This window comes from Podarcis liolepis (genome assembly GCF_965112155.1).
Source record: "Podarcis liolepis genome assembly, chromosome: Z".
In the NCBI taxonomy this organism is placed as follows: Eukaryota; Metazoa; Chordata; class Lepidosauria; order Squamata; family Lacertidae; genus Podarcis; species Podarcis liolepis.
Genome location: NC_139570.1, coordinates 37,644,374 through 37,769,308, shown reverse-complemented (window position 1 = coordinate 37,769,308; position 124,935 = coordinate 37,644,374). Strand labels below are relative to the sequence as shown.

Genomic DNA, 124,935 nt, shown 5'->3' with positions numbered 1-124,935 from the left:
GGTATAAGTGAATCCACAACCTGATTGGCTTACAGTAGAATTCCAGAATTAACCAATCATGTGAAGCCCATTGTGTAAATAATGTATATAAAGCAGATACTTTGAGGGGACTTTCATTCATTCCTCCTCACCACTATGAGCTGAATAAAGAGCATGAAATCACTTTGCGACTCTGAGTATATTTCAGTTTCTGTGTTATTTTCACTAATACATTCATCTTTATGCACATTTCCCATCCACCCTTCTCCAGTGAGAGATGGTGAGGCTGGGGCTCCTCACCTTTGCAGTACATCTACACAGGACTGAAAACTAATTTGAGGTAGCCTCAGTGAAAATTGAAACAGGGCAGTTTTTTATTCTGGATTAGATAACTCAGGACAATTTTGTCTCTCTGGTTTCATATATCATAGACTCCAGTTCTCCACACTGCTAGTAGAACCTATCAATTTGTTCTCAGACTTTGGGGGGACACTACACCTTACTCCCCCCCCCCCGTATGCTGTGCTAGCAAGAAATACACACACACACACGAAATTTATTTTTATCCTTCCAATCATTTAACAAAGCTGGGGTGAATAATGAAAAGAAAAGCTCTGTTAGGATACAAGAAAAGGGATTACCGGTAAATTCAGGAGACATGTGGGATGCATAAAATGAGACTGTGTGGACCCTAGGGTCAATGGTTGTCCACATTTCATTTACAGCTTTCAAGAGAAAAGCCTGTACTTTGAGTTGGGCTCTGCAATTGAGGCATCAAAAATGTTCTTCTGATTTGGCCTTTTGAAGGCTTCTAGGCCTAGTTCCTACAACAACTGATGAGGTGGTAAACTCTAGGCTCTACCATTTTGGATGGTAGTTGGGGCTCATGGGACAGAATACACTTCAATATTAAAAACAAAGCCCCAGTGTAGAAAACTGAGTGTTGAATGAAGAGTTTTAGCCTAGTTTAAATAGGCTGGGAGGATGGGATTTTTTTTTCTTCCAATTTATCCTTTTCAAAAATGTAGGTTTTGCCCCTACAGTTATAGGGAATATGACCAACTGCTGTGAAAAGGGAGCCCGTGATAACGGCCGGGTACCACCAGGGAGAGTGAATTTATTTCTCTTTCTACCCCCTCCCTCCCTCCCTGAGTAGTTCTTATTCTACACTTCCATCTTACATGATGGCATCATAATAGTCTCCTTTCTCACAAGTTCCATGGTTGTCATAGAGATGGCAATAAATTATTTTGCATCATCATAATCATCCTGTTGAATCTTCCTGTTTTCAAGAACTCTGAGCAGTTCCTATTCTGCACTGGGATGCTAGGATATTAGATTGTGGGATGTTAAGTTTCCATGCATAGAGCAGTCTGCACAATATTGCTCAAGCGTAAGGGGGATTCTGATGAACAGAACTCCCTATTCTTTTTTAAAAAAATAATATTTATTCAAAGTTTAAGAATTAAAGAAAGCAGTAAGAAAGAAAGAGAAAAAAATAAACAATACAAATCAATACATTACAATACATATAAAAAAGCAAAAGGCACAATACATCTAAACAAAAACAAAAGCAAAAACAGTTAAAAACACATCCAATATTTCCATATCTTTATCTTTCATTAACTTGTTTCATCGACCTCCTCACACCTCCCTTTTTGTGTTCTAGTTATTAATTATTTCAGCAAATCCTTTCCATCTTTCACTGTTTTCTGTCATTTAATTATCTTATTTTTTTTAACCTTATCTTACCATTAAGACCCTAAAAATTATTTATACTTAACTCCTTATAACATTTCTACTAAAGCCATATAATTTCATTCCAACATTTTTCTAACACTCATTAATTTTGCAACATTTCTCTAAATAAATTTTTTAAAAACTTTTTTTTCCCAATCTTCTTCCACCGTCTCTTCTCCCTGGTCTCGGATTCTGTCAGTCCTTTCTATCAATACCATATAGTCCATCAACCTGGTGACCTTCTGTCCAAGGCTCTTAACTCTCTTCCATGTCCCTTCTGCAGATCTTCTTCATATTTATACATGCACTTTACTTTATCTTCTGCTGATCTTGTTCTTAATTTCCTTCCTTTGGCATTGAGGAGTAGATCTCGGGAAAACTCCAACCTAACCATGTCCTTATTCCTTCTCGACAGGTCAGCCCATTCTCCATAGTCAGAACTAAAGTCCAAAAGATATTTCAGAGCGCCAATCTCCCCCTGACCCAAATCCACATCCCAAAGGCCAGAGCATCCCTGCATAAGAGGATCTATCCAACTTTCCTTCTCCAATCCAAGCAGGGCTCCATCCCACCAAATCTGGCTTTCTCTAGATTGGATCATAAAGGGCAACAGCTTATGTTCATCAAATTGCCTCTGTGAGGCCGGGGCTCTCTCCACTTGAATTACTTGAGGTTCAACAACAACTTTCTCCTTCGACTTCTCCACAGCTTGCCATGTCAAAACAGATTCCTGAGTCAATTCCTGGGTAATTTCTGTATAGGTATTCACTTTTTGTCCCAACTCAGTCATTTTTTTGTCCCAAATTGTCAATTTTAATAATCATCACATCCATCTTCTCATGAAGCTGTTCCAATAGAGCACTTGTCTTGCAAAATGCAATCACTAAGGCTTCTTCTGTCAACATTCTTGTCCAAGGTCAGTCTGATTCTCACGATTTTTAATCTCTGCAGCTGGAAAATTCCCCAGCTCCACTCCTGCAACAGTTTCAAAAGCTCCCTCTAGGGGAAACAATTTCTATTTGTATCCATCCTTTTGAACACAGATCCAGCGACAGAGTTAGTTTTGATTTCCAGTTACTTTTTTGCTCCTTTTTAAGTGCAAAAGGAAACAATGGAAACAATATATTTCTCTTATTTAACTATCTGTCAACATATGTTTTATTCACAGTCAATGAACTTTCCCAAAACGTCAATCTTACTGGCAGCCTGTTCCCAGGTTCGAAACGGTGGTGATTTATCTTTCTTCACTCTCTCTCCTGCAGGCTTAAACGATCTAAAAATTTCCCCCCTCTTCTCCTGCTTCCAAGGGGGGTTTAGTAATTTTGACCGATGGAGATTTAATCCTTTACAAAAGACTTTCCAGGCTTTAGCTTGTAATGTCTTTGCTTCAATCTATTTACAAAAGAGGAAGGCGGACTTCCTGTTTGAAACCTTCCCGTTTCGATGCCAAATTAAGAAGTTTAGAGATCCAATTTTCCATTCTACTCACGGGTAGTTGTTTAGAGTCCAATTGTCCACAGGAAAAAGTCAGCGCTCTCCGGCAACAGCAATGCGGCTTCACTCCGTGAAAGAAGCAGTCGATTCGAAGCACCGTGCCACTCACCCCACGTCGCTCCGGATCCCCGAAACCGGGTTTCCCCGCGAGTAGGGGAGGCGCAAAAGGTGCCAGCCGAATCCCACGTCCACAGGCTTCTCCCACCTGTGGTTTTTAGTGGGTCTCCGCCTCGCCATGGTGGTCCAGACCCTGATTTCCACGGAGCGGATTCCTCCCGATCAGAGGAAATCTGCCATTGCCGGAGGCGCTAACCCAGAAGTCCCAGAACTCCCTATTCTAAGTGGAATGGGGAATTAATGAATATTCAACACTCCTGTACCTGTGTCTCCTTGGCTGCCTGGGATACCATGTGCACATATGAACTGGACTCTAAATAAGAAATGGTGTGACTATGTGAGGAAATGATGACGACCATATGTTTGGAACAGGAGTGGGAAACCTGATTTTAATAAATTGTAGTAAATTAAATTAATTTGGTTTGATTTATAATAATTTGGGGGGGGAATTTTTTAAATGGTAAAAAGGTAGGACCTATTTTTATTGTAGAGTATATTCCTCCTGAGGTAGTTAATGCTTCTTCCAGTCCATTATTCCTGTTCTCCTTTTTACATAGTACTATGCTATTTCAGTAATCAAAAAAATCTGAGGGGCTGCAAAATTCAGAAGATCCACTTGGAGGCTCCAAATATTGGCTTCAAAAGATTACCAAAGTCTGCACATTTTATCCTTCTTGGGGAGGATAAACCTTATGCGATCAAGGCTTTAATCAGGTGTATTTGTGTGGCGGCAGTAAATAAAGGGAGAGTAGGTTTCTTCTGCTCTCTATTTATTTACTTCCCCCACACCTCCTGACACCAGAGTTCTGCTTAAGCCCATGCAACAGCAGGAAGCCCTTTCTGCCTCACCTCCCCCTCTCCCATGTTGCTGAGACTTGCTTGGCAGCCACCACTATTCCAATGAAAAAAGTAAACTGGTGTTATTTACTGAGTTAAAAATAAATAAACTTGTCTTGTTTTCTAAGCCTCTTTCCTCTCTTCTCCCCTCCTGTGTGTGTGTGTTTCTGTGCCCACTCCTCTCTTTTAGGGAACGTTCCATCACCTTACCTTTGATATCTATGCTACTCATTAGTTCTACAGCTTTTATTTTAGATAAAAGCTGCTAATTTAAGAATTATGTGTCCATTCGCCTCTACATAGCTCCGTGCCTATTTCAGACTTGCTGTTATAGCGGCATAGCATGATGTTTAGCTGGTGAAATATCACAGTGTTGAAAAGCAGACATCTCCCTGCTCTGGATGGAGCACTTTTCCTTTATCACCTATGTTTATGTAGGATGCTCATTTCAGTCTGTCAATCTTCCTGCCTTTTCAAGTATCAGTACCTCATTTGTGACATAATATATTGCATGCAGGACTTGCTTTTGTTTTAGGTATGTTCCTCCAGAGGTTCTTAACTGTTTCCAGTCCATCATTCCAGTTCTGCTTTATACATAGTGCTATGCTATTTCAGTCAGCCAAAAATCTGAGGTGTTCCAAAATTCAGAAGATCCACTTGGGGGTGCCAAATATTGGCCTTCCAGAGGCACACTTTTTAGGAAAGATTTCAAAGTGCATCCATGGAGGGCGGTGCTAGGTACTTGCTTGCCCAGGTTTGGGCAGGACAGAAGGGCTCTAGGACACTGCCAGAGCCTTGGACTTCCCTACCCAGAACCAGAGTGCTGCTCAGGTTGCTCAGCCAAGTTGGCACAAAATTGAGAAGATCCATATTGTCTGCCTTTGGAAGGATGGCACAAGGGCTCTGGGGTGCTGCCACTAAACCACTAAACCTTATGAGATTGCAGTGGGGGGGAGGTAAATAAATGGAGAGTGGAATTTCTCTATTTATTTACTTCCCTAAACTGGGGTTATGTTTTTTTTTAAAAAAAACTTGTCCCAGTTGTTTAAGCCTCTTTCTCCCCTTCTCCCCTCATGTTTGTTAGGGAATATTCTCTCATCTTACCTTTGATATCTATGCTGCAAATCATTCTACAGATTTTTTTTGGGGGGGGGAATGGTGATAATATTAAATTTTCATGTACTGTAATATAAAATAACAGTTGTAACAATATTTAAAGGGTAAGAAAACATTTATAAGTTTTAGTCCCCTCAGTAGTAGCAGTTGCCAGCACAGGACCCTGTTCACATCTACATAGATCCATTGGGGGCGGTATTTAAGTAGGGACTTGGGGAACAGCTGAATTCCCTTACTTTTTTATTATTATTTTTTTGTCTGGGAGGACTAGAATGGATATGCACACAATGCTTGATCATTCAGATCATTGTCTGCTTGAATTTATTAACCACATCTTACTTTTAGGTACAGGGCAGGGAAGGTGGCAATCCGACTAGGGCTGCAATAAACAAACAAAACGTTTCATGGTGAGTTCCTCCACTTTATTCTAGAAAAAATGCTCTGGTTCTATCCTTATTTCTGACATGCTGCTGTACTGGTATATCGCAATGTTTAGGTAGTGACATATCACAATGTTGAAAAGCAGACATCGCCCAGCCTCATTGTATCACCATTTTAGGAAAGATTACAAAGTGCACCCATTTTGTGTAGCCTTTGGAAGAGCAGCGCTAGGGCTCTGGGATGCCAGAGCCCTGGCACCACCTTCCCAAAGCCGGAAATCTAGTACTTGCTTGTGCAGCATTGCGGAGGAGAGAGCTGCTCAAGGACACTGCAGTTTCCTTCCCAGAGCCAGAGTTGTGGCAGTAACCCTGGCAGTTTTTCTGCCCAGGGCACCCAGACTCTACTTTTGGAAGGGTGGCAAAATGGCTCTGGGATGCTGCCAGAGCCCCTGACACCAAGCAAACCTCATGAGATTGCAGCTTTGCACTTGTGTGGGGTGGGGGTGGGGAGAGAATAGATAAATAGAGGGTGGGATTCCTCTGCTTTCTATTTATTTACTTCCCAAAACGGGTTCTTTTAAAAAAATTAACCTACCTCAGTTGTTTGAGGATCTTTCCTCCCTTCTCCCCTTCTTTGGGGGCATGTGTCTCTGTGTCTCCTTCCTGGCTGTTAGGGAACCTTCTTGTATCTTAGCTTTGATACCTATGGTACTAATAACTTTTACAGGTTAAATTTTAGAGAAGAGATGATAATTTTAGGATTATCTGCAGTATAAGATAACAGTTGTAACAATATACTAAAGGTAATAATTTTTTATATATAAAGGTTAGACCCCTATGCAGTAGCAGTTGCCAACAGATCACCCCTCTACATGTTTGCCTCTACATAGTTCCATCCTTATTTCAGACATGGTGTTATATTGGTGGTATATAGTAATGTTTAACTGGTGACATATCATGCTGTTCAACAGCAAACATCTCACTGCCCTTTTCCGTTCTGACCTATGCTTATGTAAGATGCTCATTTCAGTCTGTCAATACATTGCGTATAGAGCCTGCTTTTGTTGTAGGATATATTCCTCTGGAGGTACTTTACACTATTTTCAGTCAGTTTTTACATAGTGCTAGGCTATTGCAGTCATTCCAAAATGTGAGGTGATGAAAAATTCAGAAGATCCAATTAGGGGCACCAAAAATATTGGACATGTACAGGCTGCCATTTTTGGAATGATTACAAAGTGCATCTATTTTGTGCGGCTGTGGGAGGCCGGCACTAGGGCTTTGGGAGGCTGCCGCAGCCCTGGCACTGCTTTCCTGAAGCCAGAATTTAGTAAGGACTTGCCCACACAAAAGTGAGAAGATGCATACTTGAGAAGATCTACTTGGGGGCACCAAATATTGGCCTCCCCGAGGATGCCATGTTAGGAAAGATTACAAAGTGTATTCATTTTGTATAGCTTTTGGGAGGGTGGCGCTAGGGTGGCCCCGCCTTCCCAAAACGGGAAGTCTAGTACTTGTTTGTGCAGCAATGCGGAGAAGAGAGGTGCACTGCCACAGCCCTGCAGTTTCCTTCCCAGAACCAGATCAGTGCCTGCAGTTTTCATCACAGCAAGCCCAGCTTAGGTGGCACAAAATTTGGGGCTGTTGCATGAGCAGGAAGCCATTTCTGCCTCCCCTCCCAAAAGCCCAGCATGTTACTGTGGCTCGCATGGCAGCCTCCACTACTCTGGTAGAAAAATAAACTGGAGTTATTTAATGCTGAGTTTAAAACAATAAAAATAAATCTTGCTCTGTTTAAGCCTTTTTCCTCCTGTTGCCCCACAAACAATCTGCGTCTCCCTCATCTCTGTTACGGAACTTTCTGTCACCTTACCTTTCACATCTATGCTGCTGATTTCTTCTACAGCTTTTTTTTAAAAAAGGTATTATTTTAAAAATTATTGGTAATATAAAATCACAGTTGTAACAATTTCTTAAATGTAAGTTAAAATGAATAAGTTTTAGACCCCTAAGTAGTATGAGTTGCTGGCATGTAACCCTGTTCATTCTACATATCTCCGTTCATATTTCAGACACAGACATGGTGCTGTATCAGTATATATCACGATGACATATCACAATGTTGAAAAGCAAGACATCGCTCAGCCCTCCTTGCAAAATTGAGAAGATCCTCTTGGGGGCGCCAAATTGGCCGCCATTTCAGGAAAGATTAAGAACTGGGTCCATTTTGTGTGGCTGTTGGAAGAGGGCGGCGCTTGAGGTGCTTCCAAGGGCCTGGCACCGCCATATTGAAGCCGGAAGTCTATTAAGGGCTTGCCCACACAAAGGTGGGAAGATGCATTCTTGAGAAGATCCACTTGGGGCCGCCAAATCCTAGCTTCCCACAGGCCGCAGCCATATTAGGAAAGATTACAAGGTGCATCCATTTTGTGTGGCTGTTGGAATGCGATGCTAGGGCTCTTGGAGGCTGCTGCAGCCCTGGCACTGCCTTCCTGAAGCTGGAAGTCTAGTAACTGCTTGCCCAGTTTTAAGAAGCGAAGGGCTCTAGGAGGTTGCCAGAGCCCTGCAGTTTCCTTCCCAGAGCCAGATTGCAGCCTGCAGTTTTTATGCAAAAGGCACCCTGCCAAGGTTACACAAAATTTGGTGGCTCTTGCAAGAGGAGGAAGCCTTTTCTGCCTCCCCTGCCAAAAACCTGGCATGTTGCTGTGGCTCGCATGGCAGCCTCCACTACTCTGGTAAAAAAATAAACTGGAGTTATTTAATGCTGAGTTTAAAACAATAAAAATAAATCTTGCTCTGTTTAAGCCTTTTTCCTCCTGTTGCCCCACAAACAATCTGCGTCTCCCTCATCTCTTTTAGGGAACTTTCTGTCACCTTACCTTTCACATCTATGCTGCTGATTTCTTCTACAGCTTTTTTCTAAAAAAGGTATTATTTTAAAAATTATTGGTAATATAAAATCACAGTTGTAACAATTTCTTAAATGTAAGTTAAAATGAATAAGTTTTAGACCCCTAAGTAGTATGAGTTGCTGGCATGTAACCCTGTTCATTCTACATATCTCCGTTCATATTTCAGACACAGACATGGTGCTGTATCGGTATACATCGCGATGACATATCACAATGTTGAAAAGCAAGACATCGCTCAGCCCTCCTTGCAAAATTGAGAAGATCCTCTTGGGGGCGCCAAATTGGCCGCCATTTTAGGAAAGATTAAGAACTGGGTCCATTTTGTGTGGCTGTTGGAAGAGGGCGGCGCTTGAGGTGCTTCCAAGGGCCTGGCACCGCCATATTGAAGCTGGAAGTCTATTAAGGGCTTGCCCACACAAAGGTGGGAAGATGCATTCTTGAGAAGATCCACTTGGGGCCGCCAAATCCTAGCTTCCCACAGGCCGCAGCCATATTAGGAAAGATTACAAGGTGCATCCATTTTGTGTGGCTGTTGGAATGCGATGCTAGGGCTCTTGGAGGCTGCTGCAGCCCTGGCACTGCCTTCCTGAAGCTGGAAGTCTAGTAACTGCTTGCCCAGTTTTAAGAAGCGAAGGGCTCTAGGAGGTTGCCAGAGCCCTGCAGTTTCCTTCCCAGAGCCAGAGTGCAGCCTGCAGTTTTTATGCAAAAAGCACCCTGCCAAGGTGACACAAAATTTGGTGGCTCTTGCAAGAGGAGGAAGCCTTTTCTGCCTCCCCTGCCAAAAACCTGGCATGTTGCTGTGGCTTGCATGGCAGCCTCCACTACTCTGATGGAAAAATAAACGGGGGTTATTTTATTTGGAGTTTAAACCTCTTTCCTCACTTTGCCCCCCCCCCCAATCTGTCTCCTTCATCTCTGTTAGGGAACATTCTCTCATCTTATCTTTGACATCCGTGCTGCTGATTTCTTCCACATATTTTATTTTAGAGAAAAGGTGCAGAGTTAAGAGATGTTGGTAATATGAAATCACAGTTGTAATAATTTCTTAAGTGTAAGTAAAAATAAATACGTTTTAGACCCCTAACTAATATGAGTTGCCGGCACGTAACTCTGTTCGTTCTACATATCTCCGTTCATATTTCAGACACGGACATGGTGCTGTATCAGTATATATCACGATGACATATCACAATGTTGAAAAGCAAGACATCGCTCAGCCCTCCTTGCAAAATTGAGAAGATCCTCTTGGGGGCGCCAAATTGGCCGCCATTTTAGGAAAGATTAAGAAGTGGGTCCATTTTGTGTGGCTGTTGGAAGAGGGCGGCGCTTGAGGTGCTTCCAAGGGCCTGGCACCGCCATATTGAAGCCGGAAGCCTATTAAGGGCTTCCCACACAAAGGTGGGAAGATGCATACTTGAGAATATCCACTTGGGGGTGCCAAATCCTAGCTTCCCACAGGCCGCAGAGATATTAGGAAAGATTACAAAGTGCATCCATTTTGTGTGGCTGTTGGAATGCGATGCTAGGGCTCTTGGAGGCTGCTGCAGCCCTGGCACTGCCTTCCTGAAGCTGGAAGTCTAGTAACTGCTTGCCCAGTTTTGGGAAGCAGGGAAGGGCTCTAGAGTGCTGCCAGAGCCCTCCAGTTTTCTTCCCAGAGCCAAATTGGAGCCTGCAGTTTTTAAGCAAGAGTCACCCCACCTAGGTGGCACAAAATTTGGGGCTGTTGCATGAGCAGGAAGCCTTTTCTGCCTCCCCTCCCCAAAGCCTGGCATGTTACTGTGGCTCGCTTGGCAGCCTCCACTACTCTGGTAGAAAAATAAACTGGAGTTATTTAATGCTGAGTTTAAAACAATAAAAATAATTCTTGCCCTATTTAATCCTCTTTCTTCCTGTTGCCCCCCCCCCATCTGTGTCTCCCTCATCTCTGTTAGGGAGCTTTCTCTCACCTTACCTTTGACATCTATGCTGATAATTTATTCTACAGCTTTTATTTTAGAGAGAATGTATTATTTTTAAAATTATTGGTAATATAAAATCACAGTTGTAACAATTTCTTAAATGTAAGTTAAAATGAATAAGTTTTAGACCCCTAAGTAGTATGAGTTGCTGGCATGTAACCCTGTTCATTCTACATATCTCCGTTCATATTTCAGACACAGACATGGTGCTGTATCAGTATATATCACGATGACATATCACAATGTTGAAAAGCAAGACATCGCTCAGCCCTCCTTGCAAAATTGAGAAGATCCTCTTGGGGGCGTCAAATTGGCCGCCATTTCAGGAAAGATTAAGAACTGGGTCCATTTTGTGTGGCTGTTGGAAGAGGGCGGCGCTTGAGGTGCTTCCAAGGGCCTGGCACCGCCATATTGAAGCCGGAAGCCTATTAAGGGCTTCCCCACACAAAGGTGGGAAGATGCATTCTTGAGAAGATCCACTTGGGGGCGCCAAATCCTAGCTTCCCACAGGCAGCAGCCATATTAGGAAATATTACAAGGTGCATCTATTTTGTGTGGCTGTTGGAAGAGGGCAGCGCTAGGGGTGCTTCCAAAGGCCTGGCACCACCATACTGAAGCCGGAAGCCTATTAAGGGCTTGCCCACACAAAGGTGAGAAGATGCATACTTGAGAAGATCCACTTGGGGCGGCAAAGCTTCCCATAGACTGCAGCCATTTTAGGAAAGATTACAAAGTGCATCCATTTTGTGTGGCTGTTGGAGGGCGGCACAGAGCCCTGGCACCGCCTCCCGAAAGTGGAAAGTCCAGTAAGTGCTTGCCTAGCTGTGGGAAGGAGGGAAGGGCTCTAGGGTGCTGCCAGAGCCCTGGAGTTCCCTTCCCAGAGCCAGAGCAGTATGGGCAGTTTTTCTGCTCAGGGTGCCCAGCTGAGGTGGCACAAAATTTTAAGGATCCTTTTTATCTGCCCTTGGAAGGGCAACACAAGGACTCTGGGAAACTGCCAGAGCCCGAACAGAACCTTCCCACAGCTGAGTAAAACAAATGCGATTGCAGCTTTGCTGTAGTGCAGAGCTTTTCAAACTGTGTGTCGCAATGTGTAAGTGTGTCCTGCCACCCGAACACTCGCCCCCCCTTTTCCCGGGGGGTAGAAAGGGATTCATTTAACCTGTAGTTTGCTACTGTGTCTCGAAATGATGTATGTCTAAAAAGTGTGTCCCAGACATAAAAACTTTGGAAATCAGTGTGTGTGTGTGTGTGTGTGTGTGTGTGCGCGCGTGCGCGCGTGCGCTCTATTTATTTACTTCCCTAAACTGGGGTTATTTCAAAAAATAACCCTTGCCTGGTTTTTTAAGCCTCATTCCTCCCTTGTCCCCTTCCTTCTGTGTGTCTCCCTTGTGTCTCTTAGGAAATATTCTCCCACTTTAACTTTGATATCCAGGCTATTACTTACACAGGTTTGATTTTAGAGAAAAAGTCTGAATTTTAAAATTATCTGTACCATAAAATAAAGGTTGTAACAATATGTTAAAGGTAAGTACGATTTTATGAATTTTAGATCCCTAAGTAATAGCAGTTCCCAGCACATCATCTCTTCCATTCGCCTCTGCATAGTCCCATCCTTATTTTAACCAGTGTTTTGTTGTTTAGTCATGTCCGACTCTTCGTGACCCCATGGACCAAGTTCCCCCAGTTTCCCCCTCCCCCCCAAAATGCTTTGGTTCTATCCTTATTTCAGACATGCTGTCACTGCCTTCCCAAAGCGGAAGTCTAGTACTTGTTTGCGCAGCATTGCGGAGGAGGGAGCTGTTCAAGGACACTGCCAGAGCCCTGCAGTTTCCTTCCTAGAGCCAGATCAGTGCCAGTGGGGTGTTTGCTTGTATTTCTGTGTCTCCCTCCTGTCTTTTATGGAACATTCTTTCACCTTACCTTTGGTATCTATGCCAGTAATTACTTTCACAGCTTTTTTTTTCCCCTTAGGGAAAAGGTACTATTAAAAAAATTATCTGTACGATAAAATAACAATTGTAACAATATTTTAAGGGTAAATAATTTGTAAGTTTTACACCCCCAAGTAGTAGGTAAAAGGTAAAGGCAAAGGACCCCTGGATGGTTATGTCCTGTCATTATTGACTATGGGGTTCGCCTCCATATATTTATCTACTTGCCCTGATATGCTTTTGAACCACGGACCTTGCCGAACTGCACCTGCTTCCCTGTTTGCCTCTATATAGCTCTATCCAGGGGTTTTGAGTAGGAACTTGAGGAAATTCAGTTTTGCTGCCTTTTTTAAATTCAATATCTTTTTTTTTTTTTTTGTCAGGCAGGGTGGGGTCGGGATGGATATACACCCAATGCCTGATCCAAAAATCCACCTGTATCTGTAATAAAAAAGGATGTGGCCATTTCCAGTCCAGATCATTGTCCACTTGCGTTTATTAATCCCATCTTACATTTAGCCACTGAGGGTGCTGCGTGGTGGCACTGCAATAGACAAACTTGGTGGTGAGTTCCCCCACCTATTTTTCCAGAAAGAATGCACTGTTTCCATCCTTATTTCAGACATGCTGTTATATCAATATATCGCAATGTTTAGCTGGTGACATATCACAATGTTGAAAAGCAGACATCGCCCAGCCCTCATTGCAGCCCCTTTCCTTTCTGACCTCCATTTATGTAGGATGCTCATTTTAGTCTCTCAATCTTCCTGCCTTTTCAAGTAGCAGAACCTCATATATGATATAATGCATTGCAAACAGGACCTGTTACACGTAGGACCTGCATTCGTTGTAGGGTATATTCCTCTGGAGGTACTTTTACATAGTGCTATGCTATAGCGGTTATTCAAGATCTGAGGTGCTGCAAAATTTAGAAGATCCACTTGGGGGCACCAAAAATATTGGTCTAACATATCCCGCCATTTTAGGAAAGATTACAAAGTGCGTCCATTTTGTGTGGCTGTTGGAGGGTGGCACAGAGCCATGCGCCGCCTTTCCAAAGCCGGAAGTCTATAAAGTTATTGCCCATCTTTGGGGAGGAGTGAACGGCTCTAGACTATGCCAGAGCTGACACAGAAAACCTCACACATACACTATGTAAATGAATTAAAGTTTACTACCTTCTTCTTTCCCCCTCCCAATCTATCTCTCCACCCCTCCTCCCCCACCTTATTATTGTATTTATTCCGAATAAATATTGCATACACCTAAACTAACAAAACAAAACAAAACACGAGGGGGAGGACACACTACTGTACTAGGCTCCAAAATTATTTATGGAAGTGTTCAAAATGTTGAGTTTAAATCTCACACCTCCAAACTTATTACAATGCCTTTCAACTAATCCATTTGATTCACAGACCAAAGGGCAAATATAGAAATTTCAGATCCGGTATAAAAATCATATCATTGTGGGATGACTTTGTGGTCCAGGAGACCATTGAAATCAGTTTCTGCATAAATTAGGGAATCCTCATTAAAACTTCTGCTTAGGTGGCACAATACACTGGTCATGCTATCCGGAATATTTAAGGAAGCTGATCCTAATTTTCGGAGGGGTTGCACAGTCAAAGCCACATATTTCCATATGTGGTGGTTTTGTGACATCACCAAACCTTTTCAGAGTTGTGTCTTCAAAGAAATAGCTTGTTATATAACAAAACAAATCAACCAATCTCCTTTATTGGCATAGAAAAAGTGCATCATATACATGGATCAGAACACAACACAGTTAATGAAACATAGTAGAAACATAGTTTAGGACAAACCTGTCCCGACATCGTGAGATTCATAGCATCACTCAAAAATATTTCCACATTACCCACAATCTACAATTGTTCAGCAGATACGACACCCTGGAAGAATCAGTGCAATAAATTCCCTCTTTCAATAAGGGGGCCAAATACTTATCATATATTTTTGCATAGAATGGGAAATAAAACAAAACGTGTGTGATGGATTCGACCTGTTTTGTGCCAAAAGGGCAGTACTGTATCTTTCAGAGTAGGGGATTTTCTAAAATCTACCTTGCAAAACTGCAGATAGTAAGACGTTGAATCTTGCGAGGGAAATTGTAAAGCTGGTGTAAATATGGCATGTCCTGGCCCAAATGAGGGTGGAATTATATATAACAAAACAATTGAAATGTCTCCTGCACTAGCACTACTTGGGCTTATGATCCCACCCGCTCAAGACTACCCTAATACAGTGGTACCTCAGGTTAAGAACTTAATTCGTTCTGGAGGACCGTTCTTAACCTGAAACTGTTCTTAACCTGAAGCACCACTTTAGCTAATGGGGCCTCCTGCTGCCGCCATACCACCGCCATGCAATTTCTGTTCTCATCCTGAAGCAAAGTTCTTAAACCAAGGTACTATTTCTGGGCTAGCGGAGTCTGTAACCTGAAGCGTATGTAACCCGAGGTACCACCGTAATTAGCCATTCTGTTGACAGCTGGCTATATGGAGATAGCCAGATGTTGGAAAACTGGTGTTGGGATGAACACTGATTCTTGGTGTACCAGAGTATGGTGAAGAAGAAGAAGAAGAAGAAGAAGAAGAAGAAGAAGAAGAAGAAGAAGAAGAAGAAGAAGAAGAAGAAGAAGAATAGGACATGCCCATTTGGCTGGGTTTCCCCAGCCACTCTGGGAGGCTTCCAGAAGGATATAAAAGCATAATACCGTATTTTTCACTCTATAACACGCACGCGACCATAACACGCACGTAGTTTTTAGAGGAGGAAAACAAGAAAAAAAATATTCTAAACGAAACAGTGGATGTATGATTTTTGTGGTTCATGCTGTGGCCACAGACATGTGATCTGACGGTGAGTTTGGGGTAGCCCAATGCAAAAATCCTGAGGATCCATGTGGATCCATGCTTTGTAACCATGTTTTTGCACCACTGCAGCCCCAGGCAACAGTGGGTGCGTGCTATATGATCTGATGGTGAGTTTGGGGTGACCCAGTGCAAAAATCCTGAGGATCCATGTGGATCCGTGCTTTGTAACCATGTTTTAAGTGGGGAGGGAAGGAAAAGCACTCTAGGGACAAGAAGCACACGTGGGGTGGGTGGAGAAGGATGCTGCTAATAATGCAGAAGAGGGGTATAAGAGGAGAAGGCTTCTCTCCTCTCCCGCTTTGCTCCTTTAAAGCAAGCAGGCTCTGCTTCTCTCCCTCCTCCCCAGCTCACTGAAAAACTTTGCTGCTATTTAGCCAGCTGAGTGGGGAGGAGAGAGGGACAGAGAGCCTGCTTACTTTAAAGAAGCCAACCAGACAGGAGCCGCTTACACTCGTGTAAGCGGCTCCTCTCCTCTCCTGCTTTGCTCCTTTAAAGCAAGCAGGCTCTCTGTCCCTTTCTCCTCCCCACTCAGCGGCTCTTCTCCCGCTTTGCTGTTTCAAAGCGAGCCACGGAGGAGGAAAAGAAGGGGAACCATGGATCCTCTGCTCATGACTGCAGCAGATCCCCCGGGCATCCGTAGGCATTCACTCCATAACACGCACAGACATTTCCCCTTACTTTCTAGGAGGAAAAAGGTGAGTGTTATGGAGCAAAATCATCAAATAAATAAAATCATCAAATAAATAAATCATCATCAAATAAAATCATCAAATAAAAAAACTTCCCAATACAGGACTGCCTTCAGAGGACTTCTAAAAATTGTGTAGTTCTTTATCTCCTTTACATCTGAAGGGAGGGCGTTCCACAGGGAGGGTGCTACCGCTGAGAAGGCCCTTTGCCAGGTTCCCTGTAACTTCACTTCTCACAGTGAGGAAACTGCCAGAAGACCCTAGGAGGACCTCAGTGTCCGGGATGAATGATGGGGGTGGAAACGCTCCTTCAGTCACATTGGCAGAGAAACAACATGTCAGGGCCAAGTGGCAAACACAATCCCTATTCCTTTCATAACATAGGGCAAATGTTTATTGAACACATAAATTGTTCTGACTGTGGCAGGAATCCACCCAACACTCATGGGAAAATGTGGCATGATTTTTTTGTAGCAATCAAATGCAACTTTATTACATAGCATGATGAAAGTCTGTAATTTTATCAGGACAAGTTATTTGTTGTTTACTGCTGGAAATTGTTTTCTCAAAATGTATCTTCTGTACCATGAAAAATAAATTAAAACATTTAAAAGAAAGAAAGAAATCTAACTGTGAAATGGAAAGTAAAAGGCTTAGAGAAAACTCAGTCAGGTTAATTCACAGATGGCAGATGGCATCTAAACACCCTTAAGACATTTACATAGATAAAACATATTTGCCAGCATACTGGAGAGATGCAGAGCAACTGGTACAACATTCCCTATAAGGTGGACATTATGGGGAGGAATATTCACTGAAGCCTCCTGCCAACCTAGCAGTTTGAAAGCACGTCAAAGTGCAAGTAGATAAATAGGTACCACTCGGGGGGAAGGTAAACGGCGTTTCCGTGCGCTGCTCTGGTTCGCCAGAAGCGGCTTAGTCATGCTGGCCACATGACCCAGAAGCTGTACGCCAGCACCCTCAGCCAATAAGGCAAGATGAGTGCCACAACCCCAGAGTCAGCCACGACTGGACCTAATGGTCAGGGGTCCCTTTACCTATTCACTGAAGCAATATTAGAAATCAGAAAGTGCTGTGTAATCAAAGTTTGGGTTATTAACATTCTTTTTATAAGATATTTATTAAGATTTTCAAAGTATTACAAAATAAAAAGGAGAAGGAAAAAAAATACAAAATAAAAAATGGTTAAAATCAACTCCATCTTTCCATTACTTATTTTTCATTAGCTTGTTTCCCAGACCTCCTCACGCCTCCCTTTATTGTATTCCAATTCGGTTTGTTGGTTCAGCAAATCCCTACCCTCTTTGTTTATCCTGGTCTTTAATTTTAAAATATTATGACATTAAATTTTTACCTAAATAATCCATTTTTCATATTCCCTTATAATATTACAGCTGAAAACCGCTTAATTTCTATCCAACATCATTCTAACATTCATCAATTTTACAATATTTCTGTAGATAGTCTTTAAATTTCTTCCAATCTTCTTCCACTGACTCTTCTCCCTGGTCTCGGATTCTGCCAGTCATTTCCGCCAGTTCCATATAGTCCATCACCTTCATCTGCCATTCTTCCAGAGTAGGTAGATCTTGTGTCTTCCAATACTTTGCAATGAGTATTCTTGCTGCTGTTGTAGCATACATAAAAAAAGTTCTGTCCTTCTTTGGCACCAATTGGCCGACTATGCCCAGGAGAAAGGCCTCTGGTTTCTTCAAGAAGGTATATTTAAATACCTTTTTCAATTCATTATATATCATCTCCCAGAAAGCCTTAATCCTTGGGCACGTCCACCAAAGGTGAAAGAATGTACCTTCAGTTTCTTTACATTTCCAACATTTATTATCGGGCAAATGATAGATTCTTGCAAGCTTGACTGGGGTCATGTACCACCTGTATACCATTTTCATAATATTCTCTCTTAAGGCATTGCATGCTGTAAACTTCATACCGGTGGTCCATAACTGTTCCCAGTCAGCCATCATTATGTTATGTCCAACATCTTGTGCCCATTTAATCATAGCAGATTTCACCGTTTCATCCTGAGTATTCCATTTCAACAGCAAGTTATACATCTTTGACAAAATCTTAGTTTTGGGTTCTAACAGTTCTGTTTCTAATTTTGATTTTTCCACCTGGAAACCAATTTTCTTGTCCAAATTATATGCCTCCATTATCTGATAGTAGTGAAGCCAATTTCGCACTTTGTTTTTTAGTTTCTCAAAACTCTGCAATTTCAGTCTATCTGGGTTATTAACAATTTTTAAGGAAGACCAACTTGCTTTGTTATATAAGGATCATCATTTTCCTTCTGGTGGCAACACTATTACTTATAGCACAGAATTGGAAGAAACATCTGCATATCACACCATGGAGAGAGAATGTAAGAACAATTACCCTAATGCATTGAACAATACAGCTGATGCAGACATTTTATTTGGTATCTCATCATAAAATATTCAAATGAACATCCTGATGACAGGCAGCCACCGACAACATGGACGTATGGCAAAATCTTATATATACCGTATATGGTAAGTCTTCTGTTCAGGGGTGGGAGGATGGAGAATGAGGAAAACTTACTGTTTTGTTTATACATTTTGGAAATCATTTAAAAATTATTATGTTTAATAAAATAATAGTTTGCAACTGTTTGTTGCAGATAGTCAAATTACAATGGAATAAATAGAACTGGCTCCCTCGGCCTGTAAAGATGAGCACCGCAATCCCAGAGTTGTCTGCGACTGGACTTAACTGTCATGGGTCCTTTACCTCTTTTCTTTTTTTACTAAAGCCCTGTCTCTTCGAGTCTTCATTCCAGATGTCCAGGCAGTGAAATGACTTCTTTTATTGTAGAACCATCAATCCCTCTTGATTCATTTACATCAGGAGTAGGAACTCTACCAATACATCAGTAGATGCTGGCCAATCCGCAGGTATCCCTCTAGTCTGAATTAACGTAAGCCCGGCTATGTGTAAGTCTCCAGATTTCCCAACAAATAATTAACACAGATCTAGATCTGTACTCTTTTGAATGTATTTTGATACCATTATGTTGGGCCTCCTTGGTTTGTAGCTCTTGGACAGGGTTGCTATATTCCGAAAGGTAAAAACCAGGACACCACGAAAGTTGTTGAGCATTTTTTAGCAGAAACGCCAAAATAAAACCACGACAGTAGTCCTGGAATAGGGCTCATTCTCTCTCTCTCTCTCTCTCTCTCTCTCTCTCTCTCTCTCTCTCTCTCTCTTTCATGAGTTAGCATACTTATGTAAGAGATACTTATGTATTTTTTGCACAATGCCCAGAAACACCTTAAGCCACCCAAGCCTTGCCCATTTTGTGTAAACACCTGTGCCTGTGGACTAGGAACTCCTTCCCGGCCACCTTCCCAAAGCCTGCCTGATTTTGACAAGGCTGCCTAAGGGATCCTACGACGTTGACGCAGCCCCAGCTGGCACTGCGTTCCCAGAGAGCCAGGCTTCCTGGCACAGCAGAGATCTGGCCGGGAGGGAGGAGTCTCGGGAGGAAAGGTAGCGGCAGGGCACAGCATTTTTTGCCTTTCCTAAAACATCCCCCTGGTTGCTATGTATTTTCGTATCCCGTGTGTGTGTGTGTGTGTGTGTGTGTGTGTGTGTGTGTGTGTGTGTGTGTGTGTGTACGGGAAAATCCGGACATATGGCAGCCGCGCTCTCGGGCTGCTTTACTCTTGTTGCATATCTATATTTCCTCTTTTCACACTACTCCCCCCCGCCCCCCGGAAACCGCTCTCTAGCACTCAGTTGGAGCAAACAGCGAGGACCTGAGCAAGGAGAACGCCATCCCATTCTTACCTAATGTTGAATGTCTCGAAATATGGGCCAGATATTTGCCTGCTTTGAGTCACTGGGCTACAGCCCATGTCAGCGGTAATCCTCTGTTAGCAACAGCCATGGAGCCATCTCCAGAGGGTGGGGTATCTGTCGTTCTGTCATGGGGGCAGGGGGCAAGTCTTGCAGCACTTGATGGTTGCTCACGAGAGCCTGTGCCCTCTTCTTTCTAGATCTGGACTTCAGAGGAGTCTCAGTGGATTAAGGAAGGTGTGAAGAGGTTTGGGGAAGGGAGGTGGAAAGCCATCTGCAAGGCATTCCCCTTTAAGAACCGGACGCCTGTGGCGATCAAGGACCGATGGCGGACGATGAAGAATCAGGGGCTCTTGGGGAATGACCTGGAAGCAAGTGGCTGAGCTACAACGCTATGTGGACATAGGGTGGGCCAGAAATACTTTTGCAGTGTATTGCATTGGGCCAGCAGGCTGGTCACTGCAATCTCTTAGCATCCCTCTGCTTTCTCACATAGGATCTGCCCCTCCCAGATAATACAAATTCAGCCATCAGGACTTGAATAAGATATACTGTATTCGATCCACAAACAGGACAACATGATCTTATATTCTCAGGATAGGCAAACATTCTTATTTACTTTTGGAATCAGCTAACTTCAATTAGTATTAATAACATACTCTATAAAATCCCACAACACTGCACCAAAATCCAAAGATGATGCATCGCCTTGAGGTAATTTAAAACAAATGTTATTTTTACTGAAACTGCAGGGTTTCACACAATTTTGTGTTGCAATTGTGTTTGTGTTGCACACAAACTTTGCAATTGAATAGTGATCAAAATATTTCCAGTGTTGCAACAGTTGGTAAAAAAGTGATGAGTTCTTTAGATACTACTTTTTTAAAAACCAAAATCCAAAGATGATGCATCGCCTTGAGTTAATTTAAATCTAAATGTTATTTTTACTGAAACTGCAGTGTTTCACACATTTTGCGTTGCAATTGTGTTTGTGTTGCACACAAACTATGCAATTTTATAGTTATCAAACAAACAGGACAACATCATCTCCTACGTTGCTGACGCAGCCCCAGCTGGCACCGCGTTCCCAGAGAGCCAGGCTTCCTGGCACAGCGGAGATCTGGCCGGGAGGGAGGAGTCTCGGGAGGAAAGGTAGCGGCAGGGCACAGCATTTTTTGCCTTTCCTAAAACATCCCCCTGGTTGCTATGTATTTTCGTATCCCGTGTGTGTGTGTTTTTGTGTGTGTGTGTGTGTGTGTGTGTGTGTGTGTGTGTGTGTGTGTGTGCGGGAAAATCCGGACATATGGCAGCCGCGCTCTCGGGCTGCTTTACTCTTGTTGCATATCTATAGTTCCTCTTTTCACACTACTCCCCCCCGCCCCCCGGAAACCGCTCTCTAGCACTCAGTTGGAGCAAACAGCGAGGACCTGAGCAAGGAGAACGCCATCCCATTCTTACCTAATGTTGAGATATCATACACAATATGTAATTGGTTCATGCTGTGTCCAAGCAAACTAGAAATGGTGAGCAGGGTTAGGGGTTGGGGTTGTCCTCATATAGTCCTTCTGTTTTTTCCTTCCTTTCTTTCAATGACCAATGTATGAATACAATCTGCTGGAGCAACCCTTTGCCAACAAATATCCCACAGGAAGATTTGGAGGTGCCAAGAGTCCAGTAACAGAGTCCTCTGTCAAATGTCCAAACCCCTAGGGACCCGAAAAACTTTTATGTCTTGAACCATCATGTGATCTTTCGGTGAAAGGCTGTATTTAAAAAATAATTAATTAATTAATTAAAGTAGTAATAAACTGCAATCAAATCTGAAACAGTCTGGAGTCTGGAAAAAAAACATATGGATCAAAAGGTATGGGAGGAAAAATGCCTGACCGAGAATCAGCAGTAAAGGGGTAGATAAAAATGGATTGCCTGTTTCCTCCCCATCCCAAGGATTAACAGTATTCCGTCTTGGTCAGCTAGGAGCACCTCTCTGTAATGCTTCTACCCCTTGTAAAAGTTGTTCCTAACCTAACGTTATCTAAATATTATAAATAATGTTATCTAAATACAGTGGTACCTCGGGTTAAGAACTTAATTCGATCCAGAGGTCCGTTCTTAACCTGAAACTGTTCTTAACCCGAAGCACCACTTTAGCAAATGGGGCCTCGCGCTGGCGCCGCGCCACCACCGCACAACTTCTGTTCTCATCCTGAAGCAACGTTCTTAACCCGAGGTACTATTTCTGGGTTAGCGGAGCCTGTAACCTGAAGCGTCTGTAACCCGAGGTACCACTGTATTGAGTGTACCTGAAGACGTGTGCATGCACGCTAAAGCTCATACCAATAACAAACTTAGTTGGTCCCCAAGGCGCTACTGGAAGGATTTTTTTCTTTTCCTTCGACTACGGCAGACCAACACGGCAACTAAATATCAACTAAATATCTACCTGCAACTAAATATCAGGGGCATGGAGGTGTGGTTCCACTGGGGATATATGAGTGCAGAGGCGGAGCGGGTACCCAGAGCTGGTACCCAGACCCGGAGCTGGCACCCGGGGGTGGGCCGATCCTCCCAGAGGGGCGGGGTGGCGAGCACGGGGGCGGCACCGCCTGCCGCGACGGTCCCACGGGGGCGGTGCCACTCGCGGCGAGTGTCCCGGGGGAGGGCGCGGCGGCGATGTCACCCCCACCTCAGGGATAACACCGGGGGCGCCCCGCATCCCCTTCCTTAGCCAGTGCCCTCGTGCTCTATCCGCATAGCTGTCAACCTTCCCTTTTTGCGGGAAATTCCCTTATCTCAGCGCTGCTTCCCGCTGCTATCCCGGATTGTTAGATATCCCGTAGACTGTCCCCGGGACAGGTGAGGCTGCTGATCCCTTATTTCCAAATCCGAAAGTTGACAGCTATGCTCCGTCCTCTATCCTCCCCAAGTCTGATTTCTCTGCCTGATGTCTGTGGGAACCTGCCCGGCTGCCCCCTTGATTTAATAGACTTGTAGAGTTGCAAGGGTTCCTCAAGGATCATCAATGAAATGCAGGATTTGCACCTCCAGAGGAGGAAAGAGTATTTGGAAATCCATGTGGAGGGGAGGGCAACCTTTCTTGGGTAGCCTCAGGCAAGCCTTGCCCTAGCCTGCTTCCCAGCCCAGGGCTGTCTTGAAACTCCACTCCAGACTCTCAGGAAGACTCTCAGGGCAGTATAACAAACCACACAAAGCAAATCTCCAGGGTGTGACGTTTCTGTAGACCGAGTGGAAGAGGCAGGGAAGATGATTCTCAGTACAGGACGAACGGGATGCCCAAATTTAAGATGGGGAACCCTGTTGGAAGACCTGGAGATGGAGGAAGGGATTCGCTTCCTTTAAGGGCTCAAACCACCACGTGCAGGATTTCCCTGGGCAAGCAGCGCTGCGCGCTGCCCATCGCCTTCCCTTCCACCCTCTGCGCTTGGTGGGCCTCCAGGCAGAGGAGCGAGCCCAGAGCCCCGCTGGGACCGGGACGGACGCCGCTGAGAGTGACTCCAGGGCCCCGGGCTCTGAGCCAGCGATGCTCTCGGCGGTCCCCCCGACGCCCTCCTGCCTCGCCCACCGACCACGTCAGGGGCAGGAATCCTTAAAGGGCGCCACTTGCGCTACGCCCCCTTCCCGGCGTGGTGGCGCACGGTAGGAGGGAAGATGGAGGAGGGTGGCTGCGGAGCGTCCGAAGGAGCCGCCGAGGCTCGCGAAAAGGCCCTCGAGGAGGCGGTGAACCGCTGGACGGTCCCCTTCTACGTCCACCAGGCCCTCCAGGCTTTCCGGGCCGGCCGCAGCCGGGACTTTCGCCAGCTGCGGGACGTCGTATCTGGTGGGGAGACGAGCTACTTTTACGAAAGGGGCATTTGGGGAAGATTGGCGCTGGGTTCCATAATTCTCAAGGGACAGTGGTACCTCGGGGACTTAATGCGTTCCGGAGGTCCGTTCTGAACCTGAAACTGTGCTTAACCTGAAGCACCACTTGAGCTAATGGGGCCTCCTCCTGCTCCTGCTGCTGCTGCGCCAACGGAGCACGATTTCTGTTCTCATCCTGAAGCAAAGTTCTTAACCTGAAGCACTATTTCTGGGTTAGCCGAGTCTGTAACCTGAAGCGTCTGTAACCCGAGGTACCACTGTACTTCCTGCTGGGGAACGTGAATGTAAATAACTAATAATGATAATAATAATTTTACCATTTATGCCCCGCCCACGTGGCTGGGTTTCTTCAGCCGCTCTGGACGGCTCACAGCCTACAGTATATCAGAACATACTAAAACATCAAACATGAAAATATATTGCCTAATAGCCCCCGTTCCACTTATGTCACTCTTACGTATTTACATTTACTGTATATATCACATTTAATAGTCCTTAGGTGTTTTCATTTAAGAAAAAGTGAACCTAAAGCAACTTAAAATATAATACAATCTATATCCCTGGAATGTTTGTCATTTGTCTTTAGAAATTAAGGGAACCGATTTTAAAAGAAAAGGCACAACGTACAACTAACCAACTGCACGGAAGCCAAAAGGAAGGTCTGCAAATAGCCAGTTGTGATTCTCAGCAAGATGGTTAGGATACATGCCCCCTTCAATGAATGCCTCCTAAAGCCCATCACAGATGGTCACGAGAAGGGTTAGGATCCCACCCTTAGTCTCCTAAGTACAGTGGTACCTCGATTTATGAACTTAATCCGTTCTGGAAGTCCGTTCTTAAACCGAAATGGTTCTTAAACCAAGGTGCATCTTCCCTAATGAGACCTTCCGCCGCCGGTGCCCTTCCACCGTTTGTATTCCGTTCTTAGACTGAGGTAAAGTTCTCAAACTGGGACACTATTTCCGGTTTTGTGGAGTTCGTAAACCAAATCGTTCTTAAACAGGACTGTTCTTAAACCTCTTGAAATCTATTTCAAATTGGAGATTGTTGATGCGTATATTAAGAGAATGAGTTTAATGAGTTTTGGGTATGGCCCGTAGTTGAGTGTGATGGTTTCCAGAAGCCAACCGCTAGGAATGGCCTAGCACCTTTGGAGTATAGTTTTAAGAAGCTCAACTACTTTACCACTCATTTTCTTACAGTAATTACTTCTGTATGTCTGTAAATAAAATCTGTACATACTGCATTTCTGCCCTACAAAACAGGAGCCCCAACAAAATATCTGACCACAAAGATTAAGACACTAAAAAGCCATGTGTTTGTGTATATATGCATACTAAGGATATTGTAGATTACACGCAAAAAGCACGCAAATACGAAGTGACTCCTGGGCCAAAGGGCATGTTGGGATGAAGTTGGCTGTCTGTATATGGTCAGCGGTATAATCTATGGGACAGGGCTTTGGTGCCCTGGCCCAAGCCTCATTACACCTGATTTGCTGAACTATCTGATTTTGCTCAGTGACTGTTTGGACTGTCTTGTTCTTCTCCAGCTGTGCTTGCACGGCCCCTAGCGCAAGAGAAATGTATTGGCATTCAGCTGCAGATTGTGCAGTTTCTGTCTAAGATTGATGAAGATTGGACCATTGATCCCGAGACCAAGTTAATGCCTCTTGAAGATGCCCTTGTTATTTTGGATAAGATGAAGGATGAACTGGACTTAAACAGTGACGTAGCAGAAGAAATAAGAAAAAAAATAAAGGAAGCGGTAAGTGTTAGCATTTCCTCTTCTGTAGTCACTGATTACTGTTTCTCAGCCTAGTTAGAAAGTAAGAGGACAGCTGGCTTTAAGTTTCAAAATGCAGTATATTTCAGAAAGGGTTTAATTAAGGTTCTAATTCAATGCCAGGATTAACTCTTGCCTATTTTTCTCCATGCTTAAATTAAGCTTTTAAATAAGTTCACAAAAGTTAGTAGAAGCAAGGAGGCAAGATTCCTATATGGTGGGATGAAATGAGAGAGAAATGTATGCTCAAAGGTGCCTGAGTTTATTGGAACTCAGCATGTTTTCCTTCTTTGGGAAATCCAGGGTAATCATGGAAAAAATGGCTTCTTGACTGACTCTCCTAAGGCACCCATTATTTCAATGTTGTTAGCCTACAGATATTTAAGTAGCTTGCCTTACTTGAATTTAAAAATAATTTTCTTGAATAAGTGATCTAATATTACACAATGAAAACCCACTGAGTTGAAAATGTAAAGCAGATCTAGAAAACTGCCGGGGGGTTGTTCCCAAACAGTATCTTCTTAGATTAGGAACATTTTCCCAAAATCTTCCTTGCAAACCATTATTTTGTCTTTCTTCTTCAGGCTGTCATAACCTGCATTAAAAACAAAAAATATGCACAAGCCAGAATGATCTTGAATAAGCACATGACAAAGGACCCAAGTTCAAAGGTGAGCTTTCAGCAGGTATGAGTAGTTCATGTTGCAATTGTTGTTGTTGAAATGTGCCTCTTGTAGGGTCATTTCACTACAAAGCAGAGTCATGGTTTGTCCTTCTCAAATTCTCCTATTCAGTGTCTTAAATACTCTCTGCCCTGCGCTGCAATTTGCTTGCAAGTTCTGAAAAACATTTCCCTTTTCTTAGAAAATGAGGTCAATGTTGCAGAGAATCATCCAAAGAAAAAACTTAAGTCACCGAACCATCCGGAACTTTTCCTACAAAGTTTTCCAGCAGAGAATACTTCTGTCTTTAGAAAGCTGCTGGAGTGTCCCGGAGCCCTTTCTTTTAGAGGTAAGCAAGGGTATGGGGTGTTGTTTGATTGTTGTAGTAGTGGGAGGACTATAGCTCCGTAGCCGAGCATCTGCTTTGCATGCAGAGGGTCCCAAGTTCAATCCCTGACATCTCTAGCTAGGACTGGGAATGCCCCCTGCTTGGAACCCTGGAGAGCCACCGTCACTCAATGTGTGGTGATATGTGAGCCAGCCTTTTTTTCTTCCGATGTTCCCGTGTGTTGCTGGAGCACTTGACTATCACCCACATTGCCACAGCAGAGCTCTTGCCGTCTAACCACTGTGATCAAAAAAGCACATTCAACACCAGAGGCTTAAGACAGGAGCCTTCTCCCTGGACAAACTATTATGTGCTTGGGAAATATTTTTGTGAAGAGCCAAGTGCCCCACTGCAGAACAGAACAGGGCTGCAATGTCACATTTGACATATATCAAGCTTGTAACCTGACAATGTTTTGGACTAGCAATACCCAACAGCTCCAGCATCATGAGGCTGTGCTGACTGGGACTTAGGGGAGTTGTAGGTAAAGCATCTTCAGGGCACCAGCTTGGGCATGGCTGCTGTATAGATGTAGAAAAAGAAAAAGAAAGTAGAGAAGTGTTGTCTAGTAACTGTGTTCACACTCTCTGTTTAAGATGGCAAAAAAGGATTTGGACGATCAGATAGAGACCGGGCTCAGTCCTTTGGAAATGGCCAGCAAGGAGGAAATGGTGAAAGAAACTTCAGAGTTGGCAGCAGCAGATAAGCCTGAATCTGTGGGAAGATCTGATGAGACTTTGGAAGAGCCCAGGCCTGAGGGAGGGCTTAGCAATACAGCAGAAGAGCAACCAAAGTCTCTGGAGGGAGGCCGTGAGACAGTTGCAAGGCTTTTGATGGAGGCAAAGGGAGCTGTTTTGGAAGTTGCTAAAGTGGTTGATGAGTGCCAGGCAGCTTCAAAGCCAGAAGAAGAAACCAGTGGAGCTGCAGAGCCTGCTATAGTTGCTGATACCACTGTCTCAGCAGCTTCCAGTGACACGGACAGGTTAGCAGCCTATGGCCTCTCCCAGTTTTGACTCCTTTGCCATGCCGGGCAGCTGTTTTGCCATACAACTTCTGGCTCTCAGCACTCAAACTCAAATTGCACCTGCTGCCAGGGGAACAAGGTCTTTGGGGTGAGGTCAACAACATAAACTGGCAAAACTTGTGGAGCAACCTGCTGATGTTTCTTTATTTTGCAGATGCTCGCCTAAGAGGATGGGCTCGCATCCATGTTTGGCTTCTGATTTCCACGCAGCCAAGGGCCAAAGGGAGGAGGAGAACCATGCTGCCTCCAGGCCACACCCTAGTGAATGCTCAGTGTCCATAAGCACACGGGTTATGGGGTCAGAGAGCGGGAACCCCCCAACTTCCTGCCAGGTTTCATCCAAGAGGCCTGCGGCAACTTTGGATGTCCAGCCAGCACAGCCCCAAATACCCACCCAGGCTGATGATACCTCCCAATCCCCCAGGTAAGAGTCCATGACTGCTGTGAGGTCTGCTGGGGAGCTGGCACAGCATGAAGCATTTGGTGCCGCTTTCCCCTTTGCAAGGAATCCATTCGAAGGCCTTAGGCCTCAGCCCAGAAGCTCCAAGGAAGGCAAAGGTGGTTTGCAGTGGTAGGGTTGCATTGCTGTGTATCTTCTCCCCCAGCTAGTAGAATCAGGTGGCGAGAAAATCAGGTTCACATACCTTGTCTTAATCTTTATTACTCAGATTGCAAAGACAGCAGAACTGACAATATGGTTTCTGGCCCCATTAAAGACTGCTAAACAAATTTATTGTGGCAGAAACACCTGTGCCAGACTCTGCTTTGTCAGATGCCTGGAATGTTAGCTTCAGTTGCCAGACAAAAGGTAGAAATTGTTATTTCTCTCCCCCCTCCCTCCTTCCGTCAGTTTCAAGGATAAGGGTTTAGGTTTCTGCCACCAGCTATTTGCTCCTATTTAAACTGTCATAGGTCTCTGCAGTAGTGTGTTTGCTGTGACAAATTAACCTCTCTCCTTGTCTGACACTTAAACTCAGCATCTCCATAATTTTGGTTATGTGTGACATTAACTGATGCAGCTCAGTCCTGTCCCATCTCCTTGTGGGGTAAGTCTTTCCTCACTTGTGTTTCTCTGTTCCATTCAGATTAGCTAAGAGGAGACTAATTTGTTCAGATCAGAATGAAGAAGAGGATCTCCCAGGTGGTGAAGAGGTTCATAGGGACCGGGACCAGCCCGAGACCCCCAGAGACCCCCGACAACTGGGTAAGCAGCAACTGTTTGAATCTGCTTGCCTGGTTTTGGGTGCTCGGCATGATCAAGGTTTCTTTGCCCCAAGGCTGCTATTGCAGAAATATAGCAAAGCTACTCTCAAAAGAGCAAAGCTGCCAAGCAGCTGACGCTCTCCTCTGAATGTCAGAATGCCAGAAGCTTTGAGTTCCCATTGTCTGCTCCATAGATTTGGAACCTGCTGAAGCAGCTAGTATCCTGTACACAGTAAGCAGAGGGGTTTTGGGGTACAGCTCTTGGCTCAAAAAAGTAAAATATTTGGACTGCCTGCTCCAAGTGCACAGCAGCAGCAGCAGCAGCAGCAGCAGCAGCGCGGACAAAATCGTTGCCTTTTGCCTCAGACTGGCTTCTTGTTCTGCAGGGTGCTCAACCATGGCTCCATGCACTCTTCTAATTAAAGCACCTGTGCAGTTTGGATGGCTTCCCACATTGCATTACCCAGTGACATCACAATGACATGGGGGAAAACATCGCCAGCATGGCAGGCAAAGACAACTGTTAAGTGCGATCCTTCAGGAGGCTTGCTTAGGCTATGCACAGGCTGGCTAAAGGCAAAAGTCTCAAAACCTGGCAAACATCTTACAAAGCAAAGTGTTCTTCTTCCACCGCTGCCGCCACCACCAGGCTTCTTGTGTGGTGAACCGGCTTATACTTGAGTCAATAAGTTTTCCCAGTTTTTGGTGCTATAATGAGGTGCCTCAGCTTATATGTGGGTCGGCTTATACTCGAGTATATACGGTAATAAAAGAGGACATGTCTGGCATGTCTGGCAACCCAACATAGTTTCATCAGTAGTTGGCTGCCTACGCATCATGCTGCCAAACGCTGGGTAGAAATTGACCACTACCCTGGATTTCTGATGAGGGGACAGTAGTGGTAAAACCTCCCAATTACTGAGCCAGTAGCAATAACCAGCTTACTGAGTGGTTCCATCCATCCTGTAAATGAATTTATGTTTCAGAATCGAAGGGAAAAAGCAGCAGCAGCAGCAGCAGCAGCAGCAGCAGCAGCAGCAGCAGCAGCAGCACTTCCCGCTTGGGTTCTAAAAAGAAGGTAACCAAGCCTATACCCAGTCTGGAGCTGAGCACACCAGTGAGAACAGATAGGTCTGCCTTGATAAGACCCCTCTAAATGGAGGCCAGTTGATGAGGACCGCCTCTCCCAAATGAAGTAACTGATGAAAGCCCCATTAATGGGAACATAGGAAGCTGCCATATGCTGAATCCTGGTCCGTCTAGCTCAGTATTGTCTGTGCTACAGGCTTTCAGGCAAGGTGTCTCTTTTGCAGCTCTGCCTGGATATGTCACAGGTTTGAAGCTGGGATCTTCTGCGTGTTCAACCCCTGGACTAAGGGGCATCTATCTCCTAGTTAATTAATCAAGGGCAGTGGGGGCCAAACTTGGCCCTCCAGCTGTTTTGGGAGTACAATTCCCACCATCCCTGACCACTGGTCCTGTTAGCTAGGGATAATGGGAGTTGTAGTCCCAAAACAGCCGGAGGGCCAAGTTTGGCCATCACTGATCAAGAGTCTTGGATACCCGGATGTTTCCAAGAAGCCTGGGCAATCTCAGCACGTCATATCTGCTATCTTTGATAGCCTCTTGAACCACACTGTAAGGTGGCTGAATTTTATTACCTACATTTTGCAGAAGGAGAACTAAGTGTGGAGAGCGTGCCATCAAGTTGGGTTGAATGTCTCGAAATATGGGCCAGATATTTGCCTGCTTTGAGTCACTGGGCTACAGCCCATGTCAGCGGTAATCCTCTGTTAGCAACAGCCATGGAGCCATCTCCAGAGGGTGGGGTATCTGTCGTTCTGTCATGGGGGCAGGGGGCAAGTCTTGCAGCACTTGATGGTTGCTCACGAGAGCCTGTGCCCTCTTCTTTCTAGATCTGGACTTCAGAGGAGTCTCAGTGGATTAAGGAAGGTGTGAAGAGGTTTGGGGAAGGGAGGTGGAAAGCCATCTGCAAGGCATTCCCCTTTAAGAACCGGACGCCTGTGGCGATCAAGGACCGATGGCGGACGATGAAGAATCAGGGGCTCTTGGGGAATGACCTGGAAGCAAGTGGCTGAGCTACAACGCTATGTGGACATAGGGTGGGCCAGAAATACTTTTGCAGTGTATTGCATTGGGCCAGCAGGCTGGTCACTGCAATCTCTTAGCATCCCTCTGCTTTCTCACATAGGATCTGCCCCTCCCAGATAATACAAATTCAGCCATCAGGACTTGAATAAGATATACTGTATTCGATCCACAAACAGGACAACATGATCTTATATTCTCAGGATAGGCAAACATTCTTATTTACTTTTGGAATCAGCTAACTTCAATTAGTATTAATAACATACTCTATAAAATCCCACAACACTGCACCAAAATCCAAAGATGATGCATCGCCTTGAGGTAATTTAAAACAAATGTTATTTTTACTGAAACTGCAGGGTTTCACACAATTTTGTGTTGCAATTGTGTTTGTGTTGCACACAAACTTTGCAATTGAATAGTGATCAAAATATTTCCAGTGTTGCAACAGTTGGTAAAAAAGTGATGAGTTCTTTAGATACTACTTTTTTAAAAACCAAAATCCAAAGATGATGCATCGCCTTGAGTTAATTTAAATCTAAATGTTATTTTTACTGAAACTGCAGTGTTTCACACATTTTGCGTTGCAATTGTGTTTGTGTTGCACACAAACTATGCAATTTTATAGTTATCAAACAAACAGGACAACATCATCTCCTACGTTGCTGACGCAGCCCCAGCTGGCACCGCGTTCCCAGAGAGCCAGGCTTCCTGGCACAGCGGAGATCTGGCCGGGAGGGAGGAGTCTCGGGAGGAAAGGTAGCGGCAGGGCACAGCATTTTTTGCCTTTCCTAAAACATCCCCCTGGTTGCTATGTATTTTCGTATCCCGTGTGTGTGTGTGTGTGTGTGTGTGTGTGTGTGTGTGTGTGTGTGTGTACGGGAAAATCCGGACATATGGCAGCCGCGCTCTCAGGCTGCTTTACTCTTGTTGCATATCTATAGTTCCTCTTTTCACACTACTCCCCCCCGCCCCCCGGAAACCGCTCTCTAGCACTCAGTTGGAGCAAACAGCGAGGACCTGAGCAAGGAGAACGCCATCCCATTCTTACCTAATGTTGAGATATCATACACAATATGTAATTGGTTCATGCTCTGTCCAAGCAAACTAGAAATGGTGAGCAGGGTTAGGGGTTGGGGTTGTCCTCATATAGTCCTTCTGTTTTTTCCTTCCTTTCTTTCAATGACCAATGTATGAATACAATCTGCTGGAGCAACCCTTTGCCAACAAATATCCCACAGGAAGATTTGGAGGTGCCAAGAGTCCAGTAACAGAGTCCTCTGTCAAATGTCCAAACCCCTAGGGACCCGAAAAACTTTTATGTCTTGAACCATCATGTGATCTTTCGGTGAAAGGCTGTATTTAAAAAATAATTAATTAATTAATTAAAGTAGTAATAAACTGCAATCAAATCTGAAACAGTCTGGAGTCTGGAAAAAAAACATATGGATCAAAAGGTATGGGAGGAAAAATGCCTGACCGAGAATCAGCAGTAAAGGGGTAGATAAAAATGGATTGCCTGTTTCCTCCCCATCCCAAGGATTAACAGTATTCCGTCTTGGTCAGCTAGGAGCACCTCTCTGTAATGCTTCTACCCCTTGTAAAAGTTGTTCCTAACCTAACGTTATCTAAATATTATAAATAATGTTATCTAAATACAGTGGTACCTCGGGTTAAGAACTTAATTCGATCCAGAGGTCCGTTCTTAACCTGAAACTGTTCTTAACCCGAAGCACCACTTTAGCAAATGGGGCCTCGCGCTGGCGCCGCGCCACCACCGCACAACTTCTGTTCTCATCCTGAAGCAACGTTCTTAACCCGAGGTACTATTTCTGGGTTAGCGGAGCCTGTAACCTGAAGCGTCTGTAACCCGAGGTACCACTGTATTGAGTGTACCTGAAGACGTGTGCATGCACGCTAAAGCTCATACCAATAACAAACTTAGTTGGTCCCCAAGGCGCTACTGGAAGGATTTTTTTCTTTTCCTTCGACTACGGCAGACCAACACGGCAACTAAATATCAACTAAATATCTACCTGCAACTAAATATCAGGGGCATGGAGGTGTGGTTCCACTGGGGATATATGAGTGCAGAGGCGGAGCGGGTACCCAGAGCTGGTACCCAGACCCGGAGCTGGCACCCGGGGGTGGGCCGATCCTCCCAGAGGGGCGGGGTGGCGAGCACGGGGGCGGCACCGCCTGCCGCGACGGTCCCACGGGGGCGGTGCCACTCGCGGCGAGTGTCCCGGGGGAGGGCGCGGCGGCGATGTCACCCCCACCTCAGGGATAACACCGGGGGCGCCCCGCATCCCCTTCCTTAGCCAGTGCCCTCGTGCTCTATCCGCATAGCTGTCAACCTTCCCTTTTTGCGGGAAATTCCCTTATCTCAGCGCTGCTTCCCGCTGCTATCCCGGATTGTTAGATATCCCGTAGACTGTCCCCGGGACAGGTGAGGCTGCTGATCCCTTATTTCCAAATCCGAAAGTTGACAGCTATGCTCCGTCCTCTATCCTCCCCAAGTCTGATTTCTCTGCCTGATGTCTGTGGGAACCTGCCCGGCTGCCCCCTTGATTTAATAGACTTGTAGAGTTGCAAGGGTTCCTCAAGGATCATCAATGAAATGCAGGATTTGCACCTCCAGAGGAGGAAAGAGTATTTGGAAATCCATGTGGAGGGGAGGGCAACCTTTCTTGGGTAGCCTCAGGCAAGCCTTGCCCTAGCCTGCTTCCCAGCCCAGGGCTGTCTTGAAACTCCACTCCAGACTCTCAGGAAGACTCTCAGGGCAGTATAACAAACCACACAAAGCAAATCTCCAGGGTGTGACGTTTCTGTAGACCGAGTGGAAGAGGCAGGGAAGATGATTCTCAGTACAGGACGAACGGGATGCCCAAATTTAAGATGGGGAACCCTGTTGGAAGACCTGGAGATGGAGGAAGGGATTCGCTTCCTTTAAGGGCTCAAACCACCACGTGCAGGATTTCCCTGGGCAAGCAGCGCTGCGCGCTGCCCATCGCCTTCCCTTCCACCCTCTGCGCTTGGTGGGCCTCCAGGCAGAGGAGCGAGCCCAGAGCCCCGCTGGGACCGGGACGGACGCCGCTGAGAGTGACTCCAGGGCCCCGGGCTCTGAGCCAGCGATGCTCTCGGCGGTCCCCCCGACGCCCTCCTGCCTCGCCCACCGACCACGTCAGGGGCAGGAATCCTTAAAGGGCGCCACTTGCGCTACGCCCCCTTCCCGGCGTGGTGGCGCACGGTAGGAGGGAAGATGGAGGAGGGTGGCTGCGGAGCGTCCGAAGGAGCCGCCGAGGCTCGCGAAAAGGCCCTCGAGGAGGCGGTGAACCGCTGGACGGTCCCCTTCTACGTCCACCAGGCCCTCCAGGCTTTCCGGGCCGGCCGCAGCCGGGACTTTCGCCAGCTGCGGGACGTCGTATCTGGTGGGGAGACGAGCTACTTTTACGAAAGGGGCATTTGGGGAAGATTGGCGCTGGGTTCCATAATTCTCAAGGGACAGTGGTACCTCGGGGACTTAATGCGTTCCGGAGGTCCGTTCTGAACCTGAAACTGTGCTTAACCTGAAGCACCACTTGAGCTAATGGGGCCTCCTCCTGCTCCTGCTGCTGCTGCGCCAACGGAGCACGATTTCTGTTCTCATCCTGAAGCAAAGTTCTTAACCTGAAGCACTATTTCTGGGTTAGCCGAGTCTGTAACCTGAAGCGTCTGTAACCCGAGGTACCACTGTACTTCCTGCTGGGGAACGTGAATGTAAATAACTAATAATGATAATAATAATTTTACCATTTATGCCCCGCCCACGTGGCTGGGTTTCTTCAGCCGCTCTGGACGGCTCACAGCCTACAGTATATCAGAACATACTAAAACATCAAACATGAAAATATATTGCCTAATAGCCCCCGTTCCACTTATGTCACTCTTACGTATTTACATTTACTGTATATATCACATTTAATAGTCCTTAGGTGTTTTCATTTAAGAAAAAGTGAACCTAAAGCAACTTAAAATATAATACAATCTATATCCCTGGAATGTTTGTCATTTGTCTTTAGAAATTAAGGGAACCGATTTTAAAAGAAAAGGCACAACGTACAACTAACCAACTGCACGGAAGCCAAAAGGAAGGTCTGCAAATAGCCAGTTGTGATTCTCAGCAAGATGGTTAGGATACATGCCCCCTTCAATGAATGCCTCCTAAAGCCCATCACAGATGGTCACGAGAAGGGTTAGGATCCCACCCTTAGTCTCCTAAGTACAGTGGTACCTCGATTTATGAACTTAATCCGTTCTGGAAGTCCGTTCTTAAACCGAAATGGTTCTTAAACCAAGGTGCATCTTCCCTAATGAGACCTTCCGCCGCCGGTGCCCTTCCACCGTTTGTATTCCGTTCTTAGACTGAGGTAAAGTTCTCAAACTGGGACACTATTTCCGGTTTTGTGGAGTTCGTAAACCAAATCGTTCTTAAACAGGACTGTTCTTAAACCTCTTGAAATCTATTTCAAATTGGAGATTGTTGATGCGTATATTAAGAGAATGAGTTTAATGAGTTTTGGGTATGGCCCGTAGTTGAGTGTGATGGTTTCCAGAAGCCAACCGCTAGGAATGGCCTAGCACCTTTGGAGTATAGTTTTAAGAAGCTCAACTACTTTACCACTCATTTTCTTACAGTAATTACTTCTGTATGTCTGTAAATAAAATCTGTACATACTGCATTTCTGCCCTACAAAACAGGAGCCCCAACAAAATATCTGACCACAAAGATTAAGACACTAAAAAGCCATGTGTTTGTGTATATATGCATACTAAGGATATTGTAGATTACACGCAAAAAGCACGCAAATACGAAGTGACTCCTGGGCCAAAGGGCATGTTGGGATGAAGTTGGCTGTCTGTATATGGTCAGCGGTATAATCTATGGGACAGGGCTTTGGTGCCCTGGCCCAAGCCTCATTACACCTGATTTGCTGAACTATCTGATTTTGCTCAGTGACTGTTTGGACTGTCTTGTTCTTCTCCAGCTGTGCTTGCACGGCCCCTAGCGCAAGAGAAATGTATTGGCATTCAGCTGCAGATTGTGCAGTTTCTGTCTAAGATTGATGAAGATTGGACCATTGATCCCGAGACCAAGTTAATGCCTCTTGAAGATGCCCTTGTTATTTTGGATAAGATGAAGGATGAACTGGACTTAAACAGTGACGTAGCAGAAGAAATAAGAAAAAAAATAAAGGAAGCGGTAAGTGTTAGCATTTCCTCTTCTGTAGTCACTGATTACTGTTTCTCAGCCTAGTTAGAAAGTAAGAGGACAGCTGGCTTTAAGTTTCAAAATGCAGTATATTTCAGAAAGGGTTTAATTAAGGTTCTAATTCAATGCCAGGATTAACTCTTGCCTATTTTTCTCCATGCTTAAATTAAGCTTTTAAATAAGTTCACAAAAGTTAGTAGAAGCAAGGAGGCAAGATTCCTATATGGTGGGATGAAATGAGAGAGAAATGTATGCTCAAAGGTGCCTGAGTTTATTGGAACTCAGCATGTTTTCCTTCTTTGGGAAATCCAGGGTAATCATGGAAAAAATGGCTTCTTGACTGACTCTCCTAAGGCACCCATTATTTCAATGTTGTTAGCCTACAGATATTTAAGTAGCTTGCCTTACTTGAATTTAAAAATAATTTTCTTGAATAAGTGATCTAATATTACACAATGAAAACCCACTGAGTTGAAAATGTAAAGCAGATCTAGAAAACTGCCGGGGGGTTGTTCCCAAACAGTATCTTCTTAGATTAGGAACATTTTCCCAAAATCTTCCTTGCAAACCATTATTTTGTCTTTCTTCTTCAGGCTGTCATAACCTGCATTAAAAACAAAAAATATGCACAAGCCAGAATGATCTTGAATAAGCACATGACAAAGGACCCAAGTTCAAAGGTGAGCTTTCAGCAGGTATGAGTAGTTCATGTTGCAATTGTTGTTGTTGAAATGTGCCTCTTGTAGGGTCATTTCACTACAAAGCAGAGTCATGGTTTGTCCTTCTCAAATTCTCCTATTCAGTGTCTTAAATACTCTCTGCCCTGCGCTGCAATTTGCTTGCAAGTTCTGAAAAACATTTCCCTTTTCTTAGAAAATGAGGTCAATGTTGCAGAGAATCATCCAAAGAAAAAACTTAAGTCACCGAACCATCCGGAACTTTTCCTACAAAGTTTTCCAGCAGAGAATACTTCTGTCTTTAGAAAGCTGCTGGAGTGTCCCGGAGCCCTTTCTTTTAGAGGTAAGCAAGGGTATGGGGTGTTGTTTGATTGTTGTAGTAGTGGGAGGACTATAGCTCCGTAGCCGAGCATCTGCTTTGCATGCAGAGGGTCCCAAGTTCAATCCCTGACATCTCTAGCTAGGACTGGGAATGCCCCCTGCTTGGAACCCTGGAGAGCCACCGTCACTCAATGTGTGGTGATATGTGAGCCAGCCTTTTTTTCTTCCGATGTTCCCGTGTGTTGCTGGAGCACTTGACTATCACCCACATTGCCACAGCAGAGCTCTTGCCGTCTAACCACTGTGATCAAAAAAGCACATTCAACACCAGAGGCTTAAGACAGGAGCCTTCTCCCTGGACAAACTATTATGTGCTTGGGAAATATTTTTGTGAAGAGCCAAGTGCCCCACTGCAGAACAGAACAGGGCTGCAATGTCACATTTGACATATATCAAGCTTGTAACCTGACAATGTTTTGGACTAGCAATACCCAACAGCTCCAGCATCATGAGGCTGTGCTGACTGGGACTTAGGGGAGTTGTAGGTAAAGCATCTTCAGGGCACCAGCTTGGGCATGGCTGCTGTATAGATGTAGAAAAAGAAAAAGAAAGTAGAGAAGTGTTGTCTAGTAACTGTGTTCACACTCTCTGTTTAAGATGGCAAAAAAGGATTTGGACGATCAGATAGAGACCGGGCTCAGTCCTTTGGAAATGGCCAGCAAGGAGGAAATGGTGAAAGAAACTTCAGAGTTGGCAGCAGCAGATAAGCCTGAATCTGTGGGAAGATCTGATGAGACTTTGGAAGAGCCCAGGCCTGAGGGAGGGCTTAGCAATACAGCAGAAGAGCAACCAAAGTCTCTGGAGGGAGGCCGTGAGACAGTTGCAAGGCTTTTGATGGAGGCAAAGGGAGCTGTTTTGGAAGTTGCTAAAGTGGTTGATGAGTGCCAGGCAGCTTCAAAGCCAGAAGAAGAAACCAGTGGAGCTGCAGAGCCTGCTATAGTTGCTGATACCACTGTCTCAGCAGCTTCCAGTGACACGGACAGGTTAGCAGCCTATGGCCTCTCCCAGTTTTGACTCCTTTGCCATGCCGGGCAGCTGTTTTGCCATACAACTTCTGGCTCTCAGCACTCAAACTCAAATTGCACCTGCTGCCAGGGGAACAAGGTCTTTGGGGTGAGGTCAACAACATAAACTGGCAAAACTTGTGGAGCAACCTGCTGATGTTTCTTTATTTTGCAGATGCTCGCCTAAGAGGATGGGCTCGCATCCATGTTTGGCTTCTGATTTCCACGCAGCCAAGGGCCAAAGGGAGGAGGAGAACCATGCTGCCTCCAGGCCACACCCTAGTGAATGCTCAGTGTCCATAAGCACACGGGTTATGGGGTCAGAGAGCGGGAACCCCCCAACTTCCTGCCAGGTTTCATCCAAGAGGCCTGCGGCAACTTTGGATGTCCAGCCAGCACAGCCCCAAATACCCACCCAGGCTGATGATACCTCCCAATCCCCCAGGTAAGAGTCCATGACTGCTGTGAGGTCTGCTGGGGAGCTGGCACAGCATGAAGCATTTGGTGCCGCTTTCCCCTTTGCAAGGAATCCATTCGAAGGCCTTAGGCCTCAGCCCAGAAGCTCCAAGGAAGGCAAAGGTGGTTTGCAGTGGTAGGGTTGCATTGCTGTGTATCTTCTCCCCCAGCTAGTAGAATCAGGTGGCGAGAAAATCAGGTTCACATACCTTGTCTTAATCTTTATTACTCAGATTGCAAAGACAGCAGAACTGACAATATGGTTTCTGGCCCCATTAAAGACTGCTAAACAAATTTATTGTGGCAGAAACACCTGTGCCAGACTCTGCTTTGTCAGATGCCTGGAATGTTAGCTTCAGTTGCCAGACAAAAGGTAGAAATTGTTATTTCTCTCCCCCCTCCCTCCTTCCGTCAGTTTCAAGGATAAGGGTTTAGGTTTCTGCCACCAGCTATTTGCTCCTATTTAAACTGTCATAGGTCTCTGCAGTAGTGTGTTTGCTGTGACAAATTAACCTCTCTCCTTGTCTGACACTTAAACTCAGCATCTCCATAATTTTGGTTATGTGTGACATTAACTGATGCAGCTCAGTCCTGTCCCATCTCCTTGTGGGGTAAGTCTTTCCTCACTTGTGTTTCTCTGTTCCATTCAGATTAGCTAAGAGGAGACTAATTTGTTCAGATCAGAATGAAGAAGAGGATCTCCCAGGTGGTGAAGAGGTTCATAGGGACCGGGACCAGCCCGAGACCCCCAGAGACCCCCGACAACTGGGTAAGCAGCAACTGTTTGAATCTGCTTGCCTGGTTTTGGGTGCTCGGCATGATCAAGGTTTCTTTGCCCCAAGGCTGCTATTGCAGAAATATAGCAAAGCTACTCTCAAAAGAGCAAAGCTGCCAAGCAGCTGACGCCCTCCTCTGAATGTCAGAATGCCAGAAGCTTTGAGTTCCCATTGTCTGCTCCATAGATTTGGAACCTGCTGAAGCAGCTAGTATCCTGTACACAGTAAGCAGAGGGGTTTTGGGGTACAGCTCTTGGCTCAAAAAAGTAAAATATTTGGACTGCCTGCTCCAAGTGCACAGCAGCAGCAGCAGCAGCAGCAGCAGCAGCGCGGACAAAATCGTTGCCTTTTGCCTCAGACTGGCTTCTTGTTCTGCAGGGTGCTCAACCATGGCTCCATGCACTCTTCTAATTAAAGCACCTGTGCAGTTTGGATGGCTTCCCACATTGCATTACCCAGTGACATCACAATGACATGGGGGAAAACATCGCCAGCATGGCAGGCAAAGACAACTGTTAAGTGCGATCCTTCAGGAGGCTTGCTTAGGCTATGCACAGGCTGGCTAAAGGCAAAAGTCTCAAAACCTGGCAAACATCTTACAAAGCAAAGTGTTCTTCTTCCACCGCTGCCGCCACCACCAGGCTTCTTGTCTGGTGAACCGGCTTATACTTGAGTCAATAAGTTTTCCCAGTTTTTGGTGCTATAATGAGGTGCCTCAGCTTATATGTGGGTCGGCTTATACTCGAGTATATACGGTAATAAAAGAGGACATGTCTGGCATGTCTGGCAACCCAACATAGTTTCATCAGTAGTTGGCTGCCTACGCATCATGCTGCCAAACGCTGGGTAGAAATTGACCACTACCCTGGATTTCTGATGAGGGGACAGTAGTGGTAAAACCTCCCAATTACTGAGCCAGTAGCAATAACCAGCTTACTGAGTGGTTCCATCCATCCTGTAAATGAATTTATGTTTCAGAATCGAAGGGAAAAAGCAGCAGCAGCAGCAGCAGCAGCAGCAGCAGCAGCAGCAGCACTTCCCGCTTGGGTTCTAAAAAGAAGGTAACCAAGCCTATACCCAGTCTGGAGCTGAGCACACCAGTGAGAACAGATAGGTCTGCCTTGATAAGACCCCTCTAAATGGAGGCCAGTTGATGAGGACCGCCTCTCCCAAATGAAGTAACTGATGAAAGCCCCATTAATGGGAACATAGGAAGCTGCCATATGCTGAATCCTGGTCCGTCTAGCTCAGTATTGTCTGTGCTACAGGCTTTCAGGCAAGGTGTCTCTTTTGCAGCTCTGCCTGGATATGTCACAGGTTTGAAGCTGGGATCTTCTGCGTGTTCAACCCCTGGACTAAGGGGCATCTATCTCCTAGTTAATTAATCAAGGGCAGTGGGGGCCAAACTTGGCCCTCCAGCTGTTTTGGGAGTACAATTCCCACCATCCCTGACCACTGGTCCTGTTAGCTAGGGATAATGGGAGTTGTAGTCCCAAAACAGCCGGAGGGCCAAGTTTGGCCATCACTGATCAAGAGTCTTGGATACCCGGATGTTTCCAAGAAGCCTGGGCAATCTCAGCACGTCATATCTGCTATCTTTGATAGCCTCTTGAACCACACTGTAAGGTGGCTGAATTTTATTACCTACATTTTGCAGAAGGAGAACTAAGTGTGGAGAGCGTGCCATCAAGTTGGGTTGAATGTCTCGAAATATGGGCCAGATATTTGCCTGCTTTGAGTCACTGGGCTACAGCCCATGTCAGCGGTAATCCTCTGTTAGCAACAGCCATGGAGCCATCTCCAGAGGGTGGGGTATCTGTCGTTCTGTCATGGGGGCAGGGGGCAAGTCTTGCAGCACTTGATGGTTGCTCACGAGAGCCTGTGCCCTCTTCTTTCTAGATCTGGACTTCAGAGGAGTCTCAGTGGATTAAGGAAGGTGTGAAGAGGTTTGGGGAAGGGAGGTGGAAAGCCATCTGCAAGGCATTCCCCTTTAAGAACCGGACGCCTGTGGCGATCAAGGACCGATGGCGGACGATGAAGAATCAGGGGCTCTTGGGGAATGACCTGGAAGCAAGTGGCTGAGCTACAACGCTATGTGGACATAGGGTGGGCCAGAAATACTTTTGCAGTGTATTGCATTGGGCCAGCAGGCTGGTCACTGCAATCTCTTAGCATCCCTCTGCTTTCTCACATAGGATCTGCCCCTCCCAGATAATACAAATTCAGCCATCAGGACTTGAATAAGATATACTGTATTCGATCCACAAACAGGACAACATGATCTTATATTCTCAGGATAGGCAAACATTCTTATTTACTTTTGGAATCAGCTAACTTCAATTAGTATTAATAACATACTCTATAAAATCCCACAACACTGCACCAAAATCCAAAGATGATGCATCGCCTTGAGGTAATTTAAAACAAATGTTATTTTTACTGAAACTGCAGGGTTTCACACAATTTTGTGTTGCAATTGTGTTTGTGTTGCACACAAACTTTGCAATTGAATAGTGATCAAAATATTTCCAGTGTTGCAACAGTTGGTAAAAAAGTGATGAGTTCTTTAGATACTACTTTTTTAAAAACCAAAATCCAAAGATGATGCATCGCCTTGAGTTAATTTAAATCTAAATGTTATTTTTACTGAAACTGCAGTGTTTCACACATTTTGCGTTGCAATTGTGTTTGTGTTGCACACAAACTATGCAATTTTATAGTTATCAAACAAACAGGACAACATCATCTCCTACGTTGCTGACGCAGCCCCAGCTGGCACCGCGTTCCCAGAGAGCCAGGCTTCCTGGCACAGCGGAGATCTGGCCGGGAGGGAGGAGTCTCGGGAGGAAAGGTAGCGGCAGGGCACAGCATTTTTTGCCTTTCCTAAAACATCCCCCTGGTTGCTATGTATTTTCGTATCCCGTGTGTGTGTGTTTGTGTGTGTGTGTGTGTGTGTGTGTGTGTACGGGAAAATCCGGACATATGGCAGCCGCGCTCTCGGGCTGCTTTACTCTTGTTGCATATCTATAGTTCCTCTTTTCACACTACTCCCCCCCGCCCCCCGGAAACCGCTCTCTAGCACTCAGTTGGAGCAAACAGCGAGGACCTGAGCAAGGAGAACGCCATCCCATTCTTACCTAATGTTGAGATATCATACACAATATGTAATTGGTTCATGCTGTGTCCAAGCAAACTAGAAATGGTGAGCAGGGTTAGGGGTTGGGGTTGTCCTCATATAGTCCTTCTGTTTTTTCCTTCCTTTCTTTCAATGACCAATGTATGAATACAATCTGCTGGAGCAACCCTTTGCCAACAAATATCCCACAGGAAGATTTGGAGGTGCCAAGAGTCCAGTAACAGAGTCCTCTGTCAAATGTCCAAACCCCTAGGGACCCGAAAAACTTTTATGTCTTGAACCATCATGTGATCTTTCGGTGAAAGGCTGTATTTAAAAATTAATTAATTAATTAATTAAAGTAGTAATAAACTGCAATCAAATCTGAAACAGTCTGGAGTCTGGAAAAAAAACATATGGATCAAAAGGTATGGGAGGAAAAATGCCTGACCGAGAATCAGCAGTAAAGGGGTAGATAAAAATGGATTGCCTGTTTCCTCCCCATCCCAAGGATTAACAGTATTCCGTCTTGGTCAGCTAGGAGCACCTCTCTGTAATGCTTCTACCCCTTGTAAAAGTTGTTCCTAACCTAACGTTATCTAAATATTATAAATAATGTTATCTAAATACAGTGGTACCTCGGGTTAAGAACTTAATTCGATCCAGAGGTCCGTTCTTAACCTGAAACTGTCTTAATATGAAGCACCACTTTAGCTAATGGGGCCTCCCGCTGCCGCCGCGCCACCACCGCACAACTTCTGTTCTCATCCTGAAGCAACGTTCTTAACCCGAGGTACTATTTCTGGGTTAGCGGAGCCTGTAACCTGAAGCGTCTGTAACCCGAGGTACCACTGTATTGAGTGTACCTGAAGACGTGTGCATGCACGCTAAAGCTCATACCAATAAGAAACTTAGTTGGTCCCCAAGGCGCTACTGGAAGGATTTTTTTCTTTTCCTTCGACTATGGCAGACCAACACGGCAACTAAATATCAACTAAATATCTACCTGCAACTAAATATCAGGGGCATGGAGGTGTGGTTCCACTGGGGATATATGAGTGCAGAGGCGGAGCGGGTACCCAGAGCTGGTACCCAGACCCGGAGCTGGCACCCGGGGGTGGGCCGATCCTCCCAGAGGGGCGGGGTGGCGAGCACGGGGGCGGCACCGCCTGCCGCGACGGTCCCACGGGGGCGGTGCCACTCGCGGCGAGTGTCCCGGGGGAGGGCGCGGCGGCGATGTCACCCCCACCTCAGGGATAACACCGGGGGCGCCCCGCATCCCCTTCCTTAGCCAGTGCCCTCGTGCTCTATCCGCATAGCTGTCAACCTTCCCTTTTTGCGGGAAATTCCCTTATCTCAGCGCTGCTTCCCGCTGCTATCCCGGATTGTTAGATATCCCGTAGACTGTCCCCGGGACAGGTGAGGCTGCTGATCCCTTATTTCCAAATCCGAAAGTTGACAGCTATGCTCCGTCCTCTATCCTCCCCAAGTCTGATTTCTCTGCCTGATGTCTGTGGGAACCTGCCCGGCTGCCCCCTTGATTTAATAGACTTGTAGAGTTGCAAGGGTTCCTCAAGGATCATCAATGAAATGCAGGATTTGCTCCTCCAGAGGAGGAAAGAGTATTTGGAAATCCATGTGGAGGGGAGGGCAACCTTTCTTGGGTAGCCTCAGGCAAGCCTTGCCCTAGCCTGCTTCCCAGCCCAGGGCTGTCTTGAAACTCCACTCCAGACTCTCAGGAAGACTCTCAGGGCAGTATAACAAACCACACAAAGCAAATCTCCAGGGTGTGACGTTTCTGTAGACCGAGTGGAAGAGGCAGGGAAGATGATTCTCAGTGCAGGACGAACTGGATGCCCAAATTTAAGATGGGGAACCCTGTTGGAAGACCTGGAGATGGAGGAAGGGATTCGCTTCCTTTAAGGGCTCAAACCACCACGTGCAGGATTTCCCTGGGCAAGCAGCGCTGCGCGCTGCCCATCGCCTTCCCTTCCACCCTCTGCGCTTGGTGGGCCTCCAGGCAGAGGAGCGAGCCCAGAGCCCCGCTGGGACCGGGACGGACGCCGCTGAGAGTGACTCCAGGGCCCCGGGCTCTGAGCCAGCGATGCTCTCGGCGGTCCCCCCGACGCCCTCCTGCCTCGCCCACCGACCACGTCAGGGGCAGGAATCCTTAAAGGGCGCCACTTGCGCTACGCCCCCTTCCCGGCGTGGTGGCGCACGGTAGGAGGGAAGATGGAGGAGGGTGGCTGCGGAGCGTCCGAAGGAGCCGCCGAGGCTCGCGAAAAGGCCCTCGAGGAGGCGGTGAACCGCTGGACGGTCCCCTTCTACGTCCACCAGGCCCTCCAGGCTTTCCGGGCCGGCCGCAGCCGGGACTTTCGCCAGCTGCGGGACGTCGTATCTGGTGGGGAGACGAGCTAGTTTTACGAAAGGGGCATTTGGGGAAGATTGGCGCTGGGTTCCATAATTCTCAAGGGACAGTGGTACCTCGGGGACTTAATGCGTTCCGGAGGTCCGTTCTGAACCTGAAACTGTGCTTAACCTGAAGCACCACTTGAGCTAATGGGGCCTCCTCCTGCTCCTGCTGCTGCTGCGCCAACGGAGCACGATTTCTGTTCTCATCCTGAAGCAAAGTTCTTAACCTGAAGCACTATTTCTGGGTTAGCCGAGTCTGTAACCTGAAGCGTCTGTAACCCGAGGTACCACTGTACTTCCTGCTGGGGAACGTGAATGTAAATAACATTCTCTTCCAACTCTATGATTCTATGATTCTATGAACATAAAGCCAAGAAGAATGGTTTGGTGAGGCACTGTGAATCACATTCAACAAACGGTCATCTGGTTTAATCCTGCCCCTGTGGCAGTCGATCTCCTGGGGTAAAATCCTAAAAGCTCAACAACCTCAATTCTAAAAATGCTCAACAACTTGGGGGTAAAATCATAAAAAAGCTCAACAACTGCAAAACTGCAACTGGTCGGCCCTCACACATGTTTACTCCATCAAATCTGGCCCTCTTTGGGCAACCCTAGGCATATATTTCAGCTATATGGATTAAATTTCTAATTAATACTTTTTAATGTGCAACTAAAATGGAGAATATAATCTGGTAATTGGCCTGTATGAGCACACCTGTGCTTTATCTCTGCCTGGCCTTAGTAGGACAGCTATTCTGGATCAACTATGTATCAGTGACTGATTCCTCTTGCCAGATGGATAAATAAAGTTGACAAATATAAAGTGTGAGTAGGTCTCTGTATTTCTTAAAAAATGAGTTGCCAAGCCCATCGGGTCAATGGCTCTTATTATACAGTACTTCAGTTTGTTAACAGCTTGATCAATTCTTCTGCAGAATGTTATCTTTTGTGGCGCTTTCTTTGTTAAAGGTTTGATACCACGTCTTTTCACTATTATTATTATTATTATTATTATTATTATTATTATTATTTTAGGTAAAGGGTTATTTTGGTTATATAAAACTCTATAAACATATTTATAAAACTCCATAAACATATTGCTAATCTGGTTTTAGTCATGAGTGAAAGTGCCATATTTAAGGTGCATATTTAAGGTAATTGTTTATGTAAATTGCTTTCTTTTGCTAGCTGTTCCCCCATTAGGACAGACTGTTCCTATCACCACTGTTTTTCCTGTTCCTTTTTTTAGCTGGTGGGACTGGCCAGAGGCGGAGCTAGCTGCTGTGCACCTGGGGGTGGGGCGAGCGTCCCACGGGGGTGGGGTGGCAATGTCACCTCCCTCAGGGATGACACCTGGGGCAAACCGCACCCCCTGCAACCCCCTTCCTCCGCCAGTGACAGAGGGAGATGATGGCCCTGCTACTAACGCATCACAAAACCATCTACAAGTCAAAAGGGTAACTGAGCATCAAGTTGCCAGGGCAACGTGTGTGTGATGTCACACTGGGGAAAAAGTTGTTATTTTACACGGAGGGTTTTGGACAAGGTGTTATAGGAACAAGGAGGAGCAAATCATAAGACCTCCGTAGAGGGGCTGAAGGTCAGGACCACCTTGGCAGGCTGGCTGAAGGAAGGGTGGGACAGAGGCATGGAGATGTATTGGAGTCCAGTGCTGCTTCTCTTCCCCACCTCCCTGCCTGCAAGTGAGCCAGATTCTCTCTGGTATCACTGTTCCTCATGAACAAAGATCAACACTCAGCATCCGTATCAGCATTGGTGGCATCCATCCCCCGGTCACCTGGTCGAACATAAATTGATTTCACCTTCTCCTCCCAGGCCAGGGGATGGAGTTTACGGGCATGACAGCAGGCGGCCAGCAGCCCGTGCAGCCTGCACAGACCATGAAACCTAGGGAAGAAGAGGGGAAATAGTCAGGAAATGGATTCTAGTTACTTCCTTGATACTCTCGATCTCTGGACTGAATTTGGGGCACCTGGCAGCTGAACCTGCTTTCAGAAACCTCTAATGGAGAGTGCAGCATACAGTTGAACCCACTGAGGAAGGCATCTTGTCCAAAGTCCCTCCAAAACTGGGAGATGCCCTTCTTGTGATGATGCCCACAAAGGAGAAGGCAAGCAATTTCCCTCAAAGCATCTAAGGTGGCCCTGAGGACAATCTTTAAAAATTAATCCAACCATGACAAGGTTCCCTATGTTTCTAAATCTTGAGGGATAGCAAAAGAAGCAGAATGCAGAAAGAATTAAGAATCCTACTTACACTTTAGATGAAGAGTGTCTCTTCTTTGCGTTAGAAAACATTTTTGCTTACTCACAAACTACCTCTTCTCATCTGAACTATCCTCAAATAGTTGCTCTTCCCAAAGTCCTCATCCCAAAGTCACTCAGCAGAGGGACGTGTCACAATGGAGGACATGACACCGTTACTTTAGCTACTTTGCTTAACAATGGGCATTGTTCCCCTTAATATTTATTTTTCAAATATATCTTTCGGTAGGTTAAGCAGTCTTATTTCATTTATTTAGAAAAGATCTAGAGCTGGCTCCATCCAGCACGGTGCATTTCTGGAAAGGACAGGAAACACCACACATACACACTTTTCAACATGGTGGGGTCACCAAGGGAAAACACTTCTGGCCTAGATTACGCCTGCTGTTTCTCACTTAATAGTTAAAAATAACCCTTCTCAACACCCTGTAGTAATCTGTCCAGTATTATGACTTCACCTTTAGGCCTCCTTAGGCTGCAAGGAAGTGAAATGTTATGAGTTTGTGGGTGCCAGACTCACCTGAGTTTCTGGGTGCCAGACACTGAAGCTCTGGACACTGAACATCTGGGAAGTTGATAAGCCTTGTTTAAATGTACCCAGTGCTTTTTTCTGGGGGGACGAAGGGCAGTGGCGTAGCGTGGGGGGTGCCAAGGGTGCCGGCCGCACTGGGCGCAACATCTGGGGGGGCGCGAGTCCAGAGAGAAGGGACAAGTTCCTTCCTCCGCCGGGCTCCCCGCAGCCACCGCCAGCCTTGCGCCCTAGCGCGCGCGCGCCCCCCGCCGCCGCTGCCGCTGCGCTCCACTCACTGCTCGCAGGAGGAGCAGCCGCTGCAGCAGCGCCGCCACCGCCACCGACGCCTGGCCGGCACGGGCAGCCTCCGCACCCCGACGCGCCGCCGGGCCTCGCCGCGCCCTGCGCTCCCCAAAAACCTCCGAGAGGAAGCCGGTGGGCGGGCGAGGCCCGGCTAAGCCTCTCGCCAGCGGGTTAAGAGGCTTTCGGTTTCGTCAGCAAGTTTGGCGGGCTTGCTCACGAGTAAATGAGTGGTGGATCATCCCCCTAAGGGTGTATGTGTGTGCTAAAGAAAGGCTTCCGGTTTAAGTTCTTTGTTACGCTGAATGTTTATCTTTTAAAGATACATAGTAATAATAAAAATAAATGAGAAAAACGAAAGGCGTTGGATTTTGCTGTGCATGGTGCCCTTTGGGAACTGGCAAGGTGGGTTTTGAAACTACTGCTGCAGAGTGGCGTAGCGTGGGGGGTGCAGGGGGGCCCGGTCACACCGGCCGCACTGGCCGCAACATCTGGGGGTTAGGGTTAGGGGCGCAAATCCACTGGTTAGGGGGCGCAAATTACTTGCCTTGCCCCGGGTGCTGACAACCCACGCTACGCCACTGACGAAGGGGTATGCATGAATCTAACAGGAGAAGAAACTTAAAATTTTAAAACTGAGGGGTAGTATTTCAATATGAGTAGGAAAATTACTATTTTTCATCATCACAGCCAGCAAAGAAGTGTAAAGTTATTGAGGACTCTGTAAAAATAAAACATGTTGTGTAATATGAGGTAATGCATGTTCTTTGTACTTTTTTTTTTAAAAAAAATGATATTTATTAAAGTTTCAAAGAAAAGATTACGTAAATAAAAAGGGGGGGAAGAAATAAAAAGGATAAAAATACAAAATACAGAAAAAAGATAAAAAACACTTAAAAAACAACAACACATCAATCTTTCCATGCCTTACATTTCATTTCCTTACTTCCCTGACCTCCTCACACCTCCCTTTTTGTATTCCAGTTCTGTTAGTTAATTCAGCAATTCCTTTCCCTCTTTGTTTTTGTCTTAATCCTTTAACTTAATATATTATAACTTTGAATTTTCACCTGTTAACAATCCATTTTTACATACACCTTTATAACATTACTGCTAAAACCACTTAGCTTCATTCTGACATCATTCTAACATTCATTAATTTTGCAATACTTCTGTAAATAGTCTTTAAATTTCTTCCAATCTTCTTCCACCGACTCTTCTCCCTGGTCTCGGATTCTGCCAGTCATTTCCACCAGTTCCATATAGTCCATCACCTTCATCTGCCTGTACTTTTGTCTATTTATTTCCCCTGATTTGAACTATAAAATGGTGATTTTCCTGATTCAAAATGAGAGTACCCCTAATCATTTATTTAGAAAAAAAGGACATAACTAAAGCATTTACCATTTCAAAGAAATGACCAGGCTACGCAGAAAATGCAATCAAGTAAGGAATTATCAAGTATCCTGACAGGAGAGAGGCAACACTCTCTCTCAAATTTCTGCTGGAGACCGTCACCTTCTGTGATGCATGTATGATGTTTTGGGGGGTGGTCTTGGGCTACAGGGTGGGCAATTTCAAAAGTCTTTATAGGGGCTTGCGCACCATTGTTCTGAGTCTTTCCTACCTCCATGGAAGGAGGGTAGGTAGGAAACTGTTGCAACAGAAAATAAAGATCTGCCTTGCTTTCTATGGATCTTACCTCCTCCATCCATTCATATTTAATGGATCACGGACTTGGGGGACGCAGTTCCTTGGGGAGTTGGGCAGCAAAACCCAACCCTATTTCTTTCTATAACAGGCCCGCACACCAATGGGTGTTCTACAGGGATGTTCTCTTTGAGGAAGGGTAGAGAAACCCCCCAATTTTTCAGCATTCTTCAGCAAAACCTGGCTCTTTTATCTCCCTGACAAAATAGGCACTCACCAATCAATCATCCACCTACCTGCTGCCCAGCACTCTCCTGCCTGAGCTGACAGAGATGGTCTCAGGGGCTGTGCTGAGGAATCCCAGAATGCTGGTTTTGAGGGACTTCAACATCCATGCAGAGGCGACCGGCTCCCTGCTATGCTCTAGAGCTTAGAATGAGAAAACAGGCTGGAAGACGGCTTGAGCACAAGTGGGGGGAAACTCTGGTTGTATGCAATTGAATACTGGTGAGGGCTCATCATTGAGGCTACCTAGTGGCAGTGAAGACAGCAAAGAAGCTTTACTCTGCTGCCTCCTTTGCATCCTCATTGTGCTGTCCAGCAGAGCTTTTCCAGGTAGTATGGAGCCTGCTACAGTCTGGCCCGAAGGAGGTGGCAGAACCAATGGCAGCTTGCTGTGACTTGTTTGCAAGGCATTTTGAGGATAAAATTGCTTGCATTCACCAGGATCTTGACTCCACTGTTACAGTAGATTAATCTCAAGGGGCCTTGGTGGATTAACATTCTATGTCCCTTTAAATATGCTTGTGGGAGTGGGGCTTATAGGTTTGCTTTGGTTTTTTTCTTGTTTTTATTATGTTTATTATTATTACATTAAGCAGTCATGTCTTCTCCAAAATAATTCTGGGAGCTCTAGTGGTTTTTTTACATGTGCTGTGAGTTGTTAGGAGAGCCTTAATTGCCCTCCAAGAGTTACAATCTCAGAGTGGTATAAACAATCAATCCTTCTTCCCAGGGAACTCTGAGAATTGTAGCTCTGTGAGAGGAATAGCGGCCTCCTAATGACTCTTAGCACCTGTAGCAAACTACAGCTCTCAGAATTCTTTAGGTAAAGCCACCTCTGTTTAAATTGCTATCATAGCTGTTATAAGTAATAAAACTGCTCCTTTCCCCTTATGGGGTACCCAAGAGCCCATATAGAGTCCTGTTGTAGGTTCTCTATCGGTAGGAGAAAATAACAGAAACCAACTAGAGAATGTTGAGAAGCAAAGCAGCTAGTAAGCCTGATCTTTATTGAACTGTCGCAACAGGGTGCCACCTTCACACGCAGGAGGAGGAGGAGGAGGAGGGACCCAGAACCCAGGTGTGTCCGCCCTTATATAGACATTTTAAATTGCCCAGCCTGGAGTCCAAGACCACCCCCAGAAACATCATACCTACATCACAGAAGAGGTGTAGCCCAAGACCACCCCCCAGATATATTAAATAGTGGGTGGACATAGCAGATGACACAGAGATTTCTCCAAGTAGTTCCTTACAGCAAACCGTTCAGCCAGTCTGCTTTTATAGGCAGCCGGCTGTCAACATTGTAACAACAACAACCCAGGGTTTCCCGCCTAAATTAACTGACGTGGACCTGAGTGAAAACTATATACACAATTCCCCTGGTGGCCAGGGTGAAAACTTCAGTACATAACAAGATGCATCATACCTACATCACAGAACAGGCAGTCTACAGCAGAAATCTGAGTGCGTTGTTTATCTCCTGTCTGGCAAGTTGCCTGATTGCATTATCTGGATTTTGGCCTCTCTTTTGTTATTATAACTACTTAATTCCTAAATCTAGGTCACAGGTCACAGGCTCACACCCTGTTCATATCTTGAATGTGCCCTGAAGACAGGATTTGTGAGGAAAGAGACAATGGGGAGGTTTCCCACTTTGACCTGGCAGAGAAATCTTTGAGGTCAATTTGTTCAGGACCTAATCTGTGGGGTTTCAGACATGTAGTTTATATATACAGTTGTGAACATTTTTTAATAATATGAACTTTAAATTCTTATAACAATAGCACTTTAAATTTATGGTGTGAATGTGGCCTTGGAAAGTTGCTAGTACCATAAGATGTGCTGCCTCAATGAAGGGATTTATCTGAGCACAATAAAAGATTTTGGTTCTTTAGGGGCCTTTTCTCTAAGTGTCCTCCCTCCAAAACAAACAAACAAACAAACAAACAAACAAACATCCAGTCCCCTTCTCTCTTTCTTTGATCCTAAGAATTTTGGGAGGCCATTTTCACCCAGCCCTACAAAATAACCTTTGGATGTGGAGTGTGACGTTTCCATCTCCGTCCACAAGATGGAACTGGGAGAGAGAAGATCTGTGGGATTCTCTCTGCTCAGTCAGAGGAGGAGAAGGAGGGAATTGTGAGCAGCTCTTTAGAGCCTGGGACTGTGTAAAGACATTTCAGTGGCTTCTTTGAGACTGATCATGGCTGGGGTTATCTGGTGTCTGGCTTTGGTTTGGCTGGGCCTGCATCTGACCATGGGGGCCATGGATTCATGCTATGATGCCCATGGACGGGCACAGCGCTGTATGCCCATCTTTGAGAATGCCGCATTTGGGAGGCTTGCGCAGGTGTCCAACACATGTGGCTCCCCACCAGAGGATTACTGTCTCCAGATGGGAACACGAGACTCCACCACACTCTGCCACCGCTGTGATGCCGGCAGCGATGTGCTCCACCACAACGCCACCTACCTGACAGACTTCCATAGCCAGGAAGAGCCCACGTGGTGGCAGAGCCAGTCCATGGCCTTTGAGGTTCAGCACCCCAACTCAGTCAATATCACCCTTCACCTGGGTAAGTTAGAGTGACCTTGTTTTTCTCCCTTCTCCCCTGCAAATTGCAGAAATTATTTTTTAAGATGCAGCCGCCAAACGGTACATTGAAAGCACATTTTCATCTCCCAAAACCCCTGGGAACTGTTGTTTATCCTTCACAGACCTAGAACCCCCAGCACCCTTAAACTACTGTTCCCAAGTTTCTTGGGTGTGTGTGTGCTTTAAATGAATGATGTGTACACAGCCTTAATTCAGCATCACATGCAGGCAGGCTGGCAGGATGAAATTCAGGGATGAGTGGGGTGATCTCTTCTACCTGTATCTGAAAGGGTGAAACCCTCCTCAGCCACTTTACCTTATTGTTTTTATCTTGGGGTCTCAGCATTTAACCTTTTATTTCTGTTAGGTTAGGGTAATGGAATTATTTAGAAAATCAACTTGCAACAAGCTTCTAAAGTTTCTATTTTAATTCACATAAACTACCCCATATGTGCCCACTTGATAGGTGCAGTCAGTGGAACTGGCACTTTTAGAATTGCCACATAATGTTCATTCCGTGGCTGCAAGGAATGAGATCTTTTAAGGCCTCGTTTGCACTATACATTTCATTGAGTTTCAGACCACTTCAAACAGAATCCTGGAAAATGTAAATTGTTAATAGAGCTGTGTTTTGTTAGGAAACCCCCTTTTCCCTCCCAGAGCAACAATATCCAGAGTGGTTTAACAGCCAAGCACTCCTCCCATGGAACTCGGGGAATTGTAGCTCTGGGAGGGGAATAGGGAGGTCTCCTAACATCACTCAGCACCCTTAAGAAACTACAGCTCCCAGGATTATTTGGCTTTTAAAGCACTATTATACTCCTTGAAATCTGTAGTGCAAATGGGGCTCTAGTTTCTGGAACTCCCTGCCAATGGATGTCAGGTGTGTATCCTTGAATGTTTTTAGCACTTGCTAAAAGTCTTTTGGCGGTTCGAATCCCATTGCTCAGTCCCTGCTCCTGCCAACCTAGCAGTTCAAAAGAACAAAGTGCAAGTACATAGGCTCTATTTCTGTTTTGGAATGCATGTGTTCATGTTGCAACATGTGAACATTGGAAGAGTTTGTGGTATGGTACCAGTGACCCATCTAGTGCACTATCCTGTTCTCATAGTGGCCAACCAGACGTCTCTGGGAAGCCTGCAGCCAGAACACTATTTTCCCTAGCGATTCCCAGCACTTACGATTCAGAGACATTATACAATAAGGTCTTAGAAGTAAACTATAGATAATATTGTAGAGATTAAGACCTAAACCATATTTTAACTGCTGCCATAACTGTTTTGTTTATTGTTATATTTATTGTTAACTTAAACTGAATTTTATTGTGTTTCTGATTTGTTTAGTACGGTATGTGTGTCTGGTCTGGGACCGTAATAAATTCAGTTCAAATCCAGAGGCATATTGCTTCCACCTGTGACAGTGGACAATAGTCAGCCTGAAAAATTAGCAAGCAATTGAAGTGCTTCTTAAAATAATTGTTGTTGTTGTTGTTGTTGTTGTTGTTGTTGTTGTTGCTGCAACTGAAGTGCTCCATAAAAGAATAGCTGTTGCTGCTGCTGTTGTTAATTTATATACCAGTTTATTCCCTGACAGGGACTCAAGGTGGCCTACAAATAAAAAAGAGCTAAAAAAAATGTGTGTGGTCCAAAAGAATTCTAGTGAAAAAGCTTGAAAAATAGCAATAATCAATCAAATAGAAACCCATTGTTATATACTGAGCTAATGGCTTATCTCTGACAAAATAATAATTCCTCTCTGCTAAGATGGAGATGGAGAACCTGTGCTGCCCTCCCGCCACACATCACTAGACTCCAGCTCCCATCAGCCCCAGACAGCATGGCCAACAGTCAGGGATGACGGACACTAAAGTCCAGTAGCATCTGGAGGTCCACAGGTTCCCTATTACTGTGCTAAGGTCTTACCACCTTTCCCAATATTAACTGACTTGTATATATTGCTATTTCTGGGATACTAGAATTTGTTAGTGAATGTTAGCAATAAATGAATATTGGGCATATTGAAGGGAAGATAACCGCTGCAGCAATTCCCCTGAAAAGTGCCACACATGGAAATTCCTGGGTTTAGCCTAAGCAAACTAGTTTGGCTGGGCTGGTTGAATGTAAACCATTATGAAACCAGGGCCAGGCATCCACACATCAAAGGTGTCTGGGTCTGCACAAAACAGGGGTTGCAAAGGTAATGGGGAGGGGCCTGAATAGCAGTTGGCATCCATCTGTCTCGAGAGACAATGCAGTGTACCTCCAGGGATGAAGTCAAATGGCTGTGTTAGAAGCACCGAAGTGACCTCCCTGGGGTGCAAGCCTGGGCAGTGTGTATTGAGGTCCTGAACTGCCGAGATGAGAAGACCACCCTCTTAAAGGTAAAGGGACCCCTGACCATTAGGACCAGTCGTGGCTGACTCTGGGGTTGGGGCGCTCATCTCGCTTTATTGGCCGAGGGAGCCGGAGGCATACAGCTTCTGGGTCATGTGGCTGGCATGACTAAGGCGCTTCTGGCAAACCAGAGCAGCGTACGGAAACGCCGTTTACCTTCCCACTGGAGCGGTACCTATTTATCTACTTGCACTTTGACGTGCTTTCAAACTGCTACGTTGGCAGGAGCAGGGACCGAGCAATGGGAGCTCACCCCGTCGCGGGGATTCGAACCGCCGACCTTCTGATCGGCAAGCCCTAGGCTCTGTGGTTTAACCCACAGCGCCACCAGCGTCCCTAACCACCCTCTTATCCTTGCCCTAATGCCATACAAGAATATAGAAGAAGGGTGGAGGGAGCTGACAGGAGGTGTTGCAATTGGCTATGTATTCTGGGAAGGTGAAGAAGAAAAAAGAGAGAACACCATCCAGGAGCAGGAGGCCATCAGCTATTAGGACCGGCTGGGGAGCAAGAATAAAGGGGTGGTGCTTAGGATGGCTCTGTCTGCAGTGCTGGGCTGCTATGAAGGACAAATGTCTCTAGAGATGACGATGCTGTAAGATCTGCACCCCCCTTAATCTAAACTCAGGTGTAAAGATAAAGGTAAAAGGAGCCCTGACCATTAGGTCCAGTCATGGCCAGCTCTGGGGTTGCGGCACTCATCTCGCTTTACTGGCCAAGGGAGCCGGTATACAGCTTCTGGGTCATGTGGCCAGCATGACTAAGCCGTTTCTGGCGAACCAGAACGGCGCACGGAAACTGCTCTGGGCTGCTGAGACTGCCGCTGCTGCGTTTCCCGGGGACATTTGATGAAATCTGGGGACATTCCAGGGATGGAATTTTCCAGGGACTTATTCACAAATCTGGGGACTGTCCCCGGGAAACAGAGACGTCTGGTAACCCTAATTATAACTCCCACATAAGTGGGGGGATGACTGTATAGTTACTATATATTGGGTAACTATAGCAATAGCAACACACATACCATCTTGGTGCCTCGCTAGCTTTGAGCAATTTCATTATATCCTTATATCCTGTTGCCCTCCCAAATCTTGGCTCCATTGCAATTATGGAATGATCTCTGATGACTGCTAAACAAATAAGCAGTAACTGCTCTAGCCTGAATCTCTGAGGACAAAATTTTATGTGTGTGTCTATTTAGCATGGTCTATGTTTGGGGGGGCTGTACTGTTGCCCTTCCCAGATGGCAAAACTGGAGGGGGTGGGTGGAGGGTTGGAGGTTCAAGCGATGGCCATCGAGTCCCAAGAGAAGAGAGGCCCTTCAGGCCAAGAGAGTTTGGAACAGTCTGCTTCTGAAAGAGGTCACTCCTTTCCCAACCCCCTGTGAATGCGCCCACATCTGTTACAAATTGACAGGATGTTTGGACTGGCCATTCTACTTAGGATGAAAGGAGCTGGCCTAGCTTCAGTCTCTGACACCTCTGTTAAACCAGACTTTCCCCCGCTTGACCCAGTACTGTGTTTCAAGGAAAAGACAATATGTGTTTTAGAGACAGCTTCTCTAAAAGCCCTTAGACATGACATGGGAGGACGGGGACAGGAATGTGACTATAGTCATACCTCGGGTTGAATATGCTTCAAGTTGAGTGTGTTTGAGTTGCGCTCCGTGGCAACCCGGAAGTAACGGAGCGCGTTACTTCCGGGTTTCGCCGCTTGCGCACGCGCAGACGCTCAAAATGACATCACGCGCATGCGCAGAAGCGGCAAAAAGCAACACGCATGTGTGCAGACGTGCCGTCACTAGTTACATTTGCTTCTAGATGCGAACGGGGCTCCGGAACGGATCCCGTTCATATCTAGAGGTACCACTGTACTAGGAACAAGCTGGTGTCCACTGAAGCAGAACTTGGTTGTCATTTGTTTCTGTTACTCCTCCCTCACAGAAAATCTGTTCCCAGAGGCCACATTTACACCATACATTTAAAGCACTATGATACCGCTTTAAGCAGAAACAGCTTCCCCAAAAAGATTACGTGAGCTATAGTTTGTTAAAAGTGCTGAGAATCTTAAGGTGACCCTGTTCCCCTCACAGAGTTAGAATTTCCCTGTGAAAAGGGATTGACTGTTAAACCACTCAGGGAATTGTAGCAGCAAATTGTTTGGGCTTGCCCTGGAGGAACCTGTGGCCCTCTGAGTGTTGCTTGCTTCCAACTCCCATGAGCTCCCATCAACATGGTCAATGGTGAGGGATGATAGGAGTTACAGCCTGGCAACATCTTAGTGTAGGACTGTAGGCAATCTATGAGAGATTGCAATTCCCACAGGCTCTGTTGGAGGTGGGAGAAGTACACATTGTCTTAGCTGAAGAACAACACATTTTCCAGCAACCGGAGCAAATTGCAGTTGAGTCTAACAGTGGCAAAGTAAATACCATTGCTATTTTTAAACAGGATGTTGAAAACTCACCCAAACACACTACCGCCTCCACAAAGGAAAGCCGGCACATCTATCCCCTGCTAATAGGCTTCTCAGAGTCATCTGTGGACCACTGATACAACGAGGATGCTGAATTCGATGGCGCGATCCAGACCAGCAAAAAATCCTTACCTTCTTCCGAAGGAATCATTAATATATTGTCATTAATAAACAGTAGTATTTAGATAATATTTGGAGTATTGAAGGGGAGATTCCAGGCCAGTGGAAAAATACAGGCTAAGCTCTTTTTCCAGGTCAGGGCCTCACCCAGGATAGAGGCAGTTGACAAGAAGTGTTGATGGCCCATCCCTGAGAACACCTTGGGTCTGTGGTTACTGGGGCGGAGAAAGGTTTGGGAAGGAAAATAAGAGAGGAGGCAGACTGTGCTGTGAGATGGCAATGCTGTAAGATCTGCACCTCCTTCATCTAAACTCAGCTGTAAATATGGGTATTTATGTGGGGGTTACGTTCTGAACCTCCGTATGCATACGTGAAATCGCATAAAATGGGGAGCACCTGGAGAGTCCTCCTGGCTCCCGAGAAGACCCATCCCAGAGCCCACAGAGGACAAGCCAATGGCTTGCAGTTGCTATTGCTCTACCCCCGACATCAGCTGTTAGGTAGGAGGTCTCAGCAAAGCCCTGCTGTGCCACTAGCTCCTGAAGAGACCCTCCCCAGCACCCTAAGAGTACGTCCTCTTTGGGCTCTGGAGAAAGTCTCTTCATGAGCCAAAAGGACCCTTCAGGGTGCAATTACAGGATTCACTTCCAGAATTCTGGCACAGCATATGTGCACAGTCACATGCAAACAGTGCATGTGTAAATGGGAACTTGCCTGTAATTAAGCCATATTTCTTATAGACACTACAACCTCCTCCACATCTTGATTCTCAACAGAAACACAACCCTAGATGAGAGCCTGAAACCCGCTGTAATTGTGTGTACCTCTCAGCAGAGATTGGGGTCTTCCCTTTAATGTTCCAAATATTATCTAAATACTACCGTTAATTAATTTCCACCATTCACTAACATACTGTGGTCCCCTAGATCTATTTCAAAATTCAGCTGTTAACCATGAGAGCTAAGGATCAAACTTTGGAAGCAGAGTACGTCTAAATACTAGATGCTAAGGGGTGGGGACACAATGTTTGTTTTAAATACTAATAGCAGCCTTGTTGCTCAGAAATCCCAACAAACTCCTTCCAATCAGTTCTGTTTTGAAATCTGTGGTTAAAATCAGTGCAGTTTTGAGGACCACCTGCTTCTTTTTCTGCATGAGTCACTGTTCTTGTTGGGCTCAGAAAATTGACTCATGCAGAGACACAATTCCACTGCATGAGTGGATCAGGAATCCATCAAGCAGGTCTGATTGTGCATCTTCAGTTGTGCATGGGCCAACTGAAAGAACAGTGTAGTAGGGCAGTGGGATCACTTCCTCAGTGACTTAATGCTTAGCACCGGTGTTTTTCTTCTAGAAAAAGAGGTACTGGTACTGCATACCCTTCAGTATCTCCAGAAAAAAACTCACTCCTTAGCACTCACAAGAGCTTTCAATTGCTCATTGTTTTTGACGCAGAAACGCCTACAACAGACATCTCCCCCTCATCTGTTCCAGGGTTACTTGCCAATCCCCTACCCTGCCCAAGTGAGGGGCACAGAAAGTCTGTTGGTGGATTCAAAATCTCATCTTTTACTTGCTAATCAATGACAGATGCTGACGTCTACCCTTGCAGTAGCTGTTGGATAACTCAACACATGCCTGCAAGGTTCTTGCATTGTCCCAGCTCCTTCACAGACATTTTTCATATGGGTGCAATTAAGTGTTTGTTTCCCCCACCCCTTAGTCCCAGAATAATTGCCTTTTCTCAACATTTTGGATTCATTAGGGTCTCAAATGAGGCTAGCTGATTGTGCCGTCTTTTTTCATCGCAAATAATTTTGCAGCGGGGAAGTGGCTCTTCACTGGTTGCATTCTTTCCCTTGCGGCTGACAAAAGATTTGGTGGTTGTTGTCTTTTTATTAAAAAAAAATAAACTATGAACGCTGGATGAAGGAACTGAGAAATCCTGTTTTTGCTCACCACAAGGGGAAACAGACACTGTGTCACCTTCTTTCCAACCCCAAAAATGGCTAGCAGTGCACATGTTGATCTAATTCTTGAGGACTATTTTCGGCAGGCTGGCGTCACTGTGCAGCACCCTCAGGCTCTGACGCAGTCACTTGAAAGGTCACTGAAACTTAGAGGGGGAAATGTCTGTCCCTGAAAGGAAAAGTGAAGTGGATAGGTAGCAGGGCAACTTAGAGGTCCCCGTGAACCAACAGTAGGAATGAAAGGAATTAGTGGTTGAGCTGAAACCTGGCGTCGGTGGCTTTGGCCTTTCACCTGCCGCTATATGTCGTTGTTTAGTCGTTTAGTCATGTCCGACTCTTCATGACCCCATGGACCAGAGCAAGCCAGGCACTCCAGGCACTACATACTTCCCACCAAATATTTTCCACTGAAAGAATAAGGCCCCACTCTGCACTATACATTTAAAGCACTATAGTATCACTTTAAACCATGGGTAGGCAAACTAAGGCCTGGGGGCCGGATCCTGGCCCAATCGCCTTCTAAATCCGGTCCACAGACAGTCCGGGAATCAGCGTGTTTTTACATGAGTAGAATGTATCCTTTTATTTAAAATGCATCTCTGGGCTATTTGTGGGGCCTGCCTGGTGTTTTTACATGAGTAGAATGTTTGCTTTTACAGTGGTACCTTGGATTACATACACTTCAGGTTACATATGCTTCAGGTTACAGACTCTGCTAACCTGGAAATAGTACCTCGGGTTAAGAACTTTGCTTCAGGATGAGAACAGAAATCGTGCTCCGGGGGCGTGGCGGCAGCAGGAGGCCCCATTAGCTAAAGTGGTGCTTCAGGTTAAGAACAGTTTCAGGTTAAGAACGGACCTCCGGAACGAATTAAGTACATAGCCCGAGGTAGCACTGTATTTAAAATGCATCTCTGGGTTATTTGTGGGGCATAAGAATTCGTTCATACTTTCCCCCAAAAATATAGTCCGCTGCCCCCCCCAAGGTCTGAGGGACAGTGGGCCGACCCCCTGCTGAAAAAGTTTTGAAATATACTCAGAGTCACAAAGTGATTTCATGCTCTTTATTCAGCTCATAGTGGTGAGGAGGAATGAATGGAAGTCCCCTCACAGTATCTGCTTTATATACATTATTTACACAATGGGCTGCACATGATTGGCTAATTCCGGAATTCTACTGTAAGCCAATCAGGTTGTGGATTCACTTCTATCTGGAGCAGGATTGGGTGGTTCCTGCCAACCAATCATACTGCTGCATTGTTCTAGGACCAATCAGACTGCTGCATTCTGAATCCTATTGTTCTAGGACCAATCAGACTGCTGCATTTTGTCTCCTATTGTTCTAGGACCAATCAGACTGCTGCAGTTTGGATCCTATTCAACTCAGTACATAACACCCCTCCCCTCTAAGTTCCAGTCCTGCCCGGGAGGTTGCATTCATAGTCCTCAAGGTATGCCGGCGGCCTACATGTGCGTTGCGGCCTGGGGTGTTCCCTGGTCCGGGCTCCAGGTTCTGGCTCGTGTTCCAAGGATGCTGGCTGTGATGGGGCTGTTTGGTCTGGTGCAACCGGCTCGCTCAGTCGTGGTTCTGGTTCCGGTGTTCTTTCGGCCTCACGGGTCCTCTCTGTATTTACTGATTCTGCCTCTCCTGCTGGCCCCTCCTGCTCTATGGGCCTCACTGCCCTGCTGTTCCCTTGGGACTCCTCTGACCTGTCCTCCTCCTGGGTTTCTCCTGGGAATCGTCGCCGTATCTGGTCGCAGTGGCAGCGCCAGCATTGCCCCCCATCCGCTAGCACCTCGTACGCCACTGGGCCAGTGACCCTGGTGACTGTGGCAGGTACCCATGCTGGGCCTGCCCCAAAATTCTTTGCGTACACTGGGTCCTGGGCCTCGAAGGTCCGGGGGTTCCTGCCTTCCCCCACCACTACCTCATCCTGAGCTCTATCGGGGTGAAGGCGGTCCAATCTGATTGCAAGGCGCCGACCCAGTAGTTGTTCAGCAGGGCTCCAGCCAGTCGTTGAGCTGGGGGTGCTGTGCTGTGCTAGAAGGAATGTGGCAAGGCGTTACTCCCAATCCCCTTGCGTCATGCGGCGAAGGGTGTCCTTGGTGGTCCACACCATGCGTTCTGCTTGGCCATTGGTGGCAGGGTGGAATGGCGCCGAACGGATGTGGTGGATGGCGTTCTGCACTGTGAAGGTTTGGAATTCTCCTGACGTAAATGCAGTCCCGTTGTCTGAGACGAGAGTGTCAGGGAGCCCATGGGTTGCAAACAGCCTGCGTAGTACCCAGATGGCTGAGGATGTGGAAGTGGACGGTACCAGTGCGACTTCCAGCCATTTGGTGTAGGAGTCCACCACTATGAAGAATGTATTCCCCTGAAAGGGGCCAGCGAAATCCACATGCAGGCGTGACCATGGTGCTCGGGCGGACTCACAGGACTGGACTGGGGTCCTTGGGGGATCTGGGTGGGATTCTTGGCAGGCCTGGCAGTGTTTGACCCAGGCCTCTATCTCTCCATCGATCCCCGGCCACCACACATAACTCCTGGCAAGGGCCTTCATTCTTACTACCCCTGGATGTGTCTCGTGTAGGGCTGTGAGGACCCTTTTGCGGAGGGGCTGGGGAACAATGACTCTGCTTCCCCATAACAGGCACCCCTTGTGGGCCGACAGTTCATGTTTGTGGGTTGTGTAGCCGGCGAATTCTGGCCCAGGGCTGCTGCTGGGCCATCCCCTCGACACCCAGTCCAGGACCCGGGAGATGACCCTATCTTTCTTGGAATGGTGTGCAACTTCTTGTGCCTGAATGGGGTGGTTGGGAAGCAGCTCCAGGCTCATAACCTCTTGTGCAGGTGCTGGGTCAGGGCCTGTTTCCGGTAGTGGTAGCCTGCTGAGGGCGTCCGCATGGCCCATCGCCTTCCCAAGTCGGTGAATCAGTGCATACTGGTAGCTGGCAAGGAAAATTGACCACCTAAGGACGCGAGGAGACAGCACTTGGGGGGTCTGCTTTTCGGGGGCAAACAAGCCAAGCAACGGCTTGTGGTCAGTCACCACGGTGAAGGGCCGCCCGTACAAGAAATCATGGAATTTTTTTTACTCCCTTCACGATTGCCAGACCCTCGTCGATTTGCGAGTAGTTCCACTCGGTTGCGTTGAGTGTCTGGGAAAAGTACGCCACCGGTACCTCTCTTCCATCTGGGAGTTGGTGCCCCAGGACAGCGCTAATGCCATAGGGTGAGGCGTCGCATGCTAGCACCACCGGCAGCCTCTCGTCGAAGTGTGCCAAGACCGAGTTTGAGACAAGCAAGTCCTTGACTGCCTGGAATGCGGCCTCCTGGCGCTGGCCCCACACCCAAGGGGCCCGCTTGTCCAGGAGTCTGTGTAGGGGCTCCGCTACCGCCGCCTTGTGGGGAAGGAATGGTAGAAGTTCAATAGTCCCAAGAAGGCTTGAAGTTCAGTCTTGCTCTTGGGCGCTGTGGCATCACAAATGGCCCGTACCTTGTCCCCAGTCAGGTGGACCCCTTCTGCGTCCACCATAAATCCCAGAAAGTCCACCTGAGGCACTCCTAGTAGACATTTTTCCCGCTTCACCTTGAGACCCGCCATCTGGAAACGGTGCAGAACGGTGCGGAGTCCTCAAACTCCTCTGGTGTGGGCCCGGCAATCAACGCATCATCAAAGAAGGGGGTGACGCCAGGAATCCCTTTAAGGAGAGAGTCGATTAGATTCTGGAATATGCCTGGTGCCACGCTGACTCCGAATTGCAGCCGCTTTACCCTGAACGCTCCTCTGTGCGTCACAATTGTCTGTGCCTTTGCTGTGGCCTCATCTACTGGCAGCTGTTGATATGCTTGGGCCAAGTCCAGCTTGCCAAAAATTTTCGACCCTGCCAGGGTGGCAAGGACATGGCTGACCACTGGCACTGGGTATGCGTGGGCTGTGAGGGCCTTGTTTATGGTACATTTGTAGTCTGCGCAGATGCAGACCGAACCATTAGGCTTGACGGGTGTGACGATTGGGGTTTCCCGCGGGGCATTAGGCACCGGCTCCAGCACTCCTTGCTCCACGAGTCGGTCCAATTCCTTGTCTATATGGGGTTTCAAGGCGAACGGGACCCGGCGGGCCTTGAGCCTGACCAGTTGTACTGTGGGGTCAAGCTGTAGCGCAATGGGGGGGCCCGTATATTGTCCCAATTTCCCATCGAAAACCCCTGGAAATTCCTTGCATATGGTGTCCACGTCCACTTGTAAGCTAGTGTGGTTCACCCCGGTGACAGCTAGCCCCAGTGGTCCAAACCATGCCAATCCCAGTAAGCTAATGTAGGGGCCCTTGACCACAAGCAAGTCCAGTTGCCGCGTCCGCCCTCGGTATTGCACCCTGAAGGTCCCCACCCCCATTGTGGGGACCTTACGTTTCTGGAAGTCCCGTAGCGTGAATGGGGCCGGCCTGAGTTTGGGACCCCCAGTAGGACACAGTTTCCTTAAGGTCCTTGCCGAGATTATGGATAGAGTTGAACCCGTGTCAAGCTCCATGTGGCATGGGGCCCCCTCTATCTGTACCTCTACATAAATTTTCTTTACGTTGGGGTGGGGCAACTGGTATACCTGGCAGTCCGTGAGCTCCGTCGAGTTGCCTTGGTGCGTTGGGCCCCGGGACCTGGGGCTCTTGGATTGGTCATCTGATGCCTGGTGTCGGGTGGGCCGAGCCCGACACACCCGGGCGATGTGTCCCGATTTTCTGCACTGCCTGCACTCTGCGTTGCGGAAACGGCAGGTCCTCCTCTCGTGACTCTCCCTGCAGCTTGCGCAGTTTCCTTCTTCTCGTTGAGGCAGCTGTGGTCTGTGCGCTGCTTGAGTGCGCTGCTGTACTCGGTGCACCTCCTCCCTGTCGGAGCCTGAGTCGTCGGTGATGTCTTCGTGGTGCACCCTCGGTTGGGATGGCAGGCTCGGCCGTTCCTCTTGCGTCGACCTCTCAGCAGCTTCCGTTGCCAGGGCCTCCTCCAGAGCGACCTGGAATGTTAGGTCCTTCTTAGCGTAGAGGCGTCGTTGCAGCTTCTCATCCTTCAGGCCACCGACGAGGCGGCCACGAAGCATGTTCTCCAGCTCTGAGAAGTTGCAGAACTGGGGGGCTTGGCGGAGAGAGGTCACAAACCCAGTTATGGTTTGCCCAGGGGCTTGCCACTTTGCGTAGAAGGCATTTCGACGAGCCACCACTGAGGGCTGCGGCAAAAAATGCCCCTTCAGCTGTTCCATTATTGTTTTGTATGGAACAGTAGCGACGTCTTCAGGCGCAAGGAGAGCCCGGGCGATTTCAAACGTCTCCTCTCCGCAGACGCTGAAGAATATCGCCCTCTTCTTGGCGTCTTCTTCGTCGGTGACCCCTTTGGCTTCTAGGAGGAAGGTGAAACGGGAGGCGTACGCTTCCCAGTCTCCTGATGCTGGGTTGAATGGCGAGAAGCTGCTGTTGGCTGCCATTCTGAGTTCCTTGTGTCCCGGAGCTGAAGCCTGGATACACGGTGTGAGGCAGCGGTGCGGCAGGTGGCAGTGCTGCGGTGCTGTGTGTGGCAGTCAGTTCAGTGGGATCCCACCTTCGTCGCCAGTGAAATATACTCAGAGTCGCAAAGTGATTTCATGCTCTTTATTCAGCTCATAGTGGTGAGGAGGAATGAATGGAAGTCCCCTCACAGTATCTGCTTTATATACATTATTTACACAATGGGCTGCACATGATTGGCTAATTCCGGAATTCTACTGTAAGCCAATCAGGTTGTGGATTCACTTCTATCTGGAGCAGGATTGGGTGGTTCCTGCCAACCAATCATACTGCTGCATTGTTCTAGGACCAATCAGACTGCTGCATTCTGAATCCTATTGTTCTAGGACCAATCAGACTGCTGCATTTTGGATCCTATTGTTCTAGGACCAATCAGACTGCTGCAGTCTGGATCCTATTCAACTCAGTACATAACAAGTTTGCTGACCCTTGCTTTAAACTATGGGTTGGCAAACTAAGGCCCGGGCCGAATCCGGCCCAATCGCCTTCTAAATCCGGCCCGTGGACGGTCCTGGAATCAGCATGTTTTTACATGAGTAGAATGTGTGCTTTTATTTAAAATGCATCTCTGGGTTATTTGTGGGGCATCGGAATTGGTTCATCCCCCCCCCCCAAAAAAATATAGTGCGGCCCCCCACAAGGTCTGAGGGACAGCAGACTGGCCCACCACTGAAAAAGTTTGCTGACCCCTGCTTTAAACAGCCATGGCTTCCTCCCACCCACCAAATATTCCTGGGAACTGTAGCTTGTTCTGTGTGGTGAGAGTTGTTAGAAGAACGCTACTCCTCTCAAAGCTACAATTCCTAGAGTTCCCTGTGAAGATGGATTGGGTTTTGATACCCAGAACATAAAGTCAATTCACATGAGGTGACAGTAAGACCTCTGAAGCCCAGCCAGCAGTACCCCACATTAACAGGAACAAGCATTCTACAACATGCCAAAGAATCCTCTGGGAAGTTCTGAGTTTCCTCAGCAGATGAACTGATGCGGGCAAGGGTGTAACTATTTTTTGTTTTTGTTGTTTTAAACCCACTGATTGCTATAACTGCATTATGGCCCTTAATGATTTAATCCGTTCCAGCTGCTTTTTCCATCTTTTGCTGGCACGGAACAGCCTTGATGCCACTGCGCCACCATGCTTTCTGTGGATGAAAGACCTTTGCTTGTTGATTTAGGGCAGAAGAAGGAGAAGAAGAAATAAACATTCACATTTAGATCCAAGAGATAGCGGGGAAAGTGGAACTCTCTGTGTTTTATTCCAAGAACACTAGATGGTCCTGCCGAGACATAGGGATGCTGGAGAAAATTGATTCAGTTCACAGTTAAAGGCAAACTGGCCATAATTTGTACTAACCGTAACTCAGCCATCCTTCAAAATGCTCAAAATCTTGCATTGCAGTTCTCAAACCAAGTTACAGACACAAAAAACCGTAAGTGGTGGTCATGTGTGCAGGAAAATGCATAGGTTAGTAAAAATATATTTTTAAAATGCATTATTTTAAGGGAAATTTATTGCAAAAGTGTGTACATTAGGCAAAATTGTATACAGACAAGTGTATTAGGAAATTTTCTCCCTAAGATGCTGGTGAATTTTCATGGGGAATTGTTAAAAAAAAAAAAATTCACAAAATGATGTGGAAATGTGGAGAAATGAGTTTAAGACTGGAAAAACAAGAAACTGAAATTGACAGATTCTCCTATCCCCAGCTGATAGGTTTTCCAGGAAAGGAGTGAGCAGAATGTTTATAAGCAAGGTAATTTTTTTTTTTAGAAGAGACAATAGGGCACATCAACAAAAAGGTTGTAGCATGGAGTGTTCTCTGTTCAGGGACAGGATGATGACTGGCCAAATAACAAATCTCCCCTAGGGATGAGGAGAATTTATCACTTTAACAAAAAGAGCCCATCCGAAGATAAGAGTGATTAAAGTGGAGCACTTAAGAATACTTGACCCTTCTTTATTTTCTTCCCTTTTAGGAAAATCTTATGAAATCACCTACGTGAGGTTGAAATTTCACACCAGCCGCCCAGAGAGCTTTGCCATCTATAAGCGGAGCCATTCTAACAGCCCCTGGATCCCTTACCAGTATTACAGCGCCTCGTGTGAGAAGACATACAGGAAGCCAGAAGGACAGTTCTTGCGGCCTGGCCAAGATGAGCGGGTGGCGCTCTGTACAGACGAGTTCAGCGACATTTCCCCACTGAGTGGGGGAAATGTGGCCTTCTCCACACTTGAAGGCCGGCCTAGTGCCTACAGCTTTGACCAGAGTCCCATTCTCCAGGTACAAATCTCTGGGTGGGTGGTCCCTTAACACAAGGACAATGGCCTGGTAGTATCATCAGGAAACACTGCAGAACAAACTACAGTGGTACCTCAGGTTACAGACGCTTCAGGTTACAGTCGCTTCAGGTTACAGACTCTGCTAACCCAGAAATAGTACCTCGGGTTAAGAACTTTGCTTCAGGATGAGAACAGAAATTGGGTGGCAGCGGTGCGGTGGCAGTGGGAGGCCCCATTAGCTAAAGTGGCACTGAAGGAGGAGAGGACAGGTTAGGATACCCTAAAACTTGTATAGTCACACACACACACCCCAACCAGGCAGGCCTCAAGCCTCAAGACTTTTCAAAATTACTTTCTCACTCCCACTTCCCTCCCCCAGGCACAATGTTCTTCCCACCCGTCGAAAAGGCCTGAAAAGGCTACAATACCTCAGGTTAAGAACAGTTTCAGGTTAAGAACAGACCTCCAGAACGAATTAAGTTCTTAACCCGAGGTACCACTGTAGAATAAATCCACCAGAAAGGCACTATGATTTTGTGAAGAACATGTTGCAGAATTTGCCTGCAATAAAAGACCAGCCTGGAGGGGCCTGGCATCTGGAAGGCCACAGGTTCCCCAATCTTGGAACTGTGTTTCAGTTTAACCTCACCCCATCCATGCAGGCAGGGTGAGGCAAAACAGGAAGGTGCTGGCCTACCAGTGCAGCTCCCCACAAACCTCCCTTACCTTGGTCAGGCAGCAGTGTCCGCAGTGTGATGGTGGTTTCCAGCAAGATTTTGCGGTACACAGGAGTTATTGCGAGATTTTGGTGAGATCTTGAGAGACCTTGCCAGAACCTGCTACTGCCACTTTAGGCCCACTTTAGGTTCTGCTGCCTGAAGTGGCTGCCTCAGTCAGCCCCAGGCTGGCCCTGCACCTAGGAAGTCCGTTGGTTTCAGTTGGCCACAGCAGTTGTTTTCAGTCAGTGTGCCATGGCAACCTGGGTGCCTTGAAGAATGCTCAGTTGCCGTGAGCAACACAGGCCTCTGTTCCTCTCCCCCCCCCCCCCCCCCGCCCCAATGTCCTCTCACATCTCTGTCTCCCAAAGACTTTCACAGCTGTTTGTTTCATCCCCAGTGAAATATACTCAGAGTCACAAAGTGATTTCATGCTCTTTATTCAGCTCATAGTGGTGAGGAGGAATGAAGAAATCCCCTCAAAGTATCTGCTTTATATACATTATTTACACAATGGGCTGCACATGATTGGTTAATTCTGGAATTCTACTGTAAGCCAATCAGGTTGTGGATTCACTTATATCTGGAGCATGATGGGTGGTTCCTGCCAACCAATCATACTGCTGCATTGTTCTAGGACCAATCAGACTGCTGCAATTTGGATCCTATTGTTCTAGGACCAATCAGGCTGCTGCAGTTTGGATCCTATTCAACTCAGTACATAACACCCAGCCACACACTCCCCTGGCAAATAGTACCTCTGGGGCTGGCCAGGGGGTACTGGTTGCCAGGAGCTAAGGTGACCTTGGAGTAAGCAAGCAAGCAAGCAAGTGTTTGCTGTGTGCAAGGCCTGCCTGGGAGCTGAGTGCTTGGTGCTGAAGGGGAGCCTTTCTGCCATGCAGGCCTGGCAGTGCCTGCTGCCGCCATTGCTGTCTCCCAAGGTACTGGCCTCACATTCACCTTTGGCCAGTCTCTGTTGGGCCACTAAGGCTGGGGGCATCCTTGCCCCAGGCCCCGGTGGGGCAATGTGAGGAGGCACCTCTTTTGGGTACAGGAGGGGTAGCAGCTGTCCAGGGGACTCCCAAGAAGAGGGGAGAGAGGAGGCTGAGGGAACAGTCCACAAGGGAAAGTGTTTGAAAAGGGGTGAGGGGTTGCTGGCTCTGCAGGCAAGGGGTGACATAACTGGGCTCATAAGTCCCTCAGGGGTGTCACAGAAAGAATGTAATTGGTCACGGGTGCTGTGGACTGAAAAAGACTGTACCTCTGGGGTACAGTCCATTGGGACTGGTAGGGTGGAAGGCAGAGAGACCAACAGTAGGTGGAGCCAGAGAGCCAATGGCAAGCAAAGCCAGCCCATTCTAGTTTTGTCCCTGTCCTCCCTGGTGAGTGCTGAGACTAAGCAGAATGGAACTGAAATAAACAAACAAACAAACAAACAAACAAACAAACAAATAGTCAGTCCAGTAGTTGGTCTCTAAGGTGCTACTGGACAATTTATTTATTTATTTATTTATTTTGACTGCGTCAGACCAACATGGCCGCCTCCCTGAATCCAGAATGGAACTGACAGCCACTGACACCTTCTAAATGGTTTGTTCAAGAAATATAACCCATGTAGGAATGTGGCCTTTGAACTCTAAAAAGCCTCTGCCCTTCTGCTCTTCACCAATCAGATGTCCTGCACCCCTACTATTTCCTTACTTTCTCACTTACTATAATTCATTTCTTAATCCAAGGATCACAGGGAAGTTTACAATATAAAAACGCAAAAATATATAAAATAGTAACAAACAAAAACTGTTATGTACTAAGCTTGAATCCTAGAACAATAGGCAAGAAAGATCCTAGAATGCAACAACAGATTGGCCTGCAGGAAAAGACCAATCAGGCTCCAGGAGGGAAGCAGAATCAGCCAATCAGACAGGACTCACTGTGTAAATAATGTATATAAAAACCTGAGGTTTGGGGGGCAATTGAATCACTGTTTTACAAGCTGCAATAAAGAGCATGAAATCACTACAGGACTCAGAGTATATTTCAAAAACAATCTGCTGTTCTTGTATCCACCCTTCAAAGTCCCAGGCTCCTCCTCTTCTCTTAGAATCTGAGCCTTTGCAAACATTCATTTTGGTCAGTACTTTCCCCCCTAGGAGGTACTTAAGGGTACGCAGTACCGGCACGTTGTTGTTGTTGTTGTTGTTGTTGTTGTTGTTGTTAAAAAAAAGTGTGGCACTTACTGTAACAACTTCATGGTGAGTACCAACACCTATTTTTTATAGGAAAAAAGCATACATTTCGGTCCCAGTGGATTGTCAATACTGATCCTGTGTAATTCTGTAGGAGTGGGTGACCGGGACGGATTTGAAGATTTCTTTGGACCGGCTAAATACCTTTGGGGATGACATCTTCAAGGATCCCAAGGTGCTGCAGTCTTACTACTATGCCATCTCAGACTTCTCCGTAGGGGGCAGGTAAGGTGGGCGGAAAGAAGAAAAGGACAATCATAAAGGGTAGTTTTTTTATTGGGAAGGGGTGATTGCTCTCACCTGGGAAAAAAGAAAGTGTTGCCAACCTTAAATCATGACTTCCTGCTGTCTTATGAATCCCCGCTTCTTAAGGCTCAAGTGTAAAATCCTAACCCAAGGACCACTACCCTTTTTTGGGCATGAGGGGTCACCACATCTGGAATCAAAGAAATTCTCCTGGGTCCCAGCAAATGGCTATTTTACAATTTCCTGGAGATAACAGGAATTGAACCTGGGACCTTCTGCATGCAAATCATGCTTTACTGTAGTTCAGACAGTGTTTCAAGTGAGGCCGGATAAGGATTGCTGATTAAAGAAGCAAAACATGTGTCCTTTGGGTGGAGGGAGGGATAAATAGGGGTGGGGAAATCATGGTCCCAAATGTTTCCCCATTCTACCTCCCCCGTTCCTGGTTTTCTTTCTGCCCATTTCCGCTGCAGTGTTAAGAAAACACACTAGAGAAAAAGGAGGATGGGAGGGTGAGGGTGGTCTTATGAAAGCACAGCAAGGACCACACTGGCTTTATCTGTCTTGAGTCTTTCTCCCAAGCAGCTGGGATTTGTTTTCTTCTGAACAGGCCACCCTCAGAGACTCCAAGCACAGCGAGTCCTGGGATTAGGGGTCAGGGATAAGCCCTGGATAAAAGAGGTGAAGGGTGCTATGGACTTGATTTGTGTTCTATCTCTCAAACTTTGCTTAGCATATGTGTTCCCTTGAGGAGAAGAATGTATTTTCCTCATTTTCAGCAAAGGCACATTCAGGACAGACGAGGGGTCTGGAGTGCAGAGAATGTTGTTGGGTTTGTTTTTATTTTAAATAGCCTACCCTGCTTTGGAGAAGTTCCTAACTGAAGAGGTGAATAATACTGAAAGGGTCAGTTGTCCATGTTTGGGTCTCTCCTAGGTGCAAGTGTAATGGCCATGCTAGTGAATGCATCCCAAATGAAGAGGATCAGTTGGTTTGCCTCTGCCAGCACAACACCACTGGGGTAGACTGCGAGTTGTGCCAGCCGTTTTATCAGGACCGCCCGTGGGCACGGGGCACCGCTGAGGCTGCCAACGAGTGTCTCCGTAAGTGGCATGTTGGAGTCTGGCAACTGTGGTCATTTCCAGCATAAAAAATAGCCTCAGAGCAGAAGGACCACCTATAGTTCCGGGTTCCTTTCCCCCTCGGAAAATTTATTTCAGTGGGTCAACTCTTGAGTATGTTGGAGAGCACCCATTATTATTATTATTATTATTATTATTATTATTATTATTAATCTACAGTGCAATCAGGATACCGTAAGCAAAAATAAAACAGAGAAGTCTCTGCCCCCAAGGCAATAAAAGTTAAGACAATACGTTTTGGCAAAACAATCTTGTGTTTGTTTGGGGTTTTTTGTGCCCAGCATGCAACTGTAGCGGCCGATCAGACGAGTGCTTTTATGACTGGGAGTTATACCGACGCACTGGGCACGGTGGCCACTGCCGAAATTGCCAGGACAACACGGACGGCCCGCACTGTGAGCGCTGCCGCCAGAATTTCTACCGCTGGGATACCCAGGCGGCATGCCAGCCCTGCAGCTGCAACCCAGCAGGTAGGCAGATTGGGGAGGCAGTATGAAGGGTAGGGCGGCAGGAAGGGAGAAGTGACATAAAACTCCTAGCTATCTTCTTTGACTGGTAGCACATGAATATATATAGAGAGAGGGTGAGAGAGAGAGAGAGTTTTTAATACAAGATTGTTCACAACAGAGACTCCACCCACATATTATTATGCCACTTTAAACAGCCATGGCTCTCCCCTCCCCCCCCCCCCAAGTATCCTTTGTTCAGGGAGGTGAGAGTTGTTAGGAAACCCACCATTCCCCTCACAGAGCTAAAATTCTCAGAGTGGTTTAGCAATCAGCTGCTCTCCCCAGCTTCCTCCCTGGCATCTGCAGGTGGGGCTGGAAATGCCCTTGCCTGAAACCCTGGAAGAAGAAGAAGAAGAAGAAGAAGAAGAAGAAGAAGAAGAAGAAGAAGAAGAAGAAGAAGAGTAGTAGTAGTAGTAGTAGTAGTTTGGACTTGATACCCTGCCTTTCATTCCCCTTAAGGAGTCTCAAAGCGGCTAACATTCTCCTTTCCCTTCCTCCCCCACAACAAACACTCTGTGAGGTGAGTGAGGCTGAGAGACTTCAGAGAAGTGTGACTGGCCCAAGGTCACCCAGCAGCTGCAGGTGGAGGAGCGGAGACGCGAACCCGGTTCACCAGATTACGAGTCTGCCGCTCTTAACCACTACACCACAATGGAGAGCTACTGCCAGTCAATGTAGATAATCCTGAGCTATATGGAGCCAATGGTCTGACTCAGTATAAATCAGATTCCTCAGTTCCTTTGTTGACACTTTATATCTTCCCAGGTTCCTTGAATCCCCAGTGTGACAGCTCAGGGGCCTGTGAATGCAAAGCAACGGTGACAGGCTGGAAGTGTGAGCGTTGCCGAGATGGATTCCATTCCCTCAGTGAAGGCGGGTGCAGGTGAGAGGAGGAGGAATAGTATCCCCCTGGAACTGTGGCAGGGGCAGGACTAGCTCTACCCTTAGGCAAAGTGAGGTGGCCACTTCAGGTGGTAAAAGCTGGGATTCCTCCTGGGCCCCAAGCCATTGTCACTCTTCAGCATACTCCTCTCCACCTGTTCCCATTCTTCTGAGCTGATGCTAGGAATGGTGAAGAAATTCAATTTTGTTTGCATTTCAGTGGGAAGGTGCACTTCTCAAATCAATACACAAAGCGAAACATGGCTACCTTTCAAAATTAACTTCTCAGAGTGTTTTGATTTGATTCTCTAACCAAAGTGCATGTATTAGGAAAATATGCACATAAAAATGCATTTACTGGGGCAAAATAACATACAAAGTGCACTACATTAGAAGAAATTGCTTGCAAAAATGCATGTTAATCTACACTGCATATAAAAGTGTGTTTATTAGGAGGAATTCACACAAGATGCTAACAAATTTCTTGACTGTTTTTACATATACTAGGGGCTGTGCCCTTGTTCACTCCTGTCACCAGCCCTCCTGCCATTCCACCCACATTGACCCCCTAAAACTGCGCCTTCCCTCTCCATGCAATTATGAATCCTCTGATGGGGATTATGTAATGATAATCTTACATTTTTATGTACCGTATTTTTCGTCCCATAGGACGCTCCATCCCATAGGATGCACCTAGTTTTTTTGGGGGGAAATAAAGGAATTTCCCCCCCTTTATTTCCCCCCCAAAAAAAAAACCAGGTTGGGGAAACTGAACCAGGTCGAGGAACAGCGGGATGGCGGCGCTGCACCTCCTTGCTGTCCCCCGAGCTTGTGGGGCTGGCCGATGTCTGCCTGGCGCACGGGGCACTTTGCTTCAGGGCGCCCTGCGCACTGGGTGGCAGGCTGCTATCCGCAGTGTGGGGAGCCCTGCGGGAACTCCCGCAGGGCTCCCCACGCTGCGGATGTCTGCCCAGCGCGAGGGGCGCTCTGCTTTAGGGCACCCCTCGCACCGGGCGGCAGGCTGCTATCCGCAGCCTAGAAATCCCTGCGGGAACTCCCGCAGGGCTGCCTAGGCTGCGGATGTGTTCCTGAAGCCTGGAGAGCCAGAGGGGTCGGTGTGCACTGACCCCTCTCGCTCTCCAAGCTTCAGTGAAAGCCTGCATTTGCCCCATAGGACGCACCCAGATTTCCCCTTCATTTTTGAAGGAGAAAAAGTGTGTCCTATAGGGCGAAAAATACGGTATATAGGAAGATATAAAACCTATAATTGCTGCAGAATTGTGGATAACTGAATTTAAGATGGGGGGGGAGGGAGAAACCAAAACTGACACATTTGTCCATCCCTAGCGGGCAGCAACGCTTTCTTGTTGCAGGGTTGGCTGCCTCGCCTAGTTCCCTTCTTTCAACACTTCTCAGACGTTGTTTGGGAAAGTCCCCTTACTGAGAGAGCAGGCAAAGAGGCAGCCAGGCCAGGCCACACACCCCAGCAGCCATGATGCATGTGGATACCTTGCTCTGGTCACATCGCACATGCTGGAACTGGCGCTGCTGTACTGCAGCCTTCGTTTGAGTGACACAACTTACCGGTATGTGTCATTGCCCTCATTTTTCAGGCCTTGTGCTTGTGATGCAGCTGGCAGTGTAGGAACATGTGACCCTAACACAGGACACTGCAGGTGCAAAGAGAAGGTAGAAGGGTACCTGTGCAACAGGTGAGTAATCTTGATCTCCCGCCTCTCTTCCTTTCCCTCTGTTGTTCCTAGCCCTGTGCAAACATAAGACTGTAACTTCCTCAGAGGAGGGATCTGTCTTTTTTATTGATGAGAATAAAAGCACCTCCAGATATTGCTGAACTACAGCTCCCATCAGCCCCAGCAATCATGGCCAATGGCTAGGGATGAGAGGAGTTTTAGTTCTGTAACATCTGGTGGGCCAAAATTTCTCTGCACCTGATTTTAAAAACAAACAAACAAACAAACAAGCAGGCACTGTGTCATGAGCCTGAATCTGGGGAGCAGCCAAGACTCTCAAAGAACACAAGAAGAGTCTGTCTGGATCAGATCTGCCCCATCTGGCTAGTATCCTGTTCTCATGGTGGCTAACCAGATATCCCAATGGGAAGCCCACAAGTACAACCTGAGCGTCCTCCCCACCTGTGATTCCCAGCAACTGAGGTTCAAAGGCATACTGCCTCCAACAGTGGAGGGAGAATTTAGCCGCTGTGGGTGGTAGCCTTATCTTCCATGGATAAAGATACACTGTCAATAAAAATTGGTCTGCTCCATGAAGCTGACTGACATATGCTCTTTCTTGTCCAGGTGCCAACCTAGTAGCTTCAATCTACAGCTCCACAACCCTACTGGCTGCACCAGCTGCTTCTGCTATGGCCATTCAACAGCGTGCACAGTGGCCCAGGGGTATGAGGTTCACAATATCATCTCTGACTTCAGCCAAGGTAGTTGGGGAACTTTTCTATATGGGTATATCTGCACACTACAACGTTATTCAACCCAACTATATCCCAGGGCTCCCAGGAGAGACAGAAAAACAGTTAAAGCAGTAGAAGTCCGTAGTGTAAAGTGCACAAGGGCATCACATGTTTATGCAAAATAGCAACAAATAAATACCTGTAGAAGAAAACTAAAGGATTAAAATCTGTACAGGCAGTTTGTGTAGGGGTTGCATTCAAAGTCAGTACACATGGCAGTGGTCATGCTTAAGCCCCTTCTGAGCCCGCCCAGTTCTCAGGCCAAAAGTGGTGTATGCATTAGCACTTGCACATCACTACTAGTTTTTACAAGTTTTTACTGAGACAGGTGTGAATGAGGGTAACACAGATTGGCAGTTTTGAAAAGGCAGCCTTCCTGTCTGTGGGTGGAGTCAGTGTGAGGCATAGGACTCTCTAGGGATGTAGGGTTGCCATATTTCAAATATGGCAATATTTGCCAAAGTTGTTGAGCTTCTTTTAGTTTTGCCCAAAATTGTTGAGCTCAAAATCTCAAAAAAAGAAGAAATTTTTGAGCTGTTTTTAAGGAAATCCACAAAAAACCCGAGACTTCCAACACTGGTTGCCATACATCCAGATCTTCCCAGACATTTCAGCAGTTTCCGCCCAGACACTGCTTCCGACTGCAGTATTCTGGCTATGTCTGGGAAATTCCGGACGTAGGGCAACCCTTAGGTAAGGTTGCCAGACGTCCCCGTTTCCCAGGGACAGTCCCCGGATTTACAAATCAGTCCCCTGACAAAATCCATCTATCTAATAGGAAGTTGAAAAGTGTCCCCGGATTCATTGAAAAAAATCTGGTAACCTTACCTAAGGGATAGCCAAAGTGATGCCTTGCAGGTGTTGTTGGACTATAGTTCCCATCATCCCTGGCTATTAGGCATGCTAGTTGGGGATGATGGGAGCTGGAATCTCACACAAGCCGTAGGACAAATTGGCTACCCCTGCTCTAGAGCAGGAAGAAGCAACCATTTTGCAATTGCTGCATTTTAGCAATTGAAAATCACATACCCCTGTCAGTCTTGCTATGAATCGCTCAGATATCTGCCACTGCATCCCAGTTCACTTACTAATCTCTAAAGCAGCTGCCCCATTGCGCATGCTGCTCAGCATGAGGCGCCAACTCTGAAGCAACTGTTCTATAAATCCAGCTAGGCCCCTATTGGCTCCCCAGATTGCCTAAGTGTGGCTGGACTGTTGAGCTGCAGTACCCAAATCTGGCCATTATTTGGGTGGCACTGTAGAGCACCAGAGACCAGGCAAATAGCTCACTGTACAGTGGTACCTTGGTTTACAAACATAATCCATTCCCAAGGTCCGGTTGTAAACAAAAACAGGTGGTAACCCAAGGCGTGCTTTCGCCAATGGGTTGTAATAATTGGTTGTAATAATAATAAATGGGTTGTAATCCAAAAAAAAGGGACATGCACTTCCAGGTTTGACGTGGTTGTAATCCAAAACAGTTGTAATCCAAAGCGGTTGTAAACCAAGGTAGCACTGTATGTGAAAGCCTCCCCAATGGCACAGCATCAATGGCTCAGCAACTTCAAGAAAAGGAAAAAGCAGCTGTGTAAACCCAGCACTCATAATTTATTTAATTCTGAGCTGTATCTGGCTGAGTTATAGCTTTCTGTTTGGCCAGTGGAGAGACATGTGGGCGAGTACACAGCTGGTGACCCAAAGTAAACCCAATGGAGCATATGAGGCCTTCTGTCTCCTGTTCTCCCTTTGCACAGCAGGGGTTTATTCTGCACTGGCTGAAGGCCTCTGTGTGAACCTAGCTTGGACTCTGTGTGAACCTATCAAGTAGCTCGCTCAGTCGCTATCCAGCATCCAAGATGGCGCTGAAGCAAGTTCATAGACCTCTCTCTTGTGTGTGAAAGATCACCCTCTGGTGAGCATCCCAAGGAACGCCCATTATAGAACCTGTCAAAACCCACAGGGCCCAGTGGTCAAGGGGCTCCTGCTCCGATGGAAAACCTGTGTGAATTATTCTGTGTGTAGCTGTTAGCGTAATAATCTGAACATGCTATTACTGTCTGCCAGGCCAGGCTACCCATGAGGTGAGGTGGTGCAGTTGCCTCTGGTAGCAGATCCAGCCTCCAGGGAGCACACCGCAAACCACTGCCTGCTGCCACTCGTTCCTTTCTGGTCTCATTTTACTTCCCCACTGCCTTCGGGTGGGGGAAGCTATGAAGGCGGAGTCAGGAGCATTTTCTGTTGTGCCTCAAGTGGCAGAATGTCCTGGGCCGGCCCTGACAGTCTTTGTGTGTATGTGTTTTATTTAATTGTAGATGTTTATTTCTTTACTATTTGGTGGATTTTTTATTGATAGGGTTGCCAAATGTCCTCCTTTTCCAGGAAACGTTCTCTTTTTCATGGGTAGAGTCGTCATAGCGATCCATAGTTAAAAATAGAAGTTGACAAATGTGTCCTCTTCAAAATATGGCAACCTTTATTCTTGTAATCTGCTTAGAATCCATATTAGTACTTCTTCTTCTTCTTCTTCTTCTTCTTCTTCTACTACTACTACTACTGATACTAATACTAATACTAATACTATTATTACAATTTATTACCCACTCTTCACCCTAAGGTCCCAGGGCAGGTTACAACAATTATAACAATATTAAAAACAGTTAAAACAAGTTACAGTCACAGAAATAAGGTGGATCCTACAGATATATATCTCAAGTGTCAAAATCTGGGATAAAGAGGTGTGTCTTATCATTTATCACAAGTTGCATAAGCTGCCAGATGCATCTCTATGGGAAGAGAGTTCCACAGCTATGGGGCTGCCACAGACAAATTGACAATTAAGTGGTGTATAAAAAAGGTAAAGGTACCCCTGCCCGTACGGGCCAGTCATGTCCGACTCTAGGGTTGTGCGCCCATCTCACTTAAGAGGCCGGGGGCCAGCGCTGTCCGGAGACACTTCTGGGTCACGTAGCCAGTGTGACAAAGCTGCTCTGGCGAGCCAGCACCAGCGCAGCACACGGAAATGCCGTTTACCTTCCCGCTATAAAGCGTTACCTATTTATCTACTTGCACTTAGGCATGCTTTCGAACTGCTAGGTGGGCAGGAGCTGGGACCGAAAGACGGGTGCTCACCCCGCTGCAGGGATTTGAACCGCCGACCATGCGATCGGCAAGTCCTAGGCACTGAGGTTTTACCCACAGCGCCACCCGCGTCCCTTAAGCGGTGTATACATCAATCAAATAATTAACTGATTAACAATATATTTTTAAAAACACCCAAATAGGGATGGCATGAAATACCCATTGTATTGGAATCTGTTCCAATTATTTTTTTAAATGGAAGGGGAAGCAACACATTCCGTTGTAATGCCTTTCCTTGGTTCATATAGCTTGCCTTTATACCATAACATTTCTTAGTGTCTGGAATCCAGATGCTTTCTCCCCATGGCTATCGTGGTGCAAAGTAACAATTGGTTTGGTTTTTTTTTTTTCATTCTTCCAGAGCTCCAGTTCCTGTTTCAACATGAATAGCTCATGAGACTCTCAGTCGCAGGGTTGTGGGTTCGAGCCCCACGTTGGGTGAAAGATGCATTGCAGGAGGTTGGACTAGATGACCCTTGTGGTCCCTTCCAACTCTACAATTCTATGATTCTATGTAGTTATAGGGTGAAATTTCATCAGGCCTCCATGAGCAAGAATGGCGAAAGAAGGGAAGGATATTAATTGAGTGCCCACTTTACACACAGAAGGTCCCAGGTTCAGCTCCCAGTGGCATCTCCAGGTAGGGCTGGGAATGAAATCCTGGAGAGCCGCTTCCCGTCAGTGCAGACAATACTGAGCTAGATAGAGTAAAGGGTCTCGCTCTGTATAAGGCAGCTTCCTATGTTCCTCTTGGAAGGGCTGTAGCTCATCTGTCTTGCATGTTGAAGATCCTAGGTTCAACCTTGTAGGCAAAAGCGAGCTAAATTGCAAGGTCAGCCAGACTTTGCTTGTGTTTTGTTGTTTTTTACTAGGACTCGATGGCTGGAAAGCAGTAAATCCAAGTGGGCAGGAGGTCCCGCTCCGCTGGACTAGAGGAGAGATCTTCCTGGAGCAAGAGGAGGAAGAGGCTGATTTTATAGCGCCAGGTATAGTATCTGCAAAGCAGGAAGTGATGAAAATTCCTTCTCTCAAGGCTGCTAGCTCCTTCCATTGCAGTTTATCATAATGACTCTAGGTCAAATGGCCCTCTGGAAGGAATTTGCCCTTGGGGCCAGTCCCAAAAGCACATAGCAAGCTGGTCACTCGATGCTCACTGTTCTGCAAGAGTAGCTTGTGGTGACAGTATCCTTCCAGCTTGAGGTCATCACTTTGACTATGTCAGGGACCAGGAGTCAGATTCCTCATTAATGGGTGATGGAGGCAAAGGTGCGGAACCCAAAGTGTTAAATCCAAGCTTTAATGGAAGCCTATCTAATTTACACTTCACAGAACAATACCATCAAGGCTATCCTTTGAAATTCACACTTTGCCAAATTTTCTGATGCAGGTTCTGCAGCCAAAAGACATGTGTGTTACAGGGGAAAGTGTACCTAAGAATGCATATTTTTCTGAAAAACATCGAAAAATGCATTCCCTTATGGAAAATTGCTTGCAAATCATGTATTTATTGGGCAAAAATGTGTACAGCGTTGACAGATGCTGACAATTTTTTGCAATGTTTTTAAATAATAATAATAAATCACAAACAGCTGGTGGAAAAGTGGCAAACTGAACTTAAAATTGGAAAACTGAAAAACTGATAGAAACCGAAATAGAGATATTTGTTCATCCAGCCCCAGTATAGTGTAGTGGTTAGAGCGTCAGCCTAGGATCTCTGAGTCGAGGTTTCAAATCCCCTCTTGGCCATTAAGCTGTCAGGGAGATAGTTGCCAGTTGCTATCTCTCAGCCTAACCTACCCACGGGGTTATTGCGGAGGATGAAATGGGAAGAGACAAGAACCACATAGACCACCTTGAGCTGCTTGGAGGAAAAGATGGGATATAAATGCAATGTGATAAATAAACTATCTAACTTTTGCCTTTCCTCTGAATTTCCCTCTCAATCCTTAGAGAGGTTCCTGGGTGACCAGCGCCTTAGTTACGGGCAGACTCTCTCCGTGTTCTTCCGCGTAGCAAGCACTACACCTGACTTCCATTCTTTCCCCATTGGGCTGGTTTTGGAGGGGGATGGCATCTCAGTGTCAGCCAGTTATGCCGATACAGAAGACAGCAGAAATGGCACACACTGTGAAGAGCACATGATAGCGTTCAGGTATCTTTTTCTCTACCATTCTTCCTCACCTGTTCCTATCACAAGCCAAGGTGTTCTGATCTAACAGCCTTTTAAAAATTCTCAAGCATGCAAACAGTAAACAATGGCATTGTGGTGATCAAATGAAAAGTAAAGAGAGGGTCAAGAGAGAATCAAGGTCACCCAATTTAAAAAGTTTTATTTTGCTCATGTGAATATATATGTGTGATATTTGTTGTGATATGTAACTAGGGTAGCCAAGCTGGTTTCCTCCAGATTTTTATGAACTGCAGCTCTCATCACTCCCAGCCAGCATGGCCAATGGTCAGGAGTCATGGGAGTTGTAGTCCTAAACATCTGGGAGGCACCACATTGCTCATGGTGGTGCTTTGTAGATTTAAAAAATGTTATATTTTTATATACATATATTGTTCCATGCCACCCCGATCTCTTAGTGGTGCAAGGGGTTCCAGGTGCTTACCCGAAGTGTATTTCCTTTGTAAATTAGGCATAGCAAAGACTGCAGTGTCTTTATGATATATGGTTTATTTACACATATATACAACCTGAGCCTACAGTGTACAGAGCATTCACATCACAAGATTCTTTGCTCCTCTCTTAGGAGCAGGAGGCTTAGGTCTACAAACAGGAACCAGCCATGGTACCTCTCCCTTTGTTACAGCCAACCCACCAAGAGTTTTGGCAGGCCACCCTCTCCTCCGCTTTTCAAACCTCTTGCAAAGTGCTTACATCTTCTAAGCTGAAATCCTAAACCTGAAATCCTGAACCTGTTCTGAGCTGCTAGCAACAGCTGTATTTGCAGCGGAGGAGTGAAATGCTAGCATGTTCTTCCCCTCCTCATTTTTATCATCACAGCAACCCAGGCTGTGACTGGCAACAAGTCACCCTGCAGCTGAGGAGAGTGTTGAAGCCTGGTCTCTCAGGTCCTAATGTAGCACTCTTAACTAAATAGTAATATTAATAAGTTATTGTTAGGTGCTCCTATAACCAGCTCATTTTTTGCTTGAGCTTTGAGAAGCATTTAAAGAAATAAATACAACCAACACAGGGCAGTGCAGTGCACTTTATTGCTTTTCAGTTAACTCTAGTCAATTTTTAGTTGGCATCAGAGAGATTTGATTTGCGATCCATTAAAACGTTGGCCACTAAATGGTCAAGTGCTCAGGTCTGACAAGGGAGCAAACAGAAGTCGGATAAGTGTCATTTCACTGGGGGTGATAAGGCCATTGTTAAAGCTCTCATCCTGCTTCCCCGTGAGCCCTTTTGTGTGCTTCCAATCCTGTATTACTCAAAGGCTTCACGAGGCTGAGGAAGAAATGCAGCCAGCTCTGTCAGCTTTCCAGTTCCAGCGCCTGCTGTCCAACCTGACAGCGCTTCGGATCCAGGCCAAAAGCAGTTATGGACCAGGTAAGTCATTTGAAAACCTGCTATGTGTAGTTGGTCCCTGGTGTAGGCAGTTATGTAAAATGTGCAATTCCTCAAGACCTCTGGTTTTAAGTGAGCTTGAATTTGAATAAGAGCATAAGAAGAGCCTGGCTTGTTCCAGAACAGAGACCCATTTAGTCCAGTGTCCTTACAATTGCCAACCAGGCATCCATTATGGGAAGTCTGTGAAAGCAGAATCTTTCTCTCCCCTCTTGTGATTCCCATAAACTGGTATTCAGAGGCATACTGCCTCCCAAAATGGAGGTAGAACATAGCCATTGTGGATAGTTTGTCTAATCTGGTACGCCTCTCCTGGTATGCCCCGCAGAGGACCTTAAGGTCCACAAATAACAACACTTTGGAAGTCCCAAGCCGCAAGGTGGCCTGGGAGGGCGGGGTATAAATAAAAATGATGATGATGATGATGATGATGATTATCCTGTTTTAAAGCCATCCAACATATAGGTTGGTGGCTTCTACTGCATCTTGGATGCATGGAGAGGGGAAGGAAAAATAAGAGTATTGGAAGGCTGAGAACCTAACAAAAGCCCTGCTGGATCAGACAAATGGTCCATTTAGTCCAGCATCCTATTCTCACACTTAGCCAACCAGATGCCCTATGGGAAGCCCAAAAGCAGGACCTGAATGTAACAGTAACTCACCCCATTCATGGTTACCAGCAACTAGCATTCAGAGACAGACTACCTTCAACACTGGAAGTAGAACATAGGGAAGGGGCTGTAGCTCACTGATAAATATCTGCTTTGCATGCAGAAGGTTGCAGGTTCAGTCCCTGGCATCTCCATGTAGGGCTAGGAGAGATCACTTGCCTTGACCCCAGAGAGCTGCTGCCAGTCAGCATAAGCAAGAATGGGCTAGATGGACCGAAGGATCTGACGGTGTAAAGGAGCTGCCTGTGTTGCTAGCACAGCCACCATGACTAGGTGTGCAACTGAGTCTTTTCCTCCCTCTGGGTCTCCCTTCTTTCCCCTCAGGTAGGATTCTCCTGAAGGAAGTCCAGCTTACGTCAGCTCACCCAGGCCTCTCTCAGCCTGCCCTGTGGGTCGAAGAATGTATATGCCCGCAAGGATACGTTGGCCAGTTCTGTGAGTCCTGCGCTCCTGGCTTCAAGAGGGAGGTGCCATTCGGTGGCCCCTTGGTCAGTTGTGTTCCCTGCTCTTGCAACCAACATGGCAGCTGTGACCCTGACACAGGTCAGTCCTCTCTCTCTCTTTCTGTCTCTGCCATCCTGTTTGGTATAGTGGTTAGAGTGTCAGACAAGGACCTGGGAGACCAGGGTTCAAATCCCCACTCAGCCATGAAGCTCGCTAGGTGTGATTTTGGGTTGGTCACAGTCTCTCAGCCTAAACTATCTCACAAGGTTGTGGTGGGGATTAAATGAGAAGTGGGGAGAACCATGTGACCAACTCAAGCTCTTTGGAGAAAAAGGTGTGATAGAAATGCAATTAATAAATAAATAAGAATCAATAATTTCTCACATTTGTATTACTTAGTTCAGTTTATGAATCGTTTCTGATAAAATATCCCAAAAGCAATTGAAGAGTAAATGAATTTTCACGGTGACTTCTTTTTATTGCAAACTGATGTGGAAATGTGGTGAGCTGAACTTAAGAATGGAAAAATTAGAAAAATTTGCAGATTCACCTACCCCTAGTCCCCATACTGCAGGAATATCATTTAAAAGTACCGTATTTTTCACCCCATAGGGCACACCGGCCCATAGGGTGCACCTAGTATTTTGGGGGGGAAATAAAGGGAAAATTTTTTATTCCCCCCCCCCAGGCATGGGGCTGGGGTGGGGGAAGCCCAAGGTTCCCCCGACCGCATCCCCCAGAACAGGCTGCTCTCCGCAAGCCGTGGGAGCCCTCCCACAGCTTGCGGAGAGCTACCCGAAGCCCAGGCGCGACTACTCAGCGTGCCCAGGCTTCAGGATAGAGGCAGCTCTGCACAAGCCGTGGGAGGGCTCCCGCTGCTTGCGCAGAGCTACCTGAAGCCCGGGCGTGACTGCTTAGCGCGCCCGGGCTTCGGGATAGAGGCAGCTCTGCGCAAGCCGTGGGAGGGCTCCCGCGGCATGCGCAGAGCTACCCGAAGCCCGGGCGTGACTGCTCAGCGCGCCCAGGCTTCGGGATGCAGGCAGCTCTCCGCAAGCCGTGGGAGCCCGGTGGGAACTCTTACGGCCTCCCAAGGCTTGTGGATAGCTTCCTGAAGCCTGCATTCACCCCATAGGACGCACACACATTTCCCCTTCATTTTTGGAGGGGGAAAAGTGCGTCCTATAGGGCGAAAAATACGGTACTCCCAGGATTTCTCCAGTACTGTCATACCTCGGGTTGAATGTGCTTCAAGTTGAGCGTGTTCGGGTTGTGCTGCGCGGCAACCCGGAAGTAACGGAGCGCGTTACTTCCAGGTTTCGTTGCTCGCGCATGAGCAGGCACTCAAAATGACATCACGTGCATGCGCGGAAGCGGTGAAACGTGACTTGCGCACGCGTAGACTCGCTGTCGTACCATTGCGTCTTATGTTCCATTCAGGATGCGAACGGGGCTCCGGAACGGATCCCGTTCGCATCCTGAGGTACAGCTGTACAAAATTAACATGGACAGTAACATTCAGACTGAAAGGAAAATATCACTGGACATGTACACACAGTGACCAAGTTAACCCAATCCAGGTATGGCTGTTGTGTGTGATTCTACAAACCACACACACATGTGCTTAGAGGCTGCCAGCATCTGGCTCATGCTCTGTTACTGCAACATATGGGCTGCTTCATGGGACATGACTGAGATGCACAAAGGCTTGTATTGCTCCTTTTTATAAAAAAAATAATAGGAAAATTATTAACAAGTTCCTTTGTTTTACCAAATGGAAACAGCACAACGCTTTGCTGTCTTCTGCCACCCCCGCCTTTTTTTACTGAGGAATTCCACTGCGTCTGGTCTCCTCCTTTCTGGTTCCACGCAATCCTTGGATGCAATTCCAGGGCTTTGATCTTGCAGCTCTAATTTCCTTCAATCAAGCTGTGCGTCCGTCAGATAGGCTCTTGCCAGTCATTTGATTTCTTCCAGCCCTGCCACATCCACCCTCTTCTTCCTTGCCCCCATTTGCCCGACTCTGTTTGCAACTCCGTTTCCCAGAGCAAACTCCAAGCCAGCCAACACAGCCTTGTTCGCATCTTGTGTTGCTTGCTATACTGGTTAGATGGACCTTTGCAGGAAATTGTGAACTGAGCGTGTTCAGTGGGTGTAGAACACGAGTGAATGGTGGGTGGTGGTGTAAATGAAATGGATTATCTTGGTAGAGAACATAGGTGACTGAACCCCTGAATAGAAGCTCCTAGACATGTTGGGAAATCCTGCTGCAAAACAGGAGCGGAAATTGCCACAATGTGCTTGTTCATCAAAGTTCAGAAATTAAAACCAAGCAAGCAAATATGAGTACTGTTGTTTCCATAAATGCTACAAAAATAATTATGTGATTGTATGCATTGCTTTTAACATTTCCTTCCACTAAAATCAAGTAAAATATTTATTGTTACGGTCAGCAACTAGCATCAAGGAAACAAAATAGAAATCACATAAGACACATTATCCAAATGCGTTATCATGTAAATCAATCACATAACTAATCTTGTTTGTTTCAGTTGTAGTGGCTAGTGAAGTGAATGAAATAGGCTCTAGTGGAACTTGAACTGTGGGGAAATGGAAACAGCACTGATTTCAGTGAATGGTGGATGGGATGGAAACGGCTACCTCCTTACATCCCTAAGAGGACTTCATGCTGCAACATTTTCTTGCAGCTCCTGCTACTATAAATGATAGCTACTGCTGATCCAAAAACTTTGCTGATTTTGTGGCAGTTCCCCTACAGTATTTGCCATCACTTGGAACCTTTTCTTATGGCTTACCAAATTTCAAAAATTAATAATGGCAATTGTGTTTACAGTTGTGACATATCACTCCTAACCACATGCAAAAGTGTGCTGCTCTACACTCTTTTCTTCTTCCAATTCTCTTTTGATTTCGTATTGGAAACAGCTTCTCTGTCTACCTGGAGCGATCTCTAAGAAAGGGCATTTTGAATCTACAGACACGGCCCTTCATAACCAGAGGTTCTCTGGCTATGCTCTATTTGAAGTTTAAGACCTTTGCAAGTCACCTGCATCCCATTTTGAAGCTTGCATTTATTTCTTTATGCTGTCTCCACTTTTTATGGGCTAAAACTGCTGATGGTTAACAGAAAACCAAGCAGCATGGAAATGATGAGCCGGTGTGATTTATTGGTGGTTGAAACTATTTAAGTAGGCTTACTAGCAACAGGCATCCTTTCTCCAGTTCCAGGAAGCTGTTTTCTTGTGTAATGCCCATTCATGTCAATGGAGCTTATTCAACAGAAATACCTGATGGTTTATGTGCAGATAAAACAGGGGTGAGAAATCTAGGACCTGGGGCCCAAATGCAGCCCTCCAAACCTTTTTGTTTGGGCTAGGGCTGGGTGATACCAGACCCTCCAAGTGTCCCTATTTTCCAGAGATGTCCCTGATTTTGTTTCTGATTTGATCCCAGAATATCCCACTTTTCCTTAGGATGTCTCTATTTTCATTGAAGAAATGTTGGAGGTGATGGAGTTATCTGAAGGCAATCTTTTTTAATTTTAATTTTAATTATGTTGGAAGCTGCCCAGAGTGGCTGGGGCAACCCAGTAAGATGTGGGGGGGGGGTTATAAATAGTAAAATCATCATTATGGAATGGGAAGTCCTTATTTTCATCGGAGAAATGTTGGAGGGTATGTGATACATTGTCCAAAACTGGTTTGACACTTGTTTCTGGCTATTCTCGTTGTTTTTTTTAACATAGTACTATGCTATTTCATCCAAAAATACTTGCGAAGATCCACTTGATGGCGCCAAATATTGGCCACGCAGAGGATGCCATTTTAAGAGTGATTACAAAGTGCATCCATTTTGTGTGGCTTTTGGAAGGGCTGCGCTAGAGCTCTGGGTGATGCCAGAGCCCTGGCACCGCCTTCCCAAAGCCGGAAATCTAGTACTTGATTGCCCATCTTTGGGAAAGAGATAAGGGCTATAGGACCCTGCCAGAGCTTGAATATTCCTTTCCAGAGCCAGACATCACCCAGCCCTAGTTGCAGCACTTTTCCTTTCTGACCTATGTTTATGTAGGATGGTTATTTTAGTCTGTTAATCTCTATGCATTTTCAAGTAGTGGAATGTCATATATGCCATAATACATTGCATGCAGGACCTGCTTTTGTTGTAGGGTATATTCCTCCTGAGGTACTTAAAAGTGTTTCTAGTCCATTACTCCTGTTCTCCTTTTTACATAGTTCTATGCTATTTTAGTCATTCAGAAATCTGATGTGCTGCAAAACTGACAAGCTCCACTTGCGGGCGCCAAAAAGCTGCTGTCAGTTTAGGAAAGATTACAAAGTGCATCAGTGTTGTGTGGCCTTGGGGGGTGACACTAGGGCCCTTGAGGCAGCCCTGGCAATGCCTTCCTGAAGCTGGAAGTCTAGTAAGTGCTTGCCCACACAAAAGTGAGAAGATGCATGTTTGAGAAGATCCATTTGGGGGTGCCTATACTAGCCTCCCAGAGGTCTCCATTTTAGGGAAGATTACAAAGTGCATCCATTTTGTGTGGCTGTTGGAGGGTGGCACAAAGCCCTGGCACCGCCTTCCAAAAGCCAGAAGTTTAGTAAGTGCTTGCCCAGTTTTAGGAACCAGGGAAGGGCTCTAGGAAGATGCCAGAGCCTGGTTTTCCTGCGCAGGGTGTCACACCAAGGTGGCACAATATTGTACCTGCAGTTTTTATGCACAGGGCACCCAGCCTAGATGGCACAAAATCTGAGGCTCTTGCAAGAGCACAAAGCCCTTTCTGCCTCCCTTGCCAAAAGCCTGGCAGGTTGCTGTGGCTCACATGGCAGCCTCCACTACTGTGATAGAAAAATAAACGGGGGTTATTTAATTGTGAGTTTAAACCTCTTTCCTCCCTTTGCCTCCCCCCCCCCATCTGTGTCTATCTCATCTCTGTTAAGGAACATTCTCTCATCTTATCTTTGACATATGTGCTGCTGATTTCTTCCACAGATTTTATTTTAGAGAAAGGTGCAGATTTAAGAAATGTTGGTAATATGAATTCACAGTTGTAATAATTTCTTAAGTGTAAGTAAAAATAAATACGTTTTAGACCCCTAACTAATATGAGTTGCCGGCACGTAACTCTGTTCGTTCTACATATCTCCGTTCATATTTCAGATATGGACATGGTGCTGTATCGGTATATATATCGTGATGACATATCACAATGTTGAAAAACAAGACATCGCTCAGCCCTCCTTGCAAAATTGAGAAGATCCTCTTGGGGGCGCCAAATTGGCCGCCATTTTAGGAAAGATTAAGAAGTGGGTCCATTTTGTGTGGCTGTTGGAAGAGGGCGGCGCTTGAGATGCTTCCAAGGGCCTGGCACCGCCATATTGAAGCCGGAAGCCTATTAAGGGCTTGCCCACACAAAGGTGGGAAGATGCATACTTGAGAATATCCACTTGGGGGTGCCAAATCCTAGCTTCCCACAGGCCGCAGCCATATTAGGAAAGATTACAAAGTGCATCCATTTTGTGTGGCTGTTGGAATGTGATGCTAGGGCTCTTGGAGGCTGCTGCAGCCCTGGCACTGCCTTCCTGAAGCTGGAAGTCTAGTAACTGCTTGCCCAGTTTTGGGAAGCAGGGAGGGGCTCTAGAGTGCTGCCAGAGCCCTCCAGTTTTCTTCCCAGAGCCAAATTGGAGCCTGCAGTTTTTAAGCAAGAGTCACCCTGCCTAGGTGGCACAAAATTTGGGGCTGTTGCATGAGCAGGAAGCCTTTTCTGCCTCCCCTCCCCAAAGCCTGGCATGTTACTGTGGCTCGCTTGGCAGCCTCCACTACTCTGGTAGAAAAATAAACTGGAGTTATTTAATGCTGAGTTTAAAACAATAAAAATAATTCTTGCCCTATTTAATCCTCTTTCTTCCTGTTGTCTCCCCCCCCCCCCCGCAATTTGTGTCTCCCTCATCTCTGTTAGGGAGCTTTCTCTCACCTTACCTTTGACATCTAAGCTGATAATTTTTTCTACAGCTTTTATTTTAGAGAGAATGTATAATTTTATAAATTATTGGTAATATAAAATCACAGTTGTAACAATTTCTTAAGCATAAGATAAAATGAATAAGTTTTAGACTCCTAAATAATATGAGTTGCCGGCACGTAACCCTGTTCGTCTCTACATATCTCCGTTCATATTTCAGACACAGACATGGTGCTGTATCAGTATATATTGCGATGACATATCACAATGTTGAAAAGCAAGAAATCGCTCAGCCCTCCTTGCAAAATTGAGAAGATCCTCTTGGGGGCGCCAAATTGGCCACCATTTTAGGAAAGATTAAGAATTGGGTCCATTTTGTGTGGCTGTTGGAAGAGGGCGGCGCTAAGGCTGGGATGCTTCCAAAGGCCTGGCACTGCCATACTGAAGCCGAAAGCCTAGTAAGGGCTTGCCCACACAAAGGTGAGAAGATGCATTCTTGAGAAGATCCACTTGGGGGCGCCAAATCCTAGCTTCCCACAGGCAGCAGCCATATTAGGAAAGATTACAAGGTGCATCCATTTTGTGTGGCTTTTGGGAGGGCGGTGCTAGCGGTGCTTCCAAAGGCCTGGCACCACCATACTGAAGCCGGAAACCTATTAAGGGCTTGCCCACACAAAGGTGAGAAGATGCATTCTTGAGAAGATCCACTTGGGGGCGCCAAATACTATCCTAGCTTCCCACCAAAGCTTCCCATAGACCGCAGCCATTTTAGGAAAGATTACAAAGTGCATCCATTTTGTGTGGCTGTTGGAGGGTGGTGCTAGAGGCCTGGCACCGCCTCCCGAAAGTGGAAAGTCCAGTAAATGCTTGCCTAGCTGTGGGAAGGAGGGAAGGGCTCTAGGGTGCTACCAGAGCCCTGGAGTTCCCTTCCAAGAGCCAGAGCAGTATGGGCAGTTTTTCTGCACAGGGTGCCCAGCTGAGGTGGCACAAAATTTTAAGGATCCTTTTTATCTGCCCTTGGAAGGGCAACACAAGGACTCTGGGAAACTGCCAGAGCCCGAACAGAATCTTCCCACAGCTGAGTAAAACAAATGCGATTGCAGCTTTGCTGTAGTGCAGAGCTTTCCAAACTGTGTGTCGCAATGTGTAAGTGTGTCCTGCCACCCGAACACTCGCCCCCCTTTTTCCTGGGGGGTGGAAAGGGATTCATTTAACCTGCAGTTTGCTAGGAAAACTGAATTACTGTGTCTTGAAATGATGTATGCCTAAAAGTGAGTCCCAGGCATGAAACCTTTGGAAAGATCTGCTTGTGTGTGCGTGCGCGTGTGCACGTGCTCTATTTATTTACTTCCCTAAACGGGGGTTGTTTCAAAAAATAAACCTTGCTCTGTTTTTTAAGCCTCATTCCTCCCTTGTCCCCTTCCTTCTGTGTGTCTCCCTTGTGTCTGTTGGGAAATGTTCTCCCACTTTAACTTTGGTATCTAGACTACTAATTGCCTGCACAGGTTTGATTGTAGAGAAAAGGAGCAAATTTTAAAATTATCTGCGCTATAATATAACGGTTGTAACAATATGTTAAAGGTAAGTACGAGTTTATAAAATTTAGACCCCCTAGGTAATAGCCGTTCCCAGAATATCATCCCGTTCGTTGGCTTCTACATAGTTTCATCCTTATTTTAGACATTGTGTTACATCCGTATATTGCGATGTTTAGCTGGTGACATATCACGATGTTGAAATCGCCCAGCCTTCGTTGCAATATTAAGAAGTTCCACTTGGGGCCACCAAATATTGGGCTGCCGGAGGCTGCCATTTTAGGAAAGATTACAAAGTGCATCCATTTTGTGCGGCTGTTGGAAGAGGGCGGCGCTAAGGCTGGGATGCTTCCAAAGGCCTGGCACTGCCATACTGAAGCTGAAAGCCTAGTAAGGGCTTGCCCACACAAAGGTGAGAAGATGCATTCTTCAGAAGATCCACTTGGGGGTGCCAAATCCTAGCTTCCCACAGGCAGCAGCCATATTAGGAAAGATTACAAGGTGCATCCATTTTGTGTGGCTTTTGGAGGGCGGTGCTAGGGGTGCTTCCAAAGGCCTGGCACCACCATACTGAAGCCGGAAACCTATTAAGGGCTTGCCCATACAAAGGTGAGAAGATCCACTTGGGGGCACCAAATCCAAGCTTCCCACAGGCAGCAGCCATATTAGGAAAGATTACAAGGTGCATCCATTTTGTGTGGCTGTTGGAGGGCGGTGCTAGGGGTGCTTCCAAGGGCCTGGCACCGCCATATTGAAGCCGTAAGCGAATTAAGGGCTTGCCCACACAAAGGTGAGAAGATGCATTCTTGAGAAGATCCACTTGGGGGCGCCAAATACTATCCTAGCTTCCCACAGGCCGCAGCCATTTTAGGAAAGATTACAAAGTGCATCCATTTTGTGTGGCTGTTGGAGGGCGGCGCTAGGGGTGCTTCCAAAGGCCTGGCACCACCATACTGAAGCCGGAAACCTATTAAGGGCTTGCCCACACAAAGGTGAGAAGATGCATTCTTGAGAAGATCCACTTGGGGGCGCCAAATACTATCCTAGCTTCCCACAGGCCGCAGCCATTTTAGGAAAGATTACAAAGTGCATCCATTTTGTGTGGCTTTTGGGAGGGCGGTGCTAGAGCCCTGGCACCACCTTCCAAAAGCCTGAAGTCTGGTAAGTGCTTGCCCAGGTTTGGGAAAGAGAGAAGGGCTCTGGGACCCTGCCAGAGCCTGGTTTTCCTGTGCAGGCTGCCATGCCAAGGTGGTACAAAATTGGAAAAATCCATAATTGAGACAATCCAATTGGAGGGGGCAGCACATTTTGGCTTTGAGAGAAGTTAGTCATCCCCCTTCATGTTCCTGACGCTTGCTTTTCTAGTAGTAGAATAAACTAGGATTATTTATTGCTGATTTAAAATTAATATTAATAAACCTTCCTTTGTTGTTGAAGCCTGTTTCCTCTCCTCTCCCCTTCTGTGTATGCTGGTGTGTCTTTTATTTTAGACCAAAGGAGATAAATTAAAAAATATTGGTGTATCACGATGTTTAGCTGGTGACATATCACAATGTTGGCATCGCCCAGCCCTCGTTGCAGCCCTTTTCCTTTCTGACCTTCTGGATGCTCATTTCAGTCTGTCAATATCTGTGCCTTTTCAAGTAGCAGAACCTCATATAGGATATAATACATTGCACGTAGGACCTGCTTTAGTTGTAGGGTATATTCATCCTGAGATACTTAAAAGTGTTTCCAGCCCATTACTATTCCTGTTCTGCTTTTTAGATAGTGCTATCCTATTTCAGTCCTCCTAAAACTGGAGGTGGTGCAAAATTAAGAAGATCCACTTGGAGGTGCCAGATATTGCCTTGCATAGGCTGCAATGATTATGTGGCTGTGGGGAGGGCAGTGCTGGGGCTCTGTGGGGCTCTGTAGGGACTCTGTGGGGACTTTCCCATCTTTGGGTTGGAGGGAAGGACTCTAGGGTACTGCCAGAGTCTTGACAGTTTTCATTCACAGGGCACTGAGTGAACGCGGCACAAATTGGGAAGATCCATAATTGAAAATATCTATTTGGGAGCACCAAATATTGGCTCTAAAGGATTACCGAAGTCTGGTCTATTTTATCCATCTTGGGGAGGGCGGCACAAAAGCCTCTTGTTTAAGTCTCTTTCCTCCCCGCTCCCCTCCTGTGTGTGCTGGTGTGTCTGTGTCTCTCTCCTCTCTGTTAGGGAACATTATCTCACCTTACCTTTGATACACATGCTACTAGTGTCTTCTACAACTTTTATTTTAAGTGAAAGTTGCTAATTTCAAAATTATCGGTAAAATAAAATCACAGTTGTAGCCCTTGCTGCAAGTCTTTTCCTTTCTGACCTATGTTTATGTGGGATACTCATTTTAGCCTGTCATTCTCAGAACCTCATATATCATATAACACATTGCATGTAGTACCTGCTTTGGTTGTAGGTCATATTCCTCCATTATTTTTGTTCTTCTTTTTACATAGTTTTACATTTCAGTCATAAAATCTGAGGTGTCACAAAATTGAGAAGATCCACTTGGGGGCGCCATATATTGGCCTTGTGCAGGCTGCAAGGATTACTGTAGGAGTGTGGCATGAGGGCTACTACATGCTTGCCCAGCGTGGACTTCCCGGGTGGCGCCATCGGCAATGGCGGACTCCCTCTGAATTGGAGGGACTAGCTCCGCGTGAAACGGGTCTTTTCCGCTACGGCGAAGCGGGGACCCTTTCAAAAATCACAGGCGGATGAAGCCTGTGACCATGGGACTCTGCGGGCACCCTTAGCGCCCCCCCAACCCGCAAAGGAACCCACTAACGGGCTCCGGAGCGAAGAGGGGGAAGTGGCGCGGTGCTGTGAGTCAACTGCTATTTCCGTGGAGCGAAGCCGCACAGCCGTTGCTGGAGAGTGCTTCCTTTTTCCTGGGACAATTTGGCTTCTAAAATAAGCATCCGTGAGTACTTAAACTTTGAACAATTGGACTTTAAATAAGGACTGGCGAGCAGAAAGGAATTGGACTTAAAAATTTTATTCCAATTTGGTACTGAAACGGGAAGGTCTAAACAGGAAGTCAGCCTTCCCTTTCTTTGTAAACAGAATAAAGCAAAGACAACGTAAACTAGAGCTCAGAAAATCACTTCTAAAGGATTGGCTTTCATCATTTAAAATTGTTGAACCCCCCTTCAGCAGCAGGAGAAGAAGGGGGATCTTTTCTGGACTGTTTAAATCTGCAGAAGTGAGTTTAAAGTAAAGTAACTTTCCATCGTCCTGATCCTGGAGCGGGGTGTCAGGACTGACGTTTGAAGCTCATTGACCAGAGACAAACGCTTTTGACAGATAGCTAAAAGAAGAGAAACATAGTGATTCCATTGTTTCCTTTCGCACCTTAAAGGAACAAATATTGACAAAATATCTGAAAAATATCTGAAAAAAGGAAACTCTGTTGCTAGACTTGTCTTTAAAAGAAAGATTAAATAGAAGTTTTCCCCCTAGAGGGAGACTGTGAAACTGTAACCAACTCCTGGGAGCTGGCAGCTGTTACAGTTTACAATCATGGGAATAGACATCTGACCTTCAGGACAATGTATTCAGAAGCTCTGTTGTGTGCTTTCTATAAAACAAATGCCCTACTGGAACAGCTACATGAGAAGACGAATTTGATGGCTGATTCGATTAGAAATTTTGAACAGGCAGTGGGAAATTTTGAACAGGCAGTGGGAAAATATGTGGAGCCCACCCAGGAATTAAATCAGGAGTGTGCCCTGACAGAACAGGCCCAACATTTGGATTTGACAAATGAACTTGGAAAAAGCCAGATTTGGAAAGAAAAAGTTTGGTTTGGTCTGGAAATGGGGGGTTGGATAGACCCTCCTATGCAGGGATGTTTGGACTTTTCAAGTCTGGCAATGGGCTGTGAGATGTTTGGGATTGGGGGGGCTCTCAATTTTGGAGGGATTTTGAAACATGTCTTTAAATACCACATGGAATTTAGTGTCGATTATGGAAAAGGGGCTGATCTGTCGAGAAGGGTCAAAAATATTGCTAAGCTGGAGTTCCCACGAGTGAAACGAGCAGGAGACAAGGGAAAATACAGTTACAAATATGAAGAAGAGCTGCGGAAGGGACATGGAAGAGACTTAAGGGCCTCGGATATTAGGATACCAGGTTAATGGGCCAGATTGATGGGATAATGAGGACTGACAAAACCCGGGACCAGGAGGAAGGGACGCTGGATGAAGATTGGATTTGTTTTTATTTCCTTTTTTCACTACTAGGACTGTTTTACAAAATTGATGAATGTTAGAAAAATGTTGGAATGAAATTACTTGGCTTTAGTAAAAATGTTTAAAGAATTATGCAAGAATATTATGGTTATGAGAAGTTGGTAAAAATAAGATTTAAGTTTTAAGTTTCAAGGTTTTTTATAGTAAGATAAGATTAAAATAGTTTAAGGTAATGTAATGACAGAATATTATGAAATATGGAAAGGATTTGCTGTGACAATTAACAACCAGGATACAAGGAAGTGGAGGAGGAGGTCAAGGAAAGAGGGTTGAGAATAATGGATTTGTTTTTAAATGTTTGTGGTGTATTTTTTTTGTTGTTGTTGTCTTTTTCTCTTATTTTGAATTTGTATATGTATGGTTGGAAGTGGCTTGTTTTTTTTTTTCTTTTTCTACTTTGTTTTTCTTTTGTAACTTTAAAATTTCCCCCCCCAATAAATATCATTTTTAAATATATATATATATATATATATATATATATATATATATATACACACACACACACACACACATGCTTGCCCAGCGTTAGGAAGGAGACTGCCAGAGCCCTGGACTTTCCTTCCCACACCCAGAGTTCTGGGAAGATTAATCATTGAAAATATCTATTTGGGGGCGCCAACTATTGGCTTTCGAAAGATTACCAAAGTCTGTCCGGTTTATCCATCTTTGGGAGGGCAGCACAAGACTCTGGCATCCACAGCTAGTCCAATGGAAAAATAAACTGGGAGTATTTACTTCTGAGCTAAAAATAGTTGAAATAAAACTTGCCCTGTTTTTTAAGCCTCTTTCCTCCTTTATCCTCTTTTCTCTATGTGTGTCTCCCTCCGGTCTATTAGGGAACATTCTGCCATCTTACTTTTGATATTTATGCCTCTAATTACTTCTACAGCTTTTATTTTAGAGAAAAGATGATTATCTAAAAATCACCTGTTCTGTAAAATAACAGTTGTAACAATATGTTAAAGGTAAGTACGATTTTATAAGTTTTAGACACCAAAGTAGTAGTGGTTGCCAGCACATTATGCTGTTCACCTGTACACAATTCCATCCTTATTTAAGACAACATATCACAACGTTGAAAACTATACATTACCCTGCCCTAGTCTGGACCTTGGAGCTCTCCACAGGCCACACAACCCTCACTGGCCCTGCTTCACACCCTCCTTGAGCTTTTTTGCCTGGTTGGAATGTATCATTTGCTTGCCTGGAGGGAGGTGTGTGTGTGTTTGTATGTCTCTGTGTGTAGAAACTAGCTTCCTAAAGTAAAAAAATTAAATGCACTGCTGTGTCCACCTTTGCCTCTGGCCCTGCCCACCACTGGCATGTGGTTTCCAGAAGGTTGCCCAGAAGGAGTGTCTCCACCCCCACCGTTCAGCCTGTTTAGCCTGGACACTGTGGTCCACCTCCTAGGGTCTTCTGGCAGTTCTCTCACTGCCAGAAGTGAAGCTATGGGGAACCAGGCAAAGGGCCTTCTTGGTAGTGGCACCCACTCTGCAGAATGCCCTCTCTTCAGATGTCAAGGAGATGAGTAACTATGTAACCTTTAGAAGACATCTGTATAGGGAAGCTTTTTAAAGTTCAATGTTTTATATATACTGGAAGCCACCCAGAGTGGTTGGGGCAACCCATTCAAATGGGCAGGTACAAATAACAACAACAACAATTATTATTATTATTAGCCTTATGCTAGCCAGCTTCTATTTGAACGTTAAATGGTTTTGCTGATTTCCGTGTGTGTGCTTTATTTATTATTTTATCTGTTTTATTGATAATTTTATTATGTCCACCAGTTAGATCGCTGAATCAGAAAGCTCTCTGTTTCTACTTTGTTTTTATATTTTGTTTTAAGGACCATCCCTTTTTGTACACCACTTTGACGTGTTTAACATAAAGTGATTTATACATTTTGGAAATAAAACAAGAAGAATGTTTGGGACAGGCCACGGACAGCTAACTGTTCATTCAATATTTCTAGGACTTCCAAAAATAAATAACTTCCATGTGAGACAACACACCGACCACACCTCCATTTTTCAATTTCAAATGAGGGCTGCGCCATTGAGCAGACCAAGGAGATTAGTTGGTTAAAGTATAAATATAAAATGTAGATATATTTAATTCAGATATCTGAACTGGATCCCTGGTCAGTAAGAGAACACCAGCCTAGATGGACTACCTGCCCAGCCCAAAATGGCCGTTATATTGTTCTTACAAAAAAACAAAACCATGATTACATTTAGGGAAAGCAAGCAGTTGTTTTTCCTTTTCTCCTATCTTAACTCCTGATGGCTTGTCCTGTTCCTTTTCCCACCAGGCCTCTGCCAATGTCTCCACAACACAGAGGGGCCTTCCTGTGAGCGTTGTGCTGCTGGTTTCCATGGCAACCCCTTCACTGGCCGCTTTGATGACTGTAAGCCTTGCCCTTGCCCTGGCCAGACACCTTGCCTGGCTCTCCCACAGAGCGGAGAGGTGGTCTGTACCCACTGCCCACTGGGACAAAGAGGTGCGTATAACTATTGGGGCTGTGCTCATACATTAAACCAGTGGTTGCCAATCTGCCAATCTGTGGGGGGGGGGGGTTGCTGGTGACCATGAAGCCTCTGATTCCTGCTCCACAAACTGCTCCCTTTGTCCTGAGGTGGGTGCCTTATTTCCCCTTGAAAAGTAAATAGATGCTCTTTCCCACTTCCTCCTTTAGCTCTCTCTGCTTTTCAAGGCCCCTCTGAGAATCTCAGTTCTTCTTGAGGGTTTTTAAAGTGCAAGTTGCTGGTCCTTATGGCTATGGAACTAAATCTGGGGATATATTTCCGCCTTTGCTCTCTCCCATTCTCCTCTGTCACTTGGTCTTTGTTCAAATGAACCTCTATGTTTATTTTAAACATTGACTCATGGAATCAGCAACAAACATTTTATACCTTGTGTCATTTGCAATTAGTGACAGGAAATCAATTTCAGAAGGAAAGGAACATACAATTTTGTCTTTATGGCTTATAGGGAAGTTTGGATTCATGTTAATGATGACAAACCCCAGAGCAGAGTGAAATAATTCTCCCGCTTGAGTTAATAATGGCAGATGGGCTGCTGCTGTAATGCTTCCTAGGAGACCAACAACTGATATTTTTCAGTCAGTTGAAGATGGCTTGAAAGAGGAATTAGTAATCATAGGGAATGCATAGTGAATGCAGTCATCCCACAGAACAGGATGAACAAGTTATATTCCTATTGTTCCAAAAACCTACCAACTCTACTCAGCCAGAAAGCACCTGCATTACATGTGTACGCTTTGGAAAGTGATACCTTTTGCAAACTGCTTTCAGCTCTCTTAGGAACTGCAGTACCATCTGCAGTCTCTTTTGGCGGGACTTGTTGACAAAACCTGGTTCTCCCTACCTCTGCTGTTCTTCTCTAGGGAGACTCTGTGAGCTGTGCGATGATGGCTTTTTCGGGGACCCCCTGGGGAGGAATGGTCCAGTCCGACCTTGCAGCTCCTGTGAATGCAACGGCAACGTGGACCCCAATGCCGTGGGCAACTGTGATCCTGTCTCAGGCCAGTGTCTCCGCTGCTTATACAACACAGCAGGAGGACACTGTGAGAGGTGTCAGGAAGGCTTCTATGGAGATCCACTAGCCACCAACCATGCTGTGAAGTGTACAGGTGGGTACAGGCCTTCCACTCATCCTGAGAGCTGCTTGGAAACCTTTTGGTCCAGCAGCATGCAGAAGTTAAAAAAAGTATTCCAGGGGTTCCAGCCTCCTACCCAAAGTCCATTTTTCCTTTTGGAATGAGGCACAGTGGAGACTGTAGTGTTTTTATGATATTTACACATATATACAACCTGAGCCTACGATGGAGGGGTTCACAGCATCAACACCCCAAAAGGGTCTTGTTTCTCCTACAGTTGCAGCCTTGGATTCAAACAGAAATCAAACATTGCTCTCAAATGTTGCTCTGTCTCTCTCTCTCCAGCTTGCTGCTTTACTTCTAGGTCACATCACTGCAAATGTTCAACTCCCAACTTTGATCTTGATTTTGGTCATTAACATAGATAAAGAAAGGAGTCTATATTTCTTGGAAAGTATCTCTTTTCATTATGCCTTTATCACCCTCCTGTGTCTGGTGAGATGCTCTGACATTGGCGTAGGTCAGATATTATTTCCCCATTTTTAAAAGAAAGAGGGGGCCCTGTGTCCTGCCCACTTCCACGTGGGCTTATTGGCGTGACACCTTCAGTGACTCTCCCATAACATGGAAGCCGCAATATATGGAAACTGAGAATTCTTTTAGGCTGCATCCAGTCTTCCTGGATTTCCTGTGCTAAATGGAAATTGTAGCAAGAGCAGTGGGCCCTGTTGCTAACGTTGGTGCCCTGGTGAATGTCCAGCCTTGCTGCCTTCTGGAGCTAATCCTCTTTAAACAAATTGATGTTTCTGGACACTTCAAAGGCAACTAAAAAGGAAAAATAATCATAAAATTATGGTTTCCACAAAATCATAAATTACAACACAGGTGGGAAACCTCAGACAACACTATCTTAATCATTTTTAAAGGAGTGTTTTTGCCTGGTCTGGATAGAGAGTGATGTAAATGTGTGTAGAAACAACCCTATTGTAAAAAGGTAAAATTTACATTCATTGCCCCACCTTTTTTTGCTTCTGGCCCTGGCCACTTCTATGAAGCGGCTCTAGAACAATTGCATATAAGGACATATCCTGTTTTGGGGGGCCAACATGTCCATCCAGGCGGATTTTTACATTTTAATGGAAATGTCCGGGTTTGGGGTTTATTTTATTTTATTTTTTGGTTTGGGGGGCATGCACATGCTTGGGAGGGCACTGTGCCCCAGAAGCGCCACAGTGGAGCGAGGCCATCACAGCAAAGATCAGGTAGGAGCTGGGGTCCTGCCTCCACTTGGCCTGGCAGGGCTCAGCCTCGGACTGCTCTGCATGCCGTGGCCCACTGCCAGGATGGAGTATCCATTTGTATCTGGCCCTTGGAATGTTGAATGCAATAGAATGTGGCCCTAAGGCCAAAAGAAGCCCCCCACCCAGGTTTAAAACAATAAAAACTATTTATTTTTTAAAAAAACAAACAAGCCAGCAGAATGGAAAATTTAGATTTTAAATGCACACAACAAATATGGGTTGCTTGTTGAATGGGGGGCCTGGGTTGTGTCAAGACCAGTAGGTTTAGCCCACCAAGTATTTAAGTGTAAGAATGTATTTTCCCTCCTCTCATCCTTCCTAGCCTGCAAGTGTAACCCTGGAGGCTCTACCAACGGAGCAGCGACTTGTGATGATGTCACCGGTCAGTGCATCTGCCTCCCCCATGTGACTAGGCGGGACTGCAGCCAATGCCAAGCAGGTTATTATGACCTCCAGCCAGGAAAGGGTTGCAAAAGGTAATCAAGTGGAGTGGGTGGGAAGGAAGGAAGGGTGGGGCAGAAAATGATTTTTAGAGAAAAATCAGGCAGGGAATATGTAATATAGGAGGAACCTGCCTTATATTGAGTTAAACCATTGGGTCCATCTAGCTCAATATTGTCTACACTGACTGGCAGCAGCTCTCCAGTATTGCAAGCAGGTTTTTCTCCTTGCCCTACCTGGAGAAGCCAGAGGCTGAACCTGTGACCTTCTGCATGCAAAGCAGATGCTCTTCCTCTGAGCTACAGCCTCTTCCCGTAGCCTAGTCTGTGGTTAAACATATTCTGATTACTTTTGTGCTGCTGATTGCAGTTCAATATTGTGACAAATATACCCTAGTTATGGAGCTGAACAACCTCGTCATACATACTTGCTAAGATTTCTTGCTATGGCAGTGAACTTTGTCTTTTATTGATAATTATAGTATTGGTTTTACTTTCCTTAAAGGTTTTTCCCATTTTGGGGTTGTTGTTTTTTCAAAATTACTGTACTAATCGATTGCAAATGAAACCTCACAGATATTTACAAAACAAAACTTAATTAAATTTATACACCACTTGACTGTAAATAGAACCTCAGTGCTTTATTGATAATTTTTATTTTTTTAAAAAAATTAAAATTATCAGTAAAACACTGAGGTTCTATTTACACTCAAGTGGTGTATAAATTTAATTAATTAGGGCAGGCAAGCAGTCCCATAGTTTTAACACCACATAGGATGTCCGGTATCTTTTCTGATCCAACTTAACCAATCCTTAACAGTGTGTGGTTGAGAAGGACCTGGAAGCAAATCTTAGTGCAGAGCAATGGTTCTCAAAGTTTTCCTCTGGGTCATATTTTCAGAATAAACATTTGCTTGTACCACTTCTATTTTTATTGATAAGAAATACATTGGAAAACAAAAAGAAACAACTCATAGCATTGTTGGATTTTGCAAAGCTATCTTTCCATATTCTGCAAATAAATACAAATAATATTGTGATGGCATAATCTACCCTACTACCTTGAGATGTTTGTTATTTTCCTTTGATTGTCCTTGAATCTTCCCGCCATACTTGCCATCCTCTCTTGCCACACCATTGTGGCAAACCACACCCTTTGAGAACCACTGGCACAGAGACAGGGTTATATGAGCAGGCCATTGAGTAACCTGGTTCTAAGCTGTTTCGTCTTCTCTCTATCTCTCCCTCTCTCCCCCTCCTCAGTTGCCAATGTCACCCAGTAGGTTCTCAACACAGCCGCTGCCACCCGCTCACAGGGCAATGCTCTTGTCAACCTGGTGTGGAAGGTGTGTCATGTGATCAGTGCCAAGCTGGTTTCTTTGGCTTCTCATTCCAAGGATGCCGAGGTAACTCCAGTGTCTGATTGAGCGTCTTCACAGTTTGCTATAATGTCTTGTCATGGATGCAGGGCTCTCTTTCTCTTTGGGCTTCCTCCCTGTACTCCACTGGAACGCAACTGCTTAAGAGGATCTGTCATAAAAGGATGGGGTGGAGACTGATAAATTAGTCACAATGAGGAATATCCTGCAGAAGAGCCTGGATCAGGTTAAAGGCTAGTCCAGCATCTCATTCTCACAGTGGCCACCAGATGCCTGTGCAAAACGGCAAGCAGGACCCAACAGCACTCTCCCCGTTGGTGATATCCTGCAGGGGCGCCAGTTTGAAAAAAATATGGGGGGCAGGTCCTAGCAACAGAGGTACCTAGAACTGGTGAGATGGATTATTCCCTACTCACTTTTTATCCCTAAAACAGTTCTGTGAGGTTGATTGTTTTCAAAAACAGCAGCTGGTCCAAGGCTATTCTGAACCCAACTGTCTCCAAGCCCAAGTTTCTAGGCATCTGGTAGTCTCCCCCCCCCCAACCCAAATCAACAAGTGCTTGCTGCAAAATTATGTATTTGCCTGCTTGGGCATATTTTTAGGACACCTTATTTCGGTGACAGTAGGCTTTAATTTAAATTGCTTTTAAATATTGTGATTTTAAAATATTGTGTTGTAATGAGCCCTGGGTCCTTGGGGTAAAGGGTAGAAAGAAGAGGAGGAGGAGGAGGAGAGCTTTACCCTGCCCACTTATGGGGAGGGTAAATGGTGAAATGATAAATAAGAAATTATGTTGATGGTTTTTGCTCTCTTGCCATCCAGCAATCCTTTTACAAGTTCGTTTACAGGGCTTGTTGGGAAACAAAATCTAAAGGTAGAATAGAAAGAAAGGCAGCAATGCCCATCAACTTTGGGTCCCTCCAGCCCCGTCAAACATTTTAAGGGGGGACAAAGGGACCTGAGTTCCCAGCAGCAGATATTCAAAGGCTTGCTGCTTCTGATGGTGGAGGCAGAACATAATCATCATGGCAGGTAGCCACTTATCCTCTATGAATTTGTCTAATATGCTTTTAAACCCATCTAAGTTGGTGCCCATCATTGTCTCTTATGGGAGCGAATGAACTATGCATTTTTACCACATAAATTACAGTGATACTGAACACCCTGCAGGAATAAGTGGCCCTGAGAAATATTAAGAATCATCTGAGCTGGAGATACTCCATTGTCCTAAAAAGAAATCTCACTATTTCTCTTCCCACCACTGGAAGCATCCCCAAAAGCTGGAAAGGTGGGATGTTATTCCAACTTAGACCACTGGTCTGTCTAGCTCAGTACTGCCTGCACTGACCGGCAGTGGCTCTTAGGGATTTTAGGCTCAGGGGTCTTTCCCATTCCTGCCTGGAGATGCCAGGGATTGAACCTGAGGCCTTCTGCATGCAAGGCAGGTGCTCTATCACCAGACTATGTCCTTTCCCCTTCTATTCCTCCTTCCCATACATGCTGTCTCCAAATTAAGAGTCACACATATTGTTTTCTTACTTCCAGCCTGCAACTGCTCCCAGCTCGGTTCTGTCTCCCTCCAGTGCCATGACAACAGCACATGTGTGTGCAAGCACGGCTTTGTGGGGTACAAGTGTGACCAGTGCAAAGTGAACCACTTCTATGACCCTGGGAGCAATCAGTGCCTGGAGTGCCCTATTTGCTACAGTCTCGTGAAGGAAGAGGTAAAACTCACTGCTTGCTTGCTTGCATCAGCCAGTCAGTCAGCCAATCAGCTAATCAGACATTTTAGTCAGATTTGCTAAATGTATAGTCAGCCAATTAACCCCATTAAAAACAAAAATACTTCCTTACTATATTTCTAGACTACTGTCCATCCCTTAAGATCCCTGGTATCAAAACAACAAAACAACAGCAATAGCAATCATAAACCAGTTAATGCAACCAAACATGTAAATCAACAATTATGATAGCTGTATTTCTGTGGGCAAACAGAGCATTTCATTTTGAGCTGGTCTCACCAGCCACTCAACTCAGAATGCCCACCAAAGCCTGGCTGAACAGCTAAGTCTTAAGGCAAAGGAAGGTGCCATATAAACTTCCAAGTGGAGGGAGTTCCAGAAGTGGGGTGCCGCTGGTGAGAAGGTTCTATCCCATGTCACTATACAGTAGACCCAACACTCTTTAGCATATCTTAGGGCCTGTTCAGGTTGGCATAAGGAAAGATACTTCTTCAGTTATTTGGGTCCCAGGTTTTTTAAGTATTTCATAAGTTAGCATCATTGGACCCAGTAGCGTATATGCAAACAGTACAGCTCCTTTAAAATTGGTGTTGTATGGGTGTGATTGGCTACACCACTCAGCGCTCTAACAGTTGCAGCATCCGGACTGTCTTCAAGGGTAGCCAGCCCCATGTAGAATGCATTGTGGCAATCAAATTGGGAAGTTACTACATCATGAATTACTGCAGCTAGGCAGTGATACTTAAATTTAGGTAATTTAGTCAAATTTATGGCTAGTCAACCAACGTTTTTGTTGATTTAGTTGCATTTATATACAAATATGAAGCAGCATCTGGTTATGTGTGATGCTAATTGGCCCCTGTGATATTGCCAAGAACCAGGAACAGTTTAAAAATTTGATAAATTTCTGGATTGAATACATGTATTCATTTCTAAGACTGTGTTGTTGAGTGGTAGTTTCAAGTTTTACATTTGCGTATTGCCCTTTTTATCTTTCATCATTTCTGAGCTTAAGACATTTTAGACAAGCATTTGCCCGGGAAAGTTGCCTAAACTTAATAAAATAAACTATTTTCTACCCTTTGTGCTGTACCACTGTCTTTTACTATCATGTCTGCATTTCTTCCCCAAAGCCATCTTGTTTCAGCCTCATTTCCTCTGCAAGCAGCAAGTTGTGGAACCCAAGCTCAGGGTTGCACCGTGAGGCTGTTTTTTTCTATTATGTATGTCTTCCCTGGAAAGCCATCCCATATTGTTCTCTTTCTCCCTGCAGGCAGACAATTTGAAGGCCAAGTTGACAATGATGGAGTCATGGTTGGAGAAACCAGATTGTGGCGTGATGAGGGCACGTTATTATTCTGCCGTGCTGCGGGATTCACCACGGGGTGACACTCTCCACAGCCGTTACCTGTTGAAAGGTAAAGAGATTGGGTGGGTGGGAAAGGGGTCTTCCCTTTCTGTTGGAGCACATGAAATATCTAGAAGGGACCCACCAACAAAGAATCCTCCCAAAGCAAACTATCAATTCAAGAGTGTCCTAGGATTTGCCTTGAAAAAGGTCAAGTATATGGATGAATGGATCATTCTGTGTCTTCTTCATGTGCATTTCACGTGTGTCCATCTGGTTCCACACCTTGCTCAAAAATGGGAGAGAAAAGGTGATTGGCAGGCCTACAGTCTAAAAGGCACAACAAAAAGGAAAAGGAATTGAGATTGAGGAAGACAACAACTAGAACTGATTTTTGGTTAAAAACAGTGCTTTTCTTCTAGAAAAAGGGTTCTGGTACTCACCATGAAGTTGCTACAGTAAGTGCCACACTTTTAACCAGTGCTTTTCTTCTAGAAAAAAAAGGTGCCGGTACTGTGTACCCTTGAGAGCCCCCTGAAAGAAGCATTGGTTATAAAGTTCCCAGAAGTGTTCCTTCTGCCAGGAAGGAAGCAAACAAGCTCTAAGGAATGTAAGAAGCTACCTTAAGCCATTGGGCTGCCAAGCTCGCTGTTGTCTACACTGGACAGCAGCAGCTGTCTCAGGTTTCAGGCAGCCCTACCTGGAGAAGCTGAGGATTGAACCTGGGGCCTTCTGCATGCAAGGCAGATGCTCACCCACTGAGCTACAGTCCTCCCCCAGCCCTTACAGTACCCTGTAGCTGGTCATTCTTTCGCCAATGGATACAGCCAGGTTAGTCTCTCCCTAGCCATGATGTTCTTCCTGCGAGGCAGAGGGTGCAGCTTCCCTTGGTTCTCTGGTCAATTGCAGAGGTTAAAATGTTGTACCCTCCTGCCCTGCACTCTATGCAGAATACGCTATGTACCTCTTCACTACAAAGGAGTTGATCCAATAACACGCCCCCCAAACATATCCCATAATGCTCCATATCCAGCTTTTCTCTGGCACAGCCCCAAGCATGTGAAGTAGCCATTGCAAAGAACTATTTTTGTCCCCTGCAGGTGCCAAAGTGGCTTTCCTAGAAGAGCTTGCTGAGCTGGAGAGCCTAGTGCATGATGCAGAGAGCCGGCTGAGAACCACCAGTGAGATTATGGGCTGTGACAACCAGAGTGGCACCAAGGGCTGCCTCCTCCTCACTGACATCCTGCCCATCCTGCAGTCCACACAACAACAGATCCAGATGGCCACCGACACACTGGATGCCATGGTACCACACCGAGAGTTGAGCTGGCATGGCGCAGAATTCAAAAGAGTCCGTGGGCAAAGGCACAGCTCGCCAAGTGCCAGAGATCAGCTGATCACTGTGTGCTGAAGGCTGGTCCATTAGGGAGAACAGGGCACTGCCCCACCAACCTCAGTCTGCCCTTTTCCATCCCCGCCCTTCCTGCCTTCTTACTTACAACCAGTCCAGAGGGAGGCCATGCCTGTCAACTTTCTCTTCCTTAGTCTCGGTGTTGCCCTTAGAGAAAATAGCAGGGTGATAGGGACAAAACTAGAATGAGTTGGCTCCGCCTCTCATTGTCTCTGACTCTGCTTCCTGTTCCACCCCACCAGCCCCACTGACCACCAGATACCACTGTATCTGGAATTCGTAGAGCACTGTCCGCTGGGCTTCACAGATCCTGACAATTGGCTGATAGTCAGAGCTTATGAAGCCTGATATACAGCTACGTCTTTACCTGCTGCACGCTTGGCATCATATCAGAAGGCGGTGTAGAGCAGGCGAGCTTGGCCAGAATGGCCTGGCAGGCCAAATGGGGATTCTGGCAGGCTTAATCAGGCCCCTGAGCCAGAGGTTCCCCATTGATGTTCTAGCCCCACATCTTGTGTTTATGGGAAGCTTGCAAGGAGTATATTATTTTCAGAAGTGTATTGCCAGAGGAGAGAGTTTTCTCCAGAAAACCAGAGGATTTTCCCTCTTTCCCTTAAAGGAGTTTCCTGCTGAGATGTCGCACCAGCCCACCAACTGGACCCACCAGGCACAGGAGTCTAGAGTGCTGGCCCAGAGGTATGTTTCACATATTCACAGTTGAATATATAAGTTCCAACTTAGAATGGACTAATGTGTTCACTGATTTCAGTGGGGTGGCCCTGAGTACGATGAAGGCTGCGTACACACCATATGTTTAAAGCACATTCCTCTGCCCCCCAAAATCCTGAGTACTGTAGTTCACCCAATTAATCAACTAGTAGCGATTGGACAGGGATGTGGGTGGCGCTGTGGGTTAAACCACAGAGCCTAGGACTTGCTGATCAGAAGGTTGGCGGTTCGAATCCCCGCAACAGCTCCCGTTGCTCGGTCCCTGCTCCTGCCAACCTAGCAGTTTGAAATCATGTCAAAGTGCAAGTAGATAAATAGGTACCGCTCCGGCAGGAAGGTAAACGGCGTTTCCGTGCGCTGCTCTGGTTCGTCAGAAGCGGCTTAGTCGTGCTGGCCACATGACCCGGAAGCCGTACGCCGGCTCCCTCGGCCAATAAAGCAAGATGAGCGCCGCAACCCCAGAGTCGGCCATGACTGGAAAAAATGGTCAGGGGTCCCCTTTACCCTTTACCTAGCGATTGGACTGGTGAAATTGCCAGCAATGCCAGAGTCACTCTGTTTTCTGTCTTCTCTCCACAGCCATATGGAGGCTGCAGCCTTGGTAGAGGACACTGCCCAAAAGGCCATGCTCCTGTCCAAGAAGAGCTACCATCTTCTGCAGAGTATCACAGAGGACAATGCAAACCTGGAGTTTAGGGGACAGATGGAAGAGAGGTGAGCTCTTGGGGATGTAGTCCAGCATCCTTTTTCCACAGTGGCCAAGTGGGTGCCCAAATGCAAAGCCTGTGAGCATCTGCAGTTATCATATTGTTGACCCTGAATTACACTGTTCTCAGTTCTAGAAGGCAGGAGATACAGATATACAGTATTAGAAACATCTTAATTATTAGCCAATCAGTGCTATCCGCAGCCATTTTTCCCTGCAAGCATGCAGACAAGTGTTCTCTGCCCCTCAACAAACCTTAACCTCAGAGAGGAACTCATATGTTTAGACTGAAGGCAATGAGGATGTTTTCAGTCCAGCTCATCTGCTCCACAAATGTTATGGCCATCTTCATAAGCATATGATTAACATCATATGAGGGACCATCATAATTTGCTTCAAGTTTTGATCTAGGCAAAATGAGGTGCAAAAAGAAAAGAAAAACCCAGCTCCTTAATTGTTTTGCTAGTATTTTCCTCTTTGATGTCAGCTTTAAATTTTCACTGACTCTGAAATAATGACTGGGAGTTTTGAATCAGCAAAAATGTCCCTTGGAACTTCCATTCCCAGACCACGTGATTGTGTATGCTGCATCAATTTTCTATTTCTTTTGTTGCCCTATTGGCTCACAGTTTCCTTTGGCATCTTCTCACAGCTACCAGAGAATCCAAAAGGCACAGGAGGAGCTTGGCTTCCAGATGGAAGAGGCTACAGCCAAAGCTGAGGAGACTTTTGCTTCAGTCCATCAGGGCAACATGGCAAAGAACCTCACGCAGATCAGTGTCATAGAGCTGGTGAGCAGTGGGGAATAAATGTGCACTAAATACATCCCCTGCCCCCTTTCATGGGACCATGCCACATAAAAAAGGGGGGGAAGTATGCCATGGGTTGTAGCCAATGGCAGTCCTACACAAAGTAGACTCATTGAAACCAATGGACATGACTTATTCCTATTAGTTTCAATAGATTTACTCTGAATAGGTCAGGGGTCTGCAACCTTTAAGACAAAAAGAGCCACTTGGACCCGTTTTCGAAGGGAAAAAAACCTGGGAGCTGCAAAACCATTGCGACATTTAAAACAAATATATCTCCGGAGCCGCGATCTGACAGCGGGTGGGAAGGTGACGTCGGGACGGTGCGTGACTAACGCATGCACCACCCCCATGCGACGTCACAGCCAGTACAGTGCCCGCCACAGTGGGGAGTGTCGGGGCGCACAATGCTCCTCCTCCCCTCGCTAGTATCCGCCCCGGAGCCGCAGCAAAGGTGTAAAAGAGCCACATGCGGCTCCGGAGCCGCGGGTTGCAGACCCCTGGAATAGGAGGTAGCTGAATGCAACCCAGTGACTTTGGGTTGTGGGGATGAACTTTAAGAATCTGGGGAATGGCTCTTACCTTTAAAAATGAGGTGGCAAAGGTTTTTCTCTCCCCCACATCCCTCATTCTTGTGAGGAGTCTATTTGGCTGTTATTGGCTAACACAGTTTCCAATTTAATTATAGTTTTCCCTGGAAACTTTACTAATACCCAGGTAGAAAACTGTTGTTCACTGATTGCTTTTTATAATCTCCCATTGCTGTTTTACTAAGGGTATCATACCATTTTTACTAATTTGCTTTTATTCTGTGGGGTTTTTCGTTTCATTTTTGTACCTCGGGTTACATACACTTCAGGTTACAGACACTTCAGGTTACAGACTCCGCTAACCCAGAAATAGTACCTCAGTTTAAGAACTTTGCTTCAGGATGAGAACAGAATTCGTGCTCCGGCGGTGCAGCAGCAGTAGGAGGCCCCATTAGCTAAAGTGGTGCTTCAGGTTAAGAACGGACCTCCGGAATGAATTAAGTACTTAACCCGAGGTACCACTGTATTGCCAGTTTGAAAGCCACTGAGTAGTGGCAATGACAACAACAAACCATCTTGTTTGGGTCAGATCGCTTAATAGAAATTAAACTTCTTCTGGCGTTTCCTCCTACAGCACCCCTTGGTTCAGCAGGCTGAAAATCTTACTCATTGTGCCAATGAACTGCAGCACCTGGCAGAACGGAATAAACACCTGGTGGCCAATGGATCTCTTATTGTAGGGGCCAAACTGGAGGGCGTGGCTCAGAGGATGAAGGAGTTGGAACAAGTGAGTTACTCTCTGCTTGGGGCTGCATCTCATTTCTAACCAGGACAATTTGCACTGGCAGGAATGACACAATTCCCTCTCTTCTTCTGGCTGAGTGCTGTTGTCTGCATTGACTAAATGGCAACATTTATCCACAAGAGGGTGCTGCTATACAATCCTAAAAAGTACAAAATCCCTCTCAGTGTTCTGGCTGAGCGCTGCTGTTTACACTGGGAAAATGGCAACGTGTGTCCACAAGAGGGTGCCATTCACTCCTGAGATTGCAAAAACAAATATTATAACAAAGCATCAAAATACCGTATTTTTCGCACCATTGGACGCACTTTTTTACTCTTAAAAAGTAAGGGGAAATGTCTGTGCATCCTATGGAGCGAATGTGTGGTCCCTTGAGCCTAATTGCCGGAGTGCGGCACACTCTTGGACTGGTCTTTGGTAGTGGTTGTGGAGCTGCGCTCCCCTGCCGGCAGCCTCGGCTTCTCCCTGCAGCCCCGGGAAGCTTTGGAGGAACGGGAGGGCTGTGCGCCCATCCCCCGCGCTTCTGGGCTGCTGAATGGGGGAGGTGGGGAGAGCCTCGCTCGTCTGCCGGCAGCCTCGGCTTCCCCCTGCAGCCCCAGGAAGCTTTGGAGCAAGGGGAGGGCTGTGCGCCCATGCCCCACACTCCTGGGCTGCTGAATGGGGGAGGTGGGGAGAGCCTCGCTAGTCTGCCGGCAGCCTTGGCTTCCCTCTGCAGCCCCAGGAAGCTTTGGAGGAACGGGAGGGCTGTGCACCCATCCCCCGTGCTTCTGGGCTGCTTAATGGGAGAGGTGGGGAGAGCCTCGCTCGTCTGCCGGCAGCCTCGGCTTCCCTCTGCAGCCCCGGGAAGCTTTGGAGGAATGGGAGGGCTGTGCGCCCATGCCCCACACTCCTGGGCTGCTGAATGGGGGAGGTGGGGAGAGCCTCGCTAGTCTGCCGGCAGCCTCGGCTTCCCCCTGCAGCCCCAGGAAGCTTTGGAGCAAGGGGAGGGCTGTGCGCCCATGCCCCACACTCCTGGGCTGCTGAATGGGGGAGGTGGGGAGAGCCTCGCTAGACTGCCGGCAGCCTTGGCTTCCCTCTGCAGCCCCGGGAAGCTTTGGAGGAACGGGAGGGCTGTGCGCCCATCCCCCGCGCTTCTGGGCTGCTGAATGGGGGAAGTGGGGAGAGCCTCGCTCGTCCGCCGGCAGCCTCGGCTTCCCTCTGCAGCCCCGGGAAGCTTTGGAGCAAGGGGAGGGCTGTGCGCCCATCCCCCGTGCTTCTGGGCTGCTGAATGGGGGAAGTGGGGAGAGCCTCGCTCGTCCGCCGGCAGCCTTGGCTTCCCTCTGCAGCCCCGGGAAGCTTTGGAGGAATGGGAGGGCTGTGCGCCCATGCCCCACACTCCTGGGCTGCTGAATGGGGGTGGGGGGGTGCTGCTCTGCCAACAGCCTGCCCTTCCCCTCAAGGTTTGGAGCAGTGGGCAGGCTGTGCGCCCATGCCCCACACTCCTGGGCTGCTGAATGGGGGTGGGGGGTGCTGCTCTGCCAACAGCCTGCCCTTCCCCTCAAGGTTTGGAGCAGTGGGCAGGCTGTTCACTGAGAGAGGGGAGGAAGAGGACGAGAGGAGGGGGACCAAGAAGCTGGGTGAAGGGAGATGAGGTACAATAGGTTGCCGTGATTGGAGAGTCATGGTAGAGGGCAAAGGAGAGGGAGCAGTGAAGGGGAGAAATTGTAGAGGTCACCTGAGGAGTTTGGGTGAAAGGGATGGAGAGGAGGAGGCTGGAAAAGGGGACTGTTCTGCTTGGGGGGGGGGGAGAAAAAAGTGGGGAAAAGGAAAGCCTCCCAAGCCTGCCACTGAGAAGCTCTGCTTGGCTGTTTCTTGACTGTAATTCAAGTAAAGGGAATGTTTGCGAGCAGCTGGCAGGCTGTTCGCTGAGAGATGTGAGGAAGAGGATTGAGAGGAAAAATGTGGCATTAGCAATGCTTTGGATGGATACGACGATGGTATTTTACATGAAGATAGCGAAGAAAGTGATGTCAGTGACTGTGAGCAACTGAGCTTCATAAATTCTGACTTTAGCAGTGATGAGTTCTTGGGGTTCACAGAAGACTAGAAGAGTACTCAAACCTTAAAGTCTCTCTTCATTTGTTAATGACAGTGATGATGGTTCTTAATGCCATTGTTGACTGCTGTTCACTTTACATGGCTGTAATGTGATTCTGATATACCGGTTGTTTATTAAATACAGTAGTTTATACAACATTTGATTCAGAATATTTTTTCCTTGTTTTCCTCCTCTAAAAACTAGGTGCGCCCTATGGTCGGGTGCGTCCAATGGAGCGAAAAATACGGTAAATTGAGAGATTAAAATGCAATCAAACTGGCTTTAAAAGAGGATTAGACAAATTCATGGAGGATGAAGGCTTTCAATATCAACTAGCCATGATGAAAATACCGCTTTTAAATACCAGTTACTGGAAATCACAGGAGTGGAGAGGGCTCTTGTAGTCAGGTGCTGCTTGTGGGTGGGTTTTCCACAGGTGTCTGGTTTGCCACTGTGAGACCCAGATGCTGGGCTAGATGAGCCACTGGCCTGATCCAGCAGGGCTCTTCTTGCATGCTTATGTTAGCATAATAATAATAATAATAATAATAATAATAATAAAAGTAGTAGTAGTAGTTTATTATTTATACCCCGCCCATCTGGCTGAGTTTCCACAGCCACTCTGGGCAGCTTCCAATCGAGTGTTAAGAACAATACAGCCTTAAATATTAAAAACTTCCCTAAACAGGGCTGCCTTACAGATGTCTCTAAGATAAGATAGATGCTTATTTCCTTTCACATCTGAAGGGAGGGCGTTCCACAGGGCGGGCGCCACTACCAAGAAGTCCCTCTGCTGGTTCCCTGTAACCTCACTTCTTGCAATGAGGGAACTGCCAGAAGGGCCTCGGTGCTGGACCTCAGTGTCCGGGCAGAACGATGGGGGTGAAGACACTCCTTCAGGTATACAGGACCGAGGCCATTTAGCATAACTGCAATATATCATAAAATTATATGTACTACCAGGGCTGCTGCACCAAACAGCTGTACAAGCCTTTGGGAGGCAGAGGTGCAAGAAGGCATCAAAGGATGGATGGAAGGAAAGAGGGACAGAGTCCAGTGCTGCCCACAACACCCCTAACCATCACTCAAGGCACCCCAGGGTGCCACGACACACTGGTTGGAAACCACTAAGCTAATGAATAAATAATAATCACACACAGAAAAGCTTTCTTTCTTACTTACTTTATATACTGCCTTTCCCTCCAAGGAGCTCAAGGTGGTATACATGGTTCTCCCCATTTTATCCTCACAGCAACCCTGTGAGGTAAGGTAGGTAATGGTAAAGGACCCCTGGATGGTTAAGTCCAGTCAGAGGTGACTGGGGTGCAGCGCTCATCTTGCTTTTCAGGCCAAGGGAGCCGGCGTATGTCCACAGAAAGCTTTCCAGGTCATGTGGCCAGCATAACTAAACTACTACTGGTGCACGGAGGACCGTGACAAGTGCCAGAGCGCCTGGAAACGCTGTTTACCTTCCCACCACAGCAGCACCTATTTATCTACTTGCACTGGCATGCTTTCGAACTGCTAGGTTGGCAGAAAGTTAGGCTGAGAGGCAGTTACTGGCCCAAGGTAATATTCATGGCTGTGTTTGAATTCAAACCCTGGTCTCCCTGGTCCCAGGCCAGTGCTCTAACCATTACACCTCCCTGTCTCTCAACAGAATAAACAACCAAATAGCAGCAGGAAAAAATAAGACAGTAATGATGTTAGTAATGGGCGTATTGCTCTGAGCAGCTATTCTTAGGCAAGTGGAAAGCAAAGGAGGTCATCTGCCATGAAGAGCCCCAAAAGTGACATTGGCAAAACTAACCCATTTAATGATATTGAGCCAATGGGTAAAGCCAATCACACTGAATCCTGAAAATGACCCTCTGTTTCCCTCTCTCCCAGCTTGACTGAGAATGCTTCAGGATCAGTGCCAAAATACTGACCTCATAAGATTTTCCAGGACCCTCAGTACATAGCTAAAACAATCCTTGAGGAATATTTATACAAATGAATGAGTTGGAGGATGAAATATACTCAGAGTCGCAAAGTGATTTCATGCTCTTTATTCAGCTCATAGTGGTGAGGAGGAATGAATAAAAGTCCCCTCACAGTATCTGCTTTATATACATTATTTACACAATGGGCTGCACATGATTGGCTAATCCCGGAATTCTACTGTAAGCCAATCAGGTTGTGGATTCACTTATCTCTGGAGCATGATTGGGTGGTTCCTGCCAACCAATCATACTGCTGCATTGTTCTAGGACCAATCAGACTGCTGCATTCTGAATCCTATTGTTCTAGGACCAATCAGACTGCTGCAATTTGGATCCTATTGTTCTAGGACCAATCAGACTGCTGCAGTTTGGATCCTATTCAATTCAGTACATAACAGAGGAGTTGTTTTCTGGTTGCATACATAGCTTCAAACAGTAATCCATTTTTCAGGCTGGTGGCGTTGTAGTCTAAACCACTGAACCTCTTGGGCTTGCTGGTGGTTCGAATCCCCACGATAGGGTGAGAGCCCATTGCTCCATCCCAGCTCCTGTCAACCTAGCAGTTTGAAAGCACGTCAAAGTGCAAGTAGACAAATAGGTACTGCTCCGGCAGGAAGGTAAACTGCGTTTCTGTGCACTGCTCTGATTTCACCAGAAGCGGCTTAGTCATGCTGGCCACAGGACCCAGAAGCTGTACGCCGGCTCCCTTGGCCAGTAAAGCAAGATGAGCGCCGCAGCCCCAGAGTCGTTTGCGACTGGACTTAATGGTCAGGAGTCCTTTACCTTTACCTATGCCTACAGGAACACACGTGAAGACCTCCCTCAATCGAAGCTTCCACAGTGAATGGGAGAGCTCCCAGTGCACATGGTCCAAATCACCTGCATTTATAAAAAAATATTACTGGATCACTGTGAATGTATTTTGGAGCTACTATTACAATTGTAGCCCAGCCCCTCTCTCTCTCTCTCTCTCTCTCTCTCTCTCTCTCTCACTCACTTTTAAGATAATTCCTTCAAGAGCAGACTTTCAGATGTTTTCTATCTCCCCTTTCTTGCTTTGATAACAAGATTGGGTAGTGATTTTCTTGGGTACAGGGCATGTTTCTGCCAAATTTATGGATTTTCTTTTTAAAAAATAATGGTGCATTTAAACAAAATCTAGGTTACCTCCAACACTGTGCATGGAGATGGTTGGTCTTTTAGTGTGACACCACCTACACTTTGGAACTCCCTGCTGATTGACAGAATGTGGGTACCTTTGCTGTACAGTACTTACTTTGGTGCTTGCTTTAAACATTTTTGTTTAATCAAGGCTGTCCAGGTCAAGCCAACCCGTGTTTTAATCTTTTATTATCTTGTGAATGTTTTTAATACCTGTTTTATTGATAGCTTTAAAGTTTTAATTTTTGTGTGTGGCTCGTTAGAGATTTTATTATAATTAAACAGTATATAAACCTTGTGAAATAAACAAATAGGCAAAACAGGTGGGGGTAGAAAACCCTGATCCTTTTTGTTTTTTGTAGCTATGGCAAAGGACAAATGACGCCCACACACAGGCATCCTCATCGCTCTCAAAGGGGGAGGCTGTGCTCTCCGAAACAAAGGCCTTGTTGACTACCTTGGATGGTAAGAAAAGAGTGCCTGATCAATTACTTCCATGATGAGTAGGCTACCTCGACTTATATCTAGATCAGCCTTGGCCAACCTAGAACCCTCCATATGTTTTTGGACTGCAACTCCCATCGGCCCCTGTGAGGACAGCGATATCATAGAATCATAGAGTTGGAAGGGACCTTGAGGGTAATTTAGTCCAACCTTCTGCAATGCAGGAATCTCAGCTAAAGCATACATGACAGATGGCCATCCAACCTCCACTTAAAAACCTCCAGGGAAGGAAAGTCCAACACCTCTCATGGGAGTCTGTTCCATTATCGAACAAGTTCTTCCAGATGTTTAGTCGGAATCTCCTTTCTTGTAAATTGAAGCCATTGGTTCAAGTCCTGCCCTCCAGAGCAGGAGAAAACAAGCTTGCTACATCTTCCATATGACGGCCCTTTAGGATACTTTTGTTATCCAGTGGTATTTCACTTTCCATTCTTGAGTTGGGAATAGAGTAGTTGTTTTAGAAGACAATAATCAGACATCCTGACAACATGACCAGTCCAACAAAGTTGATGTTGAAGAACATTAAGCTGTCTGTGTAACTGTTACACAAATGCATGCTTACTGTTCCGTAAAGGTAGATCTTAATTCTTGTCACCCACAGAAAGGGGTTGACCTTCCTATCTCCCAGCTGGAAGCTTCCCTTTCTTCTCCCAGCCTCCCACCCCAGGAGAACTTCCCTTCCCTGCCTCTCACACAGGGTCCTTCACCAACTAGCCATCACCTTCATTTGCGTATAGTGCACTCACTGACTCATAAAAAAAACAGAAGCAAAAACAAAGAAAAGAAAGAAAAGGAAACAGGAAGATAAAAATAATACAAGAGTGAGAAAAGAAAACAAAGGGGGGGGGAGAGAGAGAGAGAGAGCACTTCTTATTCTCAGTCTATCAGTATAGATAGATAGATGGATAGAGTCAAAATATTCAGTCCAGAATGTTATCCAGCTACTACTCCTTCTATTAGGCAATATTTTCCCAGTCATCAGACCCAGACACCTCAAGTTAATTCCTGTTCCCTACCTCACAAAAAGTTTAAAAGGGGTTCTCCGGTTGTTGTTGTTGTTGTTGTTGTTGTTGTTGTTAATAAGTGCCAACAATAGCTTCCTCCAGTCCTCCAAAAACTTTAACAACCCTTCCTCTATGTTGAGAAACAATAAATCCTTCATCTTTATTCACACAGGAGTCTCTCCACTATGATCATATATTAAAACAGTAATCCATAGTTATTTGCTTATTGTATATTCATTAATTCAAGCCCAGTTCAATATATTCCGCTCCCATTTCCCACTGGCTGCGATTTCCATCCTAAGTTTAACAAAAAAAACAAAAAAAAGATCCTTCCATTTTAGCTTCTTCAAACCATAGTCTCCCAGGTCTTATGCTCTAAACATTACACCACACTGGATCTCAATATCATAATCAGGATAACCAAGCTCTTTACTCCCTCACCATCAGGGATGAAGAGATTGGGTGCACGTCACAAGCGCCAGTCTGCCACAAACAGGAAAATGACAGTTGTGCGGGATCGGGCAATAGCAGAGGCCCAGAAGAAGACCAGACAAGCTCAGAAGATTCTGGGAGATTCCTTTTCAGTCTCTGCTGAGGCCCATAAAACTGCCAACAATGCAGAGTTAGTCGCGAAGGAGGGCGCTAAGGTATGAACAGCCCACACCTGTGAAGTTTAAGGCCTACTGTTAAGTTCAGCCCACTTCTCCTGAGGGGTAAGGTCTTCAAGAGGGGCACAGGGCTTGTCTGGGTTTGGTTTCCTTTGGAAGGAGTTCCCTGGGGGTGTCTCAGGGCCCCATATTATTTGTGTTCATTTACAAACACACAGGTTGAGCATAGAGGCTGCAGCAGCCCACAGCACCCAGTAGGCTTCAATGTTGAATGGGGATTTGAACCCTCAGGTCCTAGCGTGATGCTCTTAACCATGACACCACCCTAGCTTGACCCTGCCTGCTATTTCTTTTAGATTTCCCACCCTCTAATGACCCATCCTCCTCACCTGTTTTTGTCATCCTCTTCAACAGAAGGCGCAGGACACACTCAGAGAAGCAAAGTGGGAGAAAAAGCGTGTGGATAAACTTAAGGCACGTGTTGCTTTGACCATGGCAGAAGCCTCCAGGCAGAAGCATGAGTCTGAAGAACGTGGCAACGACCTCGCTGGACCTGGACAAGTCAGTGATGCTTTGGATTCATTAGCTGAAGGGGGTGCACTGCTAGGGTTGTTGAAGGACCATAGCTCAGGGGCAGAGGATCTCCTTTACATGCAGAATCCCCAGCATGTCCAGGCAGGGCTGGGAATGTCCCCTGCCTGAAAGCCTGGAGAGCCACTGCCAGTCAGTGTCGGCAATACTGAGCTAGATGGACCCCAGTAATCTGATGGAGTATAGGGCAGCTTCCTAAGTTTCCTGTGCTATCCCTTTTTAAACAGCATGACCCCACTTTCCATAAATCTTTGGTTTACTCTGAATATTATTTGTTTGTGCCAGGGATGGGGAACCTTTTCAAGCCCAAGGGCTGCCTTCCTTCATGTGCAGCCTTCCTTTCAGGGGCCGAATGCTGATGGTGGATGTGGTGGGTGTGGGAAAGCAAGAGGCATCATTCCAGTTCAAGGACATGTGAAATCATTAGAGGAAGGCGCAGAGTAGGGCCCGTGAGAGGTGTGGCCTGGGCACAGTCCCAATGGCCAGATAGGGAAGCCTGCGGGATCCACTTTTGCCCCCTGGCTCTGAGGTTCCCCATTTTACAACATGTGCTCCATGTCTTAGGTTGATATATCTCTAGAGTCCATGGACTGATCGCCTATTTCAGGGTGGGGGCACCTTTTGCAACCCAAGGGCTGCATTCCTTTGTGGGGAACTTTCGGGGGTGGGGGCCTACATGCCAGTGGCAGATGTGGCCAGAGGCAAAACTGGGCAGAGCCATGGATGTGACCTGTGCCTTTGTCAGGAGATTACATGCTAGCCATCCAAAAACCAGAGGTTTGGACACACACACACATACCATACATCTTTCCATCCAGGCAAGCGAGAGGCATGACCACAGTTTAAGGATGCATTCCAGGGAGGCAAAAGCACTTGGAGAGGTTGCAGAGAATGCCTGGAGATGGGTGTGTGGCAAGGAGAGCAGGGCAGGACCTCAGGAGAGCCCCAAGAGCTGGATAGGGACAGGCCTAGAGGGTTGCTTTTGTCCTCTGGGCCCGAGATTCCCCAGCCCTGACCAGGACACTGTCACACGTGTCAAGGGGTTAAAAGATACCTTTGTGGTCCCTGCCAATCCTACAATTCTAATGCACAGACAATCTCATTGGAAGGTTGCAGCGGAGATGAACGATCTTGAGAAGAGCCTCCGAAATGCCCAGGGTTCCTTGGAGATGGACATTGCGGCGCTGAACAGCCTGCTCACCAGTCTCGGTGAGCAACCAACACCACTTGGCTGTCTTTATTTCCATTGAGTGTGGTGTGAGAATAGTTGGTTGCAAGCAATTCAAGGAAGCGCAATGAACCTCATAAGTCCAGAGAACAAGGCCGGCCCTGTTGTTAGGCAGAATGAAATGAATGCATCAAGCGGCTGATGGGAATGGCAAAGAGCAGCAGTGAATGGCAGAGCTGTATGTGGCCTGTGGCCTGCCCTGGCTTTGTCCATTTGCAGGTGCAGATTGGATTCAAACTGCTTCTGCAAAGGTGCTCACTGTCTATGTTGAGCTTTATAACGTCAGGTGATTGAGAGGTCAGCAGCCCCACCCACCTGCCATAGTTGGTTTACAGGGTGTGTGTAGGAGAATGAAAGATCTGGCATGCCCGTCAGATCCAGTTCCTTGCTCCTGCAGTAGCATCCTGGGCACACCTGTGATGCATCTGAAAGCTCAGCACTTCCTGTGCCAACCACAAGAGGGCAGCCTTTCCTTTAAAACTGGTCACCTTTTTTTCATAACGGTTTCTAAGAACTACAGTGAACTTTAATCCTAATGTTGAAATCAATAGCCTTTGGGGATTAATGAGTGTTTGCCAAATGTTGTGCCTTGAACAAAAGCCTGGCAGGTAGAAATTAAGCAGGCAGACTTCTCCCCTGCCACCAGGTCCATGATGGGCAAAGCTTTCTGCTCGCAAGGCTGTGGTTAAGGGCTCTGAGGGATATCTCAGTCAGTAGAGCATGAGACTCTTAATTTCAGGCAAAAGATTCCTGCATCGCAGGGGGTTGGACGAGATGACCCTAAGGGGTCCATTCCAACTCTACAATTTTATGAGCCTATGAGACAGAAGAAATCAGGGACTCTGAGATAGATACCTGAGCCTTACTTAAAGCTGCAGTATATTTTACAGATTTATTATTAGGAATACCCTCCAATGCTAAAAGATGCATGTCAGTTGAGCAAAGTGTATGGAAAGGTGCCCAGCTTTTATATTTGGGAGTTGTTTTTTTAATCCTTTAGAAAACACATAAACTGCTTGATCAAAAAGGTTCTCCAAATAAAATTGGTACAAAACACAGCTAAACTCAGCAGTCCAATTAAAGACAAACATACCTAAAACCATCATCATCGAAACAAATATATTTTAAAAACCAAAATATATGGAGAGCCATCATCGTTAAAATCAAAGATAAAAACCAATAAAGCATTTAAAACACCTAGAAGTATCTAGATTGCATATCTAGGTACAAAAAAAAGTTTTCAGCAAGTGTCTACAACAATATAGTTAGGGGGTATCTGTCTATTGTCAAACTGGGAATTTTAGGAACAAGGCAGAAGTTGCAGGATTGAGTCCAATTAAGTCTGAGGGCTTATCCACACTTACCTTTTGCCTCACTCTTTCTAGGCACAGTTCTGCGCTCAAAAGCTCAGTTTCTTGTGGGTCGCCCCCCCCCCCCCCCGCGGATTGCCATTTGCTCCACTTGACCTTTAAGGAGTGGATTTTTGCAGGGAAAGCTGTGGAGCAGGACAGGCAGCACTCAGGCACAGCATTCTGTGCCTGGAAAGAACAGAGGATAGTTAAGTGTGGATAAGCCTTTACTCAGAGTAAGCCAATTGAAAACTAATGGACCAAAGTCAATCATGTCCATGAACTACAGTGGGTCCACTCTGTGTAGGACTAACTTTAGATATGACCCTGCTTTGAGGAACTTCAAGGGAAAGAGAGCTCATGAATAGAGGTTTCATTTATACTCTTGCTAGGATTGCTACCTGAGAGGGGAAGCTTTGTGCCTTTTAAGGAGCTGCAATCGCTGGCATAGGTTCACCAGGTCCCTTCACCACATTCTCAGGAGCTCTTGTCAGAAAAAAGACACAGAGAACCACACTCTTGCAGGGTAAGGAGTGGTGAAGGTGAACCAAACAGTTTAAAACAAATGGGCTTTCATTTGTAAAGTGTGTGTTTGGGGGGGGGGGGGTTGCATCCATAGTGGTGCTCAGTCACAGTTCTGCCAGTACAAGGATTTCTGTTTGTACAGCAGGACTTTCCCCTCTGCTCCCCCTCCCCATGCATCCTCTACTAAACTTGTTCCATGGGGTTTCCCCAACCCTCTGGAGAGGGTGCAGGATGTGGGGGGGGGGGAGTGCGGGGAAGCCCCATGGTGTAAGTGGAAATCTTCGCACTAGCAGGACATATTAGTTGGATACCCCGCTTTATGCTCAGGGAATATGTTTCTTTCCTGTCTATTATGATGCTTTAAATGTGGATCTTCCTTGCATTTTTCTATTTGATATTCAGCAGCAATGTTTCATTTTTATATTTGGCCATGTTTTATTTTAGCATATTATAAGATTTTAGTTGATGTTTTAAAGTAGTAAACTGCTTGGGGTGGGGGCAGAGAATGTGAAGTGGTATAGAAATGATTGAAATAAATAATAATACATAAATGTATTTCTCTTTCCTATCCCCACCCCTTACCCCATTCCTTGGCCAGGCAACATAGACCACAGTGCTCTATCAGAAGCTGCACTGAACTTGAGCCAAACCCAGCTGGAGCACTTGCAGTCAAACCTGGCGGGATCTGGTGCCCTGGGCCAGCAGCTGAGTACCTTGCAGCATGAGGCAGAAACCCAGAGGGAGAGGATCGAGGCCTTTGAGAGGGACTTGGCGGAGATCCAGAGCGACAAGCAGAACCTGGAATCCATCCTCCAGAGCCTGCCCAGCAGCTGCTCCAGCAGGAAGTGACACGGCCTCCTTAAACGTGCTCCAGAGCACCATCCCTGGCAGCGCAAGGAACTGAAGGCTTAAGGAACATGGCGCGGAGGGAGGGAAAGATAGATGAAGGTCAATACCATGGAGAAAATGTCAGGATGTAAGAGGGATTTTATTCAGTTCGCAGTTAAAGGCAAATCTACCCCACTGCGCTTTCTGAAACAATATACAAACAAACACAACCACCCTCCCAAAATTCACACTTCTCCAAACTTTGCAGTGCAGTTCTCCAGCCAAGTAATGTGTACAAAAATGCACAAGCTTGGGAGTAAAGTGTACCTAGGAATGCATGTACAGTAGTACCTCCAGTTACGTAACCCTCTGGTTTCGTAAACTTCGGGATGCGAAAGCGGCAAACCCAGAAGTATTTGACTGGGTTTTGCCACACGCACATGCTCAGAAGCGGTCCTCAGGTTGCGGAAACTTCGGGATCCAGCAGACCTCTGGAACGAATCCCGTCCGCAACCGGAGGTACCACTGTATTGGTGAAAATAACATACAGCAATGCATTGTATTAGGGAAGATTAGTTTGCAAAAAAAATTGCATGTTCGGGAGAAATTTGTACTAAAGTGCCAATGAACTTTCAAAAGGACTTTAAAATAAATTGCAGATTGGTGTGAAAATGCAGAGAACTGAACTGGAAGAAAGAGAAAGGGAGAAAATCCAAAATTGCCAGATCCACCCATTTCCTAAGGAGATGTTCCCATGGACAGACATTGACAAATGAGTCTAAGGGGGGGGGGGGCAGAACAGAATGTTATGTAAGTTTAACAGTGTACAGATGATAGCGTTGAACACTGCAAATAGTATTCAAATTCTTTTATGAATTTCACCAGTCATTGTCCTTATGGTTGGTTGGGGTTTTTTTGCAGCAATAAGTAAAACCTTAAACAAAATATAAAAAGTTTAAATCCTCAGGAAGACATGTTCAGTGGTGTTTCTGTACATCATTTTTGGGAATCTGCCATTGTCTTAGGTCAAAACCAGTTTTGCAGGTCTTTACGGAGCTTCAGACTGTATTGTGGAAAAGCCAAAAACTAACGCCCTATAAATGCGATAAACACTTTTGTCATTAAATGGTGGACATCTGATGGATGGCTCCCATGGCAGATAGTACAATTTCTTCCAGTTACTATGCTTGCAGTTTTGGAGCTGTTTTTACAGATATTCACTCTTTTCCTCCCTACCCTCTGCCCCAAAACATGTAGCCCTTAAAAAGGGAGTAAAAATGTGCAATTTCCCATAGCCATGGAATTGACTGAAACAGAAGTCGCGTGATTGACTGAACCTAAATATGCCATGCAACCTGGTCTAGTTTATTTCTACTGCTCCATTGATTTAGAGTGGTGGTGTGGGGGAAGCAGCTGCAATAAAGAAGGATGGGGAGAACCCTCTTCAGCAAGTCTTCCCTTTCTTCCCATTACCTTGTCAAAATATCAGTTCCTTGGATCAGAGCTAATGACACAGAAGTGGTGAAAAAGAAGATTCACCCATTGCTTGGCAGAAATAACTGTCTGTAAACAGCCTCTGCCAATCCTTTTCCACCCAACAGTTCACTTCGCCACAGAATTTCTGCCTGTAATGGAGGCTGGCCTATTTGGGTGAATGGGACTCTGCCCAACCAACTTCAGTCTGCTCCCCACCGGACCTCACTTGGCTGCATTTTTCCTTGCCTCCAGTTCAGCAGGTGGCTCTTCCTGTTTTGGGTTTCTCTTCAGTTTCAGTGTTGCCCTTGTAGAATTCTGCAGGGAGAAAGATGAGGGAAGTACTAGAATTAGCTGGCTCTGTCTGTCATTGACTCTGGCTCCACCTTGTGTTGGGCTCCCTGCGTTCTGCCCTAGCAGTTGCAGTGGGCACCAGCCACCGTTTCTTCTCTCTGACCTTTGACCTGAGGACTCATTAGTCTGGCTATAATGCCAGCCTTTGCAGTCCACAGATGACAGTGGGCCATCAAATCAGTTTCAAACAGGTGCTTTTATTCCAACTGATTTCTTTCAAATGGAAAGCCTTTGGAAAATTCTTGTCTTGGTTTTAAAAATAGAGGACTTGATGTTTATATGGCTGTGTGCTGTGTGAATGTTTTTAACATGTTTCTTTAAATCCCAGTTCACTTATGAAGATAGCAGGTCATCAATGTTTACAAATATCTCAGCTTTCATAATATGCTATTATTAATCATCATGGCAAGGTAGGGATGCAGGTAAAGGTAAAGGGACCCCTGACCATTAGGTCCAGTCGTGGCCAACTCTGGGGTTGCGGCCCTCATCTCGCTTTATTGGCCGAGGGAGCCGGTGTACAGCTTCCGGGTCATGTCATGTGGCCAGCATGATTAAGCCGCTTCTGGCGAACCAGAGCAGTGCACGGAAACGCCGTTTACCTTCCCGCCAGAGTGGTACCTATTTATCTACTTGCACTTTGACATGCTTTCGAACTGCTAGGTTGGCAGGAGCAGGGACCGAGCAACAGGAGCTCACCCCATCACGGGGATTCAAACCGCCAACCTTCTGATCGGCAAGTCCTAGGCTCTGTGGTTTAACCCACAGTGCCACCCGCATCCCACTAATACAAATCTATTAAAATGGCACTTTAAAACAAACCATGAACTGAAATGTAGGTATCCTTTGAAATTTGCACTTATCTGAATTTTGCCCCTCAGTTATGCAACAGTGGATGTGTATATTAAGGGTACATGTGAATAATAATGCACATATTAATGAAAAGCATGTGATGCACCGATATAACTTCAGTCCCTGGCAACTTCTATTCAGAATCATGAGGACTGAAGCCTTACTTTATATTTTGATGAAGGACAATTATTCAACCACAGAGCATCTACTTTGCACAAAATAAAGGCCCTGTCCTGGATACCACTTATGAATGCAATGCATG

General features: G+C 46.2%; 3 protein-coding genes and 1 long non-coding RNA gene across 7 annotated transcripts; 3 read left to right on the top strand and 1 right to left on the bottom strand.

Moving 5' to 3' along the window:
• The first annotated feature begins 22,987 nt into the window (after positions 1–22,987).
• On the top strand, positions 22,988–31,279 carry LOC310697870 (telomeric repeat-binding factor 2-like). 2 transcript variants are annotated; one of them, XM_083484483.1, is made up of 9 exons: positions 22,988–23,749; positions 25,346–25,560; positions 26,163–26,249; positions 26,443–26,589; positions 27,225–27,610; positions 27,807–28,076; positions 28,738–28,856; positions 29,842–29,933; positions 30,772–31,279. In XM_083484483.1, the coding sequence occupies exons 1-9, from the start codon at positions 23,581–23,583 to the stop codon at positions 30,952–30,954; spliced, it is 1,668 nt and encodes a 555-aa protein (XP_083340609.1). In that variant the 5' UTR covers positions 22,988–23,580; the 3' UTR covers positions 30,955–31,279. The 2 variants fall into 2 exon arrangements, with proteins under 2 accessions (XP_083340609.1, XP_083340610.1); XM_083484484.1 differs by having other exon boundaries at positions 28,738–28,869; positions 29,876–29,933.
• A 2,353-nt stretch (positions 31,280–33,632) lies between these two features.
• LOC310697871 (telomeric repeat-binding factor 2-like) lies at positions 33,633–41,916 on the top strand. 2 transcript variants are annotated; one of them, XM_083484485.1, is made up of 9 exons: positions 33,633–34,395; positions 35,992–36,206; positions 36,809–36,895; positions 37,089–37,235; positions 37,871–38,256; positions 38,453–38,722; positions 39,384–39,502; positions 40,488–40,570; positions 41,409–41,916. In XM_083484485.1, exons 1-9 carry the CDS (start codon positions 34,227–34,229, stop codon positions 41,589–41,591), a joined length of 1,659 nt encoding a protein of 552 aa, XP_083340611.1. In that variant the 5' UTR covers positions 33,633–34,226; the 3' UTR covers positions 41,592–41,916. The 2 variants fall into 2 exon arrangements, with proteins under 2 accessions (XP_083340611.1, XP_083340612.1); XM_083484486.1 differs by having other exon boundaries at positions 39,384–39,515; positions 40,513–40,570.
• On the bottom strand, positions 36,285–47,946 carry LOC310697872. Its single transcript, XR_014521232.1, has 2 exons — positions 47,842–47,946; positions 36,285–36,819 (listed from the first exon to the last, which is right to left on the bottom strand). It is a non-coding gene; the product is annotated as an uncharacterized lncRNA (long non-coding RNA).
• Positions 47,947–52,070: 4,124 nt separating this feature from the next.
• On the top strand, positions 52,071–124,102 carry LAMC3 (laminin subunit gamma 3). Of its 2 annotated transcripts, none has more exons than XM_083485501.1 (28): positions 52,071–52,643; positions 67,152–67,456; positions 70,512–70,642; positions 71,600–71,766; positions 72,087–72,275; positions 73,080–73,197; positions 74,810–74,908; positions 75,515–75,651; positions 79,695–79,808; positions 80,773–80,974; positions 82,269–82,381; positions 83,395–83,613; positions 97,632–97,820; positions 98,727–98,972; positions 100,563–100,716; positions 101,944–102,086; positions 103,606–103,784; positions 105,076–105,220; positions 106,251–106,456; positions 107,181–107,257; positions 107,870–108,004; positions 108,649–108,787; positions 109,970–110,122; positions 115,723–115,825; positions 117,316–117,515; positions 117,891–118,037; positions 119,177–119,276; positions 121,768–124,102. In XM_083485501.1, the coding sequence occupies exons 1-28, from the start codon at positions 52,271–52,273 to the stop codon at positions 122,016–122,018; spliced, it is 4,734 nt and encodes a 1,577-aa protein (XP_083341627.1). In that variant the 5' UTR covers positions 52,071–52,270; the 3' UTR covers positions 122,019–124,102. The 2 variants fall into 2 exon arrangements, with proteins under 2 accessions (XP_083341627.1, XP_083341628.1); XM_083485502.1 differs by lacking the exons at positions 52,071–52,643; positions 67,152–67,456 and adding exons at positions 67,858–68,570; positions 68,904–69,112.
• The last annotated feature ends 833 nt before the right edge of the window (positions 124,103–124,935 follow it).

What these genes read in the sequence shown, in the direction of transcription:
- LOC310697871 (XM_083484485.1), top strand. Translation starts at nt 34,227, where the DNA reads ATGGAGGAGGGTGGCTGCGGAGCGTCCGAAGGAGCCGCCGAGGCTCGC. An exon ending in GAAAAAAAATAAAGGAAGCG is followed by an intron (nt 36,207 to 36,808) that starts GTAAGTGTTAGC and finishes TTTCTTCTTCAG; the next exon opens with GCTGTCATAACCTGCATTAA. An exon ending in CAGAGACCCCCGACAACTGG is followed by an intron (nt 39,503 to 40,487) that starts GTAAGCAGCAAC and finishes TTTATGTTTCAG; the next exon opens with AATCGAAGGGAAAAAGCAGC.
- LAMC3 (XM_083485501.1), top strand. Translation starts at nt 52,271, where the DNA reads ATGGCTGGGGTTATCTGGTGTCTGGCTTTGGTTTGGCTGGGCCTGCAT. An exon ending in CAAAAGCAGTTATGGACCAG is followed by an intron (nt 82,382 to 83,394) that starts GTAAGTCATTTG and finishes CTTTCCCCTCAG; the next exon opens with GTAGGATTCTCCTGAAGGAA. An exon ending in CAGCCGTTACCTGTTGAAAG is followed by an intron (nt 105,221 to 106,250) that starts GTAAAGAGATTG and finishes TGTCCCCTGCAG; the next exon opens with GTGCCAAAGTGGCTTTCCTA.
- LOC310697870 (XM_083484483.1), top strand. Translation starts at nt 23,581, where the DNA reads ATGGAGGAGGGTGGCTGCGGAGCGTCCGAAGGAGCCGCCGAGGCTCGC. An exon ending in GCTTCCAGTGACACGGACAG is followed by an intron (nt 27,611 to 27,806) that starts GTTAGCAGCCTA and finishes TTTATTTTGCAG; the next exon opens with ATGCTCGCCTAAGAGGATGG. An exon ending in CAGAGACCCCCGACAACTGG is followed by an intron (nt 28,857 to 29,841) that starts GTAAGCAGCAAC and finishes TTTATGTTTCAG; the next exon opens with AATCGAAGGGAAAAAGCAGC.